At 36.8% G+C, this 144,179-nt stretch overlaps 10 protein-coding genes across 29 annotated transcripts in view; 2 read left to right on the forward strand and 8 right to left on the reverse strand.

Moving 5' to 3' along the window:
• The window catches only part of osbp2a (oxysterol binding protein 2a), a 57,790-nt gene extending 49,434 nt beyond the window's left edge, over positions 1-8,356 (reverse strand). The window contains exons 1-2 of the mRNA XM_001334348.10: positions 7,973-8,356; positions 2,116-2,321 (exon numbers count right to left, since the gene is read on the reverse strand). Coding sequence (XP_001334384.4) covers positions 2,116-2,321; positions 7,973-8,130 — 364 coding nt within the window. The 5' untranslated portion in view covers positions 8,131-8,356. The remainder of the gene's footprint in view (positions 1-2,115; positions 2,322-7,972) is intronic.
• Positions 8,357-9,559: 1,203 nt separating this feature from the next.
• On the reverse strand, positions 9,560-22,387 carry ewsr1a (EWS RNA-binding protein 1a). Of its 3 annotated transcripts, none has more exons than NM_001115138.2 (16): positions 22,346-22,387; positions 21,600-21,636; positions 20,386-20,440; positions 20,149-20,287; positions 19,416-19,617; positions 18,351-18,664; positions 18,084-18,273; positions 13,853-13,890; positions 13,190-13,201; positions 12,999-13,114; positions 11,138-11,267; positions 10,945-11,064; positions 10,725-10,866; positions 10,545-10,639; positions 10,226-10,460; positions 9,560-10,143 (listed from the first exon to the last, which is right to left on the reverse strand). In NM_001115138.2, the coding sequence occupies exons 1-16, from the start codon at positions 22,359-22,361 to the stop codon at positions 10,104-10,106; spliced, it is 1,881 nt and encodes a 626-aa protein (NP_001108610.1). In that variant the 5' UTR covers positions 22,362-22,387; the 3' UTR covers positions 9,560-10,103. The 3 variants fall into 3 exon arrangements, 2 of the variants coding, with proteins under 2 accessions (NP_001108610.1, XP_021334784.1); XM_021479109.2 differs by having other exon boundaries at positions 19,416-19,530; positions 22,346-22,375; XR_012385793.1 differs by lacking the exons at positions 9,560-10,143; positions 10,226-10,460; positions 10,545-10,639; ... (3 more) ...; positions 12,999-13,114; positions 13,190-13,201 and having other exon boundaries at positions 13,778-15,620; positions 16,772-18,273; positions 22,346-22,375.
• A 561-nt stretch (positions 22,388-22,948) lies between these two features.
• On the reverse strand, positions 22,949-67,554 carry atp6v0a2a (ATPase H+ transporting V0 subunit a2a). Of its 11 annotated transcripts, none has more exons than XM_073914410.1 (21): positions 67,363-67,554; positions 66,885-67,082; positions 60,373-60,451; positions 58,893-58,990; positions 56,024-56,161; positions 53,657-53,754; positions 48,479-48,605; positions 48,188-48,270; positions 44,366-44,459; positions 43,970-44,182; positions 40,605-40,755; positions 39,825-39,964; positions 39,006-39,163; positions 35,663-35,753; positions 35,436-35,554; positions 33,709-33,919; positions 31,763-31,882; positions 29,975-30,073; positions 26,347-26,464; positions 26,069-26,240; positions 22,949-23,582 (listed from the first exon to the last, which is right to left on the reverse strand). In XM_073914410.1, exons 2-21 carry the CDS (start codon positions 66,999-67,001, stop codon positions 23,480-23,482), a joined length of 2,529 nt encoding a protein of 842 aa, XP_073770511.1. In that variant the 5' UTR covers positions 67,002-67,082; positions 67,363-67,554; the 3' UTR covers positions 22,949-23,479. The 11 variants fall into 11 exon arrangements, 6 of the variants coding, with proteins under 6 accessions (XP_073770511.1, XP_009303408.1, XP_708125.5 ...); XM_009305133.4 differs by having other exon boundaries at positions 31,745-31,882; XM_703033.10 differs by having other exon boundaries at positions 67,322-67,554.
• A 2,581-nt stretch (positions 67,555-70,135) lies between these two features.
• nfkbil1 (nuclear factor of kappa light polypeptide gene enhancer in B-cells inhibitor-like 1) lies at positions 70,136-76,100 on the reverse strand. Its single transcript, XM_005155451.6, has 4 exons — positions 75,644-76,100; positions 75,454-75,569; positions 74,550-74,658; positions 70,136-72,046 (listed from the first exon to the last, which is right to left on the reverse strand). The coding sequence occupies exons 1-4, from the start codon at positions 75,915-75,917 to the stop codon at positions 71,463-71,465; spliced, it is 1,083 nt and encodes a 360-aa protein (XP_005155508.1). The 5' UTR covers positions 75,918-76,100; the 3' UTR covers positions 70,136-71,462.
• A 3,378-nt stretch (positions 76,101-79,478) lies between these two features.
• Positions 79,479-80,879, reverse strand: zgc:136254. 2 transcript variants are annotated; one of them, NM_001040339.2, is made up of 6 exons: positions 80,819-80,879; positions 80,646-80,730; positions 80,331-80,558; positions 80,029-80,240; positions 79,792-79,919; positions 79,479-79,698 (listed from the first exon to the last, which is right to left on the reverse strand). In NM_001040339.2, the coding sequence occupies exons 2-6, from the start codon at positions 80,716-80,718 to the stop codon at positions 79,554-79,556; spliced, it is 786 nt and encodes a 261-aa protein (NP_001035429.1). In that variant the 5' UTR covers positions 80,719-80,730; positions 80,819-80,879; the 3' UTR covers positions 79,479-79,553. The 2 variants fall into 2 exon arrangements, with proteins under 2 accessions (NP_001035429.1, XP_021334876.2); XM_021479201.2 differs by having other exon boundaries at positions 79,480-79,698; positions 80,646-80,735.
• Positions 80,880-86,110: 5,231 nt separating this feature from the next.
• si:ch211-251f6.7 lies at positions 86,111-87,487 on the reverse strand. Of its 3 annotated transcripts, none has more exons than NM_198824.3 (6): positions 87,427-87,487; positions 87,253-87,338; positions 86,936-87,163; positions 86,622-86,833; positions 86,415-86,542; positions 86,111-86,324 (listed from the first exon to the last, which is right to left on the reverse strand). In NM_198824.3, the coding sequence occupies exons 2-6, from the start codon at positions 87,323-87,325 to the stop codon at positions 86,180-86,182; spliced, it is 786 nt and encodes a 261-aa protein (NP_942119.3). In that variant the 5' UTR covers positions 87,326-87,338; positions 87,427-87,487; the 3' UTR covers positions 86,111-86,179. The 3 variants fall into 3 exon arrangements, with proteins under 3 accessions (NP_942119.3, XP_073769710.1, XP_073769711.1); XM_073913609.1 differs by having other exon boundaries at positions 86,118-86,324; positions 87,253-87,343; XM_073913610.1 differs by having other exon boundaries at positions 86,118-86,324; positions 87,253-87,328; positions 87,407-87,487.
• A 5,828-nt stretch (positions 87,488-93,315) lies between these two features.
• On the reverse strand, positions 93,316-94,691 carry si:ch211-251f6.6. Of its 2 annotated transcripts, none has more exons than NM_001282005.1 (6): positions 94,644-94,691; positions 94,452-94,537; positions 94,134-94,361; positions 93,838-94,049; positions 93,629-93,750; positions 93,316-93,532 (listed from the first exon to the last, which is right to left on the reverse strand). In NM_001282005.1, the coding sequence occupies exons 2-6, from the start codon at positions 94,507-94,509 to the stop codon at positions 93,388-93,390; spliced, it is 765 nt and encodes a 254-aa protein (NP_001268934.1). In that variant the 5' UTR covers positions 94,510-94,537; positions 94,644-94,691; the 3' UTR covers positions 93,316-93,387. The 2 variants fall into 2 exon arrangements, with proteins under 2 accessions (NP_001268934.1, XP_005155514.1); XM_005155457.5 differs by having other exon boundaries at positions 93,323-93,532; positions 94,452-94,542; positions 94,644-94,688.
• A 17,379-nt stretch (positions 94,692-112,070) lies between these two features.
• On the reverse strand, positions 112,071-113,839 carry zgc:173443. 2 transcript variants are annotated; one of them, NM_001109856.2, is made up of 6 exons: positions 113,795-113,839; positions 113,603-113,688; positions 113,285-113,512; positions 112,989-113,200; positions 112,776-112,903; positions 112,071-112,291 (listed from the first exon to the last, which is right to left on the reverse strand). In NM_001109856.2, exons 2-6 carry the CDS (start codon positions 113,658-113,660, stop codon positions 112,147-112,149), a joined length of 771 nt encoding a protein of 256 aa, NP_001103326.2. In that variant the 5' UTR covers positions 113,661-113,688; positions 113,795-113,839; the 3' UTR covers positions 112,071-112,146. The 2 variants fall into 2 exon arrangements, with proteins under 2 accessions (NP_001103326.2, XP_017213411.1); XM_017357922.4 differs by having other exon boundaries at positions 112,073-112,291; positions 113,603-113,693.
• Positions 113,840-125,245: 11,406 nt separating this feature from the next.
• On the forward strand, positions 125,246-132,201 carry sub1a (SUB1 regulator of transcription a). 3 transcript variants are annotated; one of them, NM_001281997.1, is made up of 5 exons: positions 125,246-125,354; positions 125,770-125,866; positions 129,183-129,296; positions 129,400-129,508; positions 131,890-132,201. In NM_001281997.1, the coding sequence occupies exons 2-5, from the start codon at positions 125,798-125,800 to the stop codon at positions 131,967-131,969; spliced, it is 372 nt and encodes a 123-aa protein (NP_001268926.1). In that variant the 5' UTR covers positions 125,246-125,354; positions 125,770-125,797; the 3' UTR covers positions 131,970-132,201. The 3 variants fall into 3 exon arrangements, with proteins under 3 accessions (NP_001268926.1, NP_001018376.1, NP_001268927.1); NM_001020540.3 differs by having other exon boundaries at positions 125,797-125,866; NM_001281998.1 differs by having other exon boundaries at positions 125,797-125,866; positions 129,400-129,413.
• A 3,624-nt stretch (positions 132,202-135,825) lies between these two features.
• pstpip2 (proline-serine-threonine phosphatase interacting protein 2) overlaps positions 135,826-144,179 on the forward strand; it is a 42,039-nt gene continuing 33,685 nt past the window's right edge. The window contains exons 1-5 of the mRNA XM_009305134.5: positions 135,826-135,897; positions 136,519-136,619; positions 138,970-139,044; positions 140,532-140,566; positions 140,969-141,075. Coding sequence (XP_009303409.1) covers positions 135,865-135,897; positions 136,519-136,619; positions 138,970-139,044; positions 140,532-140,566; positions 140,969-141,075 — 351 coding nt within the window. The 5' untranslated portion in view covers positions 135,826-135,864. The remainder of the gene's footprint in view (positions 135,898-136,518; positions 136,620-138,969; positions 139,045-140,531; positions 140,567-140,968; positions 141,076-144,179) is intronic.

Genomic DNA, 144,179 nt, shown 5'->3' on the forward strand with positions numbered 1-144,179 from the left:
GTGTGTTTGTGTGTGTGTGTGTGTGTGTCATGACGGTAGTCTGCGAAATGCGAAAGTTAAAGCAAAAGTCACGTTTAACTATTGGCCCTCAACAATATTTTCAGCCAAACGGCTTTCTTATGTTTACAATTATTCTCATTGGTTGGTAAAAGTTTTGCGTAAAGTGAGCAGCGAAATAATGACATAGTGGCCTACTTAAATAATATTTGTATTTTTAAAACAGAAAAGAGGAAAAGAGGCTGTCACACATATTTTCATTATCAGTAAATCTGAGCATGTGCCTGATTAAATGAAATCTTGAGAAGATGAAACTGCACGATTGGATCAGGATAGCAGGAGACAGAAGCAAAGAGATCTCAAGTCAGCCAGAAAACATGACAGAAGAGATAACCGTGGGCTCTTCGTGAAGATTAGAGTGAGTCACGTTATATGGCATAAAATAATTAAAACCGTTCAGCAATGGGATGCTCTTTTTTTGCATTATCACCGTTTATTGATGTCTTGTTCTAAAGAAAATTTAATTGTGTGGTGGACGTCAGTCACGGTAACTTTTATTTCCTGGTTTTGCTCTGGAAATTATTTGTTTACAAATTAAGCACTGACTGCTACACACTACATGTAAGAAGCTGAAAAAAATCTGTAAGAGCACAATGAAAATAATAATTTAAAAAAAGTATTAAAAATGTAAATTACAAAGCAAAACATTATGAAACAAACCAAGCATATGTCAAATAGACGTCTAAACATTGATGTCTAGGCTAAAACAAGGCTGAATTTGGTCTGTCATGCTGAAAATCTGAAAATCAAAAAGACAGACTTCACATGTGTAATAATTCATTCCTGTGTATTTAATGACTAGTCTATTTTGGACTATTGTTAGACGTCTATTAGATTTTCACTGACAGACCGCATTATTTCGTTAAGTCTTCTTTAGATAAACAATTAATCCCTGTTAGTTAATCCACTGAAAAAAAAAATGTTTTTGGTGATCTTCAAAGTAAAAATCTGACCATTTGCTACAGTGTCTGTCCTTTCTGTTTGCCTCAGTTTAAAGGCTTTGGTTACAATATTTTTAACCACATCCCATTTACCGTTGATTTGCTATGAGCAAATGATGCACAAAAAGCAGACCCTGCCTCTACTCAGTATCCTGCTTCAGTTGGAAGTACATCAACATACTCAAATAAAAGTCTCAGCAACTTTCCATTCACGTCAATTTTAACAGAGCTTTAACCGAGCAGTGCATAAAACTGCACATTTTGCTGATCTGTCTGAAAAGAGACATAGAGGATATCCAGAAGAAACACTGTTTGCGCCGAGCACGCAGTATTCTGAAGGAGACCTCTCACCCCGCTCACAGACAGTTTTCTCTCCTGCCCTCCGGCAGGCGCTTCAGGCTCCCCCGGACAAAAACCAGCAGACTGAGGAACAGCTTTTTCCCCAGAGCTGTCTCCCTCCTGAACTCTGCCCCACACTGACTCTTTTGCCCCCCAAATACACCCCCGGCTCTCCTCTAACTTAAACTCCTCGCAATAACTGCACTGTTTAACATTTGCACGTTTAAAATTTGCACATTTACTGCACCGCATTGAACTGTTTACTTATTGCACTGTACATAACCACTGCATATGGACATTTGTAATTATGTACACACCCACTATACATATACACTTGTAATCATGCTTATTTATCTGCATACTACTGATTATTAATAGCAACCTGTACATATATTCATATATTGTAACATATACACTTGTAATCATGTTTATCTATCTGCACACAACTGATTATCAACCTGCACATATATTCATATATTGTAAATCTGTTCATAGCTTATCCAACCTGTATATAATGTTCATAGAACATCCATCTGTAAATATCACTATAGTTTTCTAAAACTGTACTTTATAACTTGTTCCTGTATCTTGCACTTGCTGCTATTGCACTGCTGGTTAGACCTAAAATGCATTGCGTTGCATTGTACTTGTACATGTGTAATGACAATAAAGTTGAATCTAATCTAATCTAATCTAAAAGAGATCATGAAAACTTGACTAAAGCTGTTTTAGATCTGTTTATTCTGGGCTGTTTGTCACTGGCTTTGTCAGGACTCACCTGAATGGGGCATCATATGGGTGGCGTTTGCTTTGGCCTGTTGCAGAGCTGAAACCCAGCGCTGGCACTCGCCCTCTGAATAGGCCTTGAGGTGGTAGCTCCGCCCACCACTCGTCAACACAAAGTGACAGGTGTCGCCCACTTCTATGTGCACCGTCGCCAAGGTAATTGTGCCACGGCAGGTGTGTGCCATCTCCGCTTGAGTCCTGAAGATAGATTTGCATAAACACAAACACAAAGCCACACAGGTTAAAGGAGCAACTAGAGGAAATAAATCCTATCAGATTCTCACACGCACACACACACACACATAAACACACAATGTGACTGACATATGAGCCATCATTGTGTGCGCTCAAGATGAGGAAAATAACTGATTATATTAAATTATATGAAATTTGTATAAAAAAATAGGAGTAAATGTATTAAAGTGTTTACATTTATTAATATATGAGATGCTTTATTTAAAGGGACATAAATTGAGTATAATAAAAGCACTTTAAATCACAAGAAAAGCAACAATCTTGGTTATTTTTGCATTGTGCATTTTTTTTTTAATTCTTAATTTTTCTTTAATTAACTATTTGTATTAACCCTTGTGCACTGGTCAAATTTACTACCATTTTGATATGTTAGGGATGAAAACATCCACTGAATTAAACTGCTGTAAAAATGCATCAGATAAATATTGTTTCCTTATTTTTGCATATATCTGTTAATCAACTTCAATCCTGTCCAATGTCACTGATGGGGTGAAAAAAACACAATTTTCAACATAAAAAGTGATTGTGGATTGGATTTTTTAAACCTTTTATCACAGTCTTGAACTTGTGAACAATTAGTAACATCATTGGCTTTGATGCATTGTCTGATTTTTTTACTGTAGCTGTTTTTGCTCCATTGACTTCCATTGTAACCACATTTGAGGGTTCATAAATACACCATCTTTGTTTTTAGTTACTGCATGTAGTTCTAAAGGCTGAGATGCATATTTTGATTTGCTCAGACACATCAGGGTAAGTGCGTAAAGGTCACTCTCACACAGTCACATACACACTTTAATTTGCTGTTATACTCCAATCCAGAACTAAGCTTTTTGTGCACAGGCCTATCTAAAGCATTAATGGTGCGAACTGATGATCAACAGTAAAAAGTGCTAATTTTACCTCTTTCCATCAGAGAAAACCACCAACAATCAAAAATGCATGATTATATGGTGTCATGGTTTGGCAATTAAAAAAAATGCGGTTATAATGAAAGTCCATGGGACAAAAACAGCCACCAACAGTAAATTAGGGAGAAAAAGCTTTAAATCAATCAAATACAATGCATCAAAGGCAATGATGTTTCACATGTCCAATACTTTGATAAAAGGTTAAAAAAAATCCAGTCCATAATTATGTGTAAAATATTGAAAATACATCCTTTTGTGTGTTTTTTGACCAAATCAGTGACATCATTTATGAATTTTAAAGAGCAAAGTCCAGTAGTTTTCGTAACAATTTAGTCGTTTTCATCAGGCCTGAGGTTGATTAACAGATTTATGCAAAAAAAATGGAAAAAATATTTATCTGATGAATTTTTACAGCAGTTTACTTTAGTGTATGTTTTCATCCTGAACGTAATAATTGGGTTGTAAATTCGCCCAGAGTGTATAGTTAAGTAATTTAAGAAAAAAAATCAAAGCATATTCTTAAAATATGGGTCAAAATATGATTTGTCATCAGAAATCATTCTGCTAACTGACACACAGAAAAAGTTATGGCCAAATTAAAACAAAATCACCCCAGAGTGGATGAAAACATCCCTAATAGCACATAAGGGTTAAATATCCTGTACAAAATAAATTACATTTTTAAACATTTAATATTAATTCAATAATAAACAGAAAACATGTTTTTAATGTTATGAATGAATATGTTATCATTAACAAATAATAACAATTCATATAGTAATTATAAATATAATTATTAATAAATATAAATACCATCATTAAATACGGAGCATTTAAGTGCAAATGCTTATATTATTATTGAGGGTAACATTTGTGCTAAAGGTATTTTGATTACATTGTAAGTATTCATAGTGAATACATAAAAAATTTAATTTTATATTTTAATATGTCTCCTCATTATTAATCCTTGAGTAAAAAGTTATTTATTGCAGTTATTAAAGGTAATATACTTATTATTGTGACTTTATTATAATTATTGTGTAAATAAAACATATTTGCTTATTGTTTTATTATGGAATTTATTCATTTTCTTTTTTTTTCGGCTTAGTCCCTTCATTAATCTGGGGTTGCCACAGTGGAATGAACCGCAAACTTATCCAGTACATGTTTTCACAGCGGATGCCCTTCCAGCTGCAACCCATCACTGGGAAACATCCACACACACTTACTCACACACATACACTAAGGTCAGTTTTAGCTAGCCCAAATCACCTGTACCACATGTCTTTGGATTTTGAGGGAAACCGGAGCACCCGGAGGAAACAGAAATCCACGCGAACACGGGGAGAACATGCAAACTCCACACAGAAACTGTGCCAACTAACCTAGCCAAGACTCGAGCCAACGACCTTCTTGCTGTGAGGCAGCCCATAGAATTTATTATTGTAATTAAAAAGTGTAATAAAGAATTCATTCACTATTATTATTAAAATGATAACAAGTGAGTTTATTATTCAATTTTACTCAAAAATAAGTGTTATTATACGAATTATTATAGCCATTGTTAATTTAATTAATAAAAACACATTTTGTTTTTATTATTAAGTAGAATTTTAAGAGTATTTATGTTTTATTTCATTTCCTTCAGCTCAGTCCTTTTATTAATCTGGGGTCGCCACAGCAGAATGAACCACCTACTATTCCGGCATATACTTTACGCAGTGGATGCACCCATAAACACCCATACACACTTGCAATCACACAAACTCATACAGTATGGATAAGGATTCACCTTTAGCGCACGTCTTTGGACTGAGCCACCGTGCTGCCCCTATTTATGTTTTATTTTGAGTAAACTCATTATTGAAAATACTTATTCATATTTTATGATTAAATTTACTTTTGTAATTGAGTAAAATATAAAAATGAAAGTGTTATTATTTTTAGCAGAAATATTATTAATGTAAAATAATAAATTATGTACTTAATGCTTTCATTATGTACTTAATGCTTTTTCATTTAATATATTACATTACATTTCCTCATATATGTTTTTATTTTATCAGTACACTAGATATCAGCATGGCCACTGACCACTGAAAAAAAGAAACATTGACAAACTGGTCATATATTACAGGCATTACAGGAGTCCAACAGTGCTGAATCAGAGCATCATTAATAACAAATCCATATAAATCCTGATCCACTGCAGCACTAGCGGAACGTTTACAGATGCATTACAGTCTGACACTGGAAAACAACACAGCCTTTAATAAGAAGAGAACAAACACAATCAACATTTGACAATAATAATGTCGGTTACTGCATATTCAAAACACACATCACAATCAGGCCATTTTTATTTCAAGGAAACACAAATTTAAGCAAATGTATGACTTTGAGCATTTAAACTGCTTTGGAGTGTTAAACAGCACAATATGTTCCTTGACATCTCAAATGAGGAGATATTTTATACTGCATTGGCTGTGGATTTAAGGAAACATTGTTATAAAATCCTATTCATTTTTCTACTTAAGACCTCAAAGAATCACCAGGATCCACTGATCCCTCTCTGTTTGTTTGTTTTTGTTTGTTTATTTATCTTTTTTTACTAGCAACGTGTCGGTATTGACATGCATTTTCTAAATCATCAAGGACCACAGTTTCAGCTGTTTTTACAAATCTAATTTAATGTCCTGCTGAAAAGGAAAGTCTCTTACATCTTAGTTGATGACCTGAGAGTGAATTAAATTAACAGCAAGGTTTCATTTTTGAGGGAGCTAATTTAAACCTTCTAAATGCACAAGTATGTTCTCAGGATTGTTACTATTTTGCTGACTATTTTGATAGTGATATAACCTTTTAAAAATTGAATGTTCATGTCTTTCTTTAACCTGCATGCATAATGGAGCACCAGTCAAATATAGCTTCTTGATGCATGATTTTATAGTTTCAACTGAAATCTAATTAGCTTTTTAGCATATCTCACACACTTTCGGATCAGAATTTTGCAAATGTATAAATACATCAATGCAGAAAACATAAACATAATTTTAATGAAGTGAATCTACACAATTCTTAAAGGTTTTTCTGTGATAACAACTTAAATGTGCTAAATAAATTAAGTTAACTCAATTGATTTGTGTTAAGACAACATTAAGGAGATGTGTGGAACCCTGCATTTACAGTGCTGTTTGACTATTTTCTTCTGCTGAACACAAAAGAGGATATTTTGAAGAAAACTGGAAACCTGTAACCATTGACTTCTATAGAAAAACAAATACTACGTAAGTCAATAATTACAGTATTACGATATTCTTTTTTAAAAATATATATGTTGTGTTCAACAAAACAAAAAAAATGGTTTGGGACAAGTGATGAGTGAAAAATGAGGACAGAAATCTTTTTTTGGGTGAACTACAAGTAAATCAGGCCTAAAGCAAAGGGGGCTTGGGTGGTTTAGACCCCCCTTTACTGACAAAGGTCAACAATTTATCCCATACATGAGCTTAATTGTTCTATTTTGACTGCTACATAAGCAATGAGAATAACACATCGAACAAGGCTTTAAGACCAAGCAGAAACCTCTGTTGACTGACGCTTCGGCATGTCTTTAGCTAATAATCAGTTTTGTTTAGTGCTAACAAATATTTTATTTTATAATCTGATATAAGTGAAGTCGTCTTTCGCTACTGTATTGTTTTTAAATAGAGAAAACATTTCACACGTAAGTTTTATGCTAAATCTTGGACCTTACTCTTGAAACAAAAAATGTGAGAAGCACCAAAAGCGGCCCATATTAAATTAATTTCAATGTATCTTGGCTATTGTTGTTATCTATGAATTTTCAAACGTTGACTAGAAAAATTGTGACTACATAACAAAAGCTCTACATTATTATTATTATTATTATTATTATTATGTTTTTTTTATTGAATTGGCCAAATTGGCCAAAGGACATCTGAATGTGCTGGGCAGTTTGTTATTTGCCTAATAAATGACAATGGTCTAGTTTTTAAATTTAAAACTTTAACAGACTTTTCTAATGATATACTATGTGATAAATTTGTATTTTAAAAAGAAGTTTTTTTCGTATTTCTTTATTGTAAATCTTTAGGAAATAATTTTGGCACAGCAAAAAGTGTGGTTATCCTACAAGCTAAAAAAATACTGCTTAAAATGTCACTAAAATGCAGTATTTAGATGGAAAATGGGGCAAATAACTGCAAAAAGAATTTGCACATTTTTAAGAAAAATAAATCAACCCTAGGCTGCTATGAAAAGTTGCTAATCAAACACAGCGTGGCTTTAAGTGACAAAATATTAAGTTATGATACTTCTGTTTACAAAATGATTGCAATTTTTTAGAGTATTATGCCTGTCAAATAATAAGACTGAGGTAAATATCACTCATTTTCCAAGCACCGCGCTGTTTTAAAGTGTTTCGCGGCTACAGGTGAGGCTGGAAACTTGATCTAGTTGCTTCAGATGTCCCCATTACTAATTATAAACAGCTGAGACATTGTTGCATGACGGACAGCCAACAAACGAGTTGTCCTATAACCTGTCAACGGTGCCCACAGGTGCCTTTTCATTAAAACTTTTGCCACGCAGGCTGTCAAATAACGTGAACGAGCCGAGGTGACACAGCAAAGTCACGCGCTCCTCGTGCGCATCACCTACCTGTAGTAGGACAGGAGGCCGTTGCTCAGCACGAACCACCGGCGCTGGTACCCCTTCAGGTAGTTGGTCCATTTAAAGAGCCATCCTTTATAAGTGTCCGGACCGGGACCTTGGACACCTGAAGGAGACGGAAGAGTCCGCACCACCAGCTCGGTCATGTTGCGCGGTCACGAGCACTGCTGTCTGTCCGCGCGCGCGACGCCTTCTTCACCCCCGCGCGTTCCCAGGTTCACATGCAGGGATGCAACACGAGCGAGGAGTCAAATCTGCGGTCACAGAGAGGAGAGCGGAGGAGAGGAGAGGCGGCGCTTCTGTCAGAAAATATGGCAAACTGATGCTGCTGAGGGAAACACAGCTGATGACGTAGATATATCGCGGACGCACAGATTGCTGAGAATCTGATATATGACGTAAAGACATTAGTGAGGAGGATGCTTTTAAAAGATCAAGTGTGCATCCCGAGATAAGCTTGACGGCGGATACAGGGCCGATATCGGATACAGTCTTGATCCTTGCATTATGGCATTTGGCCGTTGCAGAGTCATGCGGCGTTTGTCCTCTACGGTTTACATTTTGCATCACTGAAGTGGCGTCTTGAAAATGCAGTTCGATGTACTGTCCGCAAGATGACGCCATGATGAACAGGTCATCATCAGATAGTGTTTATTACTCTCCATAGTGCTGCTTTGCCTATTTTTGCGCAATACCTTTTAAAAGATGGTTCCATTAAGTACTAGAAGTTATCTAACAGTGCTAAACTAGGTAATACTTTCCCAAAAATTACATTCCCATATAGGTTGTGACATGAAATAAGAAACACAGACAAAATATTGTTCAAAACACCATAAAGGATCCCATATAACTCTGTATATGTGACTGTTTATGAGCCCTGGAGTCATTTAAGAGCACACTGTAAATAACATAACATGTACACTGTGGTTGTTATTCAGTAGTTCTCACTTTCGACCTAGCTCAAGTCGAATAACAGCAAACCTTTGTTTTTATGGAAGCCATTTCTGCTAATAAGGCCTCAGTAAGCATATTTCTCTTCAGAGTCGGTCACAATGACAAAACCAAGGGTGTCCAAACTCTGTACTGGAAGGCCTGGTAAGTTTAGTTTCAATCCCAACCATGCACATATAGGCTAGCAAATCAAGCTAAAAACATCCGTGCAGGTATGTTGAGGCAAGTTTAGAGCTAAAATCTACAGGACACCGGCCCTCCGTTATTTTTGCAGAACATTAACATTCCCATCCTTAAAGTTAATTTTTTTTTACTAATCTCAGTATCATGGTTGTTTATCAGTATCCTGGCACAAAAATATCCTACATAAAATAATCATCAGGAATGTTGCTTTTTGGAGTTAACATTAAACTGCCTGGGGAAATAATGCCAATGTACATCAAATTATTCATTAAAAAATAAATAAATAAAATAAAAATGTAACCATACCTAAACGCATATTTGGTTCAACAAGCTTTCACTAATGTTAATGTTAAGGACCTGGTTTATAGCTTCATAAGATACGTGTAGCCACATTAGCGATTGAAAAACTCAACTTTAGAAGCTCAAACACAGCCACAAAGCTTTTGTTCAGAAATTTATTCGAGCTTGACTCTTAACACTGTGAAATGACACAGGGGGCCGAAACACATCAGTTATGTACATTATTCAGTCACACGGTTCGGGTAAAGTAATGACAGTAAATGATGAAAACAAATACATGGCATAAGTACTTTTCAACAGCCATGTACCCAAAACAAAATCCTACAAAATGGTTTTTATGGTATTTTTATTCCACATTTCCACACATGAACGCAGAGTAGAGCAAAACATGAGGGTTATTGGGAACTTAAAAATACCCTCACATTTCCACAAATACATTTCTGACAAATCCAAATGGCACACCAAACACCCTGCATTTACATGTGCACCTGGTTTCATGGACACTTCTTGACCAGGAAAGCGAGGACAAAACACAAAAACTTAAAAAAATAAAATATAACCTTCACTGAAGACTAACGGCAAAGCATTAACGAGTTCCATACTAACTACTCATAAATATGGAAATGCAACTTTAAAACCATGTGAGAAATTAACATTGGGGCAGGAAGAACACGCTGGGCATCAATTAATACGGCCGCTCTCTACGGTCCTGGCGGTGGTCTCCCCTGCAAAATAATTAAAAGATTCAATTTAATATGTTCCGTTTTATGGCTTTAACACCATCACAGAGACGAGCTTAATACTCACTTCATATCCATTTTGCCCGGTGGTCCCATTCCTCGCCCCCTTCGGCCCATGTCATCCATTGGAGGGCCTCCACGACCCCTTCCTCCAAAGCCCCCTCTGTCCATACCACGTCCTCTGAAGCCTCCACGGTCCACACCTCTGCCTCCACGGAAGCCTCCGGGTCCCCCTGGTCCTCCGCGATCCATACCACGACCACCACGCATCCCACCAGGACCACCACGACCGCGATCACCACCTGAATCACATAGGATTCATTAAATATTAGCAATGCAAACACTTTAAGCGCCTATAAGAGCTTTACATGAATATAAAAAGTAACCTGGAGGGAAGGGAGGAGGTCCGAAGCCTTCAGGTTTGGGTGCCTTGCACTGATTACACTCCATTCTCCAGGCAAAGTTTTGGTTTCCACATCCACTAAAAAAAAAGAAGTAAATCCTCATTGAACAGGCTCTGGGCAATTAATTGTACTCTGATCAAGCATCACTAGTGAAATACATACGCATTTGGACACTGCCAGTCTCCTGCCCTCTGCTGCATGTTTCCTCCAGTAGGTCCTCCACGACCCATTCCCCTGGGACCCCCACGTGGCATAAACCCTCCGCGATCACCACCTCTGCCCATTCCACCACGACCCATCATTCCTGGAGAGAGAGACGATTTATATTGAAACTGCTGTGAAATTAAATGGCTGCATCTGAAACATGAATGCAGCAGAGTACCTCCTCGTCCCATCATGCCACCGCGGTCTCCTCTCATTGGCATACCCCCGCGCATCATACCCATCATGGGCTTGCGTCTGGCCATTGACACCTTCAGCTTCTTCCCTTGGAAATCTTTTCCTAAAGAACAAACATTCATGTTGAGGGCTCATTTCATTCCTTTGAGGACTGATTTTGGTTCAGATCAACGCACCATCAAACCACTCGACTGCTGCTTTAGCAGATGGAGGCTCCTCGTAGGATAAGGTGGCATCGCCTTTAGGTTTGCCAGTATCTTTATCGGTGTATATGTTGACAGCAGGCAGGCCTGTTCGTTTGTTGATCTAAAATACAAAAAATAAAATAAACACCACCATTCAGTCAAGCATCAAGAAATCAATGGTAAATAAAGGACTGTTACTTGTTTTAGTTTGAGTAAACAAATGTGTCCCTAGACCACAACACTTAGGTGTCAATTTTTAGGAATCTAGGTTAATGCATAATCAGAAATTTGAATTCCCACTTGTGCCCATTTTGTCAGGATGATAAGATGTTTGACAGATTAAGTTATTTGAAAATCTGAATCCAAATACTGAAAAATCACATTTAAAATCTGACCAGCAAGCTGCATCTAGTCCTGTCTGAACCAAAGATCTGCATATTACACCCAATGAATGATGCCTGACTGAAGATCCGAGCATGAGGATGCATCTTTCTAGGTGTCTGCATTATCATTCCACAAAAGGAAACTCAAACTAGTGTTGCACTCATAAAAAGGGATTTGCTTGTAGAAATATGGAAAACCAATATAATTTGAAATTTTTTTTAATTAAATATATATAAATTAGCTGATTCACAGCAACTCAGATCGCTCTTTTACCCATGTCGATTCTACACAGTGAACCAGGTGAACTGCCAACCTAAGTCAAATAAAAGGTGACATGTGGAACACTACAAACAAACTAGCCTGACATATGCTCACTTTCAGCCCAATGGCTCACCATCAGCTTGATGTGTTCCAGCTCTAAAGGTGTCAAATTGAACTTCTCTGCGATGCCTATTACTCATAACAAATCAAGTATGATATATTTACATGGAGCATGATTGTTAACATTTAAACTATTTCTGGCATAAGAAAAATAAATAATTTTGCCACATACAACGTATTTTTGGCCATTTCAAAAAAATATACCCATGAAATTGATTTTTGGTCCAGGATCACAAATAAGACAAGCCTGCCCAACACAAAGTTCACTAAACCTAACAGCCAATCAGTTCTCACTGACAGCAATTCAACACACAGTCAGCCAAACAGTCTAGCTCAAGATTAACTACGCTCGAAGGCCCAACTAAGGGTGCTTTCACACCTGTGAATCGATTCAGTTGTTCCGAAACAGAGATTAAAATTGTTACATTGTTGCTCTTTGCTCTTGGAGCGGTTCGCTTTCACACTGCAAAGTTTCTAATCGGACCAAAAGAGCTAAAACAAGTCACGTGCGAGTAAACTCTCCTTACATTGGTCAGAGTGTCAGGGTTTATTTTGCAGCGTTCCGCTCAGCTGTCAGGAGGTGGTGGTTTGGTGGTGATTGACAGGGTGCGCGCGCGTGACGTGTCTGAGGAGAGACACGGTGGGGAGGGGTGAGAAGGGTGCGCGACGATGCCTATTTGAGGACTGGGAGAGAGACGCGAGATTACCGGGAGATCATCACTCGTTTGCGGGCATCCGGAGACTCGCGAAACTTCCCGCCCTACTCATAATTCTGTCTTCATGTAGCCGTAAGCCTATTACATATAAAACACTGTGATATAACCGCGCTCGGATCGGATCGCTTTCTCACTGCAATCGAACCGCTCCAGGGTTCGTTTCAATCGAGCCGAGACCACCTCATTCAAGCAATCTCGGAGCGATTACTTTGGCGCGGAACAGAGTGCGATTGCCCTGTTCACATATGCCAATCGAACCGCGCTAACTGGGCAAACGAGATACGTTCCGAAACAAAAGTGTAGGTGTGAAAGCACCCTAAGAGCTGTCAGCTTGGTGTCAGGGCTTTTTTCAGGAAAAAAAAGATAAGTACCCTAATGATGCCGCTGTGCTTGAAAAAGTCAGCGACTTCCTCCAACGTAGCATTCTCAGTCAGTCCCGTGATGTAGATAGTGCTGTTTTCAGAGTCATCTTGCTCCTCTGGGGCTCCTAAGGAGAAAACAGGAGTTAAAATCAAGAAATGTATAAAAATGAACAGTGTCAAAAAACAAAGTGTAAACCTACCCATTTCACCATCTATTCCAGATTTTCATCAAGCAGGACACCAAAAGAAAAAGAAAGGGGGAAACAAGTTAGTTTACAAGCAGAGCTTCAAGCACCTGACAACATTATACTAGCATTTCTGCCCCGGCACATTTGCTCTGAGCATTCAAAGACATAAGTCAAAATACCCTTGTGCTTATTGACCCATAAATAGTTTGATTGTTAAAGTATTAAGATGAGATTTATTTGAAAGCTATTTAGGTTTTTTTTTTTATAACTCCAGTGTGCCTTAAAGTAGAATGTTATATTTATGGAAAAAAACAAACCCTTGAAAATACAAGGACCCAAATTGGACTCCATACCTGATATCATATGAAATTGAAAAATGTAGTAAACACTGAAAAGGTAAAATCATCTACATGGCTGGGTCGGCCAATTACCATTAACTCCTAAATATGAGAGCAAAAGTAACCTTTGACTGGAGTCCACACTCAGGATTTTTAACCAATAAAAATAGGACTGAACCATTCCTATACAACCAATGACAAAATGTTGAAAACTCTTAAAATTCTAGCCGACAGTGTATTGTTTTGCAAGGCATTATTTTCATTTTCCCTTTGGGAAAAACACCAATAAAAGGTGGAGAATTCTAGTGTATAGTCTTGTGATTCTAATTAAACTTACCACCAGGCTTACTGAAGCCACCTCTGTCTCCAGCGATGCTGGGGGGGAATAAGCGAAGATATGAAGGCGATATCCCTTAAAACAGCCACTTCGGTACCACAAAAGGGGTAATGGGGGTATTTGCACAGTTCTAACTGACTCTTAACCTTCAACAAGTTTCCCTTATATAAAAACAAGATTTCTGAGAATAACACTTTGTTAGGGTGATGTAGCATTACAATGTCTCTGCCCTCATCCTGACTTCATTGATTTACAATTTAAAGACATTAGTGGCTGAACATTATTGGGGTTGTATGAAGCACAAGTAAGGGATGATCTTTATTACCATTGTAGGTGGAAAACCCCAGAAATGTGTACACTGACATTGAGAGGTAATTGTTTCAGATGCAGCCTTGCTACCATCTTTACATGACACCAAAAAAGATTAAAGAGAAGTAAAAAGAGTATTTAAAATGCCAGCTAAGGACAAGAGAACCTTCCCTTGTGGATTTATATATTTGTTGGTGGCAAATGTTCCAACTGGTCTAGAGGTAGCCTGTGTATGGATGCATCTGAAACAATCTGCTTACATGAATCTTGTACATGCATTTTAGTTAAATAAAAGAAGCAGATAAACTATAACACCATTTTTCTCTTTACAGAAATGATGCTGATTAAAGAAATTATACAACACAAAAGGGCTATCAAAACATCTTTGTATAAAGAGTAAACTTGTATGTTCAGATAATTATTACAACTTTTCTTTGGTTGTAAAACATGACTCTCATTCCTGTTGGAAAAACCCATTTGGAACACCTCTTGTCACGACCAACTTTAGGTCCCCATTTCAAAAGGCTGCCGGCCCAGACTCAGAACTGAGTAGCGGTACTGTAAAAGTATTGATGTGTTTACATGGCTCTCACTTTGTTACCTGTAGCGTATAAATGCGACAAAGCATGTTAAAGAAAAAGTTTCATGATGCACAAGACAATTGCAATCCAAATGTGTAACAAAGAAAACATACCCTTACTTTAATAGGGAAAATGAATGCAGTGTCTTTTCAAGCATACTTTAAAAACTCAAATGCTATTCATGTTTACTGCAATGTAAATTTACCAATGTATCAAAAAAAAAAATTATATTTAAATAGTTATTTAAAAGCACAGAGAGGGACATGCTCTAGAAAATGATTAAGTAATTAAAAAAACAAGGGTATTTTGTAAGTTAAGCATCACTGCATTCACTTTCATATTTGTTTTGCATTAGTCCTGCTTTTGGTAGCATTGAAAGAAGTCTTTGGGAACCAATATTTGATTGTAAAACTCTTTACTTAATGCAAACCAGAATTATAGAACAACATTTTAAAAACCACAGTAGGTAAAAGTTTTATTCTAGTGAATTTTACCCATTTTAACACGTTTTCTGAAAATATCCCTAATTTTCACTTGGCCCTTTATCAAGAACAATAACTGTGAACTTTAACTACAATAGTATCCACACTTAAGACATGATCACATCTTGTTTACAGGGTTCCCACTTTAAAACAAATACCAATTTCCCTTATTTTCCTTGTATAAAGCTGAATTTCCATGACATGTAGTGAACAAAACAGGTCGATGATGTGCTTATACATCAACTTTACAATTATAATAACACTAAAACGTTTTTTTTTTAAGGATGCATATCATTTTGCAGGGCATTAACACCTACTATGAGAACAACCGATAATTTACCTCAGATTTTGGCTGTGAAGTACTCCGCCTTAAATATCTGATGTAAAACCTAGTGACTAAGGCCCCGTTTACACTAGTACGTTTTAGTTTTAAAACGGCGTTTTAGAATGAAAACGATCCGCATCCACACTCGCGTTTTACCCAGCGTTTCTGAACTGCTCTCCGTCCACACCAAAACGCTGAAAACGCACATCACGTGACCACACAGACGCTCTCGGGCAAGCGCTGCAGCCCATGTACCCAGATGAGAGCTGTGCTAGTCGGACTTCTCATTAAGCATCTCCCGCTGGATTTAATCTCACTATATTTATTAAACGGGATATTTCATTTATCTTGTTGTCTTTATCTAACGACATATTCCCTGACTTTGGGCATTGGAATCTATTACTTGTTCTCAGGTAACGTGTTTTGGCTGAGCGCAAAGATAAGTTAATGATTAATGTAACCACGTACATTCTGTATATTGACTGATCGCTTGCCTTTATTTCCTATAATGTATAAACTTATTGTATGTTATACTTTTAAAATGGCCATTATCGATTCTTAAAACTGATACTCAGCAAAAGAGAGGGGATGTTTCGTATTTTCACTGAAATTGAAAGGAGGCAGTTGTTATCAGCTCCGTTTTGTTATAAATATCCACACAGTGAAGATGACGCTCATATGCAGCACGACGCCTCAACATTTCTGCTGTCTGTTTAGTTGCTAATATTAAAATTAAAATAGGCAGTTCCTTAAATCAAGTTTACATTTTATTGTTGAGAAAGTGAAACAACGAAGCCAGGGTGATGTGAATGAAGTTATAAAGTACACTGTTCCCTTTGAAGATTTACCCGTGTCCTCGGTATAGTCTGCTTTTCCATATCAAACTGAGAAGAAGAGATGCAGCCTTGATCAAACTTGCGAAGTCTGAACTTACACGGAGAAGATTCAGGACTGAACTGTGTTTTAGGCTACTTAATATTCAGGAAAAGCCCCAATCAGAGAGGCGAACGTCTGCAGCCCCGCCTCCGTTTTCAGATGTCTCCGTTTTCCATCATCCACACTGAGACGGAGCAGCAGCGTTTCAGAATGAAAACGGCCTCTCCAGCGTTTTCGAAACGCTCCGTTTTCGGCGCTCGAGAACTCCGGCGTAGTGTGGACGGTTGGCGTAACCGTAGCAAAACTTATGCGTTTTCAAACTAAAACGCATTAGTGTAAACGGGGCCTTAAACTGACTAAAGTGACTGTCAGGTTATGAGCATGAAAAAGAAAATGGAGCTAAAAAATATGGCCCAACCAAGTAATCATAAAAATGGGCATGAAACAAAACTTCCCTGTCATTCCATGACTTTGTGGAAAAAAACGGAACTTTTAACGTACAGGACAGACCATTTCAATTTGTATTACCCATGGGAACCCAGTGTTTATTGTCAGTACACTGTAGTTTTGTAGTTTACTTTTTTAAAGGTTTACGCACTCTCATGTCATTTTTGCAATAGATGTGGTCCTAGGGGCCATTTTTACAGAATGCATTTTGCATCTAAAACGTGGGTGCAGCCCTCAGGGAATTATTATTTTTAAAGAGCTAGGTGTGATAATTGAAGAAATGTTACACTATTTAGGGTATGCACACAAAGCCACCATGAGCACCTCGTTTGCAATGTTGCCATCAAATAAAAATCTGTCAAGCCAACAGAAGCTTGCCCTGCCTTCAAGTAGTTCTGACCAGTTCAATAGCTTAAATCTGACCAGTGTATGAAGTTGCATGTAAAAGCTGAAACTTTTATAGAAACAGTGTCTCAAAAACATGACACTCATGCAAGGCAAGATGAGTAATGGTCACTCAAGCGCAATGAAAAAGTAGCCCATTGTTATGGAAAAATGCATTGTGTGAATGGCCCCCTACATTGGCCAGGCTTTAGGAGTCATTTCAGTTGAGTAAACTGAATTAAATCTCTACCCGAAAGCATTTATTTGCAGATAGATCTACAGGAACCCGCTTATATTAATGAATGCACCTTTTGGATTAATCCTAAATGCTTACTAAATATTTTTAGGACCATTTAGAAAACCGATCTTTAAAATTCTGACTTCATAATGCTTAATCATCTACTTCCTAGTCTACAATCTTAACTCCATTTAATTTATAATCTCTCAGATTATGATAAAATGCATAAGAGATTGAATTTATATTTTTTCCCAAAGCACATTCTCAATCATCTTACCTTAGAAAACAATGAGGCAAAGCTGAGAGCAGCACTACTTCAGGATTAAGTCAATTTAACTTTTTAAAAAAATTTTATTATAGTGATTTTCAAATAATTTAGGGAGAAAAAGCTATAATATTCGAGACGAAATGTCCAAACTGTGTTTGAGATGTCAAAATACAGTATATAATTCAAGCTCTGGCTCCAAAACTATAAAGTTACATTTAAATTTTAAAATAAAGAGTGGCTCTCAGCCCTGTGTGGCCTCTTTCAGCTCCTGTCTGAGGGAAAAAGAAGTAGTGAGATGAGAACCTATGAATGCACACTTACCCCATGCCTCCACGGCTCATGCCCCCTCGCATGCCACCACCTCCTCGCATCATTCCCCGGTCAAACCCACCCCGGCCGCGCCCGCGGTTCTCCCCCCCTCCCATGCCTCGGCCCTCTCCAGGGCCCCCATATCCTCCAGATTCAGGGCCAGAATAGCCACCTCCATTCTGATGGTCTGGTCTGTAACTACCTGTAAAAGAATCAAGTGTCACTGACATTTTTGCATTTGAACACAAGTCTCCGATTAGCCACCTCCAGCAGACTTACCATACTGGTTTGGTGGTTTATAGTCTGATTGGCCATAACCTCCTCCAGTACTGCCCTGCTGTCCATACTGACTGGCAGAAGGCTGTCCATAAGATCCAGAAGGCGGAGCATAGCTGGAAGGCGGAGCCTGCTGCTGCTGGGGAGGAGTTTGTTGATATCCTCCCTGCTGGCTATAGGAGCTCTGCTGTCCGTAGCCTCCTTGCTGGCCCTGGTATCCTCCCTGCTGCTGCTGAGAATAAGTGCTTTGCTGAGGCTGCTGGGAGTACGAGCTCTGCTCATATCCGGCAGGCTGCTGGCTCCCAGAACTGTAACTGCTGAAAGAGAAAAGAAAGCATTAGTGAAAAATCAAATGCACACTGATGAGTAGTATACATTAACTGATATTTGTATTATACTTGTTTCATGAATTATGCTGTTGTGGTAATTCTTTATCTGCTATAGTAACAACTATGGTAATAAACAAATGATACAGTACTATATTATACAGTACAAATACTGTAGTTTTCTTCAAATATAGGGCATATTATACTGCATAGTTTACTGTAGTAAAAACTGAAGTATATGACAGCATTTATTACAATTTACACTATTAATATAAATATGTACATGTACACATACACACTATTGTAGTTTATAATACTGTATGTATGCATGTATTATACATACACAGTATTATAAACTACAATAGCAGGAATCAAACCAAATTATTTACTAAAAATTACTAGTGTCTTTTTTCATGTGGGTGATAGGGTAAGGTTCTAGTTGGTTTGTAAAGTAAAAATTAAGATATAAAATACTATGTCTGACAAGGAAACTTAGCTACTCACATTCCTATAAAGTCAAAAGGTTTAAGTTTTTTTAGATTATGCTAATGTGAACAACTATATATGGTTTATTTTGACACTATATTTAATATGGAATAAATATCTAAATGTATTTAATACTGGAAATATCTAGTTTTAAAACATTTTTAGCAAGGCAAGTAAAAATCTTTATCACTTGCCCAACAGTGCCAGAAAAAAAAAAAAAAGACATTAGCTCCAAGCACTGGAATTAGACCAATACCTGGGAGGTGCAGCAGCAGCAGGCTGTTGTCCATATCCAGGATATGCAGACTGGGTTCCATAGCTGGCCTGCCCACCATAAGAGGTCTGAGTGTTGCTGGTTGACGAGGCAGCAGCTGTGGAGGAATCATAGCTGCTGCTTCCATAACCTTGCACTGGTTGAGTATAGCCTTGCGGTGTGGCTGAAGCAGCATTATAACTACCTACAAAGGGTAAATACGAAGGCCTCAGCTAACAAATGCTTGGGAATGTTGAACATACAGTGCTCAGCATAATTTAGTACAGCCCATTTTGAAAATTAATATTTTTTAATCCATTTCTCAGTGAATATAGGCAATGTAATACTATATTTTAATAAATAATATTTAGTCACCAAACATATTTAGAAATAGAAAGATAATACAATAAAACGAAATCTTTAAAATTTTTTGCTTCTCTTAATTTGTCCTCTTTTTTAAATTTGTATTTAATATTTTTCTATAACATAAATTTGGGTGTACTAGTTTTTGGAGCATTACCGCTAATTATTTTGTTAGATAAGCTCCAGATTTGGCTTCAGTACTGACCAATCTAATGTATATGCACAAATATAAATAAAATGAATGAATGAAATATAATATTGTATAGCTTCCTATTAAAAAAATGAATGTAAAAGATTGAAGGGGGTGTACTTATATATGCTGAGCACTGTGGTTTGATGGAGGATAAGAATGAACAAGAAAAAATTAACACACCGCTGGCTGGTGGCTGCTGTCCATAGGAAGACCCATATGGCTGTTGGCCATAACTGCTTGAAGAACCACTGGTCTGAGAGTAGGTTGAGTCAGCCGGTTGGCTATATGAACCATAGCCTTGCTGTTGACCATACGACTGCTAAACAACAAAAAGCACATACAACAAGTCATATACAACATGTCGATTAATGGTTTATTTCATAGAAGACAAAGCAAAAGTCTAAATTGAGAGTCTACCTGGGTGCCCTGTCCATATCCCGGTTGAGAGGGCTGGGCCGGATAGGAGCCGTACCTGATAACAAAGAATTTCCAAACGTTTATAGTAATAGGACACACACACACACAAATACATTCAGGGCTGCCACATCTTTTAAGCCAATTACCTGCCTGGTGAAAGCGGTGGTTCTTTTTTCTCAAAATGTGGACCTTTTTTGCAGTTATATGCATCATTTTCTATTTATTAGGAGTATTGCATTTTAGGCAGTATATTTAGTTGGATTAGCTTCTCACATTTTAAATGTACCAAAACAATCCTTAAGATTAAAAAAAGAAAATATGAATTAATACATTACATCATATATACCATTTGAAATAAATAGGAATCTGTTAAATTTTTTTAATTAAAAACTGTAGCCTATTGTAAATTATTAGGCAAATAAACTGGCCAGCACATTCAACTTTTTGACTATTCTAATAATAAAATTTAAAAACATAACATTAAAAGAGCTTCATAATTTTTATAAGCTCTCTTGTAAAAAAAAGTACATTTGATTGAGAATTCATGGATAACAATAGCCCAAGATTTAGAATAAAAGTTACTTGTAAAATGTTTTCTCTGTTAAACAATAATACATTAGCGAAAGACAACTTCACTTAGGCTACATCCGATATCATGTTTTTTTTGCACAGCTAAACCTTGGACACATGAAAAATAATAGTTTGCATTGAACAAAACTGATTAGATTTAGTCACACAGATTGGACGGTCAACCGAAAATTTGGCTTTGTTTTAAAGCCTTTTTCGATGGGTTATTTTCACAATGTACAATGGTGTAGCAGTCAAAAAAGGACAAATGAGCTCATGTATGGGACAAATTCTGGACCTTTGTCATTGAGGGTTGGGCCATTTGAACCACCCGAAACCAACCCTGCTTACAGGCCTGTATTTTTACTAACATTTCACCGATCAACACTGGTCTTAAGGGAGTATTTTAAGTGAATATTTTTTGGTTTTCATTTGTCCAGGACTCTATATAGTACACTATATTTAAACAGTTGTTATAATCAATTTATTATCTCATAATTAAGTTTTTGTTCATTCAAACATTTTTAAACCAATCTTTTATAAAGGCTGCAATAGCAAGAACAAAATATATACTAGATACTATAAACATTTCTTAGGTTAATAACCTAAGTTAGGTTAAGAATCAAGAAACAGTGAACTATACATACCCCTGCTGGCTTCCAGCCTGTCCGTAACTGTTGTAATCTGGAAGTAAAAAAAAAAAAACATTTAGGAAAAAAAGCAAAAATTAAAACTGCATTTACAGAACTCTGATTATATTTGTTCACCAAAAATTGGGAAAATAACGTTACAACCATTAAAAGGAGCATGCAACGTTATTGGAAGATAAGGGAAGGGGTTTCAATGAGCTGACACAAATGAACTAAACTAACGTACAGGACCGTGAAAAGTCGAGCTTTTGATAAATATAAGTGCAAGACAGATGTTGAAACAGATTTATTATTGTGATTAACTTTTGGAGGATTAAGAGTAATATCGGATTATTTTGATACAACACATACGAGCTCGAATGCTAACACCAGTTAGCCCGCCTCTTATCTCAGGCGTTGCCAAGCAACTGACAGACACGTGTAAATATGTACTAAAATATAATTAGCTCATTCTTAAAGCAATTATTGAAAATGTGTGTGGTTTTGTTTTATGCAAGCATTACCGAGCAAAATGTAAAATGCCGCATTTTTACGTCCCCTCCCCCATTTCCACACGCAGTAAGACCGAACCGGCTCGAACCACACCGGCATAATACACACATTTAACTGATTATCTCGTTTTGTGGAACACAACTTAATCTGCGTTAACTGTAACCGTCGACAAAAATAACACTCATTACTAATCTAAAAATCTTCAATTCACAAGGTACAACAGGGCACAAAAGATTTTACATTGATCTTACCTGCAGCAGACGCCATTTCGTGTGCCTTCTGAAGCGGAAAGTGCGCATGCGTGGATGACGTTCATCAGCCGGTACCTACTCATCGAGCGGGGATGGATATTTATTACAAACGGTATAATTTCATAAATATATTTGGAATAAAATGCTAAATTAATGTATGAACGTTAAAGTTAATTCAGTTTGTTCAATAAAGGTCATAATGAAGAAATAAATCTTAATTTACCGATGATCATATGTGTTAATGGTTTCGCCCTAAGAGTCTGAAATGACCTACTTAAAAGATTCAGTTCAATAAAGAAAAGATAAGAAAGACAATAATTATGTGTGAATTTATATAAAAGAAATGTTTTTTATCACTGAGTCACGACACAATAATTTTTTTATAATAATATCTTGTTTATAAGCGGTTGAAACACAAATGTAAATTTACAAGAATGTGGATGAAAAAAAAACTGCAAACAAAATAATAAATCCATATGTTGACGTATTAAACCATAAACACATGTATTGGAAAAACAGAAATGTATCATGTAATAAGAATATTGTCTTATAACTAATTCTGGACAAAAAATGCTATCCCGCAAACCTGCTTTGCACGCTAAATGCTGTAAAATTATACTTTAATATAACATTGAAAATTATAATTGTTATTTGGCATTGTTCTCAGCACAGTGCAGTATCGCCTACACCATAATTTACCTGCAAATGTTCTTCTATGTTTAAGACCTAACTAAAGCAAGCAAAAGTACGTTTCAGTGTAGTAGCATTACAAAACTGTACATTGAAAAATATTTATGGCACTTTGAAAATCGATATGACAGCAAATGCTTAAGATAATGCAATTACAAATACAAGTCATATCTCTTGAGATTAATATAACAGGACTTTGTTGACACTCCTTAAATGAAAGCTGATGGTGGAGCCACAGATGATAATCCAGCACCAGAAACATCTGATATGAACTGGTACAAATAACACCGTAGCCTGCTGTTCTGACTGTGACCGTGTTTCACAGGGCAGTGCAAAAATGCTTGTTTTTATCTTCCCTTTACAGCTGCTGAAATTGTCCAATGCCCAAAGGTCAACAGGTCACGATAAGCTATGATGTCCTGTTCAGAAACTGGTGGGTTTCGATCAGAGTAACCCATCCTGTTCGAAGACTGAGGGTAACAGGGAGAAGTCAAAGGGGGCGAATTTGACTCCTGCTCCACTGTAGAATTTGTTCTGAAATTCCACCCTACAAAACAAAGCCAAGTCAGAATTATGGGGGAAAATAGGATTAAACAGGCAACTGTTTCTATATATTACATATTTGTTGACCTTTTTAACCTTTTATTGTAGCTTCAGCCCTGTTTACCCCTGTTATTATGATGCATTTTGTTCAATCAGATTGCAAGTAGACAAGAGAGACATGCAAAACTATACAGAGAGCAGTAAGTTTAGTTTGTTTTTCGATAACCACAAAACACTGTCGGGTTGTGTTATAATGAAGACAAAACAAATGTTTGTTGCCTTTAAATCAAACATTGGATTTCAGAAGAATGAATTAGGGCAGTAGCTGGTTAATAATCTGGTTATTATCACTATTACAACCTATACATTTCCAGAACATTCCCTACAGGATATTTTTAGTTTTTATTTTTTTCAAATTGAACATTCCAATGGAAATAAATGAATATAATACAGTATTTAGCTTGTTGTTGATATCCATTTTTATAATTTTTTAAAAATGTCTGTAAAGTACAGTACATTCTTGTTAAAAATAACTTGTTTAACTGATTGAAAGAAATGTCAAATCTGGGCACAGAAATCAAATAAATCTTTATAATCACACTAACTGACAAAAATCATAGGTAATAATAATTAATACGATGGTCCTTAAATTACTTTTTAACTAGACAATGAAAAAAACAAGAAATGGTTTGTTAAGTTCTGATTATTAAGGTATGACATTCTACTAACCGTAATATTACCCTAGCATTAGGACAATGTAAAATAACATCATTGAAGCATAATTATAATGTTCTACAATTTAAAAACTATCCCTTAAAATAAAAATAATAATTTTGTTAAATAATAACTCCCCCTCTCTCATGCAATGACATCTCATCTCTTCACTGAAACATTTACAGTGGTTTCACCCATATATACATCATAATAGGCAAGGAAAGACTATTTTAACTTCCATTTCAAGACTTTAAAAAGGAGTAAAGGGCACTTTTATACACCCGGCTAAATAAGGCGCAAGGCGTGTGTGGCGCCATTTGTTGCTATTTTCAGACCAGCGCAACAGTAATTTTCACGTTTTGCACCATGTTGTTAAAATAGTAAATCCATTTGCACCACTTTGTGGACACATAGGTGTGCTGGTCTGAAAAGGAGGTGTGTGAAGGCGCATTGGTGGTGCCAGAGCAGAGCGTGTAAGTTATGTGCCTATGCAGATCCAAACGCTTAATACACACAGGATGTACAGCAATACAAAAATATCTTTACATATAAAGAAAAAAAACATATAAATATATATATATATATATAAATATATATATATATAAGACACAAACAGATGTCAGACTGTTAACTCACTTTTATCATAATTTGCATGAAAGTTCAATTATTTACAGAGTAATAACAAGTATTTTAATATAACGTTTTTAAAACTAGGATGATGGTTCAATATGAATAGAACAGATCCAAGAACTGTCCATCCCAGTCAAAACAGTCGAAGTTTAGCGGGTCTCATGCTGTCATTAGTCAAAATATCTTGTCAAACCACACGACAAAGGTCGTGGTTCCTCAGCTGGTCCTGTCCACGTAAATCCTAAACTCAAATACTGATCATCATGATCATCATATCATCATATGTCTTTTGGGTTTAAGCCCTGAACTTGAAGGCTTTGAATCAGGGGGTCTCAGAAACCGATCCATTGTATTAGCAGGCATATACCTGTATTGGCGGGCATGCCAAACAGAAGCGAATTCACAGCTATGGCCTTCTGGGTAAAAAAGGTTTTGTTATTTTTGACGTATTATTTTTTTAGCTTTGTTTAATTAAAACATTTAAATATAATAAAAAATAAATTAATAATTATTAAAACTTAATAATTATATTTGTATTATATAATATTTTTTCCCATGCCTCCCCTGACATGCTCTGGCGCCCCCCAGGGGAGGCACGCCTCACACTTTGAAAACCCCTTTGAAACTTTGAAAAAAAACATTGCCTTCATGTCTTCTTCTTGTCAGGGGATATTTTCAGTTTATTTATGTCAATTTGCATTTGTATAATGTTATTATTATTATTATTATTATTATTATTATTATTATTATTATTATTATTATTAGCAGTGTTATTTATTATATGCATATTTAATTTTGTTTTAATAAAAACAAGTTTAGTTATGTCCACCTGTCAGGTTTTTTTTAATGTATGCATCACCATATGGGGCATTAGAATAGGACATGTGTTTGGATTTTTTAACCACCTTTTGTTAATATTGCTCATTTATTTGCTTGGTGGAAATTAAATCTGAATTAGGAAATAGTTTTGAAACAAATCTTTGCGCTTAACAAATGAAATTAAATATGAAGGCTAATGGATGTCTTCAGAGGACTACATATGCGCAGCTTTAGACTTTGTGCTTAGATAGCTAAAATATGTCCCAAAGGGTTATTTTCTGTTAATAAAACCTGCCCGAATCTGAGTGTATGTGTGTGTGTGCTCACCAGTGAAGACGCAGAGCATGGAGGAAAGCAGACAAACCCTCCATCACCAGCAGTATGGAGATGGTGAGCACAGCAAACACACTGAACACTGGCACAAGGAAAATAACGCCCAGTCTGGAGCTGATCCTCAAACCGAGACGCATCACCATCGCCCACAGCACCTCCGACAGCTCTGAAACAGAGGTAACACATACAATGAATTCACAAATACTACAGTAAAAAAAGATGTGTGGTACAGTGATTCCATGTGTTTTTCGTATGTATAATCAAACACTCACGAGCGTGGGCGAGACTCAGGGCCCAGAGCCGCAAGTAGGAGGCTGTGTTGGAAATACAGCCCAGACTGTACTCTATGGTGTGAATGGCTTGATGCAGAAAGACGTCTCCGAAATCAAACTGCCAATAAACAAGCAAGCTGTTAGTGTTATTTGTTGAATGAATAAGCAAAGTCAATGGGTTTTGCTCACTGTGGGTTTGTTGAAAGTACATTAATGAATTAAAAATATTTCAATGTACGAAACAGACAACATTCTTAAAGCATTGCCTGCTTACACAAATGTTAAAAAAATGTGCTATTCATGCCAGATCAAAAGTTGGAGATGTCATTATGTGCCTACACACTTGCATTAATTTGGTCTATCATTATTGTTTAGGTTATTAACTACTTGCATGTAGAGCTGTGCAATATGATGATACACTGTTTATCACATTGACAAAATAAAAAGTTTATAATTTCATGATATGTTCTATTATTTGGTTTGTGGTGTCACAAAATACATTGCTTACAGTAATCATTTTTAATACTTTGGATGAGCGCAGTATTACATTAAAGGCAGAACCAAAAAAGTTGCACGTTTGTAAGTACAATGTTTACATTTTGCATTTTATTTAACATTATTTTGTTGGACCATAAACCATTATCATGGTCACACTTTATTCTGATGGTCAGTTTGTTGAATTTAAGTTACATTGCAACTAATTCTTATTAGATTATAAGTAGACTATTAGGTTGGGGTTAGGGTTAGTGTAAGTTGACATGTACTTGCAAAATTTCTTAAAGTCAGTTAAAATTCTGTTGAATGAGTATTATCAGCAGATATTAAAGGGCACCCATGGTGAAAAATCTACTTTTTAAGGTGTTTGGACAGACATATGTGTAGATATAGTGTGTAGACCGTCATACTGGGGTGATATAAACACAGCCAGTCCTTTTTTTCAATTTAACAACATAAAAACGGTGGACCAATTGGACCGTATTGATTGACAGCTGCGCTAATTAACATGTCCCGGTAGTCACGTGTATAATCATATCAACAAGACTAAAAGTGCGCAAAGTAATCAGGAATAAAAGGTCTGTTCAGTTTGCTAGGATCATCAATTATCATAAAAAGTGAGTGAGTTTCACGTGTTTAAAATGTTTTAAAACAGCACAAGTGTGTAATGAATCACAGCGATTTACTTCAGCTTTACTTCAGCACAGCCACGTGTCAGAGCAATTATAAATGAAGACACTTTAATCCTGGTTTGTAGACGAAAAATCATGTTTATTTTGTACATAAACATAACAGATATCCAACCAGGGCTCATTGTGGAAACGTAGCCCCGCGGACGTTTCTGCTGACCACGAGATACGTCCCGGGAGGTACGTATTCGAGCGGTTTTTGTTTTCGCGGATCCGCGAGAGGCCGCTGTGCACGCTTTTTGTGTGCGCCGTTCGCGCCCGCGCCATTCTCGCGCGAAAAGCCGCCGGATCGGCCGACTCGGCCGCCCTCCTTTTCCTCCTCCTTCTCCTCCTTCCCTAAACCCGAGCGACGGTTCGCAAAAGCCGTCCAGAAAAAAAAAAAAAAGCAAAAGCCTTCGTCTTCGATTTCGACCGCGTTTTCGGATCCCGCCACGTTCTCGCCCTTATTTTTCTGGTTCCGTTTTTCGTCTTACCTGATTTCTGGAACCGCTGTTTCCCGGACTCGATCCCAGTCGTCGTCCCCGCGGCCGGCTACTCCTCCTCCGGGGCCTCTGCTCCACCGACGCAACGCTGTGAGCTAAGCGGACAAACAGCTTGCATCGAAAAGCCCTCCACTCGGAGGCGAGCCGTCGGCCGGCGAGCGCGAAGAGGAGGGGCAGAGCAGCGCCACACTGCCCCGCAGCGTTCGCTCGAAAAAAACTAAACATGGCCTTACGTACCTCTGGCCACGTAAATCGCGGTCTCCAGAAACGTCCGCGGGGCTACGTTTCCAGAATGAGCTTGGGTTACAGATATCCATTCAGCAGTGGAGATTAACCTGCATCCTGTCGAGCGCTCTGTCTGTCTGTGTTTGTGTATCTGCTGAGCTGTGTGTTAGCGTGTGTATCGGTGTGTGTGTGCACGTGAACTTTGTAACGACATTGTGTGGGGAGAAGAGGAGATTAAAGCATGCAGAAAGGCATGTAGAAACAGTAGGTGGGGAGGATTAGCCTTAAAACGCAGTGCGACAAAACAGTCCCCTTGTGAATAAATGTATAAAATAGAATCTTGTAAAAGGTATAATAAAAAAATCTGATGTCTGTTTAGAGCTGAAACTTTACAGACACATTCTGGAGACGCAAAACACTTATATTAAATCTGAAAAAAGGGGTAACCTAGGTGCCCTTAAATCAGTCTACTAATACTCAAATGGACCATCAAAATAAAGTGTTACCATAATCATTAGTTTAATCTAAATGTCTTATATTTCATAAATCAGGTGAGAAAGATAATCATATGAGTACATATTTGAGTAAATATCTTAAAAGGTATTCACTAAATTGTCCTTTCCATGTGGTCAATATTCATAACTATTTTTCACAGATTTAGTTTTTCAATAAACTATTGGTTTATTAAGTTAATTAATATGAGGTGCTATTTCCAGGGTGCAATTACACATTGACAATCGGGGACTTAGGTTTTTTGGTTATGTTTGTTAATATGCCTCAGTGAACCAAATTTATATATCTAATTAATCACATCTAATTTATTAATCAAACTTTTGTTTTCAGTGTTTTGAGGGATATTGAGTGGTTCTCATTGACATTTGTGATGTTAAATAAACAGTGAAATGTTTGCATTCCTGCACCTATTAATGGATGACCATGAAAGACTGCATGTATTTTTTATTTTCTTGTTAAGTTCCATGTGCAAACAAGTTTATAATAAAAGACAAACAATGCATCTAGTTTCACAAACATCTACAAACACATTTTTTTGGTGTTCACCATGTTTTGTGAACACGCTGTCAGTTAGTGCTCTAGATTTGCCTTGATATTTATGAATTAATAATATTGGCGCAAACATGCATTTACAATGGTATTAACCATAATAAAATGGTAAAATGTATATCTATTATTTTAACTAATAATATTATTTAAGATACAGTTCAGAGAAAACTTATTCCTAACTATTAACGAGCAGACCCCCATACACCTCGTTTTGATGCCCTTCAGGGGGGATCAAGTGTTAATTGGGGGGGTCAGACCACCCCAAACCCCTTTGTAAGTCGAACCCTGGCTATATCATCTTATTATAACATTATATATATATATATATATATATATATATATATATATATATATATATATATATATATATATGACTTATATCATGATATGAGAGCCAGCCCTACTTGCACATTCATTTAGACTAGATATGCCAAATGGTTGAAGAACAATACATTGTTAATAATCATTAACAAAGCACAAGTGATTTCACATATTGCATATTTGTCATGTACACATAGACAATAGTGGTTTATTTTCAAAAATATGCACGTGTTGTATTTTTATTATGAGAAGTTTTCTGGTTCTTTGGCAAATATGAAATAATGCAATTAACCCCAAGTGAATGAGAGTCGGAGTGTTTTAATGGTGACAGAATTTGAGAATGTGAGACTGAACCTCTTGAGGGCCTCCTGATTCGCTCAGTCCTTCCTCTTCATCATGAACTACAGATGGGGACAGATCTTCTTCACTCACACGTCGCACTCGCTCATAGCCCTGCACACAAATAAATCTGATGTAGCATCCTTGCCTCTTTAACACGTCCATCATGCAATAATATTCAGTATCTTTATAATATTCTGTTATATACACAGGCATCTGAAGAATAGATTTGTCATTTAGGGCATCTGCACAAAAGTATTTCACATGTATATATATGTCAAATTTAATTGTTTCTTCGGTGCACAGCCATGCAGATGGGGACAAATCAATATCGGTTCAGTAATAGATCATAACCGGTTATTACGTACTGAAGTCATTTATCTGTATGTGCAATGTCGCAGTAGAATACTATGGCGAAGGAGGTGAGTGTGAATAAATAAAACGCTCCTACTTAAAAGGTAGATAATTATGCACAATTCAACCGCTTGTGAATTTTCTTGACAGTCTTTCATTGACACTGAAGAAGGCACAACACAACAAGCTGCTATTTCACTACTAGGGAGAAATGCTGTAAAAATCCATTTATGCCTCCCTCTCTCACACTTTGGACATTTGACCCGCTGGCGTGTTTGTAAGGTAACTTTTCCTCTCTTCTTGAGTGTTTAAGCGATACATGTGGATCCAGACATGAGCGTGTCTGTGGTGCGAGTTTTCTCCACTGTGTCTATATTGGATTAACTGTGATAACCATGCATTATGCGCAAATAGACTGTAACTGCGGCTGTTCTTCTCGTGTGACTCATGGGTGAACATGGCTTTTATTTCTAAAGCCAATCGCAGCCCTTTCTGTTGAGCGGGGATAGACAATCAATCAAAGGGTGTATAAGACCTCGCTTGACAGTGCTCAAAAAGCAAGCGGATCATATTTACATGAGTAAATGAGCAGGTAAAATTAAAAGTACAGTTCATATATCTTACTGCTTGCATTCAAGGACAAAATTGTATTACAGATAATACATAAATATTAATATATTTATCAATAAAAAAAATCCTTGTGTTGTGAAGAAAAAAACAAATTATGTATGGAAAGCATCGTCAATGCACCGTGATGCACCGAGATATCGAATTGAAACTAATCGATGACATGATAACCGTAACCGAACCGAACCGTGAGACCAGTTTAGGTTCACACCCCTAATATATTTATGTGTATGTTTGTGTGTTTGTGTGTGTGTGTGTGTGTATGTATGTACATATATATATATATATATATATATATATATATATATATATATATATATATATATATATATATATATATATACATACATATATATGTATATACATAAATATATATATATATATATATATATATATATATATATATATATATATATATATATATATATATATATATATATATATATATATATTATAATAACACCAAGAAAGTACTCATATTAAAACAGAAATTCATATAACTAAATAGCCGTCAATCTACAAAAAGGCAAATTTCTATAAAACAATTACCAATGTTATAGTACTCAGCAACATGTTAAACAAAAAATTAAGTTAATAAAATGATTTAAAATAAAGTTAATTCTACATTGAGGTGAGTAATTGCAATTAATATGTGATTATATTTTCCTGTCAAGTGAGCACTTAAGATTAATCATGAATAAGCATGAATTTTTTTCTCAATTCATGATTAAAAACACAACTTTGTGTGCTAATTTCTGAATGCACCATGTGATAACTAAACATCAGATACAAACACATACATACACAAGAACACAGACACACCCTGTGGATCCCCAGACTCTTCCCGCCGTGATGCAGCCAGTACAGATACAGAGGTTTGCCAAGCAGCAGCACTGGCACCGACAGCAGCGCCACCACCACCAGAAACACCTGCAGTCCCATCTGTCACAAGAACATGAACACATGCACAGATATCAGCGGCTTTCTGCTGTGGGCATTTCGAGTGCTGTTCTTTCTTGGTTTTAGTCTTATCTCTCTGGCAGACAGTTCTTCATCTTAGTGCAGATTAACTATACTATACTACACTATACTATACTAGAATACGCTTACTACACTATACCATACTATACTACACTATAATACGCTACGCTACATTATACTATACCATACTATATTATAATACGCTACACTGTTCTATACTATGCTATGCTATAATACACTAACTATACTATACTTTAATACGCTACACTGTACTATAATATACTATACTGTACTATATTATACTATACTATGTTATATTATGCTATATAATATACTGTACTATACTATACTGTACTATACTATGTTATATTATGCTATATAATATACTATACTATACTGTACTATACTATGTTATATTATGCTATATAAAATACTGTACTGTACTATACTATAATGTACTATATTATACTATACTATGTTATATTATGCTATATAATATACTGTACTATACTGTACTATACTATGTTATATTATGCTATATAATATACTGTACTATACTATACTGTACTATACTATGTTATATTATGCTATATAATATACTATACTATACTGTACTATATTATGTTATATTATGCTATATAAAATACTGTACTGTACTATACTATACTGTACTATATTATACTATACTATGTTATATTATGCTATATAATATACTGTACTATACTGTACTATACTATGTTATATTATGCTATATAATATACTGTACTATACTATACTGTACTATACTATGTTATATTATGCTATATACTATACTATACTGTACTATACTATGTTATATTATGCTATATAAAATACTGTACTGTACTATACTATACTGTACTATATTATACTAAACTATACTATAATACGCTACACTATACTATACTATATAATATGCTACACTGTACTGTACTATACTGTACTATACCATGCTGTAATACGCTAACTATACTATAATATACTATACCGTACTGTACTATACTATGCTATAATACGCTAACTATACTATACAACTCTACACTAAACTATACTATATTATACTATACTATAATAAGCTACATTGTACTATACTATACTGTACTATACTATAACATGCTAACTATACTATAATACACTATTCTGTACTGTACTATACTATGCTATAATACGCTACACTATACTATATTATATTATACTGTACTATACTTTACTGTATTATACTATAATACACTACACTGTACTATACTACACTATATAATACTATACTATAATATGCTACATTGTACTATACTATACTGTACTATACTACACTATGCTATAATACGCTAACTATACTATAATATACTGTACTGTGCTGTACTATACTATGCTACACTATACTATAATATACTGTACTGTACTATACTATTCTATTCATAAGAAGGAAGGTGTACCAAAGGGAGCTGTTCTTGGCCCACTGTTGTTCATTATTTACATAATACCCAATAATACCCCACATCAAATCTTTAATACACATGGCTTTAGTGACAACTTGTAAGAAGAAAAAGAATAATGATAATAATATATATTTTTTAATCTAATCTTGTCATTCACTAGGATCAATCTATATGACTTCTGCTCTAAGATAGCTGCTACTCATTCTAGTTCTTCTACTAGTTCTTCTTGAACTGTTAAAAATCTTCATTAGGTGTCATATTTGACTAATCTCTCTCATGTCATAGATGCAGAACGCATGCGCACACAATGAAGGGCGGCCATACATCACACACCTGGCCGGGATAAAGAGGTGAGGTGGCATTGGCCTGCATTAGGAACATGTTGATGAAGTGGATGAGGATACTCGGTGCCAGCTGTGAGTCTCGTGCTGTGTACGCCAGCCATTTGTAAAAGATCATAAAGGCCAAGTACCCAAAGAGGCAAAGCAGAAAGAGCAGCTCAGGAAGAAAAAGGAGATAGATCTTGTACTTCTGTCGGAAGTGCCTGGAGAGACATAGTGAAGAGAAGATAGATTTTTAGAAAGAGAAGGGAGAATTTGGAGAGAACAGGAGCAAAGAGAGGCTAAATGCAGAGGAAATGAGTATTGACTCTCTTCTGGTAGGTAGGTAGTTAGGTAGGTAGGTAGGTAGGAGTTTATTTATTTATTAATTTATACAGTATGATGTGCATCATACAGATCTTTCTGGCACTATTTGATGGCCGAATATTAAGCATATTAATTCCAACCCAAGCTCATTCTGGAAAGGTAGCCCCGCGGACGTTTCTGGAGACCGCGATTTACATGGCCGGAGGTACGTACGGCCGCGTTTATTTTTTTTTCGAGCGAACGCTGCGGGGCAGTGTGGTGCCGCTCCGCCGCTCCTCTTCGCGCTCGCCGGCCGCCGGCTCGCCTCCGAGTGGAGGGCTTTCCCGATGCAACCAGTTTGTCCGCTTAGCTCACAGCGTTGCGTCAGCGGAGCGGAGGCCCCAAAGAAGGAGGAGGAGAAGGAGGAGGCGGCCGCGGGGACGACGACCGGGATTGAGTACGGGGAACAGCGGTTCCGGAAACCAGGTAAGATGAAAAACGGAATCCGAAAAATAAGAGCGAGAACGCGGCGGGATCCGAAAACGCGGTCGAAATCGAAGACGAGGGCTTTTGCTTTTTTTTTCTTCTGGAAGGCTTTTGCGAACCGTCGCTCGGGTTTAGGGAAAGAGGAGGAGGAAGAGCAGGGCGGCCGAGTCGGCCGATCCGGCGGCTTTTCGCGCGAGAACGGCGCAGGCGCGAATGGCGCGCACTGCCGAGAGGCGCCCGAGACGCGAAAAAGCATGCACAGCGGCCTCTCACGGATCCGCGAAAACAAAAACCGCTCGAATACGTACCTCCCGGGATGTAAATCGCGGTCCGCAGAAACGTCCGCGGGGCTACGTTTCCACAATGAGCCCAGGTTGATTAATTCACAAGTATATACATTAATGAATATATAATCAAAGAATATATAATATATAATAAATGATACATAATGTATCTTAAGTATTCATTCATTCATTTTCCTTCAGCTTAGTCCCTTTATTAATCTGGGAGCACCACAGCAGAGGGAACCGCCAACTTATCCAGCATGTTTTACACAGCTGGTGCCCTTCCAGCTGCAATCCAGTACTGGAAAACATCCATACACTAATTCACACAGATTCACTATGGCCAATTTAGTTTAATTTAATTCAATTAACCTATAGCGCATGTCTTTGGACTGTGGGGGAAACTGAAGCACTTGGAGGAAACCCACGCAAACACGGAGAGAGCATGCAAACTTCACACAGAAATGCCAACTGATCTAGCTGGGACTTGAACCAGCGACCTTCTGGAAAATGAATGAATGAATGAAAACTATTATAAACAAATAGAATAAATAGAATAAATAACACAGCCCTGGAGTCCGTGAACCAGTTTGAAAACCCCTGTGTGCAACATATATTTATGTGTTAATATAATAATCAATGAGATGAACTGATGCTCACTCACAGGTGGTTAAAGACACTGAGCACAACACCGAAGCTCATGTGGACAACGCCGATGATCACAGACATCTTCATCTTGTAGGAGTTGAGGAAGGTAAGGCGGTTCACGGCCATGTTCCAGATCTACAGGTCAATCAAACACAACTAATCAAGCTTCAGCAAACAACAGCAGTCCATGACTCTGAGCCGAACACATCATTTTAGAAAGAGAGAGTGTGTGTGTGTACTCACTGGATCAATGCCCAAAGGATACGGCCCAGAGAAAACACCCGAAACATTGGGATTCAAGGTGAGTAACATATTTGATCGTAGAGTTTCATTTCTATGCAGTGGAAAAACAAGGAAAACAATCATTTGCAATGATTTGAATGACTATTTTAGAATATGCAAAAATGCAAAAGTGGAAATGAAGCACCATGGTACATCTGGAGACTCTAGTAAAGTAATGCATTGTGGCAATGTGCAATCAAGTAAGCAAATATAAGAGATTTATTTTAGGTTGCTGTCACACTAGGTTGCATTGCCTGCACCGACTGCAGCTGAAATAAGCACACTGATTATTGGAGATTTAATAATCAGGAATTTTAAGAGAAGAACTACAATGACATACTGCTTCCCTCATGCCACAGTTACAAATTTAAACAGATTCTCATCCATGTGGGGAAGAATGATATTCGGAAGGAACAGTCAGACCTGCTTAAGGATTTCTGTGAGCTCTTGGAAACTGCTTTAAGATTGAAAATGCACCCGTTCATCACTGAACAAGTTTGACCCTTTATTTTGGGGTGAGTCAGTCTTTGATCTCTCGACTGCAACTGGTTCACTGCAAAAAATGCTTTTCTTGCTTAGATTTTTTGTCTTATTTCTAGTCTAAATATCTAAAATTTCTTATATTAAAAAGCATTTTCTAGACAAGCAAAACAAATTGTCTTGTTTTGAGAAATTAAATGCCAATATTAAGTGAGTTTTTCCTTAAAACAAGCAAAATAATCTGCCAATGGGGTAAGCAAATTAATCTTGTTTTTTCTTTTGACGTAAGATTATTTTCCATTTTCCATAGGATCCATTTTAAGGTACTTTTATTTGTTTTTAAGTGTCTAAATGGTGCTGCACCCCTTTACCGCTCTGAGCTTCTCTGTCCCTACACACCTTATCGTTCGCTCAGGTCAGCCGACCAGCTCCTCCCGGGTGTGCCCAGGACCAGTCGAAAGCTCAGAGGGGATCGGGCTTTTGCTGTGGCTGCACCAAAATTGTGGAATGAGCTACCGTTGTACATTAGACAAGCCTCTTCTATCACTGTTTTTAAATCCCTTCTTAAAACCCACCTGTTCAATTTGGCTTTTAGTACAGTGTGAGATGTTGACATTTTATGTTTATTTATTTGTATTTTAAAGTTTGTTTTACTCTTTGTTGTCAGCACATTGGTCAACTGTGTTGTTTTAAAGTGCTTTATAAATAAATTGAATTGAATTGACCAATTTGTTCACAATTTAGCCGCTCACTTCTGTGATTTAGCACAACTGATCTCACATAATAAATTTACTATCCCAGAATTTTATGAGTCAGACTAATATTAGAGAATGATTTGCAGCCCAGTTCAGATTAAAAGTGCTCAATTAATTTAAATACAACAAATTCTGGCAACAAATGACCTAGGTGTCTATCAAAAGTGCTAGCGTGAAGCCAGTTTTAAGTGCCATAATTTATGCTACCAGTTGGTGACGCTATTTCTTTAAGTCTAAAGCCCAAAAGACCAAAATATACTTTGGTTTTTATAGCTGTGTCCCAAATGGCACACTATACACTATGCACTCATGCACTATGTACTTATGCACTTACACACTCAACAGGATAGTATATGTATGTAGTGGTGTCCCAAATGGCAAAAAAAATGTTTTTTACTAAGCGGAAATTAAAACCGTTTCCCTGATGACGTTTGCCAAATCAGTGAAATAAACGACCGAATTATCAAATAATACCTGCCGTGAGTATTGCCGCATTCACCATCGGGAGGCGCTATAATCACTCTCGTAGTAGAATTTTGCTTTCACTATCCAAAATTAATAAAGTTATTTAACATGTGCGTCCGATAGCTCCGCCCCTTCCGCTACGTAAGCAAACCTGCGGTCGTTGAGTGTGTGAAGTGTCCATCATTACACACTTCATTTTACTGGCTGAATGAGTGCATCATCCAGGTAATTAAAGTGCACTTATTATTTTAAGAGTTTTCAGTGTGAACACACTACTTACACTATTTATACTACAAAATGGCGTAGAATAGTGCATAAGTACGCGATTTGGGACGCAGCTTATGTGTATAGTAGGATCCCAAACTGAGGTCCAGAGAAACCCTCAGAGAGCAACAATGGGGCATTAAATATGTTTTAAAAATGTAATCATGCAAGTTAACAGACATTAAAGATTTTCCTAATAATTTTTAGACTGGTATGTAGCATACATTTTTCACAATCTAAAATAATTATATGACTATAAAAAGTATTTGTTACACAATTCAAATCAGAGACAGAACAAGCACAAAAGCTAAAGAAATCTGCACTGACTAACATTTAAATTAGATATCACTATGGTTTTAATATTATTTTAGAGAAAAAGAGGGTAGACAATGGTCTAGGTCGGATGACCTTTTCTAGTTTGCATGTGTTCTTAGCGTCTGTCAAAATATTATAACATTATCCTACTTCTCTATATGTGACATCAACTAAGGGTAAGCACAAAATTAATCTAAATCAGGGGTTTTCAAAGTGTGAGGCGCGCCTCCCCTGACATGCTCTGGCGCCCCCCAGGGGAGAAAATATATAATACAAATATAATTATTAAGTTTAATTATTATGTGTATTTTTATTATGTTTAAACGTTTTAATTAAACAAAGCTAAAAAAAAAATAATACGTCAAAAATAACAAAACCTTTTTTACCCAGAAGGCCATAGCTGTGAATTCGCTTCTGTTTGGCAAGCCTGCCAATACAGGTATATGCCTGCTAATTTACAGTCTATGCTGCTAATACAATGGATCGGTTTCTGAGACCCCCCGATTCAAAGCTTTCAAGTTCAGGGCTTAAACCCAAAAGACGACGATATGATGATCAGTATTTGAGTTTAGGATTTACGTGGACAGGACCAGCTGATGAACCACGACCTTTATGTGTGGTTTGTCAAGATATTTTGGCTAATGACAGCATGAGACCCGCTAAACTTCGGCGACACCTTGAAACCAAGCATTATGAGGTAGCAGGAAAACCTCGAGATTTTTGTGTGTGTGTGTGTGTGTGTGTGTGTGTGTGTGTGCGTGTGCGAGCGTGTGTGCGTGCGTGTTTGGGAGGAGGGGGGCACCAATGGATAAGTTGTCAAAAGGGAGGCCCACTGTATTAGACTTTGAAAAACCCTGATCTAAATATAATCCAAACATAATCCAATCAGATAATGTTACCATAAATGTGAAACAACATCAAAATAAACTTTGAAAAGTAGTTTTTATAGTCACACATCACAAACAAATGTAAATGTTTTAGTAGAAAAAAAAGTAGTTATATTAGATAACTGAATCTTGTCTTACGTCCACTCTTGTTCTGTGAACATGGCCTTGACGCTCCATGCTGAGCCAAAGATGTTGAGGGATTTGGAGAAACAGTCATTATAAATGAGCCCAGTGTATATGGAGAACAAGCCCATCATCAGTATGATGTACCGCCCGTCAAATAAGGTCATCCGGATCTGAACAGACATAAAAAGGTGTTAAAAGTCAAAGTGGAAATAGATTACAAAATGTATTTGTTTTGTGCTTTCAATACATAAAGAGTAAAGTCAGTATATATGAATGTGCTGTAATACAAAAGTAGATATATTAAAGAATGTTTAAAAAAACATGTAGAAATGATCTTCCTTAGTACTTTTTTCCTACTGTCAATTGCAACATTTGTCAAAATATCTTCTTTCTTGTTCAGCAAAAACAAAACCATGAGGGTGAGTAAATGGTCAATTCTCTTTTTTAGCTAACTGTTCCTTTAAGTAAAAAAAACCATCATCCCACTGTCCCTCCTGAGGCAATTATGAAAGAACTGACAATGCAATTCATCGACCGGCCACTAGAGGCTGGCTCCAAATGGGAGAAAATCCCCATAGACTCACATGTTAAAATGCCCAACCTTAAAGCAAGAAATAAAGGTGTCTACAGACTGTTACAAAAATGGTTTGTGTATATAGCTTATATTATAGTACATAGCATTTTTTGTACAACTCTTAATGTATATTAAGCGTTAAATTTCTGCAAGCTTAACGTGGAGCGGAAGGTTAATTTGCACTCTTCAGAAAGCTACAGGTGACGTTACATAATCTACTCCTGTTTTTTTGTTTTTTTTACAGTTTATGATCTGACCTCATTTCCTGGTCGTCTCCTTGTGTGATCTTTCTCAGTTAACACCATCCACAAAGCAAAGAGCGTCAAGACTGATCCATGACCAAGATCTCCGAACATGACCGCAAACAGGAAGGGAAAAGTGATAATGGTAAACGGAGCTGTGAAAGAAGCAACAAATAAATGATCACAAAATGAACCCGAACTGTAACACTGTTCCAAACATTCTAAACTACTGTTAAAAGGTTTAGGGTCGGTATGACTTTAAAAAAAAAAGAATACTTCTATTCAGCAGGAACACATTAAATTGATAATAACATTAGGATGATTTCTGAAATATCATGTGATACCGAAAGGGATAGTTTGTCCAAAGATTTACTAACACTCAAGTGTCTTTCTTTTGTCTGTTAAACGCAAAACATGATATTTTAAAGAATGTTGAAAACCAGTAGCTATTGACATCCATGATATGTGGAAAAAAATCCTACAAAACATAATGGCAAACCGTTCCTAACATTCTTCAATATATCTTCTTTTGTGCTCAACAGAAGAAAGTAACACAAACAGGTTTGGAATACGTGTATCTTGAGTATATAATGACAGATTTGTGTTTTTGGGTGAACTATCCCTTGAAAACTGACACTGTTCAAACAGAAAGCAGGTTTATAGTTCATTTTTATTGAGCCTGACAGCTACTAGTTGCTATTATAAGCTTGTTTATATGAAAAATACATTCATATAGTTTTAAAGCATTGCTTTGTTTTTCCAGTTTATCCAGCTGTTAATAACTGTTGCACTCACCTGGGCTGACCTCTCTGTAGTCACCCACTCCATAGGCTTCCACTATACTCTGAAAGCCTGAGGTAAACTTGTTGCTCCTTAAAAGTGTTGGTGGAGTGTCGCTGCTCGGGATACGGTTCACAAAAGATGGGACTGTGGCATCTCCTTTTCTCTATCAAGAAAGGTAAAACAGGCTTCAGTTACAGCTAATGATGGGAGACACTAATAAGCTTTTTAAAAAACTATGAACCAATAGAGTCATCTGCTTTGGAAAAACATTCAATCGTTATGCTACACATTGCTGACACCTGCTGGTCAGAACAGTTTAACATTTAACATTTAGGGCTCTATCATAGATATATACACTAGCATAGGGACCCTGAGCATGCGTCAATAGCGCCGCCACATTGGTACAGTGCTCCCAGGACAAATGTCATTCATCCGCACTAGTCAAGACAGTGTTATTACGTGAAGATGCGGGAATTTAGCGCTGTTTACGGGTGTAGTAACGAGGAAACAAAGAAAACAAAGCACAAAGGCAGAACATTTCATAGGTAATATTAAGTTTTTTCTGTTTTTGTATGTTCTAAACTTTTGTGCTAATCAGGTAACATTATTGATGATAATACAGTCACTACTGCATTCACCATACGCCAAAGCAGCTCCAACTAGCACTAAACACTCGGCTTATGCTAGTTTTGTTGAATAAAATCAGCAAACAATGCAAAAGAAATATGACAACGAGATGCTGTGCTGCCAGAAACCTGTATTATTGTCGGCTAGCGAAAGAGTCGTTCGGGGGATTCATTCACAAACGAATCACTCCCTCCATCAGTATGAGAAGTGAAAGCAGGAGAGGAGCTGTGTTTCAGGACATGATTAGATCAAATTTAACAGGGAGGGTGAATAGTACATTTCTGTACACACAAACACAAGCTTTTTGTCAGGAATGCCCGTGCGGCCACTGATCCATCAATGTAGAAAAGTGATGTAAAATTATAATTTTCGTAATTAGAAAAAAAAAAATTACACACTAACATCCAGGAAAATTCCCCATCACAGATACATGTGTATATGTGTATATCTCTGGCTTTGGATGGCCACAGTCCTCCACTGTACCTTGATCCCGCATTCATTTCAAAGGAGCGCTACCCTGTAGCAAGATGGCGGCGCTATTGACGCATTCCGTCCAATAGACAACGATAGGCCAGGCAACATCTAGTGTATATATCTATGGGGCTCTATTTTGACGATCCATGCGCAAAGTGCAAAGCACAGAGCGCAAAAGCAATTAGGGCGTGTCAGAATCCACTTTTGCTAATTTAAGGATGGAAAAATCCCCTTTGGACCTCGACGCATGGTCTAAAAGGGTTGAGCTTATTTTCTTAATGAGTTATAGGTGTGCTTTGAATCAGAGTCTCATCTCCCATTCCCTTTAAGAGTCAGTTGCGTTGCGCCAAAACGCATTTTCTATTTACATGACAGACGTTGTAAGTGGAAAAACTGAACCCTACACTAGCAAGAAAACAGTTAAACAGAGCATCTACAGCGCGAGAAAGAGAGATAGGGCCTTCTCATTATCTACTTTCACTTTTGCTCTCATGGATAAGGAAACCTCGTTGGCCAGACATCAATTAGCCTATGAATAAATAATTTTGTTTTATAAGCTTAAAGCTTTAAACATTTGTTTCAAAACTAGTTCTAAATTCAGTTCAAATTTCCAGCAAACGAATAAATGAACAACAATAACGAAGTGTGTTTAAACAACTGAGTTATATCCTAAAACACATGCTGTGCCCCATATGGTCTAAAACCTGACAGGTGGGCAAATCTAAGCTTGTTTTTTAATAAAACAAATATAAATATGGATATAATAAATAATACTGCTAATTATAATAACATTATACAAAAGCAAATAGTTATGAATAAATTGAAAAAGCCTCCCGAGATGAAGAAGGCATGAAAGTGTGGTTTTTATATTTATGTAGGCTAGAAAATAATATGTTTTGTAATATTTTAATCCTTTATATTTATATCCTATATATATCCCTAATATTTTAATTACATTTCATTTGTAAAGATATTTGCGTATTGGTGTACACCCTGTCTGTATTAAGCAATGTGTAAGCGAGGCGCACAACTAACGCGCTCTGCGCTGGACAATAGACCAGCTTTGATCAGATCTATTTGACCCTTCTCCTCAAAATAGCAACGCGCCAGCAATGCGCTTCAATACGCCTTCTTTTTTTAGACCAGAACGCTTATATGAGCACACATATGAGCGCACATGCATTTGCTATTTAAACAGCGTGACGCAAAACGTCAAAATAACTCTTGCACCAAGCTGAAACTAGCAAAAAACGATTGCGTTGCGCCTTGTGCCGCATTGCGCCGGGTGTATGATAAGGCCCTTAAACTGTTAAAAGCAACTTAGTAAAATGTAATTTTATGCACAGTAATATGCATTTTACAGACAAACATATTTTTAATGTACAAATAAATCGATCAAGTTTAGGATATTAAAGAGACAGTTCACTCAATAATGAAAATTGACATTGTTTATTCATCTTCATTCATTTGTTAAGCAAAAAAGACGATATACTGAAGATTCTTAGAAAAAAATTGTGTTTCTTTCTACTATGGATCTCACTGGCGGTTTTTCCCCAACATTCTTCAGAATATCTTGTTTTGTGTTTAACAGAGGATTAAAAAAATTCCAAAAAGTTTGGAAACACTTTTATTTGATTAAATGGTGAGAAATCTTTCATATTTCAGTGAACTATCCCTTAAGGGCAGCATACATACCCTTTAAAAAAGATAATTAATAAAGAATTAAAGTAATAGAATAACAAAGGCAAAATAATATTTAAAGTATTTTCTTTAAGATAAACAGTGTAAAAATGTTTAAAATAAATAAAATTATTATAATAATTTCAATACAATAAACATATCAAATAGGAAAGAAATGATCAAATAATTGATTTAAATAAATGTATGAATAAAATTTGATAAAAAAACAAACAAACTAATTAACAAAATTAGATTACAATCAATATTAAATTTGAATAAAATATGCAAATTATTTTGTGGAAAATAGTACAGCACTGGTGGGGGCACTACTGCGGCCTCCCACCAGTGCCGATATACAACCATATCGCACTGCTACTCGTGTGATATTGCTCATATATATATATTGCTCATATATATATATATATATACATATTTATTTTAAAAAAAATTCACAGAATAAGTTACATTTTAAACTATACAGGTAGTCTGTGTCATCAAAAAGACTGAAACCCCATGCTCTTGTAGGCACATCAATCCTTCCCAATGGCTTCTGCTACATCAGTAATTAGTTTAAAATCTATACCCCTGTTACTCACCGACCCCTCCTCGAGCGCCCGCCGCAGGTTGGCCAGGTCACTGACAGGACACCACACTTCAGCAATGAGACACTTATTTGTGACATCGAAGCTGCAGAGGTTGAGGATGTGATAAATGGCCTTCATCTTCTTCACCTGCAGAACCCAAGACTGGGCTGACTCTGAAGCTTTATGCAAGACCTGCTTCAAGTAATCCTCAGTGCGGTGCAAAACCTAACCAAAGACAGCTTCATTAACATTTAATTATGACAGCGCAGGCTCACATGATTAAGCGGTTTCTCTAGTGAATTTGATAATGTCAGCATTATTTAGCTGAGGACAAACCAATAGCAGAGTTCAATAACAAAAAGCTCCCCAAGGAGGCACTAAAGCTGCTGAGGAAAGCAGAAGACGTACATTGTGCAAGTCTTGAATGCGTGTTCTCAGGCTGTCCATAACATCGGCTCTTTCCTCGTCTGTCTCGGGATGAGGGTAAATATGACAGTGGTAACTGCAAAAATGATACAAAAAAACAAACAAAAAAAAAAACAAATGTGACTGCTGTTTTCTATGATATATACAATTAAAGTGAGAATTATTAGTCCTCCTGTGAATTATTTTTCCCAAATATATTTTCCAAATGATGTTTAAGCAATGAGATTATCACAGTATTTCTGATATATTTTTTTGACCAGAAAAACAAAAAAACATTTTAAAGTCAATTTTATTAGCCCCCGATTTAAGGAAGGTATGAAGTTTTACAATGAGGAACTAAAAGAATGAATACCAGCAGCTATCCAAACTTTAATGCCCAAGATACTACAGAGAGTGTGGAACAAGTTTGCGTATGGGGCTGATGTCACTCGAGTGTCAGGAGGGGTCATATTGAACAGCTATAAACTTGTTTTCTACTGAAAAAAACTTTAAGTACTCTTCAAATTGATTAATTACCCAAGGTTTTATCATGTTTCTCCATCCATGTATGATTAAATACAGATTTTCAAAGCTGTGTTATTCTTTTTGAATCACCCTGTACAATAGCTTGCCTAATTACCCTAGTTCACCTAATTAACCTATAAGCTTTTAAATGTCACTTTAAGCTGAACACTAGCATCTTAAAAATATCTAGTAAAATATAATATACTATCTTCATGACAAAAATGACAAAATCAGTTATTAGAACTAAGTTATTAAATTACTTACTAAATATATAAAGAGTTCAGATGCAACAATGCCTAAAAGCCGTTTGAAATTTCCTTAAAAAATTATTAAATCCTGTCTTTAGGTTCAGTAATTTCAAGTTTATGGTGAAGAATACACTCTTTTAAAGGTCTTAGAAATGAAAAAACCCAACATAAACATAGAAGTCTAAGAAAAATGCTAATTTTCATTGAAAATTAAAGATGGCACTTCAAATGTCACTTTAGACAATTCTTTGTTTTTTAACAAGGTAAATTTTCTTTTGCATCAAAACCAGCTAAATGCATAAGTGCTTTTTTTGCAAAACCCTCTAAATCCACCAACTGAAACAAGACAGTGTAATTAGTTCAAAATCACTAAAGATGCAATTAAATTATTTTACCAAACATAAAGAACATTACAAAAACCACCTAAAATTTAAAATATATAAATCTGTCAAGTAATTGGTGGTTCATTCCGCTGTGATAATAGAAAAAGCAGAAGAAAAATGAATGAATGAAATCTGTCAAGTAAGTGCATTAATCAATAATTTTACAATTGACACAATTAAATCTTAACAATCTGTTGTCATTTCTGATATTTGGGATTTAGATTTAATGTAAGTAGAACAATGTAAACATTGTAAATCCTGTAAATTAAGCTTGGTAGATTTAAATACAGTAGTGTAAAAACACTGTGAAACACCAATATCTGTGAATATAGTCCATTAATATGAAGAGCTTATCAGATTTATAGGTATTATAAAGTAATATAAATAATGTATAGTTTTATCCATTATAATTATCTTTTTTTTAAATAGCTTTAAATTAGCAAATAAAATACAAGGTAGGATTTATCATCTAAACAGGATTTAGATGATTAAAAGCAAATCTATTTGTTGATGGTGTACTACGTGCCTAAAGCATTCACTCATTATCTCATTTTTGGCGGAAGTGGCGTTTAGCAGCTTTTGCATCTAAACTCTTCCTATATATATCAGTTATTATATATAGTCAATAGACCTTATACTTCAATTGGAAGTCTCAATGTTTTTGCCGTTTTGCACAGTTAGTGCCATTTTAAAACTGTAAGTCTACTTTTGAGTCACTGATAAATTGGGTCAGTGTTTATGATGCTAAAAAATCGTGGGATAAAAAAAAACTTATAAAAATACTATTTGTGTTCATGTTGTTTAAAATAAGTAAATAAATATTTTTTTTACAAAACAATATATTAAATATTGTTCTTATTTATTTATTTTTAGCTTTTACAACTATCATGTTAATATTCATTTACAAATATTTCAAGTTAAAAAAATGTATAAAGTCTGTGTTGTCTTGAACAACCTTTAAAGGAATAGTTCACCCAAAAATGAAAATTCTGTCACCATTTAATCACCCTTCACTTGTTTTTTTTCTGTTGAATTCAAACATTGCATGCCAGCATTCTTCAAAATATCTTCTTTTGTTTGATAAACTTATACAGGTTTAAATCCACATGAGGGAGAATATATAATGGGGCCATTTACCTTTTTGGACTGTAAAAAATGCTTGGTTCCATACAATCCCTTCATGTTTTCCCAACACAAATCAATTAAGTTAACTTAATAATTATGATATTAACATAAACAATTAAGTTGTCCCTGAAAAAACCTAAGAATTGTGTTGTTTCAACTCTTTTTAAATAAGTAGTTTAAACAAGCAGGAAAAATGTGGGTAAACTGTGCTTTTTTAAACTTATTAAAGGTTTAAGAAACCCTGGAGTACTTTTTTTGAGACTTTAACAGATTTGTGTGTGTTGAGCATCATTTAAGACAATGTTAGCACCTGTCAGCTTTAATTGTGGGGAAAACTGGATAATTTTGAGCTTTTGTCAGCTAATTTCATCTTCCAGGTTTAAAATAATTTTGCTTGTGAAGTGATGATGATGCGTCGGTTTCTCAATATTACTCATGGCTGAGTTTTCTTATTCTATGAGAAGACCCTGCTGCTTAATTATTCATGACTGCACATGCTTTCCGATGACAGACTAATATGAGTAAACCAGAGACCTGCCAAGCTGTGAGACAGCACACGACATGCTTTATTTAGCCATTCATGAAGGGTCGTATGTGTCTGTTTCCATGATCCACGATTTGTTGCATGACTTTATCCACGATGCTGTGAGGGCCACTGATACAACCAACCTGTTTGTGTGCAGCAAGCATTTTTGTCGGGAGAGCTCAGGGCTTTACATTAAGGGTGCTTTCACACCTACACTTTTGTTTCGGAACGTATCTCGTTTGCCCAGTTAGCGCGGTTCGTTTGACATATGTGAACAGGGCAATCGCGTCTGTTCCGCGCCAAAGTAATCGCTCCGAGATCGCTTGAATGAGGTGGTCTCGGCTCGATTGAAACGAACCCTGGAGCGGTTCGATTACAGTGAGAAAGCGATGCGATCCGAGTGCGGTTATCACAGTGTTTTATATGTAATAGGCTTACAGCCATATGAAGAGAGAATTATGAGTATGGTGGGAAGTTTTGCGAGTCTCCGGATGCCCGCAAACGAGTGATGATCTCCGGGTAATCTCGCGTCTCCCTCCCGGTCCTCAAATAGGCATCGTCGCGCACCCTTCTCACCCCTCCCCACCGCATCTCTCCGCAGAGACTGGTCCAGAAACTGCTGGTCCAGTCGGGCCAGTAGAAAATGTCCTTAGCGTTGAACCCTGTTATATGAAATTACGAATAGCCTGCCATAGATGTCACAGCATTAAATTACTTACTGTATATTTCTTTTTGCATTTTAACTTTGTAAACATTAAAACCATGCGTCTCCTCACAGACTGTATTGGATTTTTTTTTTATCTTGAGCTCACTCTGCTCACAGCGCTCCATGCCCATCTCAGAAATTTATTTAAATAATTCTGTAGTAGACTTAAATGACTTTTTCATGACTTTTTAACATATTGTCATATTGTTGACTATGATCTGACAGCAAAAGGTTTCTGCAAGAACATGTTTTGTTTGAGCCTCTAAAAATTGAAATATGATGAATACTGTCTCCATTAAAGCCTTCACTCACCAGTCACAAATCTTTTGCACCTTCTGCCCAATCTGATCGCCCCAAAAGGAGATGAGAAACACCACATTCTTCCTGATCTCCCCCTGAAGCACACAAACACAACACAGAGCCTCTGTAAACAGAGCGAATCATCCATCTGAATACATTAACACGCTCTCGCTGCGGCAGAAGGCCATCATCTGAAACTGTGAAACAAACACACAGACGTGATTGAACCATGCGGCACATTCTGATAAACCAAATCACTTGAATGGCCAATCGAAAACATAATATTTTTAGAGGTTTGCCTACTGTGTCGAGATCAGCCAGGCTCTCGTCCACTTCTGCGTAGCTGAGAATGGTGTAACCTTTACAGACTCGCCACAGCATGCGTTCAAACGCCTCCACCTTCACCCGCTGGATCAATCCTGAGACAAACCTGCAGCACACACACAGGAAAAACAGTCAGAACACAAGCATCAGATGAAAACATGGAAGATCTTTGAAACCATGGACTAATGTTGTGAAGGTACTTCATACGATACTCTAAAAATATGTTACAATACAATACCTTAAAAAAGTACTGATATTTGATTAGTACTTTTCCCAATTGTGTCAAATATGTTTCTGATAAAATTTAGAAATCTTGCAACAGTGTTAGTTTAAATTATTATATTTAGGCATTTCTTAATCTGCTTATTTGACAGTGAGTTAAAAGCTCAAGCACAGCTTAAGATGATTTTTTTACTACTTTAAAAGTCCTGTCAGGGCAGTTGTTCAGATTTTCACGTGATGTGCCAAAATTTTCAGTGGCACAGGAATGAAAAATAAAACTAAAGGCTTTATAAAAAAATGTTTCGCACCATGTAATTCTTAGAGTACTGGAATAGTTAGCCCTTTTTAGTAGTGTTTTTTCCAGTAGCTACTACTTTATTTCTACCAAACAGCAGTGTAGCCTGACTATATAGAATAAGATTTACCACAGTTTGAAAAAGCATGGCTTTGAAACTGCTAAAATGTTCTGTCATACCATTCCTGCCGTACATGTAATTTGTTGTTTTTCTAAGTATCATCAAAGACAATTTTTTTTTTTGTAACAACAGTATTTCAGCAGCCCAAAATTTGTAAAACAAATCACTTAGGCACATACATTCAAGCGTGCTTAGACTTACATTAAATCTAAAGAAAAAAGATATCCAAAGATGCCTTTTCAAGTTATAAAGACACCTGTTTTTTTAAACTAATGAAGATAGCAGATTTCTTTATGCTTACTGTTCCAAAATATTTTAAACGTTTTATAAAATCAAATATATTTTGTGCAACGGGGAAATTTTGTTTTTGTTTTCACCCAGACATTTAACATATTTTAGAGCAGCAATCACAATTTTGTGATACCATGATATTTTTATCCAATGTTATCATACCGTCAGAATCCTATACCGGGCCTTGCCTAAGTTTGACAGTTGCTATATTCCTGCTATCTGAAGCAGACAGCACTTTCTTACAGTGTAAAATTTGACTTTAGGGCCGTACTTACACTAGGTACAGTTGCCTCGAACCGGGCCAAAGCACGCTTGTCCCCCCTCCCGTCTCCCCCGACGGCCCGCGCTCACACCATATCGGGCCTTGGCACGCTTACGTCATCGCTGCTGCTCTGTTTAGTGAGAAGCGATCTCTATGGCAAGCCTTTTTAGCATTTAAATCTTTGTTCTGACTCCATAAATATATTTAGAGATATCTCTAATTATATTTTGACTAGTCATAATTATAATTCCACTACTCAGAATGACAATTAGAGATATCTGCAATTACAATTGTACTAGTACGAAATCAGATTGGAGATATCTGCAAATATATTATGACTAGTCAAATTCCTCCATAGACTTCCATTGAAAAATATTTGCAGATATCTCTAAATGAGTTTTGATTAGTCACAATTGTAATTAGAGATATCTCCAAATGAATTTTGACTAGTAGCAATTGTAATTAGAGATATCTCTAACTGAGTTTTTACTAGTCATAATACATTTGGAGATATCTTTAATTCCTCATATTTAGAGATATTTACAAATATATTTGAAGATATCTCTAATTAATTTACTAATAGTCGAATTACAGTTGTAGATATCTTGAATTGGATTTTTGACTAGTCGAAATTCATTTGGAGATATCTCTAATTACAATTGTGACTAGTCAAAACACATTTAGAGATATCTGCAAATATTTTTCAATGGAAGTCAATGGAGGAATATGACTAATCATAATATATTTGCAGATATTTCCAATCTGACTAGTCGAATTATAATTATGACTAGTCAAAATATAATTAGAGATCTCTCTAAATATATTTATGGATAGTCAGAACAAGGTTTAAATGCTAAAACGGCTTGCCATACGCTCTCACCCAGTAGCACAGTGGAGATTTCTCTAGTTATATCCTTTCAGTCGTTTGTTATGCAGTGACATGCAGTCAAATATTTCGCCAAACAGTCCTTAGGGATGCGGTGACACACAGTCAGATATTTCGCCGGACAGATCCGCCACTTTTGACGCTTATAAACAATCATAAAGTTCTCATGCTGCAGGAATGAGGAGGTCTGCTGAAGCCGCGCAGCTGACGTGCAGTGAGGGGTTTGCGTCTTTAATAAACGACGGCAGTTTGCGATCACTGAACAGTAAGAATGATTAATAAATCCATATGAAACAACCCCTTAAAAGTCACATATCGCTTTCAGTTTCGGGCTTTGGCGCGTTTTGCACTCACACACAAGCGTACCGCTCCAAAGCCCAAGTGATCCGCGCTCAGGCACACCTCTTCCAACCGGGCCAGGGCCGGCCAAGTGAACCGTGCTTGAGCCCGATTCAGCGCACTCACACTTCTCAAACGATCCGGGAAACGGGTCTGGGCACGGTACGGATGGCATAGTGTGAGTAGGCCCTAGGTGTCATTCACACAGAAAGAATGCATTTTTAAATTCCAGTGGAAAACTTGGAGGCGGGGCAAGCGTTGTGAGCTTCTGTTTACAGTAGCAATTTGGCATGACAATTGTTTTACTGGACAAATTTAGACACAAAGTCATGTTATGTGGAAATGGCCCTTAAAAAGTGTAGTACACTACAGCCATCATTAGGTATATCACACATCTCACTGTTTTATGTTATTACGCCAATACAATCTTTCAAGTTGAAATTCAATCCATAAAGTACTCTAACAACTAGCAATTAACCTTATGTGAGAGCTTTAATATAATATAATACAAAAAATCTGTCAGTTTTTTTTGAGAAAATGTTCTGACTATTTTAACGATCTAGGCAGAGAGGCTGTAGGGCGCAAAAGCATTAGCATTGTCCGAATCTACTTTTGCGATTTTTAGGTTGGAAAAATAGGCTCTGCGCCGCAGCCCTTGGTCTAACAGGGTTGAGCTTATTCTCTTAGTGAAGTTTATTTATAGACAAATTTCGAGAGGATCACGTGCTTATGATTGTTCACAGCTGTTCTAACTTTAGCTAATGACTGATCTTCCTATCAGACGATCCTTAACTCACTATAAATAACCAGACTTTTCTTATCTCAATATCTTCGTCTTGAAGAAACCCCCCCACCCAACCGTACTTTCCCTCCTTTCAAACGGGCGTCACGGTGGCCAGCGATTAGCGCTGTTGCCTCACAGCAAAAATGCCCCTGGTTTAATTCCTTTCCAAACCAGACGGCATTTCTGTGCGGAGTTTGCTCGTTCTCCCCGTGGTCGCGTGGGTTTTCCCCGGGTCCTCCGGTTTCCTCCCACATTTTTAAAAAACAAACATTCTAAACAATTAATCCAAATACTTTAGCTAAACTCCGAGTACACCTTTCAGCATCCATATCTGACACTTAGCTACAACAAGCAAGAGGGGGAGTCATCGAGATCTACCTGAGCTCAAACTCCCCTCTCGCCTTGCAATGGGAGGGAGCCCAGGGCTCGAGGATCTTATAAGCTCAGGGCTCTCTCCCGGGACAGCACGCCAAACTAACTTTATTATCAATCATCAGCTTAGTGTGCACTCTTGAAAAGAGTTATAGGTGTGTTTGGGGATTAAACCAGTCGGAGTCTCATCTCCCATTCCCTTTAAGAGTCAGATGAGTCGCTCTATGGTGCATTTGCTATTTACGTGGTGGGCTTTGTAAGTGGAAAAACTGAACACTTTAAAACAGTTAAGAAAACAGTTAAATAGCATCTGCAGCATGAGGATAATGAGGCGCCTTCATTCAGCCTTTACTTTCAATTTCTCTATTTCGTGGATAAGGAAATGGTGTTGTATGCTCTCCACTGAAGACACCCATTAGCCTACATAATTAATTTCGCTTATTAAGCGCAAAGATTTGTGTTAAAACTATTTCTAAATTCAGTTCTTATTTCCAGCAAACAAATAAATGAACAATAATAACAAAGAGTGGTCAAAAGACTGAGTTATATCCAAACACACATGCTATTGCCTCATATGGTCTAAAACCTGACAGGTGGACAAATCTAAGCTTGTTTTTAATAAAACACAATTTAAATATGCATATAATAAATAATACTAATGATAATAATAACATTAGACAAAAGCAAATTGTCGTGAATAAACTAAAAAAAGCCCCCTGAGATAAACAAGGCATGAAGGCAGTGGCTTTTAAATTTATCTAGAATGAAATAATTTTTGTAATATTTTAATACTTTGATTCTTTTTCATTTGTAAAGATAATTGTGTATTGCTCTACATCCTACAAGTTTTAAGCAATGTTTAAGCGAGGCATCTTACATTTGTTGCCCTTTAGCTCTTGCCAGTCTGATATATTTGAATACAATAAAATATTTGTCTTTGACATCATAATTTCATTGTTTTAACTAGCAAATAGCTAAAACATCTCTCATTAAAGCTTATACCCTTACTTGTAAAGCTACTTTTTAGCAGAGTAGTTTCAGAATAGCTTCCTCAAAATGGATAACTTTTTTTTTATAAATGTCAGTATTAAAGATGAAACTACTAGCCTACCTTACATAAAGTCTGCAATTCATTCACTCATTTTCTTTTCGGCTTAGTCTCTTTATTCATCAGGGGTCGCCACAGCGGAATGTCTTTCCAGCTGCAACCCATAACTGGGAAACACTGATACACTCTCAATCACACATACACTATGGACAATTTAGCCTACCCAATTCACCTGTACCGCATGTCTTTGGACTTGTGGGGGAAACCAGAGCACCCAGAGGAAACCCACACGAACACGGGGAGAGCATGCAAACTCCACGCAGAAACGCTAACTGACCCAGCCGAGGCTTGAACCAGCAACCCTCTTGCTGTGAGGCGAACATGCTACCCACTGTGCTACTGTGCAGCCAAAAGTCAGTAACATAAATACAAATATTTAATATAAAAATACAACAGAACAAAATTTATAACAACCTTTTTTTAAGTGGGACAACACTAAAGTGTTTTATGAAGAATGAGAGTGTGTTTGTGACTCACCCGAGTTTGGCACCAAGTCTCTGCATACTGGTGCAGCCTGTCACCGATTCAGTCTCCAAAGACGGAAACTCTTCATACTGAGGGCCCAAGGCTTCATGCTAAACAAGACACACACATGCGGAGCAGTGAAATAAACCTATAATACTGCTTTCATTTTATTATTCTGTTTACTCTATTTACATTACAATGTGACATTGTGGTTTTTTGTTAGTAAAATATAATGCCCAGTAATGATAATTTATGTAATGATAGTTTATATAGCGGGGGAAAAAAACTGTTGACCATATTTAGCATTTTAGAATAATCTATTAAAAGATCATAGTGATCAAAGAATTTAAAATTAACTTTAACCTTTTCTTATAAACCTTCATACCTTGTCATTAACCCAATTCAAGTTTTTACTATGTTTAATCATTTTAAACATAATACACTTGATGTTTTATCACTTCATAATACTGGTGTTTAGCTTAAAGTGCCATAACTAGGTTAATTAGGCAAGTTAGGGTAATTAGGCAAGTCATCATATAACAGTAGCTTGTTCTGAAAGAAAACATATTGCTTAAGGGGGCTAATAATATTGTTTCCAAAATTTAAAACTGCTTTTATTCTAACCAAAATAAAACAAACAGACTTTCTCAAGAAGAAACAATATTATAGGAGATACTTTGATGTGCTCAATTAGGAAATATTTACAATACAGATACAAAAATGCAAAGTTTGTTGTTGTTATTATTATTATTATTATTATATTATTATTCTGATCATCAAGGTTTCAAGAAATTGATCATATTCTTTAAACGTAAGGGTTATTTTCAAAAATTTAAAAAGATAAAGAGACCATAAAATTTTTATTATCTCTGAATTTACTGCATTTACTATAGTAGGTTTGAGTTAAATGCTTTTTTATGTTTTATTCAATAAAAGTCTGTTAAATTGCCTTTTAAATATCAAATATATTAAAACAATATTTAAATATATAATAAATATTATATATACTATTTAAAAAAAAATTACATTTGTGCCAAAAAATAACATTCATTTTTCTTCAGCTTAGTCCCTTTACTTATCTGGGGTCACCACAGCGCAATGAACCACCAACTTAACCAGCATATGTTTTACACAGCGGATGCCCTTTCAGCCGCAAACCAGTACTGGGAAACACCTATACACACTCATTTACACACACATTCCTACACTATGGCCAATTTAGTTTATTCACTTCACCTATAGCGCATGTGTTTGGACTGTGGGGGAAACCGGAGCGCCCGGAGGAAATCCATGCAAACACAAGGAGAACATGAGTACTCCACACAGCAATGCCATTTGACCCAGCTCGAACCAGTGACCTGCTTGCTGTGAGGTGACGTTGCTAACTACTGAGCCGCCGCGCCACTAATTGGACATAATAACAAATTCTTTTATCAAGGTTATTCCTTCAAGTGTTTATATTTATTATTTGACTTTTGAAAGAATTTAAATTTGTACTTTGTTTTGCTAAAATAGATTTTTTTGACCATTTTAAGCTCTAAATGACAATTCTATCTTATATATAGAAGATATGTTGTGGGTAGTTTGTAAATCAAGACATAAGTTATGTTTTACTTGAGCACAAATCATTCATTCATTCATTTTCTTTTCCGCTTAGTCCTTTTATTAACACAGGGTCGCCACAGTGGAATGAACCGCCTAAACACAAATCTATAATTGTATATCCAGAGAAGCGGAGAATTTTTAAGTGGTCATTTTAATTTTCATAACTTTTCCATAGCTAATTCCCTAGTAGCAAAGAATTCTGGCCCAGATTTGGCATAAAGCTGGCACAGCAGGCATTCATCCGGCACTGGCATACAGCATGTGGGCCAAACATGGCCCGGGTTTGGCAGAGGTGGTACCGTCTTTAAGGCGGCACACAAGATTTGGGCCAGATGAAAAACGTAGCATTTGGCCCAGATTTAAAAATTTGATAAGTGGGCCATGTGAGTTTGGCCAGTCTTGACCCACATTTAAAATACACTAAAATCATTTTTGAGTAAAGAAAAAAAATTCTACCAATCAGGTCACTTTGAGAAAAAGCGTGCCCATAGTGTGCCTAAAGCGCATCACTCCATGGGACACACCAACCTATCTGGCCCAGTTATGAGTTATTAACTTGGCTGAGACTTGGCCCAGATATGGTCTGTGTTTGGCCCTTGTCTAGAAGCCAGATTTGGTCCAGTCATGTACCGTAATTCACTGCGGCATGTGGGCCAAGCAAAACCTGATTGTGTGGGCCAGAGCTGGGCCAGAGAAATTTTGCTATGTGGGAAGTTTTGCAGATCAGCTGCCACATTAGTGTGTGTTAATAACTGTTCGGTGTGATCATCGCACCCTGGAGCGGCTGTGCACGAATGAGCGTGTGATCCTCAGCATGTGTGTGTACTCCATCAGCTCCAGCAGGTTCCTCTGCAGCTTCTCTTTATTCTTGGCTACTTCACTGAGCTCCACCTCCAGCCTCTGCAGCTGCTCCTGAAAACACACCAGTAGCAAAACACATCAGACTTATACATTCAAGACCGATATACCACACTCAAACATCAATAAAACCCATACATGACTGGCCAAAACAATCACTTAACATGCTAACAGGTCATATTAAACTGGGATTTTATTGCTAAAAAAGCCACGCATGATTAATTCGCCACGCATAATCAATCCCCTGCCCCATTCGCAGAGGGCTTTCTCTTACCAAATTATACATTATACAATCAATCACTGTAGGCAACTTGACACGGTCAATTACCAACACTAGGTCTTGGCGCTGAAAACTGGAGCTCTAAAATACAATCAATTACCACAAACCACTGAGCACACAGCCATTAAGCCAGAAATATACACATTGTAATTGAATAAAACTGCATGGGAGGGAGTTTAATTCTCATTTAGGGGTGTAGAATCTTAGGCTGTGCTTACACGGGCACAAAAATACAATGTGCATTTAATTTTGACAAACATTAAGTTGTTTCTCACACGTTAAAGGGACAGTTCAGCCAAAATGGTCAATTCTGTCATTAGCCACTCACCCTCCACACTTCAAAACTTAAAGGAAATTAAAATATAGTTTATTAGATGTTAGTAGGAGTATTGTTAGTTATAAGGTTATCTATAAGTTAACGTGTTTCAAACCAGTGACAATATTTATGCTTAAAAGATATAAAACTGATATAAACATCTCCTCATTGTTCAGTTTCTCATCAAATCTTCTGACCAATCAAAAGCTCTAAAGTATCTGACATGTCCCGCCTCCTTTAAGACTCTTATCATTTGTTGCGCATTAGCTCAAACACTCTCATTGGCAGAAGTGTGATAAAACAAAAAGCTATTGGCTGTTTTTTAAAGGGGAGGAGCTACTCTATGTCCCACCGTCTCTTCATATTTCAGTTGAGATTATGTCAAAGAGCAAATAAAATGCACATTTCAAAGCACTCATGGGACCTTTAAAGAGTTATTTTCTCCCAAATATGATAAATGACTCGCTATTTACTCACCCTTCAAGTGGTTTCAAACCTTTATCTATTTCTTTCTTCTACTGAACACAAAAGAAGATATTTTGAAGAAAGCTCAAAACCTGTAACCATTGACTTCCATAGAAGAAAAAGCTTCACTTATAAGTTCTTACCAGCATTCTTTAAAATATTTCCTTTTGTGTACAATAGAGTAAAAAAACTCTTAAAGATTGAAAACAAGTGAAGGGTAAGTAAATAATGACAGAATTTTCAGTTTTGGGTGAACTATCCCAAGTGAACAAGCATTCGCAACCTTGAACGTAGAGAACGTACAGCAGAGCCAAGATACTGTTATTAAGAAAACTCAGCTCTGATTATTTGACACATTCAGTTTTGCAGGATGCTGACTCTAATTAGTTCAATGATAATTCAGTTAAAAAAGAATGTCATTATTGAAGTCCACTAAAGGAGGTTGTGCCTTCCCATTTATGGCTCCTAAACTCTGAAATAGTCTTCCTGTTAATGTCAGTGGCTCAGACACACTCTCTGTCAGTTTAAAACAAGATTAAAGACCTATGTTTATAGTAAATCATACACGCAATGCATACTGTAACTGTAGGATGTGTGAGTGTGCTCCATGCAGGTGAGTGGGTTTGACAAACCACCAATAGGACACACTCTTTCTGTCTACAAATACAAGCCACTTTGTTAGAAATACTTCTATGTTTTGTGTTTTTATATAACTACTATTTTTATTTTTAGCACTTAATTTTCACAATAACATTTAATATCTATTCAAATACATTATGAATAGCAGATATGCTAATTATTTATTTTGTTCTTTATTTCCACCTGGGGATGCCCATCCTGATGCACCATTCACACAGGGCGTCAGTGTCAACACTTCCCATTCACTTTGAATGGGTGATGTCAGGAGTTGCCGAATTGCATTGTGGATCCGTCAGCACCGCTTCAGTGGTGTTCCTCGCTGCAGAAGTTGGAAATTTCTTTATTTTTCAAGCGCCAACGAGCGCATCAGCCAATCAGATTGCTTTATAAAAATACACCAGCTCAGACAGTAGTCCATTGTGGACTAATTTCATTGGCTGACGCTGGTATGACGATTGCGTCAGCCCCAATTTCAGAGACGTCTTCTGTCAAGCGTTGACGCTGAAGCCCCATGTGAATCGGGCGTAAAGCCTTTAGAGATGTGCAGTGCCGCATGATAAAATCCAAGACCAATGAAGAGATGATGCTAACCATCGAGGACTTTGTTATCAAAAAATACACCTAATACACAAATACACCCCATTAAACATGTACATATGGACATCACTCATATACTGTATAACTGCAGGTTAACTATGTTTATATATAATAAATTTAACTGTTTAAAGCTACTAGTTCCTAGCTAATTAGTTAAAGTTATGGTAACTAATAATCTTAACTTTCATAAATTTTGTAAAGCTGTTTCAAAACAATAATTATTAGGAAAAGCGCTACACAATTTGACCTGAATTAAATTAAATTAAATAAAACGGAACTGTATTGAATTGAAGGACAGCATTACCAAAAAGGATTAGAAAAACAAAACATTGGAGAAATCGGACTGGGGACCAGGTTTGCTTTTTAAAACTTACAGTTTGCAGTTTTTGGCTTATTGAACAGGCCCATGCCAGTATTTACAGAAACTATGATTATAATATTTTTGCACAATCATCTGGTGTACAAAAACAGTACATTACAGCACCTACCATGATCTCCAAGACATTTTTGGGTGCAGGAGCAACAGGAGGAACTTCAGCCTCTGGCACAGCAATATTAGCCTTCCTAATTTCCCTCAGCAGATACCCTACAGGTGCAGGAAACAAAGAAGCTGATGTTTAAAAGCAGACCAATCACAGCAGAAGAGCTCAACTCAGAGCAGTCTGTCATAACGAAAAAGAATAGTGCTTGTTTCTTGCCTCACTCCAGAAAATAATACAATAAACTCTAGAAAAATGAAAGTTATGCTACTTTTGAGCTTCCAAAGCACATTTAAGTAAAACAAATGGAATATATATATCAAACTATAGAAAAGTTGTACCCTAACAATTATAACTATAAGATAGATTGCACCATAAATTGCTGGAAAACATTCACATCCACATAAACTATAAATCTGCCATTTTATGGACTACAGATCCAGTCATGCAACACACAAACACACACACTCACCTGCTCCAAGTCACCATTGGTTAGACACTCACAGCTGAAGCTGCATTTGGACTGACTATAAATACAGCACACTAACAAACAGTTGTTGCTGATTCTTGTTATACTTTTAGTGACATTACAACGCATTTCCTTTGCCTTGCTTTGCCGTGTTTTGATCCTCGCCTTGTTTATCTGTTTATTCCTGTCTGCTGCCTGCCTTCTGACCATCTACCTGTGTATTTGACTACGACTCTGGATTGCCTGAGTACATCTGTTTGCCCCTGTGTTGACCATGGCTTACCTGACCTTTAAACCTGCATTTGGATCCGCACCCCTGTTGTCAGCGTCACATCACTGTTACAGTAATATATTCTGTGTATATCTAATATGAATATATAAATACACACATGTAGATAATATTTAAAGAATAAAACAATATACATACTGATGTGTATTTATATTACAGGTTAGAGCTGTCTCCCTTTGAACTCTGCTCCTCATAACCTCATAACAACACTCCCCATAAACACTGCATTGTTTATTTAATATTTAATATTTGCACAATTAAAATTTACACATATTTATCGCACTACATTGCACTACTTCATCTTGAATTGTACAAACCCACTGTACAAATTTGTAATTAGGTTTATACCAATCTGCATACCTCTGATTATTAATAGCAACTAGTACATGTATGTTTGTCAATTGTTAATCTCCGTTCACAGCTAATTCAACCTGTATATAAAGTTCATAGTACATCCATCTGTAAATATCACTATAGTTTTTCTATAACTGCACTTTATAACTTATCTATTTCCTGCACTTGCTGCTATTGCACTCCTGGTTAGACCTGAATTGCATTCCGTTGCTTTGTATTTGTACATGTGTAATGACAATAAATTTAAATCTATATACATAAACAAACATACACAAACACATATATTATGTAAAGACAAACTCTTTATTTTGGTTGCCATTAATCTTCATCAATCGTTTGACAGCGTTAGAAAATAGGGCTCAATATAGATGTCTTACCCAGAATCCTCTCCATCTCCTCACATCTCTTGATTTCACTGACGAATCGGCGCTGGAAGGAGCTGACGCTGGGGTTGAGCTGCAAGATTATGATCAAATATTACAATCTAAATACAAGCAGACATGGCTGTGGGCACTGCAGTAATCCAATGAGACTTCAAACTAAAGCATTGGGCAATATGCATTATATCAAGTTAATCAGGCTAAATAAAATGGTTAAGTTCATTCATGAATCTGATCGATTGACGCTTAAAAAACATATGACATATGAAGAGATTTACATATATCACAAAATAAATATACTACATTTACAGAAACTATAAGCAATTAGGTTGCTGGTTTGAGTCCCTGCTGGGTCAGTTGGCATTTCTGTGTGGAGTTTGCCTATTCTCCCCGTGTTGGCGTAGGTTTCCTTCAGGTTCTCCAGTTTCCCCTACAGTCCAAAGACATGCGCTTTAGGTGAATTGGATAAGCTAAATTGGCTGTAGTGAATGTGTGTGATGTTTCCCGGTACTAGTTTGTTGCTGGAAGGGCATTCACTGTGTAAAACATGTGCTGCAAAAGTTGGCAGTTCATTCCGCTTTGGCGAACCCTGATGAATAAAGGGACTAAGTCAAAGGAAATTTAATAAATAAATTACACAAACTATCAGAAAAATCAGAGACTTTTGACGTAATATTTTTAAAAGTAAGAATCTTTTACATCATGTTACACAAGATTTAGGATAAGATAATTGCTCTAAATATATTTCTTATTCTTAAAATATATTATGTTTCTCTTCAGCATTGCTTTTTATATAAATTTTAGTTATATTTAGTTACTTCACCTTACTTTTTAGTTACTTTTCCATTTATTTTAAACTAACAGACAAATTTATTTATTTATTTAAACAAATAAAGCTGCATAAAGCTCACTCACTCACTACTCTTCGGCCTAGTGCCTGATTAATCAGGGGTCACCACTGCCAAATGAACTGCCCATTATTCTGGCATATATTTGTTGCAGCGGATGCCCTTCCAGTCGCAACCCAGCACTGGGAAACACCTATACACACTCATTCACACACACATTCCTACACTATGGCCAATTTAGTTTATTCACTTCACCTATAGCGCATGTGTTTGGACTGTGGGGAAAACCGGAGCGCCCGGAGGAAACCCACGTAAACACAAGGAGAACAAGAATACTCCACACAGCAATGGCATTTGACCCAGCCGGGGCTCGAACCAGTGACCTGTTTGCTGTGAGGTGACATTGCTAACTACTGAGCCACCGCACCGCCCAATTGGTCATAATACCAAATGCTTTTATCAAAGTTATTCCTCCAAGTATTTATATTTATTATTTGACTTTTGAAAGAATTTAAATTTGTACTTTGTTTCGCTTAAATAGATTTTTTATTCTTTTGACCATTTTAAGGTCTGAATGACAATTCTATCTCATATTTAGAAGATATGTTGTCGGTAGTTTGTAAAACAAGACATAACATTCTCACACACGTTGCTGAGTCGTGTTTGTTGTAAAGTGTTCTATTTTCTAGCATTGGAGTGTCTATTGTTCATGCCCTTTGATGCCTGCACCAACCTCTTTGCATGTGACCGACTACCCTTTTGGATTGCTCTTATGTTATCATTTGCTGCTACTTGGATTGTTTATGTGTGCTCAGTTTAATAAAGACACTACACGGTGGATCCTCAACTCTGTTGTCAGAATCGCTTTGTAAAACAAACACTCTCTCTCAAACACACAATCATACACTATGGCCAATTTCGTTAACCCAATTCCTGCATATCATCAAAATATTTTAATCATTCATGAACTTTTCTTTGGCTTAGTTTCTTTATTCATCAGGGGTCGCCAAAGTGGAAAGAAACCACCAGCTTGTCCAGCATATGTTTTACATACATATTACCAGCTGCAACATCCATACACACTCCCTGTATGCCTATGGACTGTGGGGGAAACCGGAGAACCTGGAGGAAAACCATGCCAACACGAGGAAAACATGCAGACTTCACACAAAATTGTCAACTGACCCAGCGGGGTTGCAAACCAGCAACCTTCTTGCTGTGAGGGGACAGTACTAACTACTGTGCCACTTAGTTGCCCCAAAATTATTTAATGAATAAATAAACCTGAACAAATTTGAAATGTCAACCACCCTTACTATTGGCAATCGGTAGGGCACACACATCTGTGACCAACATTTTCCCTATATTCATGCTTGTGTTAATGTCATACAACCTCAGGCTGAATAGAAAACACAGGCTTTTAACCAGCCTTGCCTTTTTTGAAGCAAGTAATTGATTCAACTCATCAGCCTTAACCAGGACATTAAACTAGCTGACACACATCGGCTTCCCTCTGTTTCCAGTCTAAATGTACTTACTTAACATGCACCTCAAAACACATTTAAAGGGACAGTTCACCCAAAATAAATATTCTGCCTTAATTTACTCTTGAATTTCTCCAAACCTGTTTGAGTTTTTTGTTGTTGTTGTTGTTCTGGTAAACACAAAAGAATATATGTATGAAGAATGTCAGAAACCTGTAACCACTGACTTGATTTTTTTTTTCAATGGATGTCAATGGTTACCGGCTTTTAACATTCTTCTAAATATATTTTTTGTGTTCAAAAGAAAAAAAAAACAACAATTGTAAATGGTTTGGAACAAGCTGTAATTTTTGTGTGAACTGTCCTTTTAATGAAATCCTTTTCACACCTATATAGTTAGCACATTTGGGCTGTACATGATTAATTTTTGCAGTAAATTCCCTTGTATATAGGCGATGGAGTGGCGCAGTAGGTAGTGTTGTTGCCTCATTGCAAGAAGGTCGCTGGTTCGAGCCTCGGCTGGGTCAGTTGGCGTTTCTGTGTAGAGTTTGCATGTTCTTTCTGCGTTTGCATGGGTTTCCTCTAGGTGCTCCGGTTTTCCCCCACAGTCCATAGACATTTGGTACAGGTGAATTTTGGAAGGCTAAATTATCCATAGTGTATGAGTGTAAATGAGTGTGTGTGTGTGTGTGGATGTTTCCCAGAGATGGGTTGCAGCTGGAAGGCATCCGCTGTGTAAAAAATGGACTGGATTAGTTGGTGGTTCATTCCGCTGTGACGACCCCAGATTATTAAAAAGACTAAGCCGACAAGAAAATGAATGAATGAATTCCCTTGTATGCTGTTTTATGTATAATTCTGTTCTCCCCTGTTTAATCAATAAAAAAACACATATGCCAAATAATGTTGATTCACTTAAATCAAAATGTGAGAATCCAGGTGGTGGATCTCAATCTACCTACACAGCATTTTTGGCATCAGGTGACTTGCATATGATGCCCCAGATATGCTGTTTTGATTGGCAAGCCAATTTAACATTTACGACATTACTGTAACACATTATTCACCTTATTCTCCGTCGATGAGCGGGCGCTGCCATTTGAATCTTTTTGGCTTGAGACTTCCGGTCTCATTCACTTACATTCATTTTTTGACGTTAAAAACTGCTCATTACGCTGCTTGATGTTGCAATTTGATATTTTCTTGTAATATTATTCTACTTGGTCTGTATAGTCATGCAAAAATTTGTTTGTAGAGCAAGTAGTTTTTCTGCCGTTTATTATTCCTAGTCATTTCTCCCATAGGCGACTGAATCAGAAGTTCTAAGACAATCGCGAAAACAGGCGCACTTCCGCATTTTAGAATAAGGTCAAAAGTATCTTATGCTACCATTAGTACATATTCATTACATATTAGCATGTTTTCTTTAGCTGCTAGACAAGTGTTTATTATTTACGTATTCATTCTTATTTATCAGATACCGATACTCAAACATTAGATACTTAGGATAACTGTCATGGCTCATTTTCACTGAATAGTATGGTTCAAGTTGCGAATGGTAGCAAAATAGCCCACCATACCACTTTTTAGGGAAAAAAAGTAAGATATCCAAAGTCATAAACCATACCTATAGAGTGATGTTGATTGCAACTTTCTGGTGTGCACCACATATAGCATGAAAGGGTGGTATTAGCAGAGGGAATGTAAGCCTGATCATTGTTTTTCATACTACATTGTACTGGGCTGAACTAAACTGAACCGAACTGCTCAGTGGAAATGAGCCATAAAACATTTAATAGCAATTAGTCAGTCAGTATACATGTATTTTATACTAAAGCCTATTTAATGAATGTTAATAGTTAATTTAGTTGGTTCTAGTAAATATTTTATGGTTGCAAGTCACATGACAAAGCCATTGTGATATCAACTCAAAGCATAACATCTAAAAATACGGAGAAGCAACTTATTAGCCACATATTAGTACCTAATGAATAAGAAATAGTATCTAATTTACATATACTAGTATGTAATTATATGTACTAAATAATATGTAAATAAATAAATAAGTACCAGAACAAAATAAATAACTGCTTGCTAATAAAAACTCAAAGCTGGAATAGACAAGTCAAAAATAGTTGATCCCTCAATAACAGGAATCATCAGAAGTCAATGACAATTTTATTAAATTTGTTAGTCGTAACTTTTACGTCTGTGATGGGAAATGATGAAATGGAGATCCAAATGCAGTCTAGTGCGTTTATTGTGAAGTGAAGAAAATCAGGAATGATATCATATTGAAAAAACATGACAAACAAAAACAAGCTAAAGAATAGCAAAACCAAACCTGGGCACACACAGACATCATGACTAAGAAAACTACTGACATTTTGGGCTGACAGAATCAGATATAAATACACAAAGAAACAACTAACTAAAGCTGACACAATTAATAACCAAGACAAGCAATAAAGAACAAAGGAGAACTAATGTGGAGTGTGACATGAATAATCCAAACTATAACAAAACACAGACGGGGTTTCACTAACAATAGCATTACTAGTAGGGCCAAACAGAATCTTTGGACATTTTTTGCTATTTCTACGCAGAATTGTGTTAAAAATCTGCGGATTTATGATGAATAATTTTGGGAGTATCATAACTAAAACCTTAATATAAGAAATAAAAAGTAATACCTTTTTATTTTTTATTTAATGTTTACAATGCAAATCCATTTAGATCCATTTTATTTGGTAAACAAAGCAAGTCTCTCATATAATATCTCTACTAAAAGACAGAAAATATTACTTTAAAAACTGTATTGTAAATAAATCATATGAATATTTTCATATTAGTCAATAATATTCCTGTAATTAATTGAAAAACTGAATAAATATACATTTACACAAGTAAATAAACAGAATCAATGAAGGGCAAAAATCTGCGGAATTGAGCGTGCACAGATTCTGTGTGGGCCTAATGACTAATGAAATAACTATTAGTAATGAAAAAGCACTGATATCTACTAGTAGTGTCTAATGAATAAACACTGTTGTGTAATAAATTAGTTAGCTAATTTGAATGGGGTAGAAGTCACCACCAATGAAAGTTCTGTCATCTTATAACCTCCTTTTATTTTTCCACAAACCTGTTTGAGTTTCATTCTTTGTGGAACCGAATAGAAGATATTTCGAAGAAAGCTGGAAACCTCTAACCATTTCCTTTTCCTACTATGGATGTCAACAATTACAGGTGTTCAGCTTTCTTTTGAATACAAAGGTTTTAATCACACTCATACACTACGGCCAATTTAGCTTATTCAATTTACCTATACCGCAAGTCTTTGGACTGTAGGGGAAGCCACGCCAACACAGGGAGAATATGCAAACTCCACACAGAAATGCCAAAAGACACAGCCGAAACTCGAAGCAGCGACCTTCTTGCTGTGAGGAGTCAAGACTAACCACTGAGCCATCGTATTGCCAAAACCAGCATCTACTGTAAAATTAAATAAGCTCATAAAAAGGGCAGGTTCTGTTGTGGGGTCTGCACTACCTACCATAGAAGAGATTGCACAGGATCGAATGCTGGACAAATTTGTTAGTATAATGAACCACGATAGTCATCCCCTTTATGATACAGTTCAAGCGTGTGCAAGCTCTTTTAGTACAAGATTAATTCAACCCCGGTGCTACAGAGAAAGATACAGGAAGTCTTTTTTACCAACAGTGATCAGATTGTATAACCAAAGTCATACCAGATGAATTGTGCTGAACTTGAATTAGATATTGGATATGTACAAGTGTTTACTCGTTGTTTTTGGAACCAAGGTGTGAAGTATGAATGTAATCTTATTATTGTTTTTATATGTATGTAACTTATTTATCTATTTTTAGTATGGAGAGCTCTGCTGTGACATGTGAATTTCCCTCCGGGGATTAATAAAGTCAAACTAACTAACTAACTAACTAAACATAGATACTAGCATCTATTAAAGAAGCACTGGTAGTTTTTTAAAACTAAAGCATAAGCTCCAACAGCTAATAATAAACAAGTTAATGGAAAATGTATAGGCCTATCTCTGAAAAAAAAAAAAAAAAAAAAAAACACGGTTTAGATTGAGTGTTACTACGTCTTGCCATAGTAGTCTAGTTTTGAATGCTCTTGAGTGCAAACTTACATCTCGAAATTCGACCAGTCCCATCTCCCCCAGCTCGCTGATGCAGGCGTACGCCGAGCCGGACTGCAGGAACAGCTGCGCCAAGCACATCTCCTCACTCCGAAACCCCGAGCCCATCTTCCCTCTCCTCTCCCGGACACCCGGATCACCCAATCCGCCTCTGGCCTTCGAGATTCACTCCGACACAGCACGAGCAACCTGCCTCATCAAGTGTGCGACACAAGCCGCATTCAACATCCGCGCATTAAGACTAAAGTTGACCTGCTGAAGCGTGCATTAAAGATGCATGCCTAAATAAACCGGGCTTAAACTGCACCGAAAACGATTAACCCACAAATCCTATTTTTAGCAACCTACTTAGTATTCTTAGCATGCTCGTGTAAATTGTGACTGTATTATAAAAATGAACTGCTGGTTTAATATTCGCGTAGTCTTACCTCTAGCTGGCTGGACAATAATAATCGATAGGCGTCTGTACCTTTAATTGCCGCCTTGCCATTGAAACGACAGAAATAGCGCAGGATTTATAGAGATGATGAAGAAGTGTTGACGAACCAACACCTTAACGCTATTCTAGCCTTGAAAACGTGCCTGTATAAAAGATGCCTTATGTTTAAGTTAATCGCATAAAAAGATCACTCCCGTTATGCACGAGCTCTGCCGGTGTTACAGATTGCGCCCAAGGGTTGCCAAGTACTTTGTTAGAAACGCCCCCTTTCATATGTTTAACTTAGAAAGCGATCACTTGTGATTGTGGATGTATGTCATACATAGACTGTGTAGAACTGTAAAAGTGTGCCTAAATTAATCTAAATAAATTTACAGCCTCGTGTATTTACAGTGTATAATTATAGCTATCAATTCTTCAGCTTTTAGGTATCTTTTACGCCTTAATCAGTTGTACTACTTATAAAATATTTTACATGACAAGAACAATTCTACAAACTGGGTGGCGCGGTGGGTAGGACGTTTGACTCGCAGCAAGAAGGTCGCTGGTTTGAGTTCCTGCGGAGTCAGTTGGCATTTCTGTGTGGAGTTTGCATATTCTCCCCGTGTTCGTGTGGGTTTCATCCGGGTGCTTCAGTTTCCCCCACAGTCCAAAGGCATGTGGAACAGGTGAATTGGGTGTGCTAAAATTGACCGTAGTGTATGAGTGTGTGTGGATGTTTCCAGGGATGGGTTGTGGCTGGAAGGGCATCCACTGCGTAAAACAAATGCTGGATAAATTGGAGGTTCATTCTGCTGTGGTAACCCCAGATTAGTAAAGGGACTAAGCTGGAAAAAAAAAGAATGCTACAAACCTATAGCAATCTCATATGATGCAAATATTTTAGCTGTTTAAAGGTTCACTTAGTTTCTTTGTAATAAAAAAATAAATACAAATTAATAATGTAAAAATAGCTTTAAATGCTAGAAATGTAAATTAGTACATGTATATGGCAACAATAATATTCAAATGTATGTACACTTCTGATTTCTTGAGTGCTTAGAAAGCAGAAACAAGGTTTTTTTTTATCTGCAATCTGGCAACCACATCAGTATTTAATATATTCTGTGCCGTATTCTTCCAGACCACGGGCAGACCATCTGCCTGTCCTTTGTTTAAAAGCCTGAAAATCAGCAGATTTCAAGCGCAAAACAAATCTGTATAGTTCTCAAATAATAACTAACTAAATGTATTAATTAATTAATTAATTAATAATTAGGTAGTAATAACGATGTAATGGCCCTGATGTGACAGTGACATCATTCAGCCTAGTCCTCACCTCATTGTGCATTCATATAGTTCAACACAAATGAATTGACACTATTCATTTTCAGAAAAGCAAAGTAACTTTTCTTTTTTTAAAAGCAAACCCAGAACTCAACAATAAAAGATGCAAATAATTTATTTTGAAAAAATGTTGGAAACTGGCAGCAACTAACTTTAGTATTTTCTTTTTCCCACCAGTTCCCAATAGTCTTCAAAATACATTCTTTTGTGTTTAACCATCCCTAATAATGTGCAAAAATAATTTACAAATGATAAAACTAATATTTTACCCACAGGCCACTTTATTAGGTCCAACTGCTTGTTAACACAAACCTCTGAGCAGTCAATCATATGCCAACAACTTAATGTATTTAGGCATGTAGACATGGTCAAGATGATCTGATGCAGTTCAAATCGAGCATCAGAATGGGGAATTTAAGTGCCTTAACAGATTTAAGTGACGTTAAACATGGCATGGTTGTTGTGCCAGAAAGGCTGGTCTGAGTATTTCCGAAACTGCTGATCTACTGGGATTTTTATGCACAACCATCTCTAGGGTTTACAGAGAATGGTCTGAAAAAGAGAAAATATCCAGTGAGTGGCAGTTCTGTTGGCGCAAAAGCCTTATTGTGATGCCAGAGGTCAGAAAAGAAAAGGGACTGGTCTGAGCTGATAGAAAGACAACAGTAACTCAAATTACAACTCGTTACAACCGAGTTATGCAGAAGAGCATCCCTGAACGCACAACACGTCCAACCTTGAGGTGGATGAACTACAGCAGCAGAAGACCACACCGGTTGTCACTCCTGTCAGCTAACGACAAGAAACTGAGAATACAATTCGCACAGGCTCACCAAAATTGGACAATAGAAGATTGGAAAAGTTGTCTGGTCTGATATGTCTCTATGATTGCTGCAACATTCGGATGGTAGGGTCAGAATTTGGCATCAAGAAAATGAAAGCATGTATCCATCCTGCCTTGCATCAACGGTTCAGGCTGCTGGTGGTGTGGGGGATATTTTCTTGGCACACGTTGGGCCCATTAGTACCAATTGAGCATCGTGTCAACAACACAGCCTACCCGAGTATCGTTGCTGACCATGTACACCCCTTCATGACCACAGCATACCCATCTTCTGATGACTACCTCTATCAGGATAACTGCATGATTCTATCATGTCAATATGGACTAAAATCTCTGAGGAATATTTCCAGTACCTTGATAAATCTATGCCATGAAGGACTAAGGCAGTTCTGAATGCAAAAAGGGGTCCAACCCAGTACTAGTAAGGTGTACCTAATAAAATGGCCAATGCGTGTAGAGCCATCAAGTCACTGGATCATTCAATCAAATAATTATACATTACATAATTTAAATAATGATAATAACCTTTGTTTATGAACAAATAACAAAAACACTGTCGTTCTCGATTCATCCAGAAATCTAAAATGTAGGTCAACATTCTTTCTTTGGTGAGTTTTTATAAACACCTGTGTTTTAAATGTATAATCAACAACAATAAAAATCATTTTAATGATTTAACACAAACTTTTGACAATACCCAGCTCAATCACAATGTTATTAGAGCCACCCCCAGTAATACATTACTTGAAATTTTTATTAAAATAAATCAAATAAAGAAAATCCTCCTCATTCAGATTTTTAAACTTGTACAACAGGGGTGCTCAATCCTGTTCCTGGAGATCTACCTTCCTGCAGATTTCAGTTGCTACCCATATCAAAGGCTGTTTCTCAATTCCAAGAACGCAGAGAACGGATTTGCGTTCTTGTGGAGACCGGTCTTGCCAGGTGTCCTCGGAAGAACGAACTCAGGAGACCGCGAGGGCAGAGAATGCGTCCTTTGAGAAATTGGATGCTGCGTTCTTTCTGGTGGTCATGTGACCTGCACGCATTTTAAATAATTTACTATTTAAACATTACAGCATTCATACAACGATTTATTGTTTCCCCCCTCTTCAAAATATATACTTTGCATAAAAACATTATAAATATACTCTGCACAATATAAATAAAACAAATTTGAATACGAATTTCAGCAAACAAACAACCCTTAATGTGTTTATTCCTTTATAAAGATGTCCATGTTAATGTTTACTTTCACAGTGTCATTTAGGGAAACTCCTGAGGTAAATAAATGATATCTCTGAACTTTAATAATAAATCTAAATAAAATGCTGCGCTTCCCACCTCCAGTCGCAATGACTTCTGGGACTTCCAGAGCGAGTTCGCCGCTCAAGTCTGTATCAGTGCGTCCTTGATATCAAGAACACATCCGGGAAGTTTCACGCGTCCTCCGTACTTGCGGTCTTGAGTATTGGAACTGAACTAGGCAGCTGATGACGACGTTGCACGAGAACACGAGGACGCAAGACCGCTGAAGAACGCATATTGAGAAACAGCCAAACACACCTGCCTGTAGTTATCAAGTGTGTTCAGTTCCTAATTAATTGGTTCAGGTGTGTTTGATATGGGTAGCAACTGAAATCTGCAGGAAGGTGGCTCTCCAGGAACAGGATTGAGCACCCCTGTTGTACAGTATGTAAGATGATTTTTGAACATTTAAAAGCACAATTAGTAGTAGCTGCTTTATTAAAATAGGGGTGGCAGAGGAGAATTTTTATTTTAAAAAAACTTTCCCCCCAAGTAATAAACCACTGAAAAAATAAATGAATAAAATACATCCTCCTCTGCCGCCCCTATTTCAACAAAGCAACCACTACTAATTTTTGCATTTGAACGGTCAAAAAAAAAAAATCGAACATACAGTACAAACATAAAAATCAAACAAACGGAGAGCTGTGCATCATCTGAGGCTCTGTGCGAGTCTGTTGAGCTCCTGTGAGAGTCCAGTAACCGTGTCCAGAATCTTTTTCCTATCCGAATCCAGCAGTCGACCTCCACAGCGCTGGGCAAACTTGTCCGGATGCCAGAGCGCCTGCTGTCGACGGAGAATCTTCCGGAAAGCTGGCAAATCAGCCCGATTGGCTCCATGCAACATAACGGCCACCATTTCATCCAACGACCCCCGAGGTGCAGGCCAAGGGATGTCCTCGTATGCCAGCAGGCCTTCCTGACCCTTGCTGGATGAGCCGTGAAAGGTGGCAGTGCAGCGCTCCTCGTAACGCCTCTTCCTTCCCTGCCGCGTCTCTTCCTCTTTTCGAGCTGCTCTCTGCAGGTACTCCTGATGCTCGCGCTCCAGTCTGGCATTTAGCTCTTTTCGGCTCCTCTCGTCCTCTTCCGTCTCCTTCGGCCTTTTGGATTTCTTGTGTCCAGAAGAAGATGCTTCTCTCTGTTCTCGGCTTCGCTGCTTGCTGAAATACTCTCTTCGGATACGATCGGCCCAGTCTCCGAATTCTTCCTCATCTTTGTCATCCCATAAGTGGTCATCTGGGGAGAACAGTACACAGTCAGAATTATTAGACGTCCTGAATTATTAGCACAACAACTTTTGTTTAACAGAAAGAAGATTTTTTTTCAACACATTTCTAAACATAATAGTTTTGATAACTCATTTCTAATAACTGATTTATTTTATCTTTGCCAGGATGAAAGAACATATTATTAGAATAGATATTTTTAAGACACTTCTGTACAGCTTAAAGTGACATTTAGGGTGCTTTCACACCTGTGAATCGATTCAGTTGTTCTGAAACAGAGATTACAATTGTTACATTGTTGCTCTTTGCTCTTGGTGCGGTTCGCTTTCACACTGCAAAGTTTCTAATCGGACCAAAAGAGCTAAAACAAGTCACGTGCGAGTAAACTCTCCTTACATTGGTCAGAGTGTCAGGGTTTATTTTGCAGCGTCCCGCTAAACTGTTAGGAGAGGTGGTGGTTTGATGGTGATTGACAGGGTGCTCGCGCGCGACGTGTCTGAGGAGAGACATGGTAGGGAGGGGTGAGAAGGGTGCGCGACGATGCCTATTTGAGGACCGGGAGGGAGACGCGAGATTACCGGGAGATCATCACTCGTTTGCGGGCATCCGGAGACTCGCGAAACTTCCCACCATACTCATAATTCTCTCTCCATATAGCCGTATATGCCTATTACATATCCATAAAACACAGTGATACAACCGCGCTCGGATCGGATCGCTTTCTCACTACAATCGAACCGCTCCAGGGTTCGTTTCAATCGAGCCAAGACCCCCTCATTCAAGCGATCTCGGAGCGATTACTTTGGCGCGGAACAGAGCGCGATTGCCCTGTTCACATATGTCAAACGAACCGCGCTAACTGGGCAAACGAGATACGTTCCGAAACAAAAGTGTAGGTGTGAAAGCACCCTTATTTTTTCAGAAAAAAATATAGCTTAAGGGGGATAATAATAATAATAATAATGTTTATTATTAAAACTGCTTTTATTCTTGCCAAAATAAAACAAATAAAACTTTCTCCAGAAGAAAAACATATTATTAGACATACTGTGAAAAATTCCTTGCTCTGTTAAACATCATTTAGGAAATATTTTTAAAAAATAAAATAAAAATAACAGGAGGGCTAATACTTTGGTCTTCAACTGTATAAGCTTTTGATATTAATTATATTTGATTTAAAATTTATTTAAAAACAATTTGAACATTGATGTAAATAACAAACAATAATGACAAATGAACTAGAACAGAATTTACAATAACCCCTGCCAAATTAAAATTAAACCCCTGCCATTAAAAATGGGTCTTCTCTTTAAAAAATAAATATACAATATATACAGCATATTTATTTATTTTTTTAAAATGTTTTTTCACCTTTAAATGTGATAAGACAGTGGAGATTTTTGAAACAGGAAAGTATGAGGAGGATAGGGGAAGGGTCGGCAAAGGACCTCGAGCTGGGAATCGAACTGGGGTCGCTGTGAACCCCTCAGTGCCATATGTCGACGCACTTAACCCAAGGCTATTGGCGCAGACACAGCAAATAAATTAAGAAATACAAACAAAAAGTAACAATAGTCACACTTGTTATACACAACCAGTGATATCAATGCATACATCAGAAATAAAAGTGAAGATTTACAACAAGTCATTTTGATGAGACTTTTGATGTAGATTGCTCACTTTTGCTCAATTCTGGCTTTACAAGAAAACCTGCCAAAGTCAATTGCATGAATATGTGAGACTACATATTATAGAGATGACTTTTTGTTAAATAAACATTTAAATTTAATAATGTCCTGCTGATTCCCAGGGATGGGGCTGGAAGGGCATCCGCTGCGTAAAACATATGCTGGATAAGTTGGCGGTTCATTCCGCTGTGGTGACCCCAGATTAATAAAGGGACTAAGCCAAAAAGAAAATGAATGAATGTCCTGCTGCTGATTTTCATCAGATCGTGTTTGATCAATTCAACATTTTTTGTATATAGGTAGGTACTGTGAATTCATTTTTATGTTTACCCTAATACATAATTCTACACATTTTAATAGTTCAAATTATTTATTGTAACTACAGCTGTCAACATTTGAAGTGGATCAAAAGCATCAATAAAACAAGAATCTGTGTTATTCACTAGTTTTTGGTCAACTTTGAAAATCCACTTTAAGTCTTGACTACCGTACACTGAAAATTATTTCTGCAAAATTGTTGCAAACAATTTATGTGTTGAATTTAAACAAACAAATACAATTTAGTAATATTCAACTGTATTTGTTAGTTTAAATTCAGCTCAAATAAATTGTTAAAATCATTTAACTCAAAATTAGTTAATTTATTAAACCATTGTTATATTTTACACTGAAATAGGAACAATATTGTACTTTTCGTTAACTGTTATATCTTCACATTTACTTTATAGATCACTCTAAAATCTGGCATAACTAGCTATGCTAACATGCTAATACATCAAATATAATAGTAACTGTACAAGATGCAACAGAAAATACAACACTTGCCATCAAACTGTCCGAATGTCTCAAAAAACTCATCCTGGCATTCTCCTAAAAGCTTCTCTCTCCATTGTTGCTCAGTATCAACGTGTGAGGATTCATCTTTGGTATTCCCCTGTTTCAAGTACAAAAATAAAACCTCAAATTGCAAGAAAAAACATGATATTTTGCCCAAAACGAAAATTCTCCCTGCTGAAAAATCCAGCTTAAACCAGCCTAGGCTGGTTGGCTGGTTTTAGCTGATCAACCAGGCTGGTTTTAGAGGGGTTTTGGCCACTTCCAGGCTGGTTTCCAGCCATTTCCAGCCTGGTCTTAGCTAGTTAGGCTGGAAAATGACCAGCTAAAACCAGCTTGACCAGCCTGGTTTAAGCTGGATATAGCTGGTTTTGGCTGGACTCCCAGCTTGGCTAGGCTGGTCAAGCTGGTTTTAGCTGGTCATCTCCCAGCCTGACCAGCTAAGACCAGGCTGGAAATGGCTGGAAACCAGCCTGGAAGTGGCCAAAACCCCTCTAAAACCAGCCTGGTCGACCAGCTAAAACCAGCCAACCAGCTTAGGCTGATTTAAGCTGGATTTTTCAGCAGGGAGCTGTCATCATTTACTCACTCTACACTTCTTTCTTATATTTATATAATAATAAATCCAATACATTTTTGTAAAATGTTGGTACCAAATGGTCCCCACTGACAATGTGATAGTATTTTACCTACTATGGAAGTCAGAGAGGGAACATCAACAACTTGATTACGAACATCAGGATATCTCTGTTTGTGTCCAACAAAATAAAACAAATTAAGAATATGAAGTTGAGGCTGAGTAAAGGTTAAGACCATTTTCATATTTGGGTGAACTTTCCATTTGATAAACAAATTAAATATATTTCAGTTTAGTGAGTCACTATTATCACAGCACCTGCTCGGGCTTCTTCATCCACTGGAGCAGGTCATGAGGAGTCACTCCTGCTTTATTAGATATATCCATCGATTGTGGACAGTTCTTCCGCAGTGGCACCACCAGGTCATCATAAGCTGTAATTAATAATATGAAAATCATGAAAAAAGTTTAAACTGGAGATCAGTTTATTGATGTCACAGTCTCGCACCTCTTTTGCCATGTTTGAGGGCTCTTTTCACAGCCACATGTAACGGCGTGTCTCCGTTTCTGTCTGTTTGCAGCGGGTCTGCTCCGTGTTTCAGCAGCAGCCTGAGGATCGCATCATCCCCGTGGGAACAGGTAACGTGCAGCGGGCTTCTGCGCTTCTTCCCTTTGGTGAAGTTCAGCTCCAGATCCTTGTGTTTACGGAGGAATGATTTCAGCTTCATCAGACTGCCCTCCTCCACGTAGCGCATAACTTTCTTTTGCTTTCTTTTCTCCATTAGCTCTCGTTAAAAAGACACGCGGATAATAAATTCTAGACGACATTGTTCACGTATTCGACTTGAATGCCACATTTCATCGTGATATGACATTTCAATGGCTTAAACACGGACGTAAACAAATGTAGCACATCATTGGAGTGCGTCTGAAAATTAGTTCCGTTCCGGATTGGAAACCCAACTGTTAAATCGTGTGCCGCACGCTTCTTAAGTGATGCTCCCAGCGCTTAGATCGCTCCCTGGTGGCTGGCTGCAGTACAAGTCATAAAGCATAAAGCATCATTTACCGTTAGCTTTTTATTTTAAAACACCTAATAAACATTCAATTGAATTTATATTCCTCTTTGCCAGATATAATAAGGCATCGAATAAACCGGTTTAAATGAACGAGGATGCAAAAATAATAACAAACAATATACAAGCAATGTTGCAGTATGATGGACATCAGTTGATACTGCAAAGTTTATTGTTCAAATTGATAAGTATTAGGCATTTATTGGGAAATGGCGCTGTTGTGTTCGTCCATATTTTTTACATTACATTGTGTTCAATGCACAATTTTAGGGCGCACTTACACTATGCTATCCGAACCGTGCCCAGGCCGTTTACCGGATCATTTGAGAAGTGTGAGTGCTCTGAATCGGGCTCAGGCACAGTTCACTTGGTTGGCCCTTGCCCGGTTGGAAAAGGTGGGCCTCAGCGTGGTTCACTCGGGCTTTGGCGCGGTATACGCTTGTGTGTGAGTGCAAAATGCGCCAAAGCCCGAAACAGAAAGCGAGACGAGACTTTTAAGGGACTGTTTCATGTGGATTTATTAATAATTCTTACTGTTCAATGAACGCAAACTGTCGTAGTTTATTAAAGACGCAGACACCTCACTGCACGACTGCTGCGCACCTTCAGCAAACCTCCTCATTCCTGCAGCATGAGGGCTTTATGATTGTTTATGAGCGTCAAATGTGGCGGATCTGTTCGGCGAAATATCTGACTGCGTGTCTCTGCATCCCTAAGGACTGTTTGGCGAAATATTTGACTGCATGTCACTGCATAACAAACGACTGAAATTATATAACTAGAGAAATCTCCACTGTGCTTAGCGAGAGCGCTCACTGCACAGCGCAGCATCGATGACGTAAGCGTGCCCAGTCCCGATTGTAATGTTAGTGCGGGCCGTCGGGGGAGAGGGGAGGGGGGACAAGCGTGCTTTGGCCCGGTTCAAGGCAACTGTACATAGTGTGAGTACGGCCTTAGGCTGCAGTTTCAGGGCCCTGTCCCCTTGTCGAGGACCCCTTATACTCATACCTCACCCCTACCCCTCAATCCAACCTTCACAAAAACAAACAGTTAAGTATAAATGTGGAGGGTAAGCCTTATATTCAAATACTTGTATTGTTCACCCCTACAGAACAGATCAATGAAAACAGGGGTAAAACTAGGGTCTTAAAATGTGGTCCTAGAAATGCTTTCATGTCTCTCCTGTTGTGCAGACTACATACAAAGACTATGGAAAGGGACTTTGCTACACATCAGGAATGAATACACATGTGGAGTCTCTCTAATCTGTATAATCTGGCCAATTCTCAGGGTGAGTTCCATTCAGAAGGGCTCATCATGAGCCCTAATGCCTTCGGAAGATCCCTCTGAAGAGATTAGACTAGAGCAGGGGTGTCAAACTCAATTCCTGGAGGGCCGAAGCCCTGCAAAGTTTAGTTCCAACCCTGCTCCAACACACTTACCTGTAGGTTTCAAACAAGCCTGAAGGACTCAATTAGTTTGATCAGGTGTGTTTAATTAGGGTTGGAACTAAACTGTGCAGAGCTGCGGCCCTTTTGGAACTGAGTTTGTCACCTGTGGACTAGAGCATGAGGATGAGCCCTCCCAAATTGAGTAGCCTACAATGTGACACCAAACAACTTCCTTGCTCAAAAAAAAATCATGGCCTAAATTGTCTAAACTACTAGCTAAACTAAAAGTTGCATAATTATAATTTTGTTATATCCTTCATTCCAAAGGGCCCTTTAGAGTCTTCAGTTTTGAGCACTTCGGTTTGGAATAACACTGCAATACGGTGGCCATGATTTTTTCACTTTAAAGTACCCTTTAAAGGGTGATATCCTGTTTACAACGCACCGTCAAATGTCTATTAGATATATTTATAAATATAGGTATACCTAACAGAGCTGTTCCCTCTAGTCCAGTGGTCACCAAACTTGTTCCTGGAGGGCCGGTGTCCTGCAGATTTTAGTCCCAACCCTATTTAAACACACCTGAACAAGCTAATCAAGGTCTTACTGGGTATACTTGAAACATCCAGGCAGGTGTGTTGAGGCAAGATGGAGCTAAACCCTGCAGGGACACCAGCCCTCCAGGACCAGGATTGGTGACCCCTGCTCTAGTCTGACCCCTGCAATAGCGCTGTCAATAGGCAAAGTTTACGGACTGCAGCTTTTAACCTGCAGAGTCAATTTTGATTTCACAAGAACTTCAAGAAATTATCAATAATAATTTCTATAATAATAATAAATTGCCTACTATTACTCATATAGCATTTTTGTTTAATAAAAATTTAAACTAGACTGTTTGGCAAAAGCAAGCCCAAACAGTTTAGCTTTTACCCTAACTAAACATTGGATCAAATGAATTGAAACCCTTCAGATTTGTTTGAAACCTACAGGGAAGTGTTCTAATAAAGCAGGCTTGGAACTAACTTCTGCAGGTGTAACAGGTAGGGAAAGTATTCTTATCTTTATTTATATAAATACTCATCATGTGTTTTACTTGAAATATGTATACCAGAAGTGCTTACTGTGTGCATCTTCTCCTTTAAATTTCTAAGGAATCTTACATTTTTTAATTTCCCATTTAGCACCCCCATCTTCCCTTTCTGCACATCGGAGAGGTGGGTGTCTGCCTGCCAAGCTTTATTCATTCATTTTCTTTTTGGCATTTATTAATCTGGGGTCGCCACAGTGGAATGAACCACCAATTTATTTGGCATACGTTTTACACAGCAAATGTCTTTCCAGCTGCAACCCATCACTGAAAAACACCCATACACTCATTCACACTACAGACAATTTAGCATACCAGATTTGGACTTATAAGGGAAACTGAAGCACCAAAGGAAACCCACGCAAACACAAGGAGAACATGTAGACTTCACACAGAAATGCCAACTGACCCAGCAGAGACTCAAACCAGTGACCTTCTTTCTGTGAGGTAATCACTGCACCACTGTGCTGCCCTAGATAAGTTTACTTGCATTAACGATGAAAACCAGATTTAACTTAAGCTGATCTTCTAAACAGTAAAGTCTATGTAGCCTTGGTCAAAAAAAAAAAAAAAAAAAATAGATAAATAAATTTCTTGCTGAGTGGAAGACGGTGTTCATTTTGTCTGGTTTAAATCCTTACTAATAGCACTAAAAGAAAAAAAGGGATATGACCACCAGAAGTGACAAATTCATTCACTATACAAGGTCAAGAGATCTGAAGAAAATACACAAAAAAATGTGACAGATAATACACTTTAGTAATGTTGGAAACCACAGAACCGAAGAGTGTAAGATTAAGCTTTTATTTGTCTGTTAATGATTTCTTTAGGGTTTTTTTTTTTAGTGGTTTCTAGTGATTAAGATTATAGAGTACATTTACGGATGGAGCCATCAACACAGACAACCCACAGCACTCCCAGGTCAAAGGAAACGTGTTTGTGACCAATGGGACAGGCAATCATTGAGATCCAGTCTGTGCCAGCAGGGTTAGACCGACTCACACCAACTCTGCAGCAGACAAAGAATGGGTTTCATCAACAGGTAGAAAATAATCCTTGACAAAAATGTCATGTTATGATGTGTTTGAACTGTTCAGCTGACCTTTGGAATAGTTTTGCTTCATAGTTGACACCAAAGACACTGCCATCTGTTCCCACTTCAATCATGGACAGAAGTCCAGGAATATTTACAAAAGTCCCATCCCCAGAACAGGCATTACTGGACACACCCTGTAAGGAGAGGGGGGGGGGGGGAGGAAGAAAAAAAAAAAAAAAAAAAAAAAAAACATAAGTTTTGTTTGTCTTTGCAAAATGATACCATTTAACACTGTGACATTACCTTCATGATAAAGATACGGTCAGCAGAGTTCACACCCCAGCAGCTGTAAGGGCCACAGCTGTAATACTTCAGCTTTCCATTAAGGGTAACCCAAGGAGTGGTGCTGGATGGCCATTGGTTGTTAGCATCCATGTTCAAACAAAAGATGTCATCATTCATATTGACGCCTGCAATAATCTGATCACCTCCAGCATCCACCTGCTTCAAAAGACCTTTATATATATAAAAAAAAGCTAATATTAAAAAAAAAAAAATTCACTTTACCAGAGATACATTTTAATTATTGGGAATTTTTAATATACCTGGAAACTGAACAAATCTGCCACTTATCAATTTGAAGATGTAGTAGGTTCCATTCACTCCCAGCTGACCAGCAGGACCAACACTGAAGTGCTTTAGAGATCTGCTGACCGGATTGAAGACATCATCTTGCAGCACAAACGCTTGATTTAGATCGTTCACTCCAACCACTGAACCAGACCCAGCGTCAATCTGCTTCAGGTTACCACTCATTATAGTACAGTCTAAAGCTGCAAAACCCACACAAAATAGATATAGAGCCTTTACAATATTTAAGACCATTATAAAAATAAAACAAACTAAAAAAAGGCATTTACCCCGAGTGTAAAGGATTTGGCAACTCAAGAACAGCAGAACACTTTGATAAACCTTCATTGCTCCACAATACATTTTTGTTTGGACCTGTTCTTAACCAAAAATCAAGTACATAAGTCAATTCAAAGTAAAGACAGCCTCAGAAACACAATGACAGTAATTATTTGAACATAACCTTGTCTTGTCTTGTTTGAGCAGGATTCAACAGTCAAAGTGATAACATCAACAGCAGCACTGAAGAAACACATCGCAGCTGTCTGTTTTTTATTTAAACATCCAGCCAATCAGGCGTAAAAGCAAACTGTCAACCAACCATGAAACTGCGCAACATCAGTCAACAAGATTAAGCACAGGTGAAGCCATCAATCAGCCAATGAACAATCAGGATGAACATTAGCTGAACTATAGTGTTGTATACAAAACGGCACCCTTTTTTCATTCACTCTGCCCTACTACGTTAGTCAACTAAAATAGACCAGTTGAAGGAGTGAGTTAATTCAAGCACTCAGTACACTGGAACGGATGCTGTTTTGTTTGTGCATCACTAACACAGATTAGATTTTCAACTATTGGTCAGACCCTGTGATAGTTATTTAACAGTAGCGAGCTGTCTATTAGCAATGAAACAAAGACTGTTAATTTTTGTCATGTGTGTTACTGTAATTAAATAATATTGTATTTATAAAATATGCCAGAGGTGTCCAAACTCACTTCCTGGAGTGCCTCAGTCCTGCACAGTTTAATAGACTTAAGCTGCAGTCACACTAGAATTTGTGTTGCGAAATTCTGTCATACAGTGCTGCGAAAAGTGGTGGAATTAAACAAGATAATTAGACATTTTAAAAAAAGCTAGCGATTGGTCCATATTTTAAATTTTTGTCCAGAGAGGTCATGTTTTGATCCTCAATTGGTCTCACAGTCAAGTGATGCAATTTCGCAGGCAAATTTATGACACTTTTTTTTCCTATCACACATTAAAGTTAAATTTTATTTGAAGTTATAGTATACACAGCAATCTCTGGGCTTGCTGCATAACAAATACCAAAATTTTAACAATTTATAAAAAAATGAATCACTTTCTGGAAAAAGTTTTGTTTTCCCTTGTGTGGCAGAACATGTTTGGATGGAATTTGGGAAGCACTGCTTTTAAGTTTGAGTGATTAAAATCCCCAGCAACAATAAAAGCAGTCTGTGGGTGAGCAGTCTGTTATTTGCTGATGGCTGCATGAAGTTCATTCATAGCAAGCTTGGCATCAGCATCGGGAAGAATATAAGCAGCAGTTATAATGGTGGAGGTGAACTCCCGTGGCAGATAAAATGATCCACATGGTTAAAAATGGTTAAAATTCACTATTTGAGGGTATAAGGGTAACTTAGGATACAGCCTACACTGTTAAAAATGTCTGTGATTTTAACAGTAATGTAAAATCTACAGTGAAAACCTGTTAAATGATTTACGGCTCATTTCTGTACAAAATACAGAAAATAGCTGTAACAGATCTAACATTTGTTTTTGAGAAACTAATCAGAGTGTCTGAAATCTCACTGTACACCCTCATTTACTAGTCCATAAATTAGTCAATTAGTTTAGTCCACTAGACAGAGTGAATGACCACAAATAAGGGAATTCAGACACTGATGAACAGCTGCTGTTAACAAGCACAATCACTGAATAATAGAGCAACAGACACCCCCTTACACCGAACCAGCTGAATTAAAACAGAGGATTAAACACCTCCATTAAATAACAGCATTAGCAGCTTCACTGACTACAGTTTGACTTAATTTCTGTCATATCTGCAGGAATATTTGATAATTAACAGAGGTTTATAATTTTATAGAATATATTTCATTTGACCTCATCGTTGACCTGGAGATCAAAGGTTGCTTTAGTTGGGCTCTTCAATCGTTACTCCTCTAGCTTAATGTGTCTCTGGCTGATATAACTGTGTTTCTAAAACTCATCATTTATTCATTGTTACAGATATAATTTCTAGTATTTTAGAAGTTAAGCCATAGAAAATAGCTTTTATTTGATACTGTTTGGAATATGCTACAGCTTCCCAGCAAACAATTATCAAGGAATTAATACGTAAATAAAATGTATTAGTTTCATGCACAAAACCTTGAGATCTCCAGCTGTACTTAATGACACCAAGACATCAAGAATCAGGATATGAACCTCAACCAGGGTTGCCAAAAAAAGCTGCTTAATTTACATGCAGTTAAAAAGCATGAATTGCAGCATGAATGTAATATGCAGCTTAAAGTTTTTACAATCTCTTTCTTTTCCCTTATTGTATGTTGTTTTTGGCAGGTAATATTTCAGTAGAGTGCTTTGTTTTTTTCTGGGTTGATTTTTATATGATTTTTATTATTTTTTTGTCACCATTCTTGAGATTCAAAGACTAATAGTTGTTGTCTGTGTGTTTTTAAGTTCTGCCATAGATCAAACATTTCATTGTGAACAGTGTATTTAGAAGTATAAAGTCAATGACTGCTGTAGGCCAAGTGGTGTCATTTACATATGGTATTCATATCTGCACAAGCAGGTGAGGGTGGTTTCAGTATCATAGTTAATCTTATCAGATTTACTGTTGAATTTTTCTTTTGGCTTTTCATGTTATACATATAGCGTGATTAACACATTTAATTATAGCAACCAAATTATAATCTAATGTCAGAACAAAGTTGAAGATCCTGACTAAAGCAGACCCTGTCCTCCATCATGGTGACTTCAAATGAACAACAGAAATTTCATTAAGAGCTTTTGTTCACGTGACAGAAATAAAGTCAAAGGTCAGTAATAAGTATCCCCTGATGTTTGTGGAGTTTAATGATCTCTGCTGAGATCTTGAGAGATAAAAGTTTTATTGTGTAATTAGTTTTATTTTTATTAATTATAATTTTATTTAGAGTTTTATTTTGAGTTGATTTCATATTTGTTTTTTGTTTTTTGGCTGTAATTTGTGTTTTTCTTTCCTTCAGTGATTCTGCTTGTTAACAGTTGTTCATCAAGAATTCTCAATCCTCCTTTAATTAGACACTTAATTATCTCATTAACTTCATCACTGTCTGAGTGTTCAGCCCTCTGTAGTGAGGACATTAGTGAGGATTTTGCTCTGGAATTTGAGGGGTTAAATATGTTCGATTAAAAATAAAGACTGTGGAATGTATGTTTAACAGAAATAGTCTGTAAACTGAATTTATAAATGTAAAATGATGAAAACAGTAGATTACTGGCAACCACAACTGCCTATATTTTCCCCATAAAATAAAAAAAAAAACAGCAAAATACTGTAAAAAAAATGTTGTCTCACCATCGTGGAGGATAGTAGCATCTGTGTGCAAGTCCAAGACAAACTAATAATATTTGATGTTGTGCTGCGTCTTCTTTTGTTTAAAGGTAACTGTGTAGTTACTAATGCAGTGAAAATCTGTTTGCTAAATGTAAATACACATGAACCCATTAATGCATTTAATGACGTTATGTTTTTATGCACTGAGCTAATTTTTTTGTGAACTGAACATTGTATCAGGTTATAAAATACGGTTATTTTCCATAAATTTTAACAGTTCTATAAATTGTACTTTTTACGGAAAAAGTCTGGCAACCACAGCTGCTGGCAGTGATGGTGAAATGAAGCTTTCTAAACCAGTAAAGAGCTCGACTCAATTGCATCGGAAAAATGTCGTTACTCGAAGCTTTCTAAATCAGAGCTTGATGAGGACCTCTTCTGGTGAAAGTGTAGGAAAGCACTGTGTTGCAATATTGTCAAATGTTGTAATACAACAACAGTAATATAAACAAATTACTTAATTAATGTAGTTTTTACTCATAAGGTATGTTACATTACACCACTGATGACTAGTAAAATCCAAACTATTCAAAAGTATTTACATTTGACAACTAGTCCCGTTCCAAACGGGGATCAAACCAGCGATTCCTGCATGGGAGGGGATTGCTCTAGGAGGAGAGTACGTGAGAGATGATTTGGGATTGCACTCACCAGCTGGTCTCCGTCAAACACTATATTACGAAGTGCAGTGGTTTTCTTTAAAAAATGTTGTAAAAAATACACTAATAATACACTTTAGTATGGTTGAAAACCTTTTTACCATAAATTACTATTGTATTTTAGTTTAATAACTGGTGTGTGGGACCGGCGCAGTGCTTGGAAACAGTAGAAATGTATGTAATCGTTGTTTTTCCCGTAAATTTAACATTTTTTTTTTTTTTACATACCCAAGTTCCAGGCTTGAGACAAAATAAAGGCAGTGATACAGTTCAGCGTTTGAGAAAGCAGATGGAGTTTAAAGACTGTAAACAAGGACATAAAGCAAAACCCTCTTCTTTTTAAGCTGTAGTTTGAAATGCTTTTAATTTAGGCCAGACTCCACTTACTTCAGGTAACCTCAGACTAATACATGTTAAGGTTATGAGACCAAAAGTGTTAAGGTTATAAGACCAAAGTAAAACAACGAAACCAATAAACAAAATTAAAATTCAGACATTTATGAAAAAACACATAAATATGGATCAATAAAGTTATACCATGAAAAAATAACTACAACTATTGGTCAAAAAATGACTTAACACATTAACCTCTGATAGTGCAATTAAAAAAATCCCAGTGTTTATTTGCTCAACTTGTGATGAGGATGTAGTTCATAAAATGGCTAAATACAACCTTATGCCAGATGTTTATCTACGTAACCTACATCAATACTCGAAAACAATGTTAAGTAATAGTTTAAGGTAGCCATGTTACACAATTGGTTCATATACAGAGGGAGAATTTATGTTGAAAAATGGTGTATGTATTACACCACTCCAAAGTTACAGTAATTGTGCAGTTAATACTAATATTGTATTTTTAGATAGTTTTGAAATATTTGGTTCTGTCCCCACAATGTTACAACAATATATAACTTAAGTCATATTGAGCTATTAAGATTTTGTTTGCATCGAAAAGTAAATAATAATTTTTTGGAATATAAAATACAGAAGATATTTTCTTATAATATTTGAAAGCTTAAAATTATATATTTATAAGTGCATCTGTGTATATATAATATATATATGCGCGTGTTTGTGTCTGAGAATAGAGAAACAAAACAGCAAAGGCATCAGTATAAAGCATGGCTATCATTTATTTTGACTAGTGCAGCTACAGTCATATTAAATATTGTTGGTTTCATAAGACTATAGATGAATTATATTCTGTAGAATTTATAATTTGAACCATTAAAAAGCACTTCAAGACCTGATTTAACTGAAACTGATGTTCAAAACAGAGTTTCTTGCGGAGTGGAAGTACATTTCATCTTGTTTAAAATCCTTACTAATACCTGTAAAAGAATCTAATATACGGCCACCAGAAGTGACAGAATTATTCACTACACAAATGTGACACCAATAATACACTTTAGTAATGTTTGAGACAACAGATAGAACAGGACCGAAAACAGCGCAAGATTAAACTTTTATTTGTCTGTTAATGATTTTAGGATTTCCATTATGAAGGGATTCAGATTATAGAGTACATTTACGGATGGAGCCATCAACACAGACAACCCACAGCACACCCAGGTCAAAGGAAACGTGTTTGTGACCATTGGGACAGGCAATTATTGAGATCCAGTCTGTGCCAGCAGGGTTAGACCGACTCACACCAACTCTGCAGCAGACAAACAAAGAATGGGTTTCATCAACAGGTAGAAAATCATGCTTGACAAATATGTTAAGATGTTTAAACGGTTCAGCTGACCTTTGGAACAGTTTTGCTTCGTAGTTGACACCAAAGACACTGCCATCTGTTCCCACTTCAATCATGGAGAGAAGACCAGGAATATTTACAAAAGTCCCATCCCCAGAACAGGCATTACTGGACACACCCTGTAAGGAGAGAAAAAAAATAAATAAAAATTTAGTTTGCCTTTGCAAAATGATACTTAATTTAACACGGTGACATTACCTTCATGATAAAGATACGGTCAGCAGAGTTCACACCCCAGCAGCTGTAAGGGCCACAGCTGTAATACTTCAGCTTTCCATTAAGGGTAACCCAAGGAGTGGTGCTGGATGGCCATTGGTTGTTAGCATCCATGTTTAAACAAAAGATGTCGTCATTCATATTGACACCTGCAATGATCTGATCACCTCCAGCATCCACCTGCTTGAGAAGACCTTCAATAAAAAAAAAAAAAAATAATAAATGAAGTTAGCTAATATATTAAAAATCACTTTAACAAAAGATATATTTTGAATCATTGGGAATTTTTAATATACCTGGAAACTGAACAAATCTGCCACTCATCAATTTGAAGATGTAGTAGGTTCCATTCACTCCCAGTTGACCAGCAGGACCAACACTGAAGTGCTTTAGAGATTTGCTGACCGGACTGAAGACATCATCTTGCAGCACAAACGCTTGATTTAGATCGTTCACTCCAACCACTGAACCAGACCCAGCGTCAATCTGCTTCAGGTTACCATTCATTATGGTACAGTCTAAAGCTGCAAAAACCACAAAATAGATATAGAGCCTTTACAATATTTAAGAAGACAATAAAAGAAAATATTTTTAAAAAAAGAACAGCATTTACCCAGAGTGTAAAGGATCTGGCAACTCAAGAGCAGCAAAACACCTTGATAAACCTTCATAGCTCCACAATACATGTTCTGTTTGGACCTGTTCTTAACCAAAAATCAAGTACATAAGTCAATTCAAAGTAAAGACAGCCTCAGCAACACAATGACAGTAATTATTTGAACATAACCTTGTCTTGTCTTGTTTGAGCAGGATTCTACAGTCAAAGTGATAACATCAACAGCCGCACTGAAGAAAAACATCGCAGCTGTCTGTTTTTTATTTAAACATCCAGCCAATCAGGCGTAAAAGCAAACTGTCAACCAACCATGAAACTGCGCAACATCAGTCAACAAGATTAAGCACAGGTGAAGCCATCAATCAGCCAATGAACAATCAGGATGAAAACGATGGACACTAGCTGAACTATAGTGTTGTATACAAAACGGCACCCTTTTTTCATTCACTCTGCCCTACTACGTTAGTCAACTAAAATAGACCAGTTGAAGGAGTGAGTTAATTCAAGCACTCAGTACACTGGAACGGATGCTGTTTTGTTTGTGCATCACTAACACAGATTAGATTTTCAACTATTGGTCAGACCCTGTGATAGTTATTTAACAGTAGCGAGCTGTCTATTAGCAATGAAACAAAGACTGTTAATTTTTGTCATGTGTGTAACTGTAATTAAATAATGTTGTATTTATAAAATATGCCAGAGGTGTCCAAACTCACTTCCTGGAGTGCCTCAGCCCTGCACAGTTTAATAGACTTAAGCTGCGGTCACACTAGAATTTGTGTTGCGAAATTCTGTCATACAGTGCTGCGAAAAGTGGGGGAATTAAACAAGATAATTAGACATTTAAAAAAAAAAAGCTAGCGATTGGTCCATATTTTAAATTTCTGTCCAGAGAGGTCATGTTTTGATCCTCAATTGGTCTCACAGTCAAGTCATGCAATTTCGCAGGTAGATTTATGACACTTTTTATTCCTATCACACATTAAAGTTAAATTTTATTTGAAGTTATAGTATACATAGCAATCTCTGGGCTTGCTGCATAACAAATACCAAAATTTTAACAATTTATAAAAAAATGAATCACTTTCTGGCCATCGGATATTAGGCATAGAAATATGTATTGCGAATTTGATTTTCGAAAGTATTAAATTGCTTTGTAAATGTTTATGATTGCCATTTCATGAGTCTCCCCATACAGTTGAACAGAGCGCTTGGACCCAGAAGCTGCTTTGCTTGACGTCACATTTAACAAGCGGGTGATTTGCTTCTGGATTGTAACACTGTCTATGGTGGTGTTGATGTATTCCAGAACAGAAAAAAAAGGGGGGGGGGGGGGTCACAGCATAGACTTCAGCCATATTTGTGTAAACGTGGTCTAAAGTTTTGTTTTCCCTTGTGTAGCAGAACATGTTTGGATGGAATTTGGGAAGCACTGCTTTTAGGTTTGAGTGATTAAAATCCCCCACAACAATAAAAGCAGTCTGTGGGTGAGCAGTCTGTTGTTTGCTGATGGCTGCATGAAGTTCATTCATAGCAAGCTTGGCATCAGCATCGGGAAGAATATAAGCAGATATAAAATGATCCACATGGTTAAAAATGGTTAAAATGCACTATTTGAGGGTATAAACAGCCTACACTGTTAAAAATGTCCGTGATTTTAACAGTAAAAGTCTGTAAAATCTATAGTGAAAACCTGTTAAATGATTTACAGCTCATTTCTGTACAAAATACAGAAAATAGCTGTAACAGATCTAACATTTGTTTTTGAGAAACTAATCAGAGTGTCTGAAATCTCACTGTACACCCTCATTTACTAGTCCATAAATGAGTTAATTAGTTTAGTCCACTAGACAGAGTGAATGACCACTATTAAGGGAATTCAGACACTGATGAACAGCTGCTGTTAACAAGCACAATCACTGAATAATAGAGCAACAGACACCCCCTTACACCGAACCAGCTGAATTAAAACAGGATTAAACACCTCCATTAAATAACAGCATTAGCAGCTTCACTGACTACAGTTTGACTTAATTTCTGTCATATCTGCAGGAATATTTGATAATTAACAGAGATTTATAATTTTATAGAAAATATTTCATTTGACCTCATCGTTGACCTAGAGATCAAAGGTTGCTTTAGTTGGGCTCTTGAATCGTTACTCCTCTAGCTTAATGTGTCTCTGGCTGATATAACTGTGTTTCTAAAACTCATCATTTATTCATTGTTACAGATATAATTTCTAGTATTTTATAAGTTAAGCCATAGAAAATAGCTTTTATTTGTTACTGTTTGGAATATGTTACAGCTTCCCAACAAACAATTATCAAGGAATTATTAAGTAAATAAAATGTATTAGTTTCATGCACAAAACCTTGAGATCTCCAGCTGTACTTAATGACACGCAGACATCAAGAATCAGGATATGAACCTCAACCAGGGTTGCTTAAAAAAAAGCTGCTTAATTTGCATGCAATTAAACAGCATGAATTGCAGCATGAATGTAATATGCAGCTTAAAGTTTTTACAATCTCTTTTCCCTTATTGTATGTTGTTTTTGGCAGGTAATATTTCAGTAGAGTGCTTTGTGATGTTCTGGGTTGATTTTTATATGATTTTTATTATTTTTTGTCACCATTCTTGAGATTCAAAGACTAATAGTTGATGTCTGTGTGTTTTTAAGTTCTGCCATAGATCAAACATTTCATTGTGAACAGTGTATTTAGAAGTATAAAGTCAATGACTGCTGTAGGTCAAGTGGATTTATTTACATATGGTATTCATATCTGCACAAGCTGGTGAGGGTGGTTTCAGTATCATAGTTAATCTTATCAGACTTACTATTAATCTTTTCTTTTGGCTTTTAATGCTATACATATAGTGTGATTAACACATTTAATTATAACAACCAAATTATAATCTAATGTCAGAACAAAGTTGAAGATCCTGACTAAAGCAGACTCTGTCCTCCATCATGGTGACTTCAAATGAACAACAGAAATTTCATTAAGAGCTTTTGTTCACGTGACAGAAATAAAGTCAAAGGTCAGTAATAAGTATCTCCTGATGTTTGTGGAGTTTAATGAGATCTTGAGAGATAAAAGTTTTATTGCATAATTAGTTTTATTTTTATTAATTATAATTTTATTTAGAGTTTTATTTTGAGTTGATTTCATATTTGTTTTTTGTTTTTTGGCTGTAATTTGTGTTTTTCTTTCCTTCAGTGATTCTGCTTGTTAACAGTTGTTCATCAAGAATTCTCAATCCTCCTTTAATTAGACACTTAATTATCTCATTAACTTCATCACTGTCTGAGTGTTCAGCCCTCTGTAGTGAGGACATTAGTGAGGATTTTGCTCTGGAATTTGAGGGGTTAAATATGTTCGATTAAAAATAAAGACTGTGGAATGAATGTTTAACAGAAATGGTCTGTAAACTGAATTTATAAATGTAAAATGTTGAAAACAGTAGATTACTGGCAACCAATACTGCCAGTATTTTACAGTGAAATCAATAAATAAAACAGCAAAATAATACTGTAAAACATTTTTTGTGTCCCTATCGTGGAGGATAGTAGCGTCTGTGTGCAAGTCCAAGACAAACTAATAATATTTGATGTTGTGCTGCATCTTCTTTTGTTTAAGGTAACTGTGTAGTTACTAATGCAGTGAGAATCTGTTTGCTAAATGTAAATACACATGAACCCATTAATGCATTTAATGACCTTATGTTTTTATGCACTGAGCTAATTTTTTGTGAACTGAACATTGTATCAGTTCATAAAATACGTTTTTGTCCATGAATTTTAACAGTTCTACAAATTGTATTTTTTACGGAAAAAGTCTGGCAACCACAGTTGCTGGCAGTGATGGTGAAATGAAGCTTTCTAAACCAGTGAAGAGCTCGACTCAATTGTATCGGAAAAAGGTTCGTTACTCGAAGCTTTCTAAATCAGAGCTTGATGAGGACCTCTTCTGGTGAAAGTGTAGGAAAGCACTGTGTTGCAATATTGTCAAATGTTGTAATACAACAACAGTAATATAAACAAATTACTCAATTAATGTAGTTTTTACTCATAAGGTATGTTACATTACACCACTGATGACTAGTAAAATCCAAACTATTCAAAAGTATTTACATCTGACAACTAGTCCCGTTCCAAACGGGGATCAAACCAGCGATTCCTGCATGGGAGGCAGTTGCTCTAGGACAGTGGTTCTCAAACTGTGGTACGTGTACCAGTAGTGGTACACGGAGGAATGAAATATGTCATGTACATTCTACACATATTTCAAAATTTATCAAAAATGATGTATATAATATGCCATATATGACATATAGCCTATATTTCTGAGGTAATCTGCCATGTTTTTTAACTGTGCAGAGTTGTGGCTGCTTTACTGGGCCTACTACGCTACTGTATTTCAATACTGCTCATTATGGTGGTACTTGATGAAAAAAGTTTGAGAACCACGGCTCTAGGAGGAGATTATGTGAGAGATGATTTGGGATTGCACTCACCAGCTGGTCTCCGTCAAACACTATATTACGAAGTGCAGTGGTTTTCTTTAAAAAATGTTGTAAAAAATACACTAATACACTTTAGTATGGTTGAAAACCTTTTTACCATAAATTACTATTGTATTTTAGTTTAATAACTGGTGTGTGGGACCGGCACAGTGCTTGGAAACAGTAGAAATGTATGTAATCAGTGTTTTTCCATAAATTTAACAGATATTTTTTTACATACCCAAGTTCCAGGCTTGAGACAAAATAAAGGCAGTGATATAGTTCAGCGTTTGTGAAAGCAGATGGAGTTTAAAGACTGTAAACAAGGACATAAAGCAAAACCCTCTTCTTTTTAAGTTGTGGTTTGAAATGCTTTTAATTTAGGCCAGACTCCACTTACTTCAGGTAACCTCAGACTAATACATGTTAAGGTTATGAGACCAAAAATGTTAAGGTTATAAGACCAAAAATGTTAAGGTTATAAGACCCAAGTAAAACAACAAAACCAATAAACAACATTAAAATCTGGTTCAGACATTTATGAAAAAACACATAAATATGGATCAATAAAGTTATACCATGAAAAAATAACTGCAACTATTGGTCAAAAAAAATAACTTAACACATTAACCTCTGATAGTGCAATTAAAAAAATCCCAGTGTTTATTTGCTCTACTTGTGATGAGGATGTAGTTCATAAAATGGCTAAATACAACCTTATGCCAGATGTTTATCTACGTAACCTACATCAATACTCGAAAATAATGTTAAGTAATAGTTTAAGGTAGCCATGTTACACAATTGGTTCATATACAGAGGGAGAATTTGTTGAAAAATGGTGTATGTAGTACACCACTCCAAAGTTACAGTAATTGTGCAGTTAATACTAATATTGTATTTTTAGATAGTTTTGAAATATTTGGTTCTGTCCCCACAATGTTACAATAATATATAACTTAATAAGTCATATTGAGCTATTAAGATTTTGTTTGCATCGAAAAGTAAATAAATATTTTTTTGGAATATAAAAATCAGAAAATATTTTCTTATAATATTCGAAAGCTTAAAATTATATATATACACATTTATAAATGCATGTGTGTGTATATATATATATATATATATATATATATATATATATATATATATATATATATATATATATATATATATGCGCGTGTTTGTCTGAGAATAGAGAAACAAACAGCAAAGGCATCAGTATAAAGCATGGCTATCATTTATTTTGACTAGTGCAGCTACAGTCATATTAAATATTGTTGGTTTCATAAGACGATAGATGAATTATATTCTGTAGAATTTATAATTTGAACCATTAAAAGCACTTGAGACCTGATTTAACTGAAACTGATCTTCAAAACTGAGAGTTTCTTGCGGAGTGGAAGTACATTTCATCTTGTTTAAAATCCTTACTAATACCTGTAAAAGAATCTAATATACGGCCACCAGAGGTGACAGATTCATTCACTACACAAATGTGACACCAATAATACACTTTAGTAATGTTTGAGACAACAGATAGAACAGGACCGAAACAGTGCAAGATTAAACTTTTATTTGTCTGTTAAATGATTTTTTAGGATTTCCATTATGAAGAGATTCAGATTATAGAGTACATTTACGGATGGAGCCATCAACACAGACAACCCACAGCACTCCCAGGTCAAAGGAAACGTGTTTGTGACCATTGGGACAGGCAATCATTGAGATCCAGTCTGTGCCAGCAGGGTTAGACCGACTCACACCAACTCTGCAGCAGACAAACAAAGAATGGGTTTCATCAACAGGAAGAAAATCATGCTTGACAAAATGTCATGTTATGATGTGTTTGAACTGTTCAGCTGACCTTTGGTATAGTTTTGCTTCATAGTTGACACCAAAGACACTGCCATCTGTTCCCACTTCAATCATGGAGAGAAGGCCAGGAATATTTACAAACGTCCCAGAACAGGCATTACTGGACACACCCTGTAAGAACCCAACCCCCCCCAAAAAGGTGTTGTTTGTCTTTGCAAAATGATACTTTATTCACTGCATTTAACATGGTGACATTACCTTCATCATAAAGATATAGTCATCAGAGTTCACACCCCAGCAGCTGTAAGGGCCACAGCTGTAATACTTCAGCTTTCCATTAATGGTAACCCAAGGAGTGGTGCTGGATGGCCATTGGTTGCTAGCGTCCATGTTTAAACAAAAGATGTCGTCATTCATATTGACACCTGCAATGATCTGATCACCTCCAGCATCCACCTGCTTGAGAAGACCTTAAAAAAAAGGGTTGGCTAAAATATTAAAAGTCGATTTTTTTAACAGATATATTTTTGATCATTGGAAAAAAAAATTTATACCTGGAAACTCAACAAATCTGCCACTCATCAATTTGAAGATGTAGTTGTTTTTGTTAACTCCCAGCTGACCAGCAGGACCAACACTGAAGTGCTTTAGAGATCTGCTGACCGGATTGAAGACATCATCTTGCAGCACAAACGCTTGATTTAGATCGTTCACTCCAACCACTGAACCAGACCCAGCGTCAATCTGCTTCAGGTTACCATTCATTATAGTACAGTCTAAAGCTGCAAAACCCACACAAAATAGATAGAGCCTTTACAATATTTAAGAAGACAATAAAAGAAAATATATTTAAAAAAAAGAACAGCATTTACCCAGAGTGTAAAGGATCTGGCAACTCAAGAGCAGCAAAACACCTTGATAAACCTTCATTGCTCCACAATACAGTTTTTGTTTGGACCTGTTCTTAACCAAAAATCAAATACATGAATTACATTTAAAAGTCAAAGTAAAGTTAAATTGGTAAAGAATCAACAACACAATTACAGCAATTAAATAAAGAGAACCTTGTCTTGTTTGAGCAGGATTCAGCAAGTGGTTCACCAGTAGTTGCACGAATTGGAGAATGCAATGCTTTAAATGCGCACACTTAAACCCGCCCCTAACCCAACCCCTCACAGTGATGTCACTAGCTCATTTGAGTGCATTGTGTCTGAGACAGTGTGTCTCAACTTGCATATGCAAGTCTGCACTCAGATACTATTGGTGAATTCGGGTGCTGGTAAGGTGATGATGAGCTTGCTTCACTATACATTGGGACACACAGTGTGACATGAGAACGTCTTCGATGTACATGTTCAAAACTGGAGTTTCTAAACAACAGAAGAACTAATCATTTTCATATATTAATTTAACTAATAAAAGCATGGCTTAATAATTTGATTGTTTCATATACCAGCACCAATACAACCATTAAACAATTACAAAGGATTGCTCAATTTTTACTAATCTAGCTCTGTTCGTTTCTGATTCTTTCTAGATAAATGTCTCTTGTTTTTCAGTACAATTGATGATTCGGATCACGCAAGATTCCGTTAAGGGCTCATAGTGCTTACCTTTACGTTAAGAGGTTCCACGGAATTTTTTAATAAAAATTGGGATCTTCTAATTAATTTTGTCAGGAATACAACCCACCCCTTCGCTAATTTATGTTTTTTTTTTTTTTGTTGTTTAAGAAAGATCTCTGCTCTTTTTACTAATGTGTGCGTGTGTTATGTATTTTTTTAATGTATATTTACTCAGTTGCTTTAACAATTCTTGTAGGTGTTAAAGTTTTTTTTTTTTAATTCTCATCCTTGGGGGTGGGATGGGGGACTGAAGGTTTTTGAATGCTTTTTATTTTATTTATTTATTTTTTTTTTTTTGTAGACTGCACAAAAACAAATAAAGGGCTCATAGTGCATATATATTAATGCAGCATTATTTTTCCCCTGCATTGTGGGACTTTTCAGAGCGCGAAAGTTTCAGCGCACTGGAAAAAACTTGTGATTAAGACAGCACTTAAAATAACAAGTGAACTGATCCGTGCACTGACTACTGAACAAAGGTACTGATTGGGACGCACCCTAGATAAGATAATTGATCTATAAGTTTAAAGCTTGAGACAAAACAAAGGCACCCATAATAATTATCTTTCCGAAAGTATCTTTCGGTTTATGGTGAAACAGCTCAGACTTTTTCATCTAGTGTTTAAACGCAAGCCCCATCTGTGAAAGCGGGCCATAGAGTTTTAAGACTTTTGCATTGGAAATTCATTTACATTCATCTTTCAGATTTATATGCATTTTCTATATTGCTTAACTTTACTGTGCGTGACTGCTCTGTTTTTGTTTTTCATTTTATACTTCTGTGAAATTGTGTAACTGATATGAAATGACACAGAAGAAGAAGAAGTGTGTGAAGTTGTTTGTCTGTCTATTTTGTAAGGGGCATGGGTCAGAAAGGTTAAGACACCTAACGTAAACATGATATGGCCTGATTGGAAACCAAAACTCAAGCAGTAAATAAGTAAGAATCCTATACAGGGAAACGATAACTATAATCCATGATGCATGTCTCTAGTGACCTCATAAGCAGTACAGGGGAGAAACCAAATAAAAGGGAGAGCACACTCTGTTTTCGGTGGCTCACTGCAGCAACTGTTGTTGATGTATGATCGTGTGACCTTCTTTGCAAAGAATAAAACTTTAAAAGACACTTTGGGTAAGACTTTGTCTTCTTGACCACTGAGAGAGTCTCCTTAAAGAAAATTGCCACTACACTTATTATTTAGGCCAGACTCCAGTAACTTCAGAATAATAAATTTTAGGACCAAAATACACACTGTAAAAGCTTAAAGGGCCATGAAACCCCCTCGGCAGCAGGGTGTTTTCACACCTCTACTTTGGAAAAAGTCAGAAAAGTGGGCGTGTCCAGCTCTGTTTAGGGGGAGTGTCGGAGGAAGAAAAGAGGCTTGGTATGGGAGTGTCTATTTGGGCGCACTGAATTTCAGAGTCAAAACACACAACCACAGCGGACAATGTGACTGTGTTTACATGGACATCTGTAGTCGAATTATTTGCCAAATTATTAAATGGTGGACTTTAACTGCAGTTTGGCTCTTTCATTCAGGGAATTCATTAATGTCCCTCCCGACAAACGTGATATTTGATCCGAGGCGCTGCTCTAAGCGTGTATTTTTCATGCAATGTTTGATACCGCACGGCGAATGAGAGAAAAAAAAAAACTCAGCATTTCCCGGAAACTTACACACGGCAGGTAGCGTCAGAAAGCCGCGTGTGTTATTCCGGTCACTAAATCCAACACGAGGTTATAGTTTGGTTGTAACTGTTAGTGCTAACTATTGCACTCGGTGCAATAGTTTGTTTGATATGAATAAAATACGAACTGAATAAACAAGAAGCACTGGTCGCTCACTTACCAAATCTGTAGAGACAGGACAATCACCAGCAACTAGAGCCGCGTCTTTTTTAAGAGGAGACTACAAGCGAATCCGGATCTCAGCGTTTGCAGATGAGAACAGTTCTCAGGTAAACAATAATCCTCCTTAGAGACATAAGTTATTGTCTCTCTCACAGAGAGAAAATGAAAACAAAACTTAACTGCAGCAAACTATAAAAGCAACACTTTACGCTTGTTTTGCCAACACAACGTGGCATCTTTGCCGTCTACACTGTGACAGTAATGAATATTAATGAAGTTGCACAATAGAGCGCGCTGATTGGTTTTAACCAAGCCTTACTCATGCATTAATGCATCACACTGTAAGACGTAATAAGACTCACTCTGGCACAGACGTCCAGTCTGCACCATGACCGTGACGCAGCTTCAAAAATTCGTTTCAAACCGGAAGTACGAATTTGCTTGAAATAACGCAAAAACAACCAATTTACACTTTTTAGTGAAATATAGGTGTCCTAATAGTGTTTTTAGTAGTGTGGGACACATATACCACTGTCAACAGGTCAAAAAATGTGTTTTGGTGTTTCGTGACCCTTTAAAAACTGGTTCAGATATTTATAAATGATCACATTGAACTAAACAATAAATATAACAGATGAAATTTAACTGAGACGAAGAACAAAAATAAGTACAAAACCCAACATGTAAATCTCTGATAGTATATGGTTGTAATGTTAACCTTTTTTGCTCACAAGATCCTTCATTGGAATATGACAATTATTATTATAATCAATGTAGTAAACAATTATGCTTTCCATTAATATTAAAATGTAAAAAAAACAAATAGAATGAATATAAAATCTTTATAACTTTTGTCACATTGGATCATTAATATTTTTTTCTCAAAAGTATGCTAAAATGGGTGAGGCAGTGGCGCAGTAGGTAGTGCTGTCGCCTCACAGCAAGAAGGTTGCTGGGTCGCTGATTCGAACCTTGGCTCAGTTGGCGTTTCTGTGTGGAGTTTGCATGTTCTCCCTGCCTTCGCGTGGGTTTCCTCCGGGTGCTCCGGTTTCCCCCACAGTCCAAAGACATGCGGTTGTAACCCCGGGGAGATGACACAGACAACTGAATGTAGGATCCAAAAATGCAGGTTTAATCATCGTCAGGCAAGCAAAGGTCAACAGCTATAAATCAGTCGTAATCAGTCGTAAACATGAGTAATCAGTCTAGATGAGGAAGCATGTGTGAGTGTGACCAGAGTGCATGTATGAATATGTAGTCCAGAAATGGCGGATTTGTAGTCCATGGTTATTGTTGGTGAAATCCAATCACTGGTAATCGTGACAGCTGTACAGGTAAATTAGGTAGGCTAAATTGTCCGTAGTGTGTGAATATTTGTGGATAATTATTAATAATAATTCCTTACATTTCTATAGCGCTTTTCTGGGCACTCAAAGCGCTTTACACAGTGGGGGGAATCTCCTCATCTACCACCAGTGTGCAGCATCCACCTGGATGACGCGACGGCAGCCATTTTGCGCCAGACCGCACACCACACACCAGCTGATTGGTGGAGAGAAGACAGTGATGCAGCCAATTGAATATGGGGATGGTTAAGAGGCCATGATGGACAAAGGCCAGTGGGCAGATTTGGCCAGGGTGCCGGGGTTAAACCCCTACTCTTTTTGAAGGACATGCTGGGATTTTAACGACCACAGAGAGTCGGGACCTTGGTTTAACATCTCATCCGAAAGACGGCGCTCACTGAGCAGTATAGCGTCCCCGTCACTTTACTGGGGCATTAGGACCCACACAGACCGCAGGTTGGGGACCCCCTGCTGGCCTCACTAACACCACTTCCGACAGCAACCTAGCTTTCCCATGTGGTCTCCCATCCAGGTACTGACCGGGCGCAGCCCTGCTTAGCTTCAGGGGGCGACCATGTGAGAGTTGCAGAGAGCTAGCTGCCGGCTGTTTCCCAGAGCTGCCGGATGTTTCCCAGAGATGGATTGCAGCTGGAAGGGCATCCGCTGCGTAAAAACTTGTTGGTGGTTCGTTCTACTGTGGCGACTCCGGATTAATAAAGGGACTAAGCCGACAAGAAAATGAATAATGAATGAATGTATGCTAAAATATGGTGCAGTTTAAAACCGTAAGCTCTAGAGACACTGATGTTGGAAATCTAGGTTTGAACCTTGCATTAATGTGTTTTCAATAAATACACAAGAAAAATCATGTCTTTGTTCTGAAATTAAATAAAATCTGAACCAGTAAGCTGCATCTAACCCACACAATACACTTATGCTCTTCAGAACTGAAGCCTTAACAATCAAATCTCTATTGTCTGTTGAGCATAAAGGACACAGATCTTGTTCAGCAGCGTCTTCAAACATTTGGCACACTTCTATCAGAATGTGGCTGCTTCAGATTAGGAATTTTACACTAGGGCTTCAGTCTTTGGGCTCTGTTTTGACAATCCATATGCAAAGTCTAAAGAGCAGAGCCCAATAGCATTAAGGTCGTGTCAAAATCCACTTTTGCCATTTCAAGGATAGAAAAATCCGCTTTGCGCCGTGGGACATGGTCTAACAGGGTTGTGCTTATTCTCTTAATGAGTTCTAGGTGTTTTTTGAGAAGAAACCAGGAAGTTGGCGGACGTTGTAAGTGAAAAAACTGAACTCTTCACTAGAGAGAAAACAGTTAAACAGAGCATCTACAGCGTGAGAATGAGATATGAGCCTCCTCATTCTTTACTTTCACTTTCCCTCATGAAACGTGAAAAGTGTTGTATGCTGTAGCCTGACACGAAGGGATCCATTTGCAGCATATTTATTAGACACAGTTCAATCACAATCATATAACACGCACTTGCGTGCGAACCCACATCAGTAGTATTCAGAATGGGTCTAAGGGCTGGCGGCTGGCTTTCAAGGAGTGATGTGGCAGGCATGGATCAGTGGCAGGCAGGGCTGGGGCAAAAAATCGGCCCTGGCATTTTGGGCCAGAGCGGCCCACTACATTTAATCAAAATGCTATCTATCTATGCACGTCCAATATTTTTATCAACTCCTATTTTAAAAACACAAAAGCCATATATATGAAATAAATAAATACAAACTTTAATCTCAATTTAATTTCTGTATACTGTCCATAAAGATATTTGTTAAGTTATAAAAAATACAGTATTCATTCATTTATTTTTCTTCGCCTTAGTCCCTTATTTATCAGGGGTTGCCGCAGCGGAATGAACTGCCAACTACTCCAGCAAGTTTTATGCAGCAGATGCCTTTCCAGCCACAACCCAATATTGGAAATCACCCATACACACTCATTCACACACACTCATACACTACAGCCAATTTAGCTTATTCAATACACTGTTCACTCAGCCTATATTTCAATAATAAACAACAAAAACTGCCTGCTAATGCATGGGTAGATCTTCAAAGGGAACAGTGTACTTTATAACCTCTTTCAACTCATCCTGCTTGCTGTTTCACTAAACAATGAAAACATAATATAAGGAAAAAATTTTCATTTTGATATTATGATTAACAGACACCAAAACAACAGATAAATGTATACGATAAAGGTAAGCAATCAGTTAATGTGCAGAATCAGTGTATGTGGTTACATAAATTAATATATTAGCTTATCTTTGCACTCAGCCAAAACAGAGTTACTTGAGAACAAGTGATTCAAAAGACATGAGGTGTTAGATAGACAACAAGATGAATTCGATATCACGTTTAACAACTATAGTGAGATAATAGCCAGCGTATGAACTGTCCGACATGCACTAAACTCTCACCTGGGGTTTATGCTCACCTGCTGAACTACTCTTGGCGGAGTGTGTGTGTAGTTACGTGATTTGCGTTTTTAGCCGTGTGCTAGAATGAACGGAGAACTCTTCAGAAGCGCTAAATGAAATGCCAGTGTATTTCCCACAATTTCTCTGCGCCTCCCTTCCGTTTCTTCTCTCTGACTCTCGATTATTTTGAGAAATACACACAGACGACGCACGCTCACACAGAGCCCAAATAGGAGGTTGTGATTGGGCCAGCCCAATGTCAATTAAGAAAAGAACCAATGGGCTGCAGAGTGTCACATGGGCCGGACCGGGCTGGTATGTCCGGGAAAAAAGCATCTACTTTCAGGTCAAACTGAAAGTACTGGTTCAGAGTCGAGATATCAGGCTTGGTTCAGGGCAGGCGACGAGGATCAGAGTACAAGCAAGGTTCGGGGCAGGCAGAAGGCAACACAGAGTCAGGAAAAGTCCAGGTAATACACGGGAGATCAGGCAAGGAGATAAAGCTCAGAAATGTCAGACATGGCATAACAAGACTTCGCACTGGACTGGTGTGTGAGTGAGGCTTATATCTGTGAGCGTGGGTCATTAACGGGATGAGTCTCAGGTGTGTGTGCTTATCAGTTTAAGTGGATGACGTAATGCTAGAAGTCCGGTGATGGTGGCCTCTGCTGGCCAGCGAGGGGAATGACTGGGACCGAGTCGGTGACATATGCACAGATATTTATTAGCCTATAAATAATTAATTTTGCTTGTTAAGCGGAAAGATTTCAAAACTATTTCTAAATTCAGTTCTAATTTCCAGCAAACGAATAAATGAACAATAATAACTAAGTGTGGTCAAAAAAAAAAAAAAGAGTTATATCCCAATACACATGCTGTGCCCCATATGGTCTAAAACATAACAGGGGGACAAATCTTAGCTTGTTTTTAATAAAACAAATATGAATATGCATATAATAAATAATTCTGCTAATAACAATAATAACATTATTAATATTAATAACATTATTTATGACAGCAAGTTGTCATGCATAAACTGAAAAAGTCCCCCGAGATGAAGGCATGAAAGTATGGTTTTTATATTTATGTAGGCTAGAAAATAATATTTTTTCAAATATTTGAATCCTTTTATTCTTTTTTTATATGTAAAGATATTTGTGTAGTGCTCTACATCCTGTGTGTATTAAGCAATGTGTAAGCGAGGCGCACAAATAACACGCTCTGCGCTGGACTATAGGCCTGCTTTGATCTGATCTATTGAACAGACTACTTTAGATCCTCAAAATAGCAGCGCACCAGCAATGCTTCTTCTTTGGTTCTCGGCGAAGGCGGTCGCTCTTCTTCCCGCTCCGTCCCATATCTCTCCTTGCAAGCACCTCTTGTCTCGTCTTATTCTATCTCTGAGGCTCTCCTTGTCCTGCTTTCCAAACGAAAAAGGAATTATGGATTTGATCAACTGCTCTCTGAATGCAATTGACACCATCTTCTCAACGAGATCGCTGGGCTCCGGGGAACCCAGCTGTCCTGCGGGGACGCTCGCAGCTGGACACGTGATGGACGGGTGGGAGAAGTGGAGAGTCCTGTGTCTAGCTGCTCTGTCTCTGGAGGATATTGAAGATATCTACCTATCCGGAACTTTGATAACAGGGTTTCTGCTGATGGGCTTATGCGGGGCCCTGAGATATCAGAAACTGATAAAAGCGGTCAGCACAGCTCAAAACCCCACAAGGCTGGCCGGCTTGATGGAAACACTGATGGGTAGGGTCGCGAATCAGACTATGGTCCTCGACCGCGAATTGGAAACCATCGAGTTGAAGCTTGCGGCTCTGCAACAAATTTTGGCCAGATCGGGAGACGAGTGATGGACATTAAATATCTGTGAAATTGGCAGATATTGACATAAAGTTGAAGTATCTTACTGTCTTTTTTTTCGGCTCTCCTCTTACTCCTGCCAGACGGCCTCGGCTGGAAGTAAACAACTCCCTGGGATAAGCAAGATAAGCGGACGCTCTGAAATTCCTGCCCCTGTCAAGGACACCTGCGGGACACTGGACTATGCAGGCTCACACACACACAAACATATCTACAGACAAACATTCACCACCGATCCCCATCCAAACGCCTTTGTGTGCTTTTACCCATGTGGGGCGTGTGCGGGACTGTGACTTGCGCCTGAAATGGCTGCTGGACCGGTTGGCTGCCCGCACTCAACGGACTGTTTTCCATTACCCCTGTTACCATCCCCTTTGTGTATGTTGTGTCTTGCCGGTGTGCTTATGCTAAGGTAGGGCTGTTTTTCTCCCTTTTCTCACTTTACTAAGCCTAACTCTCCAAATGTATCTTCGTTTCTAAATGCTACCTCCTATGATCTGTCTCCCCACACTGAAAAGTGTGATGTTTTGTGTATGGTCTGGGGGGTCCAATTTCGCTATACGAAAGTGTAGTGACAAATAAAGGCGTGATTGATTGATTGATGCACCTTAACACACCTCTTTTTTTTTTTTTAGACCAAAATGCCAATGGGCACACATATGAGCGCAAATGCTTTTGCTATTTAAACAACGTGGTGTGAAATGTCAAAACAACTCTTGCGCCAAGCTGAAACTAGAAAACAACAATTGCGTCGCGCCTTGCGCCGCATTGCGCCATGTGTATGATAGTGAACTTTGTGTGTTACTCTTGTCATGCCCCGCAGGGTCATCTCACTTGTCAAAATTTGAAACATCTGTATCGGTACATGTGTCTCTCAAGGCCAACACTCAATAGATTTGTTCCATCTTGGAGCTTTTTTTTTATTGCAATGTATTCTTGAATTTGAAATATTCATATATGCTATCTACCTTTTGACTTTTATAAAACAATATTTTTAAATATAAAATTTGTTTACTCACTTTACTTCAGCTTAGGCACTTATTTTTGTACTGCATGTATGTTATCGAGTCCTCTAAGGTATCCAAATACTTTTTTGTTTTTGTCTTTGCAGATATTTAAGAAACATGCTATGTGAACATACTTGGTTATCTGAAAAACAATGCTAAAAAAATTGCAAAAAAATGTGGTTCTGTCTAGCTTTCAGTGTAAGGCTCAATCGTCAGGATTACCCACTCCTGTTTGCCATCAATCTGGCAACATGTGTGTCTGTGAAGTCATGGGAGGAGGGATCATGTGAAAAAAACACCTCTCCAATATTTAGAATTTGGAGCGCAATACCTAGTTTGACCAATAGGTGTCAAACCTACATATTGCGACTTCAACGTAACTTGTAGTAGGTGTAATTTAAAGTTATGGAGACCCATGTGTCGAAACTATGTTGTCAGCAAGATGACGCTGTACCCTTTACAGTTGTTAACGTCTACACCTACTCCACACCTAAACATCAGTTATAAACGTCTATACCTATATGTCAAACGTACAGCCCACGGGCTTGATCATTCCCAAAACGGGTTTAATCCGGCCCACGAGATGATTCCGTAAAGTATAAAAATGAGATGCAATTTTTCAATAAAAGAAACTGCTGTTCCAATTGTATCCACTGGATGGTGCAATTGCAAACTGTTAATTTCATCCAATCCAGAAGCCTGAAACTCCATCAGTGGGACAGCCTTCTCAGAGAGAAAGACCACATGTATGCCCTGCCATACTACACTGAGGTGTTCTCTCAAGGAAAGGTAACTAATAACGTTTGGTCAGTTTAGTGGCTATTTCGTATGAACTCAGTCGTATGAAAATGTACGATATAAAAAAGGAGGCGTTGCACCCAACCACATCCCCCAAACCCAACCATCATTGGTGGAAAAGCAAATCGTACTAAAATGTACGAGTGAGATTGTATGAATTCATATGAATTAGCCACTAAATCAAAAAGTTACAAACTGCTGTGAGATCGTATTGTACTCAGGCCTCAAGCTTTATGCTTTATGTTGATCAATATTAAAACAAAGAAAACAATTTGAAGTTGTTGTTTTTAAGTTATATATTCTATGATTTTACCCATCCTGCCCACTTAGGAATACATTTTCTTCCATGTTAAAATGAATTTGACACCCCTGGGGTCCGTTCTTCGTACGTGGATTACTCAGTTAGCTGGATTTGGGTATTGACGATTTGACACGATCCAGGATCGTTTCGTTCCTCAAAGCTGATCCGAGAGTTGTTGTCATAGCAACAGTTCTGCTGGCTTAAACCTGATTTAGAGCAGGTTCAATTTATATAAACAGGATTAGATCGGCTCAGTTCAAAGAAATATAATACAGAAAGTATGTTCCGAATTCTGATATTTTCTTACAGTAGTAGTTATATAGACTTGGGAAAAGAGTAAATATTTTTTTAACTATATATATATATACACACATACATACATATATATATATATATATATATATATATATATATATATATATATATATATATATATATATATATATATATATATATATAAATATAAAAGTTATAGTTATTAATAAAATAAATAAAGTTATATATATTAATAAAACTTATGCAATCTGCACTCTAGAAATAAAAATACAAAGACTGCCACCTGGTGGAGCACAGAGAAAACTTATTGATATGAACTTTTTAGATCGCTTAGTACAAATTGTGTATAATAAACATGCACAATATGTGACTTTTTTTTAAAGCAATAATACATTTATGCAGTCATGAACATGTTTTGATAGTTAATATGCCAGTGATTTGATGCTTCACAAAAGTTGCAGACGCCTTTAACCAAAATCAAAATGCTTTTGTAAACAACCAGTTATTCTTTACACCGATTAAAAAAATGGCTACTATAATAAAGAAAAACTTTTCTAAATGTAGAACTAAATACATTGATATGCATTGAAATACATGATGAATACTCTTGACAAATAAAAGTGTAAAGCCTGCAGCTCACAACAAATGTTGAAGGTTATTGCGTGTCATACTGAACAAACCGTTTGCTGCTAATTTGATGTAATTTTGCTCAAATGGATAACTGAATATCAATCGGATTATCCAAACATTCTAATCTGATTCACGAACTTGTTTGAAGAACCAAATTAGCAAGAGATGAGTTATCGAGATGAAAACATCCAGGATCTGCCAAATCATCTTAGATCATTTAAGCGAGGTATGAAGAACGGACCCCTGATCTATACCTACTACAACCCTAAACCAAACCATCACCAGCCATGAGTTGCGGAGGCTTTCCTACTTGACCTGCTTGCCTTTTTACTGCTGTTTGCAACCATAGGGATGTCAGCATGCGGAGTTGCTAAATGAATGAATATAATGTCACATTTAATGAATAGGTTGTGGATAAACTTGGACAAAGCTCAGAAAAACATTTGGTGAAAATGTTCTCTGATAAGCATTTACACTGTCTTGCCAACAACATCTTGTTGTGATATCTTGCATGGTTCAATAGGCTCTTAAGTGGCTCTAACTTACTACAAAATACACCCCGTTCATGTTGTGACTTTTTCTTGCAATACGCAGACAGATATACTTGACTTCAAAAGCCTTTAAAAAAATAATCATAAAATAATAATAATAATTATATATATATATATATATATATATATATATATATATATATATATATATATATATATATATAGCAACAACATCTGGCTATACAGTCACCTCAGGCTTATCCAACACAACATGACAACGAAAAACTTTACCTCCAGCCACGTCATTTCCCAGGATGATGCTTACGCCCTCCACCGACAGTTCCCTCCGTACTCCAACTCGAGCTTGGCCTGTGACCAGATCTGATTTTAAAAAGACAGTATGCAAGGGTACTTAAATACAGCTCAGTTCTATTCCTCAGACTCGTACATCTGTACCAGTGTATGTTTTATCAGAGAAAGGTAACACTCCTGCTAAAATGAAAGACTGGGCAGCTCCCGTATCCCTCAGGATGGATACTGTTTGGCCTGGTGGGTCAGCTGAAAGAGACACAGAGCCAGTTATCAGCAAGGGTTTATAGCCAGAATCCTGGGGTGGTTGAAATGAGGGGACAGATACAGAATTAGCTTGAGCAAAAGTTACACTCTTTGACTACAGAAGCAGACTTCTGTTTAATGCTTTGCAGTCAGATATCAGGTGACCAGGATCTAGGCAGTAAAAGCATACACACTTATGGCTTGAATAATCCAGCTTGGGTTTAACTTTCTCTGACTTTTCAGAGGAAAGAACGGGTGAGACTGCCTTTGCCTGTTCATTTGCAAAACCTTGATGCCTGAATTGACGTGTACTTGAAAAAACTGACCTATGGGTCAACAGCAGTCAAGGAACAGCAGGAACAGCAGTCAAGGGTGAGGAAGGTCTTGAACAGGGCTATTCAATTAGTTTGTCATGGGGGCCAGTTCATGAAAAGCATCCCAAACGAAGGGCCGAAGAGATATAACTTGCAATATAAGTGATGACACAACAGCACATAAGAGCTCATATGCTGTATATTTTTGCTCCTTAAGACATCCACGTTGGCTTTTTTATATTAAAATGTTAATATATTGTTTTTAGAAGCTACATAATATCAGTGCATTGTACAATAGACATTTTTTTAAACAAACATTCGAATGTTGTATTTCAAAGCACAACAAAAGCAGTGCATTGCTAAAGTAGGCTTCTTCTACATTCAGACAAATTCATAAGTTAAGTTTTGAATAACAATTAGGGATGCAGCAACTATAGATTTTGGTTGTACGATTATATAGTCTGAAGAATAATCATGCTTTCACTGTTATCACATCTAATGTAAATTCAAGCTTTATATTAGGTAAGTAGCTATTTAGAATAAGTGTTGTTGCCATCTGCATTCATGCATACATAGTCATTTTAATAATAATTCGTCTAACATACAGTATATTTTGTTTACATTGCACTGATAGGCACGCACAACTCTCACCGTGAGATGTTTTCCACTGCGTGCGCCCAGAAAGACGCAAATGCGTCGCTCCGCTGGCGCCCGCATATTGTCATATATTCTTACCTTAGAAATAACAATCTTGCAAGCGGAAAAGACGTGATATGGGAACGGCCGCTGCTATTGTTAATCCTGTGTGTATGCGTATTAGCCTCGGTGTACTTCAAACTTAAAACTAGCGCACAGGCAACTTGGCATTTTGCAGTGGTTTCGTTTCGTTCCGTTCCGTGCAACAGAAATGCGGCTTAGAGAAGACTTTACGATCAATAAACTGTGACGTATTAAAGGGCAGTTAATAGTGAAATCGGCTAATCGTTGCATCCCTATTAACGATATCAGTGCATTGTACAAATAGCCTTTTCTACAAACATGTTTTCGCTCACTTATGATGACTCACGCTCTGTGCAGCCTTTAACTGCAGCTCGTGCTGTTACTGAACAGACGCACGTAACTTCAAAACTATAGCAGCCGTTTGTCGACTGAACTAAATTTATTTTTGATGTCTTGGTCACAGTGTTTGGAGGGCCGGAACAAAGTGCCTCGGGGGCCAGATTCGGCCCGCGGGCCGCCTATTGAATAGCCCTGGTCTAGAACTTAGAGCTGGCACAGGCTTATGGCATAGAGCTTCTGCCTCAAGTGTCAAAGTTTTCAGCTTAAAGCCTCGCTCAGCTTGTACTTCAAATCGCAGGAAGATGAACAAGTAGAGTTTCATGCTCTTGTTTAATGGCCAATCCAAGCTCCTTTAGCTTTATCTCCAATAAAGAATCCATAATTGGCTCAATACCAATAGGAACAGAATCAACATTAGTTTCAGCTATTTCAACTAATTCCTGCTCCTCTAGCCCTTCAGTTTCTGACTCAACTGCTAGGAGACCAGAATTTACCAACTCAAAATATAGTTCATCTTTTAAAACTGCTTTTGTGACATCCCTAGACACACAGATATTGAAGAACTCAGCAATTAACATCAAATCCTTCTTATGGCAACAATTGAAAACTTCTACTGTGGGAGCAAGGCTAAACTCATTCAAATCAAACTCCATTTTACAAAGTAACCTATCTGACCCTTTCCCAAAAAAAGAAAACAGCCAAAACTTCAATTAGCTTGAGAGAAAAAAAAAAAAACACTAACAAGTTACAAAACTTCCCCAAAATTCAAACAAATTGCAGAATACAGGAATTCACCAAGTCAAATTTCACCTAAAGTAATGTTTTTTTTGTTCAAATCCAATGGATGAGCCGCCAATGTTCATTGTTTCGTCCCTGATGTTAAATGTCTAGGAGTAGGAACAACAGTAAAAAGTTTTAAATGTTGGTTGGGGTGAGTGTGGATCAGTTCCCTGCCCTCACGACAACACACCAAACTCAAGTTAAAGAATTTATTAACAGAAATGTACAATAATAAAACAAAACTGGGAAGCAAAAATAGACTTCAGGAGCGGAGGAAAGGCCAAAAAAAACAAACAAAATAGTACACTCTAGCTAGTTAGGGAGTATAACTGTCTAAACTGACAAAGTAAAATTAAACCAACAATAGAAATGTACACTAACTCCTTAACTAAACATAAACAAGAGAAAAAGGGGTTTAGAAATAAAATGGCACCCACCTCTCAATGGCTTCCAAACACAAGGTTAATTTTCAAAAGCAGAGTTCAAGTGGGTGGAAAAGCTTTAACAATAGATTTTAACTTCAACAAGTTAGCCACAACAGCAACAATAATCTTTCCCAACCAAACAACCAGGCAGGAGAGAGACCACACTCTGGAAGCAAGCTTCAATGTGCCTTGCAACTGGCAGGCTTTTAAGCTTGCCTTTATTACCTTTTAAAGGGGGGGGGGGGGGGGGGGGTAGTAACCAAACACAATAATGAATTCAAACACAATGGAATGTAACAATACATATACATACGGGTTATATATTCAGAGCCCCTTAATTTTTTTACTTTTTTAAATTGCAGCCAATTGCTAAAATCATTTAAGTGAATTTTTTTCTTCATTAATGTACACACAGCACCTCATATTAACAGAAAAACACAGAATTGTTGACAGTTTTGCAGATTTATTAAAAGAGAAAAACTTAAATAATAATCAACTAATTTATTAAATGCAAGGATTTTCAAATCAACGTATTTAAAAGGCACAATGCGATGGAAAAGAGCATAAAAATCCTTTACCAGATGGCAAATCATTCATATTCTCATTTGTATATATATATATATATATATGTGTGTGTGTGTGTGTGTGTGTGTGTGTGTGTGTGTTTGTGTGTGTGTATGTGTGTGTGTGTGTGTGTGTGTGTGTGTGTGTGTGTGTGTGTGTGTGTGTGTGTGTGTCTGTGTTTATAAAGAGTTCAGAGATCAACAGTTAAGAACTCTAATTGCCATCTGAATTTTTTCTTCAAAACATTTTTTACCTTATTATGTTAGTAAAGTAAAATTACTGAATCTACACATACTTTATGGAAAATTACCATATTTTTATGAACTGATACAATGCTCAGTTCACAAAAACGTAGCTTAGTGCTTAAAAAAAACTTAGTCATTCAATGCACTAATGTGTTTATGTGTGTTTACAATTAGCAAACAGATTTTCACAACATTAGTAACTACACAGTTACCTTTAAACAAAAAAAGATGCAACATAACATCAGATACACTGAGTTCATCTTGGACTTGCACACAAATGCTACTATCCTCCACGATGGTGAGACAAATTTTTTTTACAGTATTTTGCTGTTTTTTTTCTTGATTTTACGGTAAAATATAGGCAGTTGTGGTTGCCAGTAATCTACCGTTTTTAACATTTTACATTCGTAAATTTAGTTTACAAAGTATTTCTGTTAAAAATACATTCCACAGTCTGTATTTTACATCAAACACATTTAACCCCTCAAATTCCAGAGCAAAATCCTCACTAGTGTCCTCACTACAGAGGGTTGAACACTCAGACAGTGATGAAGTTAATGAGATAATTAAGTGTCTAATTAAAGGAGGATTAAGAATTCTTGATGAACAACTGTTAACAAGCAGAATCACTGAAGGAAAGAAAAACACAAATTACAGCCAAAGCCAACGATTAAATCAACCAAAGTAATAAGTGAAGCTCCTGATGTGTGGAGTTGTTTAATGATCTCTGCTGAGAAATTATATTTATATTGTGTAATTAGTTTTATTTTGATCAATTATTGTTGTGATTTAGAGTTTTATTTTCAATTGATTTCATCTTTGGTTTTTGGCTGTAATTTGTGTTTTTCTTTCCTTCATTGATTTTGCTTGTTAACTGCAGGTGTTCATCAGTGTCTGAATTTACTCATTTGTGGTCACTCCCTCTGTCTAGTGGACTAAACTAATTGACTAATTTAGGAATTAGTGAATGAGGGTGTGTGGTGAGATTTCAGACACTCTGATTAGTTTCTCGAAAACAAAGGTTAGATCTGTTACAGCTATTTTTTGTATTTTGTACAGAAATGAGCTGTAAATCATTTAACAGGTTTTCACTGTAGATTGTACAGACTTTTACCGTTTAATTACAGACATATTCACAGTGTATGAAGCGTGGCTATCATTTATTTCGACCAGTGCAGCTACAGTCATATTTTAAATATTGTTGGTTTCATTAGACTAAAGAAAAAAGGCCCACTTCTGTAGAAATTATCATTTAAACCAATCAAAAGCACTTTGAAATTTGTGTTGACCTAAACTATTATGAAGCTAACTAAAGGAATATTTCACACAAATGAAATATTGTCATCGTTTACTCATCCTTCTCTTGTTCACAACCTGACATTAGTGGGTTCCAGCACCAAACATCCTTCAAAATATATTTTGCATTCAACAGAAAGAACTCAGAGGTTTAAAAATCACATTTGGTTGAGTAAATGAGATCATTTGCATTTTTGGATGAACTAAATAGTCTGTACTAACTGAATATTATCCTATTTGATGGACATATTACACAAAGTTGAATGAACATGTTTTATCCTGTTTTAGATCAGTTTAATTGCATTTAATTATAAAACTAGGCACAACTAACGTCAATGTGCTACTCAAAGTTGTGAAACCTGATTTAACTGAAACTGATCTTCAAAACTGAGAGTTTCTTGCTCAGTGGAAGACAGTGTACATTTCATATTTTTAAAAAATCTTTACTAATACCCCTAAAGGAATCTAATCTACGGCCACCAGAAGTGACAGATTCATTCACTACACAAAGTCAAATGGATCTGAAGCAAATACAAAAGAAATGTGACACCAATAATACACTTTAGTAATGTTTGAGACAACAGAAAGAACAGGACCGAAACACAGTGTAAGATTAAGCTTTTATTTGTCTGTTAATGATTTCTTTAGGGTTTTCATTAATGAAGGAGTTTCTGATGATTCAGATTATAGAGTACATTTACGGATGGAGCCATCAACACAGACAACCCACAGCACTCCCAGGTCAAAGGAAACGTGTTTGTGACCATTGGGACAGGCAATCATTGAGATCCAGTCTGTGCCAGCAGGGTTAGACCGACTCACACCAACTCTGCAGCAGACAAACAAAGAATAAAGAATGGGTTTTAGGAAGAAAATCATACTTGACAAAATGTCATTCATTCATTTTCTTCTCGGCTTAGTCCCTTTATTAATCTGGGGTCAACACAGCGGAATGAACTCCCAACTTATCCAGCAAGTTTTTACGCAGCGGATGCCCTTCCAGCCGCAACCCATCTCTGGGAAACATCCACACACACATTCACACACACACACACACACTTATACACTACGGACAATTTAGGCTACCCAATTCACCTGTACTGCATGTCTTTGGACTGTGGGGGAAACCGGAGCACCCGGAGGAAACCCACGTGAACACAGGTAGAACATGCAAACTCCACACAGAAACGCCAACTGAGCCGAGGCTCGAACCAGTGACCCAGCGACCTTTCTGCTGAGAGGCACTACCTACTTCGCCTCTGCTTCGCCCACAAAAATGTCATGTTACTAATTGTTTGAACTGTTCAGCTCACCTTTGGAATAGTTTTGCTTCGTAGTTGACACCAAAGACACTGCCATCCGTTCCTACTTCAATCATGGACAAAAGGCCAGGAATATTTACAAAAGTCCCATCCCCAGAACAGGCATTACTGGACACACCCTGTAAGAAACCCCCCCAAAAAATGTTTTGTTTTTGTCTTTGCAAAATGATACTTCAGTCACTGTATTTAACATTGGGACATTACCTTCATGATAAAGATATGGTCATCAGAGTTCACACCCCAGCAGCTGTAAGGGCCACAGCTGTAATACTTCAGCTTTCCATTAAGGGTAACCCAAGGAGTGGTGCTGGATGGCCAATGGTTGCTAGCGTCCATGTTTAAACAAAAGATGTCATCATTCATATTGACGCCTGCAATGATCTGATCACCTCCAGCATCCACCTGCTTGAGAAGACCTTAAAAAAAAAAGGTTGGCTAAAATATTAAAAATTACTTTTTTTAACAGATATATTTTGGATCATTGGAAAAAATTTTTATACCTGGAAACCCAACAAATCTGCCACTCATCAATTTGAAGATGTAGTAGGTTTTGTTAACCCCCAGCTGACCAGCAGGACCAACACTGAAGTGCTTTAGAGATCTGCTGACCAGATTGAAGACATCATCTTGCAGCACAAACGCTTGATTTAGATCGTTCACTCCAACCACTGAACCAGACCCAGCGTCAATCTGCTTCAGGTTACCATTCATTATGGTACAATCTAAAGCTGCAAAACCCACACAAAATAGATAGAGCCTTTACAATATTTAAGAAGACAATAAAAGAAAATATATTTAAAAAAAAGAACAGCATTTACCCAGAGTGTAAAGGATCTGGCAACTCAAGAGCAGCAAAACACCTTGATAAACCTTCATTGCTCCACAATACAGTTTTTGTTTGGACCTGTTCTTAACCAAAAATAAAATACATGAATTACATTTAAGAGTCAAAGTAAAGTTAAATGGGTAAAGAATCAACAACACAATGACAGCAATTAAATAAAGAGAACCTTGTCTTGTTTGAGCAGGATTCAGCAAGTCGTTCACCAGTAGTTGCACGAATTGGAGAATGCAATGCTTTAAATGCGCACACTTAAACCCGCCCCTAACCCAACCCCTCACAGTGATGTCACTAGCTCCACTGAGTGCATTGTGTCTGAGACAGTGTGTCTCAACTTGCATATGCAAGTCTGCACTCAGATACTATTGGTGAATTCGGGTGCTGGTAAGGTGATGATGAGCTTGCTTCACTATACATTGGGACACACAGTGTGACATGAGAACGTCTTCGATGTACATGATCAAAACTGGAGTTTCTAAACAACAGAAGAACTAATCATTTTCAAATATTAATTTGACTAATAAAAGCATGGCTTAATAATTTGATTGATCCATATACCAGCACCAATACAACCATTAAACAATTACAAAGGATTGCTCAATTTTTACTAATCTAGCTCTGTTCGTTTGAGTTAAAAATGAATAAATAACAGATTCTTACTAGAAAAACATCTCTTGTTTTTCAGTAAGTTTGATGATTTGGGTCACACGATTCATATTTCGAGCTTCCGTTAAGGCCTCATAGTGCATATATCAATGCAGCAGGATTTTCCCCTGCATTGTGGGACTTTTCAGAGGGTGAAAGTTTAGGGCACTGGAAAAAACTTGTGATTAAGACAGCACTTAAAATGGCTGGTGAACTGGTCCGTGCACTGACTACTGAACAAAGGTGCTGATTGGGACGCACCCTAGGTAAGAGAATTGATCTATGAGTACAAAGCGCGAGACAAAACAAATGCACCCATAATAATTATCTTTCTGAAAGTATCTTTCGATTAAACCTTGGCAGTTTATGCTGAAACAGCTCAGACTTTTATATCTAGTGTGTAAACATAAGTTCCATCTGTGAAAGTGAGCCATAGAGGTTTAAGATTTTTGCCAGATTAGAAAGCAAAGCCTTCTGACCAAGTTGTCATTTGAAACGCTTATAATTTAGGCCAGACTCCAGTAACTTAAGCTAACCTCAGAATAATACATTTTAAGACCAAAGTACAGGCTGTAAAAGATTAAAAACGGGTTCAGATATTTATAAATTATCACATAACTGAACCAAAGAATAAATACAACAGATGAAATTTAACTATTGGTCAAGAACAAAAAGAAGTACAAAACCCAAGATATTTTCCCTGTTTTGCAATCATAGATATGAAATACTCTTTCAAAGATATAACGGGGTCGCCTTCATGTAAGGCAGAAGCATTGACATCAGTTGTTCTTTAAACGTTTTATAGCACTCTGCAGAGAAAGCATCTATTCCTGGTACTTTAGTTGTTTTAAGCTTCGATGTAACCTTGCTTATTTCTTCCATACTTGTTTTTTTGATTTGTTTTATTTTGTATTGAACCAATTGATGGTAAATCCAATGTGTGCAAAAATTGTTATCCACTTCCGGGTCCAAGCGCTCTATTTAACTGAATGGGGAGACTCATGAAATGGTAATAATAAACGTTTACAAAGCGATTTAATGCTTTCGAAAATCACGCAATATATATGTCCATGCCTAATATCCGATGCCCAGAAAGTGATTAATTTTTTATAAATTGCTAAATTTTTGATATTTGTTATGCAGCAAGCCCTGAGATTGTTGTGTACACTATGATTTTATATAAAATTAACGTAATGTGTGATAGGAATAAAACGTGATCATAAACGAATGATTTCTCCACTCAAATGAATGGCGGCTTGGACCCAGAAACAGTATACATACGTCACAAACACGTCACCACTTAACAAGCGGATATGCTTGCAAGGTCAGTACAATCTTTTGAGGTTTATGGTTCCTTATAGTATTCTTGAAACCCCTGTTGTATTACTTCCAATTTATGACATATCTTTTTAGTTTTGGATCTTTAATTTGAAATATAATACTCTCTGCCTGCTGTTTCCTTATTCTCCAGGGCTTTTTATTCTCCAGGCTTTTTTGCTTTTGGACCATTTTCATAAAATGGCTGCTGTGAAAAGGTTTAATTGTACTTGCTCCTCTTATATTTTGAGTTCTCTATTCTGATTTAACTTATTTTATCCTACTAAGAATATTTGTATCTTTTTTATCACTATATTTAGTCTCTAACTCTTTAAGTTGTGTGTTCAGATTATTTAATTCAGTTTTTTTTTTTCTGTGATTCCCCATATTATAGGTTTACCTCGCATAACAGCTTTTGGGTGACACCTCTCCATTATCATTATGTTCCAAGTATTCCAATAGTTCTTTTTTAACTTATTCAACACATATTATTAGATAATTTAAATGATATATTCAAACTATTCTAGTTATGTCTTTTGGGTTTGTTATCCGGAAACAGTGATACACTCCTGAATAGTCTTAGATGTCCCTTGTCCCTGTTTTACAGTGCTTTACTTTATGTTGATTTGATCCTAACATAAAAAAAAATCTATTCTAGAATGAGACATGTGAGCAGAAGAAAAGAAAGTATATTCTTTTGAAGAGGGTATATGTCTTTTTAATGAATATATTAGGCCTAACTCTTTTAATATAATTGTCTAGCTTCTTGACTAATTTGCTTATTAGAAGATGAGTCCAATTTAGGCTGGAGTTGGACATTCTAGTCTTCACCAGAGATTAAAGTACCACAGGCCTCTTTGGCTGTAATACTAAATATGTTCATGAGAAATTTTTCGTGTTTTCCAGGTGGTCTATATACATGAACTAATGTGACTTCAATTTGGTCAATAGTTCCGTTCATGAGGTTATATTAGGGGTGTCCAAACTTTGTCCTGGAGGGCCGGTGTCCTGCATACTTTAGCTCTAACTTCCTTAAACACACCTGCCTGGAAGTCTTTGTATATCTATAAAGAGTTTTATTAGCTGGTTTAGGCCATTATTCTATAAAGAAAAATATATAAAACCCATTTTTCCTAATTTCTTATGTTCTGTATCAGAAAGATGCAATTTTTTCCTTTTCATTTTAGCAACAAGTTTGCTTCTTTTGATCGGATTAGTTACCCATTAACATTTAAAGTAACCCTATATTCATGTGTTGGCATACAGTATAATCAAGTGTTGTAGTGAAGACCTAAACGTAAAAAAATAAAAAAACATAAACATATTGAACCACATGGAAAACAAAACAAAAAAAGGTCTCCAAATTTGAAGTGTTAAACCACTTCCTTATGTGAGGGGAAAGCCTTACTTCTCTAAAGGACTCCTCATTAGGCTAATGTGCACCAAGATATTCAGCATCCATTCTAACTGCCACTAATTATATTCTTGTATTTCTAGCTAGGTTTCCAGGGTAAATGTTTCTACTAATTGTCTTATATAACAAAGGATTTTTAAATATACAAATTATAGTGCTTTAGTGTCATTTTAACAGTATGTTATTCAATAACTCCAGACATAATGTGTATTTCAATCGTTCATCCTTTATCACTTGGCAGCTCGGTTAAATACCTTTCCTCATTCATTCGGTTTAAATGTCCTGATCATCAATGAATTAAGTCAAAAAGTCTAGCCAGTCTTTCAGAATTCTATGTTAGGATGTATCAGCTTTAACCCTTCTTTTGAACGGAGATTACATTGTCTCTTTGAAATTCATGTTGTTGTTTTGCCAGATCTTTGCTCTGTGTCTTTACTTTTCTACGATGACACTCCAACCTTTTCCCAGGTCCTCTGTTTCACTTCTCCAGACATTCATAGCCGTTTCCTCTTCGCTGTTTATCAGTCTCTTTTCTTTCAAGTCTCTTGATGCTTCCATCATCGTATTATATATAACCGGGCTGTTTTCCAGAAAGATTCTTAGTTTCACCAGCAGTGACATTTGGAACTTAATCCCTTTTTCTTTCAGAATTTTTCTTATCAGCCGAACGCCCATCTTTTCTGTTGGATCTCAGGTGGATAGTCTTAGTCAAAGAAGGTTCTTTTTTCGTTCCAGTGTACGTCTTTCTTCCTTCATGCAGAGCAGAGGAACAAGTGTTTCATTTTGTAGTTCACCACCACCGATTTATTCCTATTCCAATTTCCTCCAATGCTCAATGTTTCATTGACCCTCTCTGTCATAAAGTTTAGCTCCATGACAAAACCATCCAGACTTCCTGTTATAGTTGCTTATCTCTTTTTTCACATTTTTCACGAGAGAATCTGTGAAGGCAGTTAGGTCAGTTTTAATATCCACTCAGAAAGCTTTAATGTCCACATGATTGCTGCAATGCTAGCTGACAGCTTATCAGCTATCCTGTCCATCTCAGACTTTTCAACTGTTGATTTTGCATTCTTTTAAAGTTTCGATTATTGTTTTATCCTAGCCTTTTTTGGTTGTGTCCCCCTCCCTATCATTTAAATGTAGTTTAGATTATAGGAAGTGATGTAAAAAGAAGGATTTCGGTTTGTATGGGAGTGCTGTTGCTATTCATTCATTCATTTTCTTTTCGGCTTAGTCCCTTTATTAATCAGGGGTCGCCACAGTGGGATGAACCACCAACTTATCCAGCACGTTTTTACGCAGCGGATGCCCTTCCAGCTGCAACCCATCTCTGAAAAACATCCATTCACACTCATTCACGCTCATACACTACGGACAATTTAGCCCACCCAATTCACCTGTACCGGATGTCTTTGGACTGTGGGGGAAACCGGAGCACTCGGAGGAAACCCGTGCAAGCGTTGGGAGAACATGCAAACTCCACATAAAAACGCCAGCTGACCCAGCCGAGGCTTGAACCAGCGACCTTCTTGCTGTGAGACGACAGCACCACCTACTGCTTCACTGCATCGCCCGTATAGACCTATTTCAGTCTTAAATATCGACTATAGACTTTAGGCATCCATACTGGGTAGGCGATTCGAGGACATCCTTCCAGATTTAATAAAGACCGTTCAAAGAGGTTTTGTAAAACAAATACAAACATATGAATAATTTATGGCGAGTCCTACACATAGGTTATATATCTCATAATAAGATTAGCACTTTTCTAATTAGTTTACTTGCAGAAAAAGCATTTGATTTGATTCAATCTTTATACTTAACTCCTACACCTGAAACTTGCCTATAGCACTTATTCATTGTTGCTCTTAGTTGTGTAAATTGCTTCCTTGTCCTCATTTGTAAGTCGATTTGGATAAAAGCGTCTGCTAAATGACTAAATGTAAATGTAAATGTACACCGTAAACCCCAATAAGTTTAGGTAACACAAACCATTTGAGGAAACCCATTGCAACAAACCATTTAAGTTAAAAAACAAATCCTAATGAGTCTTGTCAACTTAATCCATTTAATGAGGTATTTAATTAACTTATTACCTTCAACACTGAGTTCAAAGCGACGAGTTCAAAATGAGTAGAATTAACTTTCAGTCACTTTTAAGTTAACTATACCCATTTCATTTAATAAAGTTGACTGTTGGGTTTTACAGTGTATAGCAAGAATTAAAATTAAAGGAGATATTTCTGAACATGTTATATTAGAAAGAAAAAGTCCACAAATGGTGTCCGTTAAGCCCTACCATATTTGTGTTATTTATTAAACCATTGGCTCAACTAATCAGAAATATAACAAAAACAAGAGTGAAAATTAAAGATATATAACACAAAATTTGGTTATATGCTGATTATTGTTGTGTTATTATTTCTTACACCAGAACTTAGTTTACCCAAGGTGATGTACCCCCTTAAAAAGTGTGGATTATACGCACAGATATATATTAAATATGCCTAATATATAATTAAATATACATTTAATGTTGATGATTTAATGTGAACTCAGATTATACATATGCAAAGATATATCCTCTATAATATGTGCTAAATGTAAAATTTTGCAAATCTACCATGTATACCAAAAATAAATAAATAAATAAATAAATAAATAAACTACTTCCCAATTACAGAAAACATAAAAAAGCACTTGATTAGATGACTTCTTCCACCTTTAGAGTTATACAGTCGAATAGAGATAATAAAGATGATTTTATTGCTAGGCCTACCTTTTTTTTTTAACTTACAAGTGAAAATACCAAAAAGGAAATTTAATGAATGGAAAAAAACTAATATCTCCCTTTATTTGGAAAGATGATCATCCAAGAGTCCAATAATGGCCCGTTTCCACTGACTGGTACCGTACGGTTCGGTACAGATCACCTTTATCAGGCTTGCGTTTCCAATGTCTAAAGGGTAAAATGTCAAAGTAAAGCTGTACAGGTCACTCACATATCACATGAGAAGCACTTCTCACAAAACAGATGCTTAATACACATAAATACTTGTGTTTAAATGTTTTTTACTACTTTTCTATGAACAGGATTTGATTATAACTGCAGATCAATGACAGTGCAAAATAGCCTACTGTAACGTCTGCAATTATATAAAATAAATAAATAAATGCTAAATATATCAACACATGAAGACCCTTACAGTCTCCAATATGTTAATAACATTAAAAAAAATGCCACGCAACATATAGCCCACAGTCAGTGCAAACCTCTCATCTGTAATCTTCACCAGCACATGTAACCTCTTGTTAGAAAGTAATTCAGTCATTCAGAGTTCATAATAGTCCAAAACGCGATAATAATAACTATACATGCCAGTTTGTTTATGTTTTAGGTTGCTGAAAAAATCATTCGCTTCTTCGTCTTGTCGGGCTTCTCCTTTGTTTTTTGGCACTTCACTCTCACGTTTGTCCGTTTCTGAAAGGATCGGTTGTGAGAAACACTTTAATAATCACACGCACGTTATTATAATCAGCTCAAGAAGTTTGTTATTTTAAATATAGATGTGCACACGAGCAGTCACAAGACCGCGAGAGAAAGTGAAACCACTCTTTTAGATGGCCTCGTAAAACAAAAACAGGGCACAGCAGATTTTATTCTTTTTGGCTTTTTGGCTGTGCATCAAGATAACGCCAAGGTTTATCTGAGCTCGGGTCAACCATGGCTCGTTATTTCATGTATATGGTATTACGATGTAATGTTTCCGCTGTGTAATTTAAAATGGTGGTTTCTTTGTTTTCATTCTTCTGCTTATGTATGAGCAAGTAACGTTTCTCTGTAAGCCAATAGCTTTCCGCTGCACGTCTAGCTCCACCTTTTGGAGTGCTAGGTATCCTTTGCAAACGGTGTCCAAAAAGTGGTATGGTATGGTTCACTTTTAGGTAACTTTGGAACAGTGGAAACAGCCATAAAAGCATACTGAACCATACCACTCAGTGGAAACAGGCCGTTATTACTCTACAACTTCCTAAAGATCAGGGTGGTAGAGGTCTACCATCATCAGATGATTATTATAAGGCAGCACAGTGTAGACAATTAGTTTGTTGGTGCAATGACAAATACTCCGCAAAGTGTAACGATTTTGAACAATTATAAATCCACTTCCCCCTCCACAGAAATAGTGTTACCATAGAAATTTCCAACATGCATGCATTAATTGAACTTCTTGACAAGGATTCCTTTGAAAGTCTGGCATAAAGAATTAAAGTATCCTAAAAGCAAACAAGGATACTAAGATGGGTTAAACATGACATTCAATTTAAACCAGCAAATCTAGATATAAGATTTAAATAGAGAAGCTTGCGAGGTGTAACATTATTCTGCCTCATCACTACTGAAAATAAACTAGAAAGTTTCCAACAACTTTCGCATAAATACAATTTAGATGAACAAGACTTTGGTTACCTTCAACCATAATTATTTAACAAAAACATAAGAGATTCAAAAGATATAGGACCAACAGTAGTGCATATATTTGTATCTGCTTACAAAAGGAAGGTGAATAAACTAATATTAGTCATTTTTCCTGTCTGACAACAAAACACTCATTCATTTTTCTTCAGCTGAATTCCCTTATTTATTAGGGGTTACTACAGAGAAATTAACCTCCAACTTTTCAGATGTTTTTATGCAGCAGATACAACCCTGTACTGGGAAACACTATACACTTTCGCATTCACACACACTTATACACTACGGCCAAATTACTTTATCCAATTCATCTATATTGCATGTCTTTGGACTGTGAGGGAAACTACACACAGAAACTCTAACTGGCCCAGCCAAAACTTGAAACAGCGACCTTCTTGCTGTGAGGCAACAGTGCTAACCACTGCATGATGCCCCCCAAAGAAACACTCAACGTCCTGTAACAGAAATGGTAAAGAAAGCCCCTGTAATTATAACAAGATGAATGGTTAACTGTGGGAAAAACAATTACAATTAACTCAGATTGGAGGGAATTTCTTAAAAAAAAAAAAAAAAAAAATGGTAGTAAGTAGGGCCAGATGGAATCTGCAGACGTTTTTTGCCATTTCTGTAGAGAATTTTGGTAAAAATCTATAGATTTCTGGGGAATTATTTTGGGAGAATCATAACTAAAACCTTAATATGTGAAATAAAAAATAATATCTTTTTACTTTTATTTAATGTTTACAATGCAAATCTAATTAGATTAACTTTATTTGGTTAACAAAGCAAGTCTCTCATATAATATTTCTACTAAAAAACAGAAAATAGTACTGTACAAACTGTATTGTCAGATGAACATTTTTATATTAGTCAATAATATTACTAATTATTTGAAAAACTGAATAAATATAGATTTACACACATTTACTTAATTAAATAAACGATGATGGGCGCAGATTCTATGTGGGCCAAGTAATAAGGTTGTTTTGAAACAACTTAAAAAATGTCAAACTAGAATCAAAAAGCTGTTAAATATTAGAGAAAATGTAATGGCTGGGTCATGGATTGAGGACCCAGATGCAAAATGAGTGCAGATGGTGTTTGACAGATATAAAAATAGTGATTAGGTAGACAACAGTTCGATTGGGTAGTGCTGGATGGAGCGGACAGATGGAAGGGGTAGTGCTGGAAAGTGCTGGATGGCGCACTCAGAAGCCATAGTAGAGAGTCTTGGAAATGGAGCAGGTAAGGCAAGGCCAGGTAGGTGGCGGTGAAGGCCTTGGAAGGGGCACTGCAGATAAGAGATACAACAGTAGTCACCTTCGTCTCCCTAGTAGCAGCCTGATGGAGGACACCAGCAGCCAGGGACTCACAGTGGGCAGGGTTGGACTGGAACAGGTAAACAAGACAGACAGACGGGGACTAACCAGAGAAACAAAACAAACTAAACTGACAAAAACAAAAAAAAAAAGGAATTACTAAAACTGCATAAATTACTAGACTTTAAAGTAAAAAAAAAAAAAAAACGCTGAAAGCTACAATCTGGTTTGTTTTATATAAAAATATATTTACTTAAACAAGAAAACTATAAAAGGATAAACTGGAACCCTACTGACAAAGGACAAACACATACAAACATAAGACAAATCACTAAGACAGCAAAAACTCACAAATAGCAGCACGAAGAGAAACAGTAACAGACTCAAACAAACAACTTGTAACAATGAACAGACCAAGACATGAGGAAAGAGAGCGCAATATTAAGGGAGGAAAGAACATGATGGCCAGAAGGAGTATTCAGACCTATTGGCAAGATATGAATAAAGAGATAAATGCAACAATAAAATTCAATCTGGAATGTAATTTTAAATATGTATCTGGGAATTTATTCTTCAAAAATACCAAAAAATGATGCATATCACCTTAATACACTGAGACAATAAGGAAAACACCATTACAAAGAAATGGTTCAAGGAAGATCCATCTGTAGGTGAAATTATAAAAGAAGTATGATATGGAAGTACTCACCGTTTCCTTGACACAACAATCTTAGAAAATGTATTCCTACTGGGAAAAGTGGTTGAGAAGAAATGTAATATTTTATGTTATTTAACTGTACTTTTAATTATATCTGGAATCTCCCCTTAAAATAGTTTTGATCCTTGATATGTAACCCATAACAGAATTTTGTACAGCAGGATCTGTTCAAACATAAATACTTATGAATGTAAAGATTGTATCTGGCAACCTTGGTAATATATTGTATTGTACATATTAAAGTTTTTTGTTCTGTTCTATTTGAAAAAAAAAAATAGCATTGATAAAGCTTTCTGTGTTGAGACCAACACACCATGATATTATGAAGTTATTTAAATGGACAGTTCACCCAAAAATGACATTTCTGTCATCATTTACTCAATCTTTATTTGTTCAAAATCTGTTTCAGTCTCTGTTTTCTGTTGAACACAAAAGTTATTTTGAAAAGTGCTGCTTGCCGGGACTCGTTGACTTCCATAGTATTTTTTTTTTCTAAGGAAGTCAATGTGTCCCAGCATCACTTTACGAAATATTTTGTTTGTTGAACTGAAGAAGAAAAAAAACTTTTGAGGTTTTAAATGCAAAGGTAATTTTCATTTTAGGTGAACTACCCCTTTATTCGGTGTAAGAAACTGAACCTTATCCTAGTTAATGACTTTTCAAATGGATTGAATAGAACTTTCAATTTACATGCTAATTTAACAGACATGGAGTTAACAATTATTGAAATAAACTTGAGTCCTAAGACTTATTTTCCTAATGTCTAGAAAGTTCTCAACGTTAAAATTACCCTATTAGAAGTTTCTGGCATGAAACAGGAAAAAAATGTTTCAAAAATGTTCTTGCATTAAAAAAGTAATCACAAAAATAAACCTAGAGAATCTGATTAAAAGTTTAAACTTCATGCAAGCAGAGAATAAAACTGCACACAGTTTTATACGGCTCTAGAGCTTTTTAATTGCATTTAACCATGAAATTCAAAACTACAAGACAAAACTAAAGCCAATTTTCTACTCAAGATACACCTGATGAAGACGAAGCTGATCTTCATAACTGAGTTAAGCCTAGCTATAATCCTAGAACATAAGTTTATTGAGTGAAGAAACAAAGTAGGCTATACATTTGACCTTGTTTGAACCCTTACTAAAATAAAATAATCTGCCAAGGTACGACCACCAAAAGAGATTTAGTGACTATAGCCTACAAACACTCACGTATCTGAAAAATACACAATAAATGGAATACCAATAATACACCTAAATGTTTGCGATAACGGCAGCAACAAGGCACTGGAATGACATAATGTTTGAATCATAAATATCGTCCTGCCTGTAGTTGTCGGACAATTGTTTCCCAAATGTAGTCTGTTGGTGCGTTGCTGCCACCTTTTGGCCGAGAGGTTGGTGAATAAGTACAAGCAAGCAAGCAAATAGTGTCTGAATAAAAGTGTACGAAAATGATAATGACCCTTCGATGGAAGCGTGTATAAGCCAAGCCTATATATTTTGTTTAACAATTATAGGCCTAAACTTGTCATCTACAGTATTTCCGTGACAATTCTCCTCCAAATGTAGTTTGACTGTAGGAACACACTACGTATTTGTTTAAACTGTTAACATTAAATTACAGTTGACATTAATGTATGATCAAAATTTTAAATAAAAAAGCCCACCATAAACATGAACAGGAAACTACACTTCCCACAATGCACTTCTTTAAGAGCGCTTCCTGGTACATTCTGCAAGCGCGCGCTCAGTACAGGTTTTGCAGAAAGGGACGATCGCGCGCATCAGCTTGTGTTTCACCTCAGTTCACCCTACATTTACCTTACAACATCACGTAAGTTATTTGATACATGCAGCTAAGCGTAATATTTGAGCATGATTAGATTATTAACCAACATGTTGCAACAGCTGATTTTTTCCATTGAATGAAACTGTTGGCAAATGGCCATCTTGGTGCGCGTTCATATTCGGCCTTGTTGGTTCTTATAACGTTAGGCTAGTAGTTATAAATGACCGACGCCCCTTGGCTCTTTTCTCTTCCACACATTAAAAAAGCTGCAAGAAGCAGCAATCAAACCAAAAACAACTTAATCAATTGCTATTTTTGTTGCATTACGACATGCATGGTAACGTTAGAGCATCATTGCTAAGCACGAGGATGCAGTCGGAAATGGTTAACTTGACGTATGCTAGGCACATTGTTTTATGTCTATATAAAATGATTTTCACAGTTGGGTTTTGGTTTCTAGGATAAATTGCATTGTCGTTGTTTTCAGTATGCCGAAGTCAAAAGAAGTGCTGTCTTCAACCTCAGGCAGCGATTCGGACAGTGAAGTTGACACGAAGGTATGGAAATCATCAAAAATCCTGAAATAATTTTTTATTTTGTAAAGAATTTGTTGTTGTCAGAAAAGTCAATTCTTTATACAGAAACCCTAAAGGCCCATTTAGGGCAAATTCTGCTATTTTGAGCAAAACAATGTCAAAACTATGCTCAGTGTTTGCAATCAGATGCCAAAGTGACCTTTCATTAAGGAAATACCTTGAACCTGCATTTGTAGTTTTGGCAAAAAACCTTTCCATGATGAGGAACACACTGAAGTAAACAATGTAGACATAATCCAATAGTTTATTTAATGCCTGTGTTTCTATAGGTCAGGTAATGCTGTCTTCAAATGCTATTGAACAATTCCCACTTACAACGTTGTTATTACAGGGTTGTCAAATTCAAGTTTTTCGTTTTTGGAAAAAATAAAATGTAATGACCATTTACTAACAATTCTGGATAGAGCTGTGAACCTACACTAGTCTCACGTATCATGCTATCGATTCGGTTCAATTCGATATTTCGGTGCATCACGGTGCATTGACGATGCTTTTATATTTTCTTCACAGCAGCAGTTCTTGTATTAAAATGTTTGAATATATTTATATTTATATAGGCTATTATTTGTAATACAATTGTGTCATTCAATACAAACAGTCAGATATATAAACTGTAACTTTAAAAAAACGAGCATTTAGCAAATAATATAAACAAATATAAATATCCAGCTCAATTTCTGAATCTTGTCTAGTTCTCTTACACCCCTTTGATTGGTTACACCCTCAACAAAAACGGTTGCGATTGACTCTTGCGCGCTGCGCTCTTCAGATGAATGATAAGCGGCAGGCGGCAGCGGCGATCTCACAGCTGATCTATGATAGACACGGTGGAGAAAACTCTGCAGACACGCGCTCGTTTCTGTATCCAAAAGTAATGCTGTAAAACAGCCGAGAGGAGAAGAAAAGCCACGCCAGCAGGTCAAATGGGCCACTGTGTGTGTGTGAGAAAGAGAGAGAGAGACAGAGCGAGAGCGAGCGAGAGAGAGAAATGGAGTAGGCTACTTTCATTCTCAAACACACACAGTGAAATTGTGTACAGTTCATGAGTATTAAGTAGTTAAAGCGCTGTAAATACTCGCGATCGTCTCCCTCGCAACAGAGCGCATATGAGGTAAATGACGTCAGTAATAACCGGTTATGATTATTACTGAAACGATACTGAATTGTCCGCGTCTGCATTGCAGTGCATCGAAGAAACGATTAATTTTGACACCCCTAATTCTGGAGTTATCTATTACTTTAAATAGTCATTCAGAAATGTAAATATATGTGTCAGTTCAATGTAAAGATGACAATTGTTGTGGATAAAAGAAACTACACTAAAGGCTCTTTTTCACTTGATTACACTTCATGGTTCAGTTAGGTACGGCTCATTTTTGTAGGCTTTTCCACTGAATTTTGTACTGAATACTTGGTAATCTTTAGTACCTCCTCGGGCGAGGTACCAATCGAAAAGTATCATTACAAAAACATGATGCACACACATCTCTGATTATTGATTTGTCAGAGAGAATTTTCACCACCAGTGTCATTTTATTTACAACATGAAAGACCAAACCAACTATATTTAAATAGCAGCAGCCAGTGCTGTATTTACTGTTAAAAATGCTGGGGGCTTGTTAAAACTCTCGAACGTCCAATCAGCCGAAAGCTGCCTCATAATAGCATGTCCATCATCCCACACATCTCCTTCATGGTCTCCTAACACAAATTGATCAAGTTAATTAACTTAATTGTTCTTTCAAATTTAAGTGGACTAAATATAAAACAATTAAATTGTCTCAAAAAAAACTGAAGAATTGTGAAATTTCAACTCATTTTAAATAAATGGTTTGAACAAGTACAAAGTGTAATTTTTTGTGCTGCAATGTAATGTATTACTAATTACATAGCACATTTACTTTGTAAGGCCATACACCCAAAGCACTTCACAGTGTGTTCACCACACACCAGTTATAGGTGGAGTGGAGAGACAGTGATAGAGTCAATTCAGTGGATGGGGATGATTAGGAGGCCATGATGGGTAAGGGGGAATGGAAGAAACTTAGCCAGGACACCAGGGTTACACCCCTACTCTTTACGAGAAGTGCCATGAGATTTTTAATGACCAAAGAAAGTCAGGATCTCGGTTTAACAAAAGATGGCGCTCACTGACAGTATAGTGTCCGCTTCATTTTACTGGGGCGTTAGGACTCATAGAGCGCCGGTTGAGTGCCTCCTGCTGGCCTCACTTACATCACTTCCAACAGCAACAGCAAGATTTCTCATGTACTGTAGGTATGTTTGCAACAATATTCAGGTATTTTGAACTCCTGGAACTAGCTTTGAATTGGTCCGATTTTATTTGAAATAATAATAATAATAATACATTTTATATAGCGCTTTTCTGGGGCACTCAAAGCGCTTTACACAGTGGGGGGAATCTCCTCATCCACCACCAGTGTGCAGCATCCACCTGGATGACGCGACGGCAGCCATTTTGCGCCAGACCGCACACCACACACCAGCTAATTGGTGGAGAGGAGACAGTGATGCAGCCAATTGAATATGGGGATGGTTAGGAGGCCAGTGGGCAGAACCCCTACTCTTTTTCGAAGAACATCCTGGGATTTTTAACGACCACAGAGAGTCGGGACCTCGGTTTAGCGTCTCATCCGAAAGACGGCGCTCACTGAGCAGTGTAGCATCCCCGTCACTATACTGGGGCATTAGGACCCACACAGACCGCAGGTTGGACGCCCCCTGCTGGCCTCACTAACACCACTTCCGACAGCAACCTAGCTTTCCCATGTGGTCTCCCATCCAGGTACTGACCGGGCGCAGCCCTGCTTAGCTTCAGTGGGCGACCATGTGAGAGTTGCAGAGAGCTAGCTGCCGGCTTCCTTGCTTCATCCATTGATTTTGTCTTAAAGGCACAATATTTAAGATTTCTGCGTTTATTATTTTTTATAAGAGTGAAATCTAATGAATCTAGATTTAAATAATGAGATCACAATGTTTATAAAACTTGAATTCATTACCATGAATTTTCCTATTTTCCTATTGACTTTCATTGGCTGTGTTAGTGAATGTAACATATCCCATGATTCCACTCTTTGTTACGTCATCAAGTTACACATTTGCTTATAGTTTTTTTATTAGGCAGCATTTTTTACATATTGTCTTAAAATTGAAAAACAAATATTTTTGTGATTGTATATTTAGGCATTAGTTGATACATTAGGGTCTTAATTTACTCTGTTACTCGCTTTGTATTTAATATAATTCTGTATTTCAGGCCAAGAGAAAGAAGCAGGCGACACCTGAAAAACCATCAAAAAAGCAAAAAAGCGGAGAAAGTTCATCTGCCTCCAAAAGCAGCAGCAGCAATAAAAATGATAACATGTTCCAGGTGAAGAATCCAACTGAGATGAAATGACACACGTTTAACTTTGCTTGATACAGAATTGTATATACATCATGTATGTGTTTGTCATGTATTTTTTCTTTTAAAGATAGGAAAGATGAGGTATGTGAGTGTTCGGGATTTTAAAGGAAAAGTGCTTATTGATATCCGGGAATACTGGATGGACCAAGAGGGTGAAATGAAACCAGGCAGGAAAGGTATGTGGTTGTTTTATCAGCCGTTAATATTATGGCTGCACAATATGTGGAAATAATTATTGTTATTGTGATAATAGTTTATGCAATATCCATATAGCAGGAAAGTGCAGTTAATTAAGTTAGTTTTATGTGCCAAGCCTTCAAGTGCTACATGCATAGGTCAGGGGTTCCCAAACTTTTCAAGCCGCGACCCCCAAAATGACAATGCCAGTGACTCGTGACCCCCAATATCCTCTGAGGTGGTTATAAATACAGAAACCTTGCATGCAATGGCACACACACACCAATGGACCCAAGTCTATTCTTCTTTTACTTTTTTTTATTATGTATGAGAGCTGTAAATGGGCCACAAAGTTTAACCAGGTGTTATGAAATCTGCTGCATCTGACGCTATTGCTGTGTCTTTAATACAATGCAATTACCCAGGGGTTGCAATCCAATAGAAGTAGTAACTATAAGCTACTATAGTAACTATATATGGTATAAACCATATATTTTTTTCTCTTCAGAAGGTCATGGATAAAATATGGTAATTCTTATGGTTTAATAAAAATAGATTTTTGGAAACCACCAGGCGACCCCCCTTCATTGTCCCACGACCCTTCGGGGGGTCCCGACCCCCACTTTGAGAACCATTGGCATAGGTTGTTTATTCAAATCTGCCCAATCAGATAGAGCCTGGTGAAACTAGAGCTAAAAATAAAGACAAATGCTGGGAAACGAAAGGAAAAGAGCCAATAAGAATCAGAATGTCTGGCCATGTTTTTTTCAGACATTTATGGTGTTTTCAAGTCCAAATATTTGCACCTTGACATTGAGATTTAATTAGCTCAGAAAAATAACGATTAGCTGTTTATTTCAGTATGATCATAACATAAATAAGGTTTTTATATATGTTTAAAAATAAATGCTGTTAAATAGCATTTTCATGTTAGATATATCGTAATTGACATTATCACAACAGTATTGTGTAGGGTTGGGTGATGTCGACCAATTTGGCATTGTACAATGTCTAATTTGAAACATCACGATAGACGATGGCATCGTCATCATTGGAGGCGGTGTTTGACAGAGTGCGCGCTGAAGAGCGTGGAGGGATCCAGGGGTGAGAAGGGTTCGCAACTTATTTGAGGAGCAGGAGGGAGATGTGCGATTTTCGGGAAATAACCACTCGTTTGCGGGCATTATGAGTCCCACAAATGCATAGAGACTCCCGGAACTTCCGGGAGACTTGAGATGTCTGAAAATCACGTTTAACAACTATTGTGGGACGCGATCCAGCGGTACATCCTTGATAAACTGTCTGACGTGCACTGCTCTCTGGAGCTAAGAGGAGCGCATGACAGTGTGTGGCTGTGTGTGTATGTATGGATATAAAGCAGCCGTGGTAAGCAGAATAGGCTCCTTTCAAAATATTAAAAGGTATTTCAATTTCCAAACCTTTGTAGATGGTAGGGCCGCACAGTATTGGAACAATCTGACATTGCGATATTTAGTTTTGCTGCGATATACATTGCAATATGAATATAATTTCACCAGACGATTTAAATAGCTCTATTTGGAAAGATTTTATTCATTTGGATCGACTCGGGTGATTAACTCCTTTTTATCATGAAATAAAATAAATGACAAGCATATATAAACATGTCAGAGAAAAAATAAAGGTTAAATAACACTGCTTGATAGTTTTCCAGAGGGTCTAACATTATTCGATTACAGAAATTAAACAATCAAGCTTAAAATAACATGGTCATCATTGTATGAATAATTTTAAAAACAAATATTTATATTTCATACTTTAATAAATAATTTAATCCTGCTATGTGACTATTGCGGATACACACATTGCGATATTGATGCTCAAACAATAGATTGTACAGCCTTAGATTGTAGTGTCTAAATAGGTTTCATGTACACAAATCAATTCAAATACTTAAAGTCCATGTGAAGCTGCTGAGACTTTTGAGTATGTTGATGTTCTTCCAACTAAAACAGAATATTGAGTAGGGGGCGGGGCTTTTTAGCACATCATTCCCCCATAGCAAACATGGTTAGAGGGGGCGTGGTATAAGAATATTGTGGCTGTAGACAACAAACTGACATTAACAGAAGAACCGTCTTTCCAAACATGGGAGCAAATGGTCAGACTTTGATTGAAGATTACCAAAAATGCTTTCAGTGGTTTAACTTCTTGAAACCGTAAGAATAAGAAATAGCAAAAACAATCATTGGAAATTTAGATTTCACACAGACTGACAATAGTTATTTATATATATATATATATATATATATATATATATATATATATAATTTTTTTTTTTTGTGCATAAGGGAGTCATATTGTTAATTTCCCATATTTGTGTTTTTTGTTTTTATTACAGGTATTTCACTCAACCCAGAGCAGTGGAACCAACTAAAAGAGCAGATAAGTGAGATCGATGATGCCGTGAAGAGGACATAAGTCCTTCCTGCAGTTCACTGACAACCCGGATACTCTTTTTGAAACAGATTTTCACTTCACACTCCTGCCTATCCTGCCATTTTAAGGTTTTATTAAAGTAGTTGTTCATTGTTTGATGCCTTTTCTATTTGAGCCTTTCAACGTGTTGGTTTTAAAAGGGGTTGGATAGAGAGATGACTGGTTTTAGCTTGTGCCCTGAATTTTCAATAAAGTTGATCGAAATGCACAACAACGATTGTTTATTTTGAGTTACATATTTGCTGCTGAACATTTTATGTATGGTTTCTCAGGTTCCACACATATATTAGGCAGCCCTTTTTCGGTATTAATAATCAGTAAACAATCAGAAAACTTGTTGAAAGTTGAAACTATAATTGTAATATTCATGTAATTATTTATTTACAGTCCTGTGTTTTTTAACAATCAAATGCTGTTTGAGTGAGTATAAGAGGCATTTTTCAAAAGCAATAATAATAAATTTACACACTCCAGACATTTGAAAGGTAGTTTTAGTAGAATTAATTGACTATTTAAATGTTTACTACTTGTTTCAGCTATTTTAAACAGTAAAAATGTTGCTAAATTAAAATACGATATACTAGATGCATGTGTCTGGTCGAATATTTATACATAAGCAGTTATATTAAAATACTCTTGTAAATAATTAGTTTTAGGTTCCCAGATTTTGATGCACTGAGCAGAATGCATGGATAACTAATGTAGCCATCAACTGATCGTTTCAGTCAAGTAAGAAAACTAACAGTTCAAAAGAAATGCATAAAGTGTTAATTACTTTGTTTCTATGTTATCTTATTTATTCTATGTAGCCTATGACACGTCAGAGAAAAACAAGTCTCCTTCTGGAGCATCCCTAAATTGTCCTCCGTGAGAAAGTTCTCAAAATCTAAATTTATTTGGTGCACACAGTATTAAAAATCAAGGTTTCATTAATTCTGCTGGGGGTTATTTTAATCTCAGCTGTTTTTTTGTATGGATCATTCAAATATCTAACGTAAAGATGCCCATAGGGCCTGCGGTTTGTTTGTTTATTGCTGAACTTCAAAAAAAAAAAAAAAAAGGCAACTGAAATTAAATGTTTCAATTAATTGTAAATGAATATGTTTTTTAATGTAAATACAGTCACTAGATGGATAAAGGGCTATGCAGAAGCAAATCAACTAGTATAATTCTGATATAAATGTGATTGTTTTGTTTTTATTGTAATAACTTAATTATTAAATGTAAAAAATACTGTATTCTGTAATATAAAGCAATATTTTCTAGTCTTTTTTAAACATTATTAAATAAACTAGGAAATTACCAATGGCAACTATATTTACCTTCGGCCCACTTGCCTAAATTAAGAATTGGTGATTTTATTTAAATGAATGATTGGTGTCATCGTTCTACTTTTCGTGTAATTCACGATTGCAGCTTCATAGTTCGGTCACTAGATGGTGAAAATCAACTAAAGTCTGAGGGTCTGTTTTCTGTTCCACAGCAACTCTCGCTCTCGGGACAGACATGAATACGACTCGAGTTTAAGACCCTGATGAGGCGTGTTTCTTTAACACTTAATGTGCAGCAAACCATCACGCTGATGTGAAATTAGTCACTGGGTTTATTACAGACCTTATACGGACTTGACACTAATTTTTAGTCTATTTTTTTAAACATTATTAAACAAACTAGGAAATTACCCATGGCAATACCTTCGGCCCAATTAAGTTTGGTTTTCGGCCCTTCAGTTTGTGCAACTCTGATCTAAATTATTAGTGACTTTATTTAAAGGTACAATTATTGCTATTAATAAACCTTTTGCCTTAATGTGCTGCTTATTAAAAGTATTTAGGGTATATTGGTTTTGATATTAGAGATGGAGAACATGTAAACAGACATTATCTTAATTATAGACAGGTAATAAGCTACTATTAATTGAGATAAATATTTAACAAGCTCTTTATAACAATTATTCACATTTTCATAAACTTTCAAGCACTGTAGCTTTAGGAAATGCTTTAGAATATGTGACAATAGCCCCTTTCAAACAGACCTTTACGGAAAGGGGGTTAAGGGATAGTTCACCCAAAAATGAAAATTTACTCACTAATTGCTTATCTTAAATTGCTTCTGTCCCTTTATGATTTTCATTTTTTAATATCTCAAAAGATATTTTAAAGAAAGCTAAAAATCCGTAACCACTGATTCCCAAAAAGAAAAAAATACTATGGAGGTCAATGGTAACAGGTTTACAGAAATTTTCAAATTATTTTTTTGTGTTTAACAGAAGGAATCATAAAGGTTTAGAGTGAGTTCAATTCTCTATTAAATGAACTAAGCAGACTGAGGGAGGTTAATATTTTGTATCACAATACTTTAGTGTCGTATTTTTGTAGTTTAAAATACTGTAAAATGATTTGTCTGAAGTCTACATGATGACATAACATGCAGCCTTAGATTGGAACTTTCTTACTTAGACTTGAGATTAGAACAGAAGTTTTTTTTTTTTTTTTTAATTTGAAGGTGGTCTTGCAGTATGGAAGGAAATTATGCATGGCAGTATCTACAATGCTTCACTAGCTGTTTAAATTTCCAGTATAGTTAATGAAGAGAAAAGATGTCCACCTAAAGATGTTAAAGTGGTACAATATATGAAACACTCTTATTTAAAAATACAGCAATTCATACAGACTAGTAAAAACACCTGATTCTATACAGCATCAGCAGGATTTTTTTGAAAAGTTTATTTGTAAAAATTGATAACTCCTTTTTTAGTATATTTGAGATGTCATGCTTTTATGTTGTGCATTGAGGAAATTATATGAAAATTACATATGGAAATGACTAACTGTTTTTTAGTTTTCAGAAATCATGAGCATTTAGTAGGCCTATTGAAGAGTTCAACTGCATAAATCTAGATTTAGGAAAAATTCTGTGAAAAAATGTAAGACTTCATATTTAACCCTTTTAAAATATAAAAATGTTAAGAGGTTTAATAATCATACAGAGATTATATAAATTTCACTGGCCACACAATAGGTGGAAACAAACAACAGAAGTACTATATTTAGCTCATTATATGCATTGAACAGGAATGCAGTTTGAACAAAAATATACTAAATTAATAAAAAAAATACAGATTTTTTTTTAAAATAATTACTCATGTACAGTAGAGTTGAAGTGAACGAGGTAGCAGAGAATCTGCTAAAACTTGCTCAGAGAAAAGCTGTTGCTATCAAATATTGTTTATTTCACGTTTAACAGGGAAGGGATTGATCGAATAGTTATATTCATGAAATGTTTGCAAGGAAGGATCATGCTCATTCGTAAAACTATTTTGTAGTATTATTAAAATACAAAAATGCAGTATTTTATTTTGATACACCTGAAAAGAAGGCATTTCATATTTTATTTTAAAATACGTTTCAATGTATTTTTGCCCATCCCTGGCGGTTTCAATAATAAAAGTATACTAACAAAAGTAAAAGCGCATTTTAGTTGGTATTTTGGGACCTGGAATATGCTTTGGGGCCCCAAATCACAAATTTCAAGACGTTGTTTTCAGTGTGTTGCAATGTTAGACACACAATTCAAAATTGATGGGTTTCATCATCCTACTTTTCGTTTAATTTACGTTTGCAACTTCATAGTTCGGTCACTAGATGGTGAAAAAGTCAAGTAAAGTGTGAGGGTCCGTTTTCTGTTCCACAGCAACTCTTGCTCTCGGGACAGACGTAAATAAGACTCGAGTTTAGGACCCTGAGGCGTGTTTCTTTAACGCTTAATGTGCAGCAAACCATCACGCTGATGTGAAATCAGTTACTGGGTTTATTACAGACCTGATACGGAACTTCGCAGTCATTTTCGCAGTGAGCAAACAGCGGCAGCAGCAGCAATGAGAGAACAACATTTCAAGGATAATTTCTGGGTAAGATTTTCTTGTTTTGGTCAAGCCGTGCAGTCATTGCTTAGTAAAAATATAAATCAGATACTGTTTAATTTGTGTTATACTAAATAATTTCAAACGTACTCTGATTTCACATATATTTAACAACCTTTAAAACTGTTTTAGTTTGAGGTCGACCGTCTGTCACATAACGAAACAACATTGATTTCCTTAAGGGAAGTGAAGTTCAGACAACCAAACAGTTTTTAAAATAATACATTGAAAAATAATAGAAAAATAATATGCTGGAAGTCTTACAATGAATTTTGTCTCCTTGTTTTTGACTATTGCCAATTTCAGTCTGGGAACGTGTCAGACTTTATTTGGCAAGCAGGCAATAAGGTGCAATTTAGTATTGTTTTTGTTAGCTTTATTTTGGTATGCATTTTATGTTGACTGTGGCTTTGGGTATGATGCTATGTCTGCCCCTCAGACCCATAAATTACAGAGACTGATGTGTAATGATAGTCAACAGTCCAAACCACCGTGTTCTGAAGGATACAGTGGTGAATTTGTGATAATCCATATAGCTTTGTGTTGAATATCGAGGTTGGCAAACACTTGAAACATTTGTTGATGTATTTCTGTGTATTGTTGGTACAGAACACCGATATCACCTCTACGGCTGGATATGACACCATCATCCAGCACTTGAATGATGGCAAGAGGACCTGTAAGGAAATCGAAGACTTCATGAAAGCCAGGTGAGATATTGACTAGAATCACAAGACACTTTTCTTTTCACCTTAAACTATTTACATCCCTTAGCTATAAAATCTTGAAAACCTTATTTAGTGTATTTGCGTATAGCTTCAGGGAAATTACAGTAATTGAATTCATAAAAAAGGAGGAAAAATTGCCTCATGGCTAGCATTGTTGCAAGATTTCCTGTTGTTCATGTGAATAGGATTTACAGTTTTAATTTTTCTCATGAGCTACTGTTTTGTCAAGGAGTTACAGAAACAAATTCTGAAGATTAACGTCAACATGCTATCAAAATGGACAACTTAATGTTAAGCCATTTTTAGTATTTTTTAAATACCCCACATAAATACTATAGTAATTATAGTAAATACTATAGGGTGTCATGTTGTATTGTGAAGTATATGAATTCATCTGTTGTCTGCTATGGTAATTATACAACTATATTAATAAAAACAAATGATTCACTATTGTGGTTTTCCACTATGTAGGGTATTATACTGCAGCACACCACACCACAGTTTACTGTAGTAAAATGTGTATTACAGTTATTACAGTTTATCAGTTCTCTATAGTTAATACTATAGTTTGCCCTAGCAATTATTAACAAAGTGTTGTAAATACTACAGTATAATACACTTTACTACAGTATGGTTAAAACAGTAGTATTTCCAATAAATGTCTATATAACTTTTTATTAAATATAAAAAATTTAAAAGCATTGACTTTTGCCTTTTAAGCCTTAAGGAGTGTTTCTCCAACAAGAAAAATCTGAACAAAATGATGTATAATATAATATTTTATAATCTAATCTAGTCTTATATAATATAATATAATATAATATAATATAATATAATATAATATGGTAAAATATAATAAAAATATGGTCATTTTATCTTGATAGTGTCACCGTCACGATCACCAGCGATCTAGCCTACAAGCGATCCAGACACACAGCTGAAGCTTATGATTGACTCATTACTTGGACTATGTATACACCTAACATTCTCTCACACTAGGCTGAGTCTTGTGTACTGGTATCCTGTCGCATTATGAAGTGCTAATCCTGTCTAGTTCTACTGTGTTTTGATCCTAGACTTGTTTTCCGTTATTGATTCTTTGACGCCTGTACTGACCATTCGCCTGTTTTTGACTATGATATTGCATTACCGAGTGGTGGACAAAGAGAGGCTTCATGAAACACTGAAACAGTCGAAGCAAATGTATCGAAGTTTCGAAATGTCTCTACAGTGACACCTAGTGGTCATTTTTAATATATTGCTCTGGAACAACTTCAGCAAAGTAACAGTTAAGCAAATTGAGGTATCAAACCCCACGTTGCAGAGTTGAAGTGTCAAGTGATTTAGTGAAGCGGTGAGAGTTCCTGTCTAGCATGCCGAAATAATGGGTTTAAATCCAGGGTGATGCAGCTATAGATATTAGTTCCTAAATGCTCTGTTCTTGTAACGTGTTTTGTTTTAACACTGGTCTGACATCTACACGGACACTTTGTGAATAAATGTGTCTTGTTTTGGTCATAAAAAAGTAACATTATTAAAATACATCAAGTCACAATTTCAAAATATTTGTACAAGTCGGAATTCGAACTCAGGCTATTTGCAGACACACGAATGGTCCACTAGGCTTCATGAGATAATTTTTTTTGACCCTGTCAGTCAAACAGAAATTCGGCAGGTCTCGAAACGCCTATGAAATGACCGATGCTTTGAATCGCTTAAGTCACATGACCTGGTGTTTCGAAACACTTTAGTCACGTGACCTGATTGTTTTTAATCACCCTATGCACGTGACCTGGGTGTTTTGGATCATGCTTCATTGCAGTATTTTGAAACACTTGCGCTTCGAGATCTCAACACTGTCGAAACGTCAGTTTCACTTCAGCCATCCATATCACTTGCCTGATTTTGACTATGATCTTAGATTACCTTTATGCTCCTGTTTGCTACCTGTTTGACCATTGCCTGCCTGACTACTCCTAATAATAAACTGCACAGGGATCCTCAACTCTGTTGTCCAGCATCCTATAGTGACAGTCACATAGTTATGTAAATCTTGCAAAAAAAATAAAGGTTAACTTAAAGTTGTTTCCGAATATTAAACTGGGGTAGAGTTTAAACTTCAAAAATGTGATAATATTTCTTTTATGTAAAAATCATAAAACAAATACTTGATATACCTGAAAAACTCAGTATACATGGTTCATCACATTAGTTATTTTTTGATTATATTAAAATTGTATTTAAGCAAACATATGGACAAACTCATCTGTATCATTAGCATCAGTATAATAATATAAAGCATTAATTCAAAATATGAAAACATACTTTTCAGAGCTGCTATAGAAGAAAAATATGCCAAGGAGCTGCTGGGGTTGTCAAAAAAAGTGTGTGGACACAGTGAAATGAAGTAAGTACTGACGTCTAATTACAGTTAAAGTAAAACCAAAATTCTTCAGAACTAACTGAAAGCATTGTAAAGGTGCATTATTGTGTCTTTGGGTTTTTGTATTACACTGTAAAATGTTACTTTAACTTATTTTTATAAGTTTATCATGTTTCTACTTATACAAAGTTTTACTAAATGTTTAGCCTTTTTTATTTGATGAAAATTAAGATTACTAGAAAGGATAATTTCATTGAAAAAAAAATATGAAGGTTTAGTTTACCAAAAATTACTTACTCTCATGTCGTTCCAAACCCCTGAGACCTTAATTAAACAAATTTTTTTATTTTTGAATGATTTTACTTTTTAAACCAGCAAGATATTTTTTTACAGTTTAGATGCGTTTTTGAAAAGTTTGGTGTACATACTTTATTATGAATTGATAAGCATTGTTCTTTTAGTTTTCACATTATTCTTTTTTTTTTCAACATGACCTTGAGGATCCTGTTCTGGTTTTATTATGGTCTTTAAAACAAAGCACATACCAGTATTAGTATTAGTAAAATCAACTAAAATATTAGAAGGGAAAAAAACAACAGAATTAGAAAAATAATATATCTAAATTATGAGATATATCAAATAAAAAATTGTTTAATATATCTATTAATATAAAATAAAAATTATTTATATTAAAAATTATAAAAAACAAAAAAATAATTGGGGGGGGGCTAATAAATTTGGCTTCAACAACTGTATATATAAGCTGTATAAAATATACACATACATTGTCATAACAAACACTGTCATATTTGCATTTAAAATGACAACTGAGCGAATGATACTTAATAACAGTTGTCATAAGCATGCATAATATGTCATTTTCATTGATGTGTGATCTCATGATTATGAAGGTTTCCTAACTTATGAACGCCCTCTACAAGTAAAGTATTACCAGGCCCGGTCATTCATTTTCAGTAATCAGGTTTAAAAAGAGGAACTTGAGCTATATAAAAGACATTTCTGGACAAAGCTAGTAAACTATTACCAAGAAATGACCTTACAGTGATGTAAAAATAATTGAATTTCTTTAGAAATGTTCTAGTCAGGTCCTTGCAATCGCCTGCAACAAGTTGGTCAAGCACCACATTCACTTATTAGTTTGTGGTCTTGTTTTTTAGATTTTAACTGCTTGATTTGTTTAGCCAGAAAGTCATGACCCCATGATTTGCTAATGTTGTGTTGTCCTGGTTAGATAATGTCCTCTTTATAAAGATGACAATGGAACATGTAGCGCTGATCTGTTTGACTTCTGATCAATTCAAAGATAAACACCCTCTGTGTTGGTCACATGTCTGTAGTTGGTTTGTGGTTAATGCTTTTCCTCTTGACATGAGGTGTAAAAAAAAAACGTTTACTGTAGCTTGTGCTAGTCAATGCTGTCAGCAAATGGTTTTATTGCCAAAGTGGACTTCAGTTCAGCATTCACTCATCTAAATTTTGTCTGTTTTTAGCACGTTGAAACGATCCCTTGATGTTTTCAAATTACGTAAGTAAACACTGCAAGCATTTAAAGGGATAGTTCACCCAAAAATGAAAACTCTGTCATCATTTACTGTTTTTTAGACGTGTATGCATTTCATTTTTCTGTTGAACCTCAAATAATAAATGATAAATAATAAATTCTGTTGAACCTCAAATGATAAATGTTGGAAAAAACAGCCATTGGCTTCCATTGTGTTTATGTGTTCCTACTATGGATTTCAATGGCTGCCTTTCATAAACATTCTCCAGAATATTTTGTTTTGTGTTCAACAGAAGAAAGAAATGTATGAAAATGTAGAACCACTCGAGTGATTAAATGATGAGGAAACGTTTATTTTTGGATGTTAATGAATAATTGCAGTTTATTGTTCTGTTGCATTCCTGTAATTTTAATTTACATGTTTAGAAACCGAAAACATGAGTTTATCTCATCTGCATTTGGCCCAAACTATGAGGGAGGAAGCCAAAAAATTAGAAGACTTCAGAGAGAAACAGAAAGAGGCCCGGAAAAAGGTAAGAGCATTTCATACCTTTTTAATTGATTTAAAGTGTGTTATTTGTACTTCAGCAAATGGAAAGGCTTTTTATATCAGAAGAATATTGTCTGTTAGCAGTCTTGTTCATTAAATAGCCACACTTTTGGTCTTACTTGAAAGCTTGTGATTAAAACAGGAAATTGTTGGTAACATAGGCTCATTTTGAAAACGTACACCTCTATATATTTCTGGAGAGTGTGAATCATGTAGCTCGAGCTATGTATGACGTCTTAAAAGCGAACGCTATGGGGTGGTATGATGCTGCCTGTTTCTTCTTGCGCTACCAGCTGCCCACTTACCTCCGTGTGGACGGCATTTCATTTCTGGTAATGGTTTATTCAGTGGCTCGCCACGTACGTCGGCAGACTTAAGATGCAGAGAGGAGTTGACCGCAATGACAGGGTTCGAGTCTGGTGCAGATCAGTTCCAAAAAGCAGGTAAAACAAAAAATAAAATAGAACGTGGTAAGCTCTGAAAATTTGGAAAAATTAGGTGGGGACTTTTTTTTTTCTGGATTGCTTTTGGAAACACTGTCGATTGGGTTTAGGAAAGGCAGTGGCCGGGTCAATTTGTGCTTTTGAAAACACTGTCGATTGGGTTCAGGAAAATGGGTGGATGGGGGATATCGGTCGATCAGTCAGTCAGTCGACAGCAGCTTCTGGTGGATTTAGGCGTGAACAGCAGGTGCAAATGGCACTCGGGAGAGGAAATTGAGATCTGAAAAAGTGTACGCAGCGGCCTCTGGCAGATTCGCAAAAACAAAAATAGCAAAAATCCATACCTCCTGGGACGTATTTGCCGCTCTCCAGAAATGTACACAGGGGTACATATCAAGAATGAGCCTTGGTTAGGAAATTAGTGTCTAAAGCAGGGTCAATAACCCCTTTCCTGGAGAGCTACTTTTCTGCAGATTTCAGTTGCAATCAAACACACTTGTCTGTAATTATCAAGTGCTGCCTAACCTGCATGTCCTAATTAACGGGTTCAGGTGTTTGATCAGGGTTGGAGATGAATTCTGCAGGACGGTAGCTCTCCAGGAACAGCGTTTTTGACCCCTGGTCCAGAGTCATGAAAACAAGTTCAATGCCTTTAAAACACACACATTTTAGGTTCTTGGTACCTAAAATGACAGATTTTATGGTGTTTTTTCTTACAATTTGCAGCAATATTTACGACATATCTGTCTCTAAAGATTTAGAGTGCTGAATTATATTTAGATGAATTGTAGTCTGTACTTGTTATGATCATTAGCGATCTAGCTCTTGCAGATAGCTGGAGAACACTCCTTGTCATTCACCTGAACTACACATCTACCCTTGTACTACATATCCTACATCATGCCCCTCTGTTGCACACCAGTTTCAGATCTCCTCCTGATTACACACACAGCTGAAGCTAATCAGAACTTGTTAAATAGACTATAGACACTTCAGTCAGACACACATCTACTATACTGATGCTGCGGTCACACTAGAGTTTGTGCTTGCTAAAGTCCCATTTACTACTATGAAAATATAATTCCTTTGCATTTGTTTATCTATATAAGTGAAACTAAGCTGCTTTTTGTTTTGTATTTTCTCACTAAAAATCTGACGGGTAATTACAAGTTTGATGTATTTCCTCAAATAATGAAAATACAAACCACACTATTTCTTTCATGTTTAGTCCAGATTAAAACAAAACAAACATTTGAAACTAAATACTACATATGATGGTTATGTAACCTGTTAATGAAAATGATTCCTTTTAGTTTGTGTGTGAGAGGCATCTGTTGAGGCATCTGCAATTGATACAGTAGACATACACTAGTTCAAACAGACTTTAGCTGAATGCGCATTGTGATAACACTTGAGCCAAATGCAGGAAATATATCATGCAAAAGACAAGTGGTCTAGTGTAAGTGTCAGGACAGGCTTATTCTGTCAACTATAGTGTGACAATTAGTGCACGACAAGTGCGTGTCATTGGGTAATGAAAATCTCTTCTCACTTGCAGTCCTTATGGTCACTTAAACCAAATACAAGAAGAATATGGTGTAAGAAGACAAATGGTGAAGTGTGAGCTCATTTGGTTGACAATAGTATGGCCATTAGTAGGTGGTTTAAAGCGAAGAAGAATATGAAAATCAGACAAAAAGACAAAGGTGGAAGACTTACTCACCTTACTCAGACAGTTGAATCAGAAACAGTGGAGAAATACAACTAGTAGTCAATTTTTGGATTGAATCTATAAAAACAAATGTAATGTAGATTTGTGGCATGGCAAGAGTGGATATGTGGAGTTCCCCTTCGGGGGGAACTTCAGCACTATAAGTGGATTTGATTTGTAAAATCCACGCATTGGGAGGTTCGGTTCAGAAGCTACTCGTCTGAAAGAGTATTGAACGGGCCAATTAAGAATGAATTGGCAGCGCAAGCCTGCGCAGGTGAGCGGCATAAGCAATCAACTGAGTATATAAGCTCACCTGGCGCCAGCAGACGCTATCCTTTTCGCTTCAGAGACTTTCTGATCGAGTCGATGAGGGTTCCTCCTGCTGTGACCAGCGATTCTGAGCGAACGAGAGCATTCTCCCGGTCCAGAGTGTGTACACGCAGTGGCAGACGGTCGAGCTGGGTTTCTCCCTTGCCTGGCGTTCTTTGGGTCCGGTCCTCCAGAGCGGTGCGTATAAAGTTGCAAACTTCACAGAAAGAGCAACACAGTCGTGCAGCACGTCCTTATCAGGACGGCGCTCCGACTGTGCGTTTCTGGATGCGGTGGTTTCCTGTCCTCGGATGATGGGCGCGGGCATTGCGTTACATGTCTGGGGGTCCAGCATGTTAATGCGCTGCTCGCGGGCAGTTCATGTCGTCATTGCGATGCCATGACTGTTGCGCAAGATCGCGGTTAGCCTTTGCAAAAGGGTGAACCACCCCAGTTGTCCCCTGCTCTGCAGCGGGCACTCGGGCAGATCTGAGGGTTTCAGCGAGAGATAATCCGTCGCCCACGGGCCCGCGGACCTCCCGCTCCTCTAAGCGCTCCATCCAAGCTTCGGGCGGGGGAAGCGATCCGTCTAACAGATGGTAGCCCTTACGCCCGATGACA

The sequence above is a fragment of the Danio rerio genome, chromosome 10 (genome assembly GCF_049306965.1).
Source record: "Danio rerio strain Tuebingen ecotype United States chromosome 10, GRCz12tu, whole genome shotgun sequence".
Lineage (NCBI taxonomy): Eukaryota > Metazoa > Chordata > Actinopteri > Cypriniformes > Danionidae > Danio > Danio rerio.

Coding starts and splice junctions, on each gene's coding strand:
- ewsr1a (NM_001115138.2), bottom strand. Junction 18,274..18,350: donor TAAACCACCAAACCAGTATG/GTAAGTCTGCTG, acceptor ATTCTTTTACAG/GTAGTTACAGACCAGACCAT. Junction 10,461..10,544: donor ACCTCCTCCCTTCCCTCCAG/GTTACTTTTTAT, acceptor TATGTGATTCAG/GTGGTGATCGCGGTCGTGGT.
- atp6v0a2a (XM_009305133.4), bottom strand. CDS start 67,001: ATGGGCTCGGGGTTTCGGAGTGAGGAGATGTGCTTGGCGCAGCTGTTC. Junction 56,162..58,892: donor AAAATGTCTTGGAGATCATG/GTAGGTGCTGTA, acceptor GTGTGTTTTCAG/GAGCAGCTGCAGAGGCTGGA. Junction 53,755..56,023: donor TCGTGCACAGCCGCTCCAGG/GTGCGATGATCA, acceptor TGTCTTGTTTAG/CATGAAGCCTTGGGCCCTCA.
- nfkbil1 (XM_005155451.6), bottom strand. CDS start 75,917: ATGGAGAAAAGAAAGCAAAAGAAAGTTATGCGCTACGTGGAGGAGGGC. Junction 75,570..75,643: donor CCTCAAACATGGCAAAAGAG/GTGCGAGACTGT, acceptor TATTAATTACAG/CTTATGATGACCTGGTGGTG. Junction 72,047..74,549: donor GACATTCGGACAGTTTGATG/GCAAGTGTTGTA, acceptor TGTTCTCCCCAG/ATGACCACTTATGGGATGAC.
- zgc:136254 (NM_001040339.2), bottom strand. CDS start 80,718: ATGTATTGTGGAGCAATGAAGGTTTATCAAAGTGTTCTGCTGTTCTTG. Junction 80,559..80,645: donor CCAAATCCTTTACACTCGGG/GTAAATGCCTTT, acceptor TGGGTTTTGCAG/CTTTAGACTGTACTATAATG. Junction 79,699..79,791: donor GAAGCAAAACTATTCCAAAG/GTCAGCTGAACA, acceptor TGTCTGCTGCAG/AGTTGGTGTGAGTCGGTCTA.
- si:ch211-251f6.7 (NM_198824.3), bottom strand. CDS start 87,325: ATGTATTGTGGAGCTATGAAGGTTTATCAAGGTGTTTTGCTGCTCTTG. Junction 86,834..86,935: donor CAGATTTGTTCAGTTTCCAG/GTATATTAAAAA, acceptor TTTTTATTGAAG/GTCTTCTCAAGCAGGTGGAT. Junction 86,325..86,414: donor GAAGCAAAACTGTTCCAAAG/GTCAGCTGAACC, acceptor TGTCTGCTGCAG/AGTTGGTGTGAGTCGGTCTA.
- si:ch211-251f6.6 (NM_001282005.1), bottom strand. CDS start 94,509: ATGAAGGTTTATCAAGGTGTTTTGCTGCTCTTGAGTTGCCAGATCCTT. Junction 94,050..94,133: donor CAGATTTGTTGAGTTTCCAG/GTATAAATTTTT, acceptor CTTTTTTTTAAG/GTCTTCTCAAGCAGGTGGAT. Junction 93,533..93,628: donor GAAGCAAAACTATACCAAAG/GTCAGCTGAACA, acceptor TGTCTGCTGCAG/AGTTGGTGTGAGTCGGTCTA.
- zgc:173443 (NM_001109856.2), bottom strand. CDS start 113,660: ATGAAGGTTTATCAAGGTGTTTTGCTGCTCTTGAGTTGCCAGATCCTT. Junction 113,513..113,602: donor CCAGATCCTTTACACTCTGG/GTAAATGCTGTT, acceptor TGGGTTTTGCAG/CTTTAGATTGTACCATAATG. Junction 112,292..112,775: donor GAAGCAAAACTATTCCAAAG/GTGAGCTGAACA, acceptor TGTCTGCTGCAG/AGTTGGTGTGAGTCGGTCTA.
- sub1a (NM_001281997.1), top strand. CDS start 125,798: ATGCCGAAGTCAAAAGAAGTGCTGTCTTCAACCTCAGGCAGCGATTCG. Junction 125,867..129,182: donor ACAGTGAAGTTGACACGAAG/GTATGGAAATCA, acceptor TCTGTATTTCAG/GCCAAGAGAAAGAAGCAGGC. Junction 129,509..131,889: donor AATGAAACCAGGCAGGAAAG/GTATGTGGTTGT, acceptor TTTTTATTACAG/GTATTTCACTCAACCCAGAG.